This window comes from Eschrichtius robustus, chromosome 11 (assembly GCF_028021215.1).
Source record: "Eschrichtius robustus isolate mEscRob2 chromosome 11, mEscRob2.pri, whole genome shotgun sequence".
Classification (NCBI taxonomy): Eukaryota; Metazoa; Chordata; class Mammalia; order Artiodactyla; family Eschrichtiidae; genus Eschrichtius; species Eschrichtius robustus.
This window is the reverse complement of record NC_090834.1, coordinates 59,062,931-59,170,881: the sequence shown is the minus strand read 5'-3', so window position 1 is coordinate 59,170,881 and position 107,951 is coordinate 59,062,931. Positions and strand designations below refer to the sequence as shown.

The 107,951-nt window shown below is 37.7% G+C and overlaps 1 protein-coding gene and 1 pseudogene across 11 annotated transcripts; both read left to right on the top strand.

The window, feature by feature from the left end:
• Positions 1 to 4,416: 4,416 nt before the first annotated feature.
• Positions 4,417 to 84,984, top strand: EMSY (EMSY transcriptional repressor, BRCA2 interacting). 11 transcript variants are annotated; one of them, XM_068555354.1, is made up of 22 exons: positions 4,417 to 4,517; positions 6,253 to 6,361; positions 11,379 to 11,478; positions 12,969 to 13,043; positions 14,377 to 14,418; positions 17,907 to 18,082; positions 19,703 to 19,855; positions 21,804 to 22,063; positions 30,297 to 30,573; positions 38,840 to 39,094; positions 47,427 to 47,576; positions 50,187 to 50,357; positions 56,676 to 56,812; positions 59,285 to 59,458; positions 61,437 to 61,635; positions 69,248 to 69,412; positions 71,134 to 71,289; positions 72,311 to 72,352; positions 75,059 to 75,210; positions 77,188 to 77,751; positions 78,718 to 79,218; positions 82,994 to 84,984. In XM_068555354.1, the coding sequence occupies exons 2-22, from the start codon at positions 6,292 to 6,294 to the stop codon at positions 83,186 to 83,188; spliced, it is 4,014 nt and encodes a 1,337-aa protein (XP_068411455.1). In that variant the 5' UTR covers positions 4,417 to 4,517; positions 6,253 to 6,291; the 3' UTR covers positions 83,189 to 84,984. The 11 variants fall into 11 exon arrangements, with proteins under 11 accessions (XP_068411455.1, XP_068411459.1, XP_068411457.1 ...); XM_068555358.1 differs by lacking the exon at positions 14,377 to 14,418 and having other exon boundaries at positions 19,706 to 19,855; XM_068555356.1 differs by lacking the exon at positions 14,377 to 14,418.
• Positions 84,985 to 105,182: 20,198 nt separating this feature from the next.
• LOC137772564 (prefoldin subunit 4 pseudogene) lies at positions 105,183 to 105,574 on the top strand (annotated as a pseudogene).
• The last annotated feature ends 2,377 nt before the right edge of the window (positions 105,575 to 107,951 follow it).

The following is a 107,951-nucleotide window of genomic DNA, read 5'->3' as shown; positions in this document are numbered from 1 at the left end:
CCTTTCATCCCTAGAGTGATGGAATGAGGGTGAAATGGAGTTTGAATGGCTTAATGGTGAAAGCCTTAAAACAGGGGTAGTTGACCTTAATACAGATGTAGTGACAAGTTAGGAGAATGCCAGCCTTTATTTCTGGTTCAGGATATTGAAGATGGGGGGAGAAGGAAGAACTCCATTTGAAAGGGCTTCAAGGGAAGCAGTAAACTTAAAGAAAACATTAGATTTCAGACTAGATTAAAAGGTGACAGCAGTGCTCTAGGAAAAGCTTAGATGTGTAAGGATGTTTCTTTGAATTAGCATGGGTTTGCTTACAAAAAAGCTAAAACTTTATTCTGTTAGCATCTGGGAGCCTCCCAAGTTTTATGCAGGGGACTGACAAGTGCTTTGAAGTTCAGAAAACGCACCCTGACAGTAATGGCAGTATGGTAGATGTACTGGCAAGGAGTATAGAGAGGTTCCTTTGGAGAAAAAGTGTTGTTATAAAGGTCCATCTCACACAGGTGAGGAGGCCTCATCATCAGCCTACTAAAACAACGGGGTCAGCTACCTAGGAAGTAGAGACTACAGAATTGAATGGACAGTGGGGGAGAGTAAGGGATGCAGTGGACAAGGCAGTGGCCAGATCTTTTACCTTTTTGAACCTGTTCTAGATTGTTCCAAGCACTTCTAATCCTCTATTGAGCCTGGATATGTAATTGCCAGTTATCTCCAGTTTACTTTCCTTCTTTCTTTTCTGTCCCCCAGATCCACTTATTTTGATCTACTATTTGATATTCTACTTGTATATTTTTAAAAAATTTTGGTCTTGCTATTCTCTTTTAGTACACCTCTGGCTATACCAGTATGGTAATAAAACTTTCTGATGGTAAGAATCTACGGGCAGTGTGATACAGTGGAAAGAGCAGCAGCCTGTAAGTCAAAAGGGCTGCTTTCCAGTCCCAGTCCTGCCATGAAATTCTTGTATGACTTTGGTTAACTCATTTCTTCTTTGGACCTCAGTTTTTTTTAATTTAGAAAATGAACCTCTAAGGTCTTATCCATTTCAATTTGCCTACCTGTACAATACCATAGGAGCTATTTTCAGATATTTTCATGATAATGGTGAAATCCACCTTCTCCAACAGAGTACTACAACATTAGAATGGTGGGTGGTAGGCATCTTGAAGTTTGTTCCAAGAAACCTGCTTAATCTGCTTTGTGAATAGAGGAATAAAGTTTGAGATAGGTATTGTATTCCAATGCATTTTCTCAGACCAGAGGTAGAGGAGAGTGGTTCTTATTTACCATACATTTCCTGGAGTCAAAGTGCCTTCATTCGAATTCATGGCTCTGCTACTTACTAGCTTGTTTCGCTGGGCAAACTACTTGAAATCTCTGTGCCTTAGTTTCTTCATCCATAAAATGGGGGTAATAATATACCTCATAAAGCTATTGTGGAGATTACACACGTTTATTAGGTATGTAACAGCATCTGGAACAGAGAAAGCCGTCGATAAGTATTAGCTATTATTCTTATGTGCTAGGCACAAGAGTGTACAGACTCTTGTGCCTCCTTAAAGAGCTCACTGCCTGGTCAGAAGTATTTTCAAACAAATGACCATAACTCAGTGTTCTGAGTTCTGTAGCAAGATGTATAATAAGTGGCGTAGGAGCAGAGGCAAGAATGCCTGTCTCATCCTAGAGAGAAAGGCAGGGGCAGGACAATATTCTTGAGGGTAAAGTTTGAGTCTGATTCTTAAAGAAGAGACTTCAATGTTGGGAACATTTGGGAATATGGAGCAGTCGCCGACAGCATGGGGAAGGCAGTTTCTTGCTGCAAGAGACAAATACGGTTCCAAGGAAAGGGAGGATGTGTGGTAGATCAGAGGTAGTAGTTGATGCCAGAGCATCAGCAGTTGAGAGCTTGTTAGAAATATAGGCTCTTAGGTGCTACCCAGACCTACTCAATTAAAACTTGTATTTTAACAAGATACTCAGGTGATTCTTTGAACATTGAAATTTAAGAACCACTAGTCCAGAGCAGACACTGGAGCCAAGCTGCTTACGTTTAAATCCTGGCTTTACCATTTACTTATTATCATTATTATTATTATTATTTGGTCGTGCCACTGCAGCATGGGGGATCTTAGTTTCTCGACCAGGGATGGAACCCACGCCCCTTGCAGCGGAAGCGAGGAGTCTTAACCACTGGACCACCAGGGAAGTCCCACCATTTACTTATTATTATTATTATTTTTTTAAAATCTTCATCCTTCCTGTTTTTAAATTTATTTATTTATTTATTTATTTATTTATGGCTGTGTTGGGTCTTCGTTTCTGTGCGAGGGCTTTCCCTAGTTGCGACAAGCGGGGGCCACTCTTCATCGCGGTGCGCGGGCCTCTCACTATCGCGGCCTCTCTTGTTGCGGAGCACCGGCTCCAGACGCGCAGGCTCAGTAATTGTGGCTCACGGGCCTAGTTGCTCCGCGGCATGTGGGATCTTCCCAGACCAGGGCTCGAACCCGCGTCCCCTGCATTGGCAGGCAGATTCTCAACCACTGTGCCACCAGGGAAGCCCCTACTTATTTTTTTAAACATCTTTATTGGAGTATAACCGCCATTTACTTATAATGTGTAACTTTAGGATAGCTATTTCACCTCCTTCCTATGCCTCAGTTTCCTCATTTGTAATTAGATAATAGTTTCTACCTCATAAAGTTGTTTTAAGGATGGAATAAGTATTTTAAATGCTTAGAACAGTACTTGGCACCTACCAAGCCCAAGGATAAGCGGAAGGACTATAAGATATTCGGGGGACTGCAAGAAGAGAATTCACCCAAATCTATAGGATTTGGGTGAATTCCAGTCAAAGATCTGGAGTTATAAAGCCCAACTCCCTTCAATTGGGTGAGTTCTTGAATATCTGTGTTTTTCTCACTCCTAGTAGGGGGTAATCTTAATTATACCTGCCTCACTAAGATGCTCAAATCAAAAAATATATGTTCAACTACAAAATCTTCTATTAAAGTTTCATTTATCATCTTTCCAAGAGTTCTTAAGTATCTGGCCAGAAAGCAGGTGGTACCTCAACTCAGTAGGAAACAGATGGAAAAGAATGCATTGGAAGATCAGGGAGGGAGTGGTGGGAAAGCCTAGAGACTATTTGTCCCACTTCCTGCCTTTCTGAAGGGGCAGACTTGGGTTTCAACAATAACAATTTTCCTGGGCCTCAGAGAGGATTTTTAGCTAATGGGCAAATAGTACACAAATGCCGTTATTTTTTCTTCCTAACCTAACCTACAATGGAGATTCAAGGACATGAACAGTCTCACACGTTTGTATAGTGGTCCAAAATTTACAAATAACTTTTCTCTACTTTGTGTATCACAACATCCCCATAGGGTAATATTAACCTAACATTTTATAAGAAAACTTTGTTAATATCATAAAGCACATTAAAAACTCCTTTCCATTTGAGTATTTTTACCAGATCCGATGTCTCCCAAAGTACAAAATTTAAAAGGGAGATCAATCACAAAACTTGATTGGATCTTCAACAGTAGCAGGTACTGGCTTCGATCTTATGGCCGCGATTATTTGTATATTGGGCCCCTTTTCTCATCCGTAAAACAGGGGCAACAATACCCTCTTCACACAACTGTTCTGTGATTAAACACGAACAAAGGCTGAAGGGTGAACCTACCACGTCGCAGGGCCTCAAATAAACCCCTTCTCCTTCTTGCCTTTGATAGATACAGCACTATCATTCCCACTTCACACGCGGAGAAACCCAAAGTCGAGAACGCTCGGGTTCCTCTTCTCTACTTGCAACTCCGCAACCCCCAGATCGGGTACGCGCAACTGCGATGTCCACTGTGTCAGGTGTCGTAGCGTGTATTCTCTCTCCTCGAGCTGCGTCTGGCGGGGCTGGAGGCCGCTGATAATTGCTCCCAAGACTCTTGAGGAATCCGATCCTAATCCTCAACGGCGCTTCAGGGACGAACCTGCTTTCCCACCGTCCCTAACCCCCCCTAGAATAAAGGTCGCGGGGAACCCTCAGCTGCTCCAGGTACCAACGCCATCTTGACCACTACGTGTGACGCCGCACGTAGCGGAGAGCGCAGCCCATTGGCTGGGAGACGGCAGGCGGAGGCGAGGCGCGCGAAGCCGGAGAGGAGGGTGTGGAGGACAAGCCAAGGAAACTACAATCCCAGCCTTCCTTGCGCGTGCACACCAAGAGCGAAAGAGGAGGGAGTTTGGGTTCGGACCACAACTCCCAGCACTCCTCGCGATGTCGCTCCTTTCCTTTCAAAACATGCAGAAAAAGAGGGACAGAAGAATGGAGGCCTTCTGGTGTCCGTTCTCCGAAAGGCGGGAAAGGCGAACTACACCTCCCGACTGGCAGCGCGCGGCTGCGCCTGCGCCCTGATACCTGTCGCCATCTTGCCCCTTCTGAGGCACAGCAAACAAACCCAATTCCTGGTGTCCCCTAGTCTTGGCGGAGGAGCCTTTTAGATGAGCCCAGAAAGGCCGGGCAGGTGGGTGACTCTTAGACAGGGTTCTGGGAAGAACTGGCAGGATAGCCAGTCTGGAAGAGCACCGGGCCAAGCATTCGGAGCCCGGCTTGGGGCGCCCAACCCCATCCTCCGTTGTCTCCTAACGGGATCGTGGGGCTCCCGAGGTGGGCTGAGGGGGACTCTGGCAGGCCTGGTGCTGGGATTGCTGGAGTCCAGCTCTGGGGGCCTCCCGGTGAGTCTCGGTCGTCTGCCTGGCTGTCCGAGCGTCTACTCTTTCTCTCCGTTGTCCTCTCCGCTGAGGAGGGAGTGAGGCGGTGATGCCTGCCGGGGCCCCTGACTCCGGCTACCGGTCCTGAGAGGGCTTGGGTCGCGAGCTTGACATTGGGGTGAGCGCTGAGCGGCACCGGTGAGGAGGGTGGGCGGGTTGCTCTTGTTGTGGTGCTGCGAGAGAGTGCGTGTTTGGGGAGGGGGCGGGGCGGGCTTGCCTCCTTGACACTTGAGTGGGGGAAGGATTAGACAGGATTCCGGTTCTCGGAGCGGGCTCCGGCAACCTCTACCCAGGTTTCCAGTGCGATGCGGCCCCGCAATGGGGTCCGCTGGCGGGGACGCGTCGGGATGCTGTGACGTGGTGGTTGATTCCGGCGGTCGCCGGCCGCCTCCAAGATCCTGTCGGGAGGCGGGGACTGGCTTGTGGAGGGAGCGGATTCCTTTGGCTCTGCCCCTTCTTCTTCCTCCCCACCCCTTTTCTTTATGTCATTCTGCCGGCTGGGGCGCGCACTCCAGTTCTCCTTGCTCTGGGTTGGTTCTTAGATGAGAGGACTATGGGAAGTAGGGGGAGGGGGTTCAACTTCAGGCGTGGAGTTGGAGTTAGCAGTCCCAGCTCTTGGAACGGGAGATAGCAGTTATTATGGGTCGATGCCTGACTTCTAGACGAGACACTGAGCTCGCTCATTCATACATTCACTCACTCGCTCATTCATACATTCACTCACTCGCTCATTCATTCATATTACTTGCTCTTCTCAGTCATTCATCTGTTTATTTAACAGATATTTACAGCGGATCTGCTGTGTGCTAAGCAAGTATAGTGCAAGGGCCCAGCGCTGTTATCTTTTTCTCTAGACCAGGGAATTCCCAGTACCAAGTTCCTGACATCTAAACTTTTGGTTAATGTTTTTTTGAGGACTGCTGGGTGTAAATTCATGTTTCATTGTTAAGACACGAGGAGAACGTACTATATTAAGTTCCATTAACCTGCTTAACATCCTAGGAACTTTACGTATTTTATTTCATGTAGCTCATAGTGGGAAAGCCGGCAGAAGTCAAGTGACTTGCCCAAGGTTACACAGGTAGTGGCACCTATTTATGAAAGAATGTGTCGGCCACTAGGATAAGAACTTCACATACACTGTTATTTAATCCTCATAACAAACTGAGTGATAAAATCTCTGTTTCACAGATGTGTAAAATTTATGTTCCTATAGGCCAATTTACCCAGGATCACACAGCCAGTAAGTTGAAAGATTGAATTAGAACCTATATGTGTCCAACGCCTATGCTCTTTCCACTATGATAGGCTGGAATAGTAAGCGCGCACATGGTTAAATTCTTCATTTGTCAGAAGTTGGAAAGCATGAAGGTGAAATAGGGTTGTGAGATACTCTTACTGGTTTTGCTTCTTAGCGTGTGGATCTCCACGTGAGTGGGCTTTTGAATGTACTTTCGTAATTTGAGTTTTTGGTTTTTGTTTTGGTAGGGAAGACAAGCTCTTTGGGGCTACCAAAAAGAAGCAGCAATGCCTGTTGTGTGGCCAACACTTTTGGATCTCAGCAGGGATGAATGCAAAAGGATTCTTCGAAAATTGGGTATGATTTTCATTTTTGATGTTTCATGCCTCCCTATGATCCTTTTCCCTTTCTGTTTGGGTCATGGCTGTTTGCATGGATATCATATTTCATGATGGTTAGAAATTCTTTAGAGGTATAGTTGTTGTCTTACTCTGTTATTTCCCTAGTGCTTTATATAGTGCTTTGTACACAGTAGATGCATGAATCATATTAATAATAATAGCAGCTAAAAGTTCTTCAGGGCTACTGGGCTATTCTGAGTCCTTTACATTCAGCATCTCATTTAATCCTCATTCAAACCAAAAAGATAGGTATGTTTCTTCTTTTGTCCCCATTTTACAGATGACAGACCTGAAGCTTAGAACCCGAAGTAATGCTGATAGTAAGTCATGGGGTCAGAATTTCAACCCAGGGAATAGGATTCCAGTCTCATGTTAACATACTTTTAACCTTCATGAATGTATGTGTGAATTACATACTGTTTCTGAATTCTAAGTTAATGTAAGCTATGCTGACTTTTCCATCTTACATTTTACTTTCAGTAATAAAACACCATTTATGCCTCTAATGAATTATTTAGTGCTTCTTTTCCTTTAGAGCAGCCTTTCTCAACTAGCATTTAGGGAGAGAATTAAGCCCTAATACTAAGTTATCCATTGTATGTAATGATGTATGTATTATCCTTGGGAAAATTGAGAAAAAAAGAGTTACTCAAATCATTTTCTGTATTCTGTGGTTCACATGAGAATCCTTGGTTGAGAAATGCAGCCTTAGACTGTAAGGTCCAAGAAGGAATCTTTTTGTCTTATTTACCACTATAGTCTCAGGCCAGCACATAGTAGGGACTCAGTAAATGAAAAAGTAATTTGAAAAAGAACATTAGGTGTTTTGGCAGTGGATAGGAATTATTTAGATATCTGTGACTTTGAAGGGGAAAGTGTGGACCTTGAATTCAGATAGACCTGGGGTCTTGGTCCTGTTACTAATGACCGACATGATCCAAGGACAAGTTGTTTAATCTCCCTAAATCTATTGACACTTTTGTAAATGAAGGACAATAATATCTGCCTCATAAGTTTATGTGGATTAAGTGTATATAAAAAGGGCCTATCACAGTGCTTGACATCTGAGTATATAGCGTTTTAAAGCAGTTGCTTTCAGACATTTATTTATTTGCAGGTGAATCTTTTCTTCAAAGGAAATCTTTGTTGGGAATTCCTATGCATAAATCTGAATCATAGCTAATCTGGCCCTGCCTGCTAATAACCTTTGCCCTTTTTATTTCCCCTTAGGCCACTATGAGGATTTCTATATTTTAAACTACTTCTTAGCATTGTATTTTAGCACCTCTAGAGAGGGTTTTTGTTTTGTTTTGGGGTGGGTTGGTTTTTTTGGGGTCAATTATTCCTTTTTTTTTTAACCTTATATCCAAACTTTTAGCACTAACTCAAGGGTGATTTTCTACACACTTATATGCAATTGCTCTAACTTGCTAGCTACCAGTTATAAAGTTGGATTTTTATTTATTTCATAGCTGAAATAATTGCAGATCACAACTGAAGTTGATTGCATTAGAGTTTCTGGGCTTTGGGGACCTTGAATCAAGAGATTATGTTTGAATATAAAAATTGTAACCTTTAAGTCTAAATTTATCCTTAATTTTAGTCAGAGTTGTGTGGGTAATATTGCTGAAGAGCTGCTTCTATACAAAAGAAAACAGCCTTCCTAGAGGGTAACGTCATCTTCAATGACCCTTCTTTTGGGAGGTGAGCCTTGAGAGTGATTTGCGGAAAGACTTCCTCCCCACCCGTTGGCTCATTATCATAACAGTGAAACCTTTGAATTGCTTTCAAACACTAGCTCTAGGTCCAAAGTTTAGAGAAGGTACTGTATTTAAAAATCAGCTTAAAATATTTTAAGAATTAGCTTTAAAAAAATTCTTTTTAAAAATGTTATAAATTATTTTAACACCAGATGCTAAACATTACATTTTACTTAAATGTAGAGAAATTGGGATAGAGAATTTCTTTATGACACACTGACCATACCAGTGATAGATAAATGCTTCCTTCCTTCTATCCTGCTGCTCCCCTGCCCTATTTTTTTATGACCATTCCTGAACTATAACTCTTACATGAGGCTTTATGAACTATAGTATAATTGAATGGCTGGTTTGTTTAAATGGAACAGGTTGAGGGCTTTATAAAAATAGTTTGGCAAATCTTTTGTTTTCTGTGTTTTTTCCTGTGTTATTTCGTTATACTTGTGCGTCATTAGAGTTAACACTGTAATAGAATGGTACCAAATATAATACCAGAAATTCAACTGAGTTTGATAGTTGTCAGAATCTTAGGAATCTCATCAAATGAAATCCACAAATGTGAATGAGGCTGGGAAGCTAGTAAAAGTTCTTTGCAATGAGTGAGTTTCTCACTGAATGAAGGGGGGAGGTATGCCTTGGATTGTGTAGCTATGAGAACTGTGTTCTGAGTTACAGTTTTGTGTGAGGTTGCCACCTCTTACTTTTGTGCATGACTTTTTAGTTGGACTTGGAATGAGACTTGAGATGTCAAGAATCTTTGTCTTTCTTTAGTTAATTTCACTTTTTTTGAAATATCGTAAAATAGTGAAATTTTGATCACCATAAATTCCACAGGCCAAAAGTAAAGTTTTTCCTCAAACCACTTCCTCTCTCTGACCTCTCCATTTCTTTTTATGGTATTGCCATTCTACTAAATATCTTGGAAACTGGAAAACCTGATTCTTTTCCTTCTGCCATTCCTTCCACATTTAATCAGTCACTGAGTTCTATCAAAAACTTTTTAGACTGGAAATGATGGCTTTTCTTAGTCTGGCCCCAAACAGTTTTTCCATTTTTATCCTTGTTGGATTTTAATCACCTTGAGGATAAGGACTTTGTTTTGTTCATATAAAGATTCTCCATGGTACCTTGTAGTAGTAGTGTTCAATTAGTAGTTTGGTTTGAATTAGCGACTAACCAAGTATGGACATATTTTTACTTTCCCTAGTGTAAAACTCTCAAAATAGTCACTGACTATTACTGGAAGTTTAATGTCTCTGTGAAACATTATATGCTCTTTTACTCTCTCTGTTCCTTTTGCACATTTGCATTTCCCCCACTGCCTGCCTAGAGCACAGTTCTCTTTCTGATTAAAGCTTATGCTTCCAGACTAGATGATGTGTTTTTCTTCTGTGCCTTCACCACTGTATTGTAAACTGTATCAGAATTGTCTGATGACTTGTTTCACTGTAGCTTTATTCTAGAGTTAACTTCTTAAGGGCAGGATTTAGCATACTATCTGGTATATATAATGGGACTCAATACTGATTTGTTGAATAAAATATTCCATAAATGGGGCATAAACATTTAGATATAGTGGTTTCTTAGTTATCCCCAGTGTCTTTCTGAACTCTACTTTAGGTCCTGATAAAAGCTGAAATATATGTTTCCTGGAACAAAGTATTTCCTTCGCTACTCCAGAGAAGCAGATTTTGTCCTTCCAGAGAGACCACATGAAACATCTACATAATATCCAGCCTAGATTGAACATGCAAGATGTTTACACATGGGATAATTCAGTTGGACCAGACATTTCTATTTAATATGGTCAGCTCACTCTTCTATATAAAGTCTTTTCTTTTGATAGAACTGTGAATAATATGAACTGAATGAGGCTACTGTTTTATTGTTGGTGTAGTACCTTGGATGCAGGTATGCATGCCTTAATATTCAGTATCTGTTGTATGTAAGGCATTGGCAAATACTGGTAGCAACTTGAATTGAGTAAGAAGATAACTGTAGTCTGGACACTTATTTCCCATCATTTTGTTTTGCTCAGGTATACTTGTCTCATAGTGTTAATGGTTTGAAACAACTATTTTATTATTTCTCATGATTCTGTGGGTTACTTGTCTTGCCTGAGCTCTCTCATGTGGCTCTATTCAGCTGGTAGCTTAGCTGGTTAATTGGGCTCAGCTGAGGTGGCTGGGCCTCTCTCTCCATGTGACCTTTCATCCTGGGCTTCTTCATAGCTTGGTGATCTCAAGCTTCCAAGAGAGCAAGGTCCTGTGTCCAAGGCTGCTATTTGCATCATGTATGCTGATGTTCCATTGGCCAAAGCAAGTCACGTGCCAAGCCCAGAGTCAGTGTGGGAGGGACTATTGGAAGGTAGTACACGAGGAAGTACACTGAGAGGCAGGCATGGTTCATTGGGAGCCATTGAGGGCTTTTGGGTTTTATATTTTAACCACTACTAGGGACTGACAGTTTCATTAAATAACAGTTGTTGCTGTGGAAAGTTAGTGAAATGAAACTGTCTGGCATTAGGGTTCAGTGTATTATGTCCTGATTGCTATAAGAGCAATTCATGTGTGCTAATCTGCCTTAGTCATTTTGCTGGTGGTTTTTATAGATGCAGAGGATCATAGAAATGGAAGGTACCTTCAAAGTGTCTTCTAGATAAAGAAACTGAGGATCAGAGATGAGAAAGGACTTGTCCAAGGTCACACAACTAGTGTCAGTGCTGGAGCCAGAATCTGGACATTTGACTTTTGATCCAGTAGTTTTTCACTTGCACACCCTTCACAGATAGAATATAGGTCAAATTCTTAGGCAAGCCTAAGGAATTATTTCAAAGTTTGGCCAGTAAAGGTACCTATCAATAATGCTAAAAACTTCTCTTATCAGCCTTATTATATCACTTGGAACCTGTTCCCAGGTGTTGGTAGCATCTGAGTTGAATGTTCTTCAGGATGATGCGTAAGACGAAATATTTACCATTAGATTTTTCTACCTAAACTTTTTATATACGTGACTTCTGTGAGGCAATAAAAAAGAAAATAAGATTACAAAAGCCACATTTTAACCTATGGTTTTAGATAAAATTTTTGACAGGACATTAATGAAATATTCGCATATTGATTTTTAGGTTTCCTGCCCTGAAGTTTCACTCTATGTAGCCATAGTACTTAAATATTGATGGCCTATCTTGATAAAATAATTTTCTTCTTCTAGAATTGGAGGCATATGCTGGAGTTATCAGTGCACTTCGGGCACAGGGAGATCTCACCAAGGAAAAGAAAGATCTTCTTGGAGAACTCTCAAAAGTTCTTAGGTAAATTATCATAAAAGTTTGTGAGAGATGAGTCTAGAAATTTCATTTAGAGGTGTTTCAATACTTTTCACTCTTAAGCTGAAGACAGAGGTGTTCAAATTGTTGGTGTTTAGAGATCCCATCCCAGTTGTGTGCTTTGTTATGGAAAATTATGTAATTTACCATTTATTCTGTAATCTAATCAGAAAAGGTTTAAGGCAGGTTATTTTAGGTTTGGGCCTCTTGGGAAAGGGAGGTATTTTTGACCTGGGTGAAGGAAAGAAGAGCTGGCAGCGACTGGATAGGAAGATCTGGAGTGGCCCAGTGGCATTTGTTAGGGGGTAGAAGGAGACACTAGGAAGTTGTTGTCTTAATTTATAGAAATGGGTGGTGATTATATAGTCATAGCCTTAGGGATAGTTTATCCCTTCAGCTTCCCATTAGAGTTAAAAAAATTCATTAAAAAATTCTGGTGAAAGGGATTCTTTGATACTTTGCCTTGATCCATTCTTAACATCTTGAGCTTTCTCAGAAAATTCAGTTCTGTTTTAACTGAAGTTTCCTTTCTATATTTAAGACCATTTTGTCCTATTCTTTTTTTAAGTGAAAATAGGGAAGAGATTTTTTGTCCTGCATTTAATTAACATTAAAATAGGGATGTTATTAAGCCAAATCGTCAGTCTTATTGCCTCCATACTTAACAATTTGTATTTTTTGTTTGTTTGTTGTATATATTGCCTCATAAATTCTGCTTTCCAGCCCCTTAAATATTTTAGTCTGTGTTATAGACTTAACTTAGCAATAAAGATTACACTTTTAAGAGTTCTATTCATTTTATTAAGTATTTATGAATGGAATGGGTATAGCCTTTTTTCAGTTGTTTAGATTTAACTTTACATGTATCTAATCAGGATCAACATAAGTACATTTTTACTATAGTGGTAACATGATACAATGTAGAAGACACACAGCTCAAGTGTTGAGTAATGAAGGAGTAATATCCTGGTGTCAAGTTTCATAGCATATAGCTACAGGAAACATTATCTTGCCACTTTCATTTCTTTATTGTATTCACTAAACATAAAATTATAGACTCTTAAGCTTTAGAAAGAACTTTAGAAGACTTTCTTCCAAGTGCCAAAATCCTCTTCTCAGTAACCATGATTAGGGGTCATTCAGTGGCTGTTTACATTTAGATGACAGGAACCTCTGCTAATCTTGAACATGGTCTGATATTTCTGTGTTTTGGACGTAATGACTTGATATCAAGCTGAATTTGTCTTCCTGTGATATCTAATTTGTAACTAATTCTCTCTGCAGTTACACAGAATCAGTCTGAATATGACTTTAATTAAAGCATTTGAAGATATATATTAGGCCCCTGTCTATATCTTTTTACAAATCAATTTTGCCCCCCCCCCCCAAGCAAAATGTTGACTTAAACATTAATAAAAGTATAGAAAAGAGCTGCCTGCTTGGCAGAGTTCTATAATGGCTATTTTTTTTCATAGCATCTCAACAGAGCGCCACCGTGCTGAAGTTCGGAGAGCAGTAAACGATGAACGGTTAACAACAATTGCACATAAGTAAGCCATTAGTCATACCACCCCTGATTTTTCATGACATAGTATACCGTAGTTTTGAAAGTCTTCCTATTGTGTAGCATTCCTGAGTCTTTTATCTTGATAGTAATATCTCTGTACTCAGGGATCCTGACCATAGCTGTGTTAACTATTTATTCAGTTGGTTATGTTTTTGCATTTGGTTAGGCAAGCTTTAAGTACTCAGGTCAAATCCTGTTGCAATGTAATCTCTGTATAACTAAAGGCCTCCACAGTTTAGCAGATGATTCCTTTACTTGAAGCAAAGTTCAATAAGAAAGTAGTGTGCTCCCCAAATTTGACAGCCCCTTAGAGTTACTTTGTAATAGTATTTGATATGTATATTGCTTTATAAATAGGCATTATAAATTTTTTGATGACTAATATTTCATGTATTTTGAGATTCAGCAAAAAGATTGTAAAATATATGTTCTGCTTTTAAGAAATATGACTACAGTATACCTTAAATTACTTTGAAAAGCCAACAAAATAAAATTGTAAAGGATTCTTATCAAACTGTTTTCAGATCATTATAACTATTTGATAGGTGGGGTGGAGGGTGGTGGAAGACACAGATTGAGCATTAACAGAGTATGTATGGAGACAGTGCCTCCTGAAAAATAGAAAAGAACAGAAATTATCCTTTAAATGTTAATGCAAGATGGTAGGAACATTTTATAAAATAAGGTATGTTATAGAATATTCATCTGTTTTTTATTTTTATGTTTTAATGTGAAATAAAACTAAAGGAAAAAATTTAGTACATTTCCATAATGTAATAAATAGTGCTTTTAACCCAATTGGCAGTATTGTATTGACCCCGAAGATCCATTAGCTTCATGTTGTGCTTTAATGTTACGGATTTTACTTGACTGATAAAATGGGGTGCTACCTTTTTAACTGTGTAGTTTGACAGTTAAGCTGTTTGAATTTGGAGATTTTTCAGTGGTTGGTATGTATGCACTGTAGAAATTTGAAAATTTTCCTCTAGCATCATTAAGTATTTACTTGTTAGGCCAACATGGCTAAAACATTCACATATTGTGTTCCTTCTTTAAATTGCTCTAAACTTTTAAATTTGGATACTCTAAAAATAGTAACTGAGCCTAGATTCTAATTTGAAAACTTGTAATAGGAAACTTATGTGCTAGGTAATAAAGTAGTAAATAATAGTTTGCATTCAGAGGCACTTAAAGACAAAATTACTACCTTAAAAGCATTGGAACAATATTGGGCAATTAGTTGTAAGTTGATGCATCAGTTTCATACTTAAAGATAACACTTATTTAGTCTCCTTTTCCTTTTTTCCCCTTTAAAGAATGAATTTATCCTTATATTTGGGTGAAAGACCAAGTTACAGGTATGCAAATAGGTTATTATTATTTCAGGCTTTTTCTTGTATTTATTTCAAAATTGAAGCTCTCAATTATTCAGGGGCACATATTCCATTTATGAATTAACCATGCCCCTTGCTTTTACTTCTCTTCCCCTCCTCCCCTTCCTAATACTGCCCACCCTTTAGCTATTTTGCTGCTTGAAAGTACCTCTAGTCAGAGGGTGGGAAGGGAGAGGAGGTGAAAATTTTAATTACTCATTTTACTACTTGTTAGTTGTCCTGGGAGAGGTTTGATGGAAGAATTTACAAGTATTTGCCAAAGTATTTTTGGATAATAGGTCAGTTTCTTTGATCTGTTTGACCTCTCCCTTTCCCTCCTCTCTTTCTTAGCATGGATAATTGAGAGTTGGCTTCTATCTACCTGTTTCCTCTTTTTTTCTCTCCTTTCTGATTTCTTTAACACATGAATTTAATTTTTTGAAAACCGTTTACTTCAGTGTATAATTTTAAGCTACTTAGGTCTTTCCATACTCCTGTTTTAATATTTTATATTGTGGTTTTAGTTTGACCAGACGTCGTATTTACTTGTTGAGCCCAAGGGTCAATGAGTGGGGAATGGTGAGGAAGACATAGATCCCTCATTCTGTCCGTCTCCTCTGCCCTCCTTCCCTCAGAAGTAGTAACAGAACCTAGTTCTAAAGATTATCTATAGGAGGGCTTCAAACTCTGAGCTTGAAAAAAAGTAACTTGAGCCAAGGAGGAATGCATCTGAACTGACTGCATTCCCTTTCTCCTCTCCCTTCCCTCCCCCACTCAAAACTGCAGCTTAGGCCAGAAGGAATGTGGTTGAAAGGTAAAGAGAAAGCCAAGAAGACTGAGCACAAAGGAGATGGAAACAAAAGGAGTGGAGTGTCTGGGATCAAAGAAAAGCCTTGCTTGAACCATAACACGTGTTTATTATTTGGCACGAGACCATTTATTAAGTTTGGTACTCTAATTCAGTTTTGAAACATGTCAGAATATTGTAGTATTAAAGCCTGGAATGTCAAGGGGCTTCACAGTTTTTAATTGGGCCACTCTTGCCAGCATTGTATCTAAATAAAGTGGCTATCCAGAATTACTGTTCTCTTAACTCCTTCTCCATTAGCCAGACATTCATGGGATACTGTTTGAGTTTCTATGTGAGGATGAGGATTTCATGCTGGTGCGCTGCATACCAAAGGATGAGAGGGCCAAGGTAGTTCCACTAGTATCTTGTTAGACTTCTCAGAAAAGGGGCTGGAGCCAGGTTTCTACCCTCCCTTGCTATATTTAGTATAAATAGAGAGGAGTTGTTTGAAACTTAGGAGTCTCAGGAAAGCCCTGGAATAAGCTGTTTACAGAAACCTGTAAAATTCTATCTAGATGATTTGTGCAGCTAATGCATATTTACACCCCCATTAGTAAGCAAAATAGGAATTTTGATCTAATTCTAACATGATGTTTAATTTTTCATTCACTTAAAAAAAGTTTGAGCATGTTTGCGTGAGTAGAAATTTGGAAGATTTATAGATCTTTCTAAAAGTTGCAGTTGTATGTTTTGCACTGCAAATTCTGTCTTTTCAATAGCATATATATTCATGTATTTTAAATTATTAATCTTCCATAATTTCTGCCACCATTTAAACAATGTACCAGGTAAGTGTAGACATCACTTTATTTGTATGGTAAACTCTCACCAAGCAAATGTATTAGTGATATTCTAATAAAATGATAGCAAAATAGGAGTAAGCCAAGAAAATGCTGAATAGCTTTTAGAATTTTTTCCTTTGACAATTAGCAATAGGTCTATTTCTGTCTCTCTTTCTTGTTTGTACCATTTTCTGTTTCAGAACTAGCATCAATTTGGAGATTATGTGATAACAAATTTGTGAGGGTTATTGGGGTCTTAAGAATCCCTCTTTCCCATGTCTTAGGTAGGACTATGTTATACCATGAAGGAATTTGCAGATTTCCCACTGTAACTCAGTTGAATTCATCAACTCCTAGAAATTCCTTTCTTGACTGAGTATAAATTCTTCTCAAGTTGTAAAGTAATTTATTTGTTCCATTCAGTGAAAGTTGCTAGTGATTAGACAGCAGTGCCCACTTAGTATAAATCAAAGGCAAAAGTTAGACAAAACACATTAGAAAATTTTTATACCTTCCACTTGTGATGTGGCAGTTAATTTCAGTAGCATGATGTATGCTTGTTGAAGGAGACATTTAGTAGCTCTGTGACCATAAGCAAGTTATTTAACCTTTTGTTAATTCAGTTTTCCCATCTTAAAAATGGAGATAATAATATTACCAATTTCATAAGATTGAAAGAATTGTATGAGTTAATGCATGTAAAATGTTTAGAACAATGCCTCACATATACTAAGTGCTAATTGATGTTAATTATCATCATTACCATCATCATCATTATTCCACTATCCACTAACAAGGGCTTTTGTGTACTCTATCTAAATTTGAAGAATCAGTGGACCTACAGAATCTTAAACTCTAGGTTGGGTTGTAGAATCTTTGGTTTTGAAAAAGGTGCAGAAATATTTCTGACTTAGTGAAGAGGTTGGTTGGTTGATTGGTTGATTCTGGGTGAATTTTAAACCTCGACACTAATCATTAGTCAGGAAAAATGATACCACTACCTTTTGTGGAGCCAAGCCAAGGGAAGTGAACAACTGTCTTTTCATATTTCAACCTCTGTTTGGATTCCTAGGATAAAATTTGCTCAAGAAATTGAGTAAAACTGATAATAATGTCTGCTTAGGGGTAGAGTTCAATTGCCTCAAGCATTCCTTAGAGTGAAGAATGGTATAAATAAGTAAAATTAAAGTAGTGGCAGGTTTCTTGCAGTGTCCTCAGATCTAGTATACTTTTTTTAACAGGAAGGATAATAATATAACACATTGTCAGTGACACATGCAGTGATATATACAGCTCCCTTCTATCCCCCAGTACCTAGTCTCCCTCGTTTACTGCCTCAGTTTCCCTTGTTTGAAAGCCTTAGAACCTCTGGCCATGCAGGCAGTTAGGATAATTTTGCAAAAGTTCAATGAATTCCATCCTTAATTATTCAGGAAAATCTGATTTTTGAAATTATGAGTACTTTTTACCTTTTTAGCTTAATTATAACATTAAGTTCTAAAAGTTAGTAGAAATACTAGTTTTCATTAGCAATACCAGATTTAAACTAATGAAAATAATGTTGATATTTATTTAAAAGGCATGGGACAGTTTTTCATAGTTTCAATTATGTTCATTATAAGATTCAGATTATGGAATAAAATGTGTAAAAATCTAAGTGTGTGTGAAATTCCTTGAATTCTGATTATTATTCATAATTTTGATCTTGCTTGCTTAAAATAAAGCCTCTCCTGTTCACTCAGGACACTTTTTATAATTTAAAAAGTTATATTTGAGTGTATATATTTGCTTCATTTTTAGCAATTGAGAACTCTTGTAGCAGTGTTTTCTTTTTTGTTTAGTATGTCTGGACCTAATAGCTCTTCAGAGTGGTCCATTGAAGGTCGTCGATTGGTACCCCTGATGCCTCGGCTGGTTCCCCAAACTGCCTTCACTGTAACAGCTAATGCTGTTGCCAATGCAGCTGTCCAGCACAATGCATCTCTTCCAGTGCCTGCAGAAACAGGAAGCAAGGAAGGTGAGTAGAGAAATAGTTCTGTGTGTAGAAATGACTTTTCTCAGATTCTTCAAGAAAAGTTGTCTTATTTTTCATCTGTTTTTGTCCAGTGTTTAAAAGTTGTGAAACATAGTGAGCAACTCTTGTTCTGAAACGAGAAACTGCCAAGTTTTTAGTCTCAACCAAAATTAAATATCCCTTTTGTTCAAAGTGTGAATTATATTAATCACAAAATTGCAAAAAGCCTTCTTGGAATGAATTTTTGATATGAGCGTGTCTTGTTAGAAGTGGATAAAAGGCCTTAACAGGTGACATGGAAAATTAATAAGATGATAGAAGTCATTTATCTGCTGAAGAAAGATGCTCAACTGATACTTTAGAAAATAAAGCTCTGTTTTTGTCTTCTGGAATCAGTGGTATATGCTGCTTCTCTGTTCCAGTCAACGTGCTGAATCTGTTAGGGGTTACGTGGCCGATGGGGATGGCTTTCTTATTGTTATTTAATCTAATAATTGATACGTGCTTTAAAAATCCTTGGAGTTTCCTGAGGTCACCAAGAGTAATATTAAATTTGAGAGCGCATGTTTGGGTTGACTTCGGTAGCTTAGTTTGGTGTTACATGAAAATGACCCTGAAAATAATGCAGTTGTCAGATTGCTTTGCAGAATTGTCTTTTCTTGACTAGCAATGGGTTGTGGAGCAGAATGAGACATTCCTTTCATACATGCCAGACTCTGTTTTACACGGAAGGAAGCTATATTTAGGGAGAGACAGTTATCAGTGTGCAAACTTGGCCTCCATTGAGTTCCTGTTTTCTTTGTTGCAGGAGAGCTATCTTTCTTCTCTTCCCACTTTTATCTTTTCTATTTACCACCTCTCTGGTTCACTGGAAAGAATATAGAATTTTCAATAGTCTAATCTATGTTTGAATCCTAGTTTGCCATTTCTTTGCTTTGTGACCTCCAGCAAGTCTTTTTAGCTTCTGTGAGCCTTGGGTTCCTCATCTTTAAAATGAGGATATGGTGTTGTGAGAATTAGTGATAATATATGGAAAGGATTTAGCATAATGTATGGTACTCAGTAAATAGTGCCTATGAGCTATTCCTGTTTGTTGTTGTTGTTATTCAAGAAACTGAAATATGATGTTGTCATTACCTTAGTTATTATTGCACTGCTTAGATGGCAAGTGACTAGTGAGTTGTTTATGATAAAAGAAACTTACCTTGTTTCTCTCCGGGAGCCAAGTTGGAAATTGCTATGGTTAGGGAAAAATTATCCATAACTCCATCATTGATACTGCTATTAGTATTAAAAAAGAATACAAGTATATGCTTTTTGTCCAACTCCTGCCATGAAGGAAAAATGATTTTCATTTTTCTCAGTTTTAAACTTGGTTTCTTTGTAACTGTGCTCTTCTCCATTGTCAGTGTCACCTGTAGACAGCTGCTAAATACTTGGGGAAAACCTAGTTAAGTGATGATTTTCAGGAAAGCTTATTAATACATTTTAACCTAGTACTGCCCTCTATCTTCTGATTATATAAAAATGTTAAAATTGACCTGCAGAAAAAAAAATAATTTTATTGTATGCATGGACAGTTTTGGTGAAAGTTAACAGCAGACTTTTTTATCGTTCCTTCAGTAGTGGTTTGCTATTCCTACACAAGTACCACGTCAACCCCAACCTCTACCCCTGTTCCAAGTGGCAGCATAGCAACGGTTAAGTCTCCAAGACCTGCCAGTCCTGCCTCCAATGTAGTTGTCTTGCCAAGTGGAAGTACTGTTTATGTCAAAAGTAAGTGATACTCTCAGTGTTTATCAGGGCCATCTTGACTAAAAGCTGCAGCATAGGCTCTGATTAGATCTGCCTTCCTGATTTAATTCATTGGTCCACTGGCTATTAGCAGTGGTTAGTTTTTGAAGGTTGTAAAGAATTCCTTTCTTTACATGTGACTAGGTATATATTGCTTTTTAATCAGTTCTGGGGGTTGAGAAATTACTTTTTTTTTGTTTTCTGTGGGGAATCTGCCTTGAACAGTGCTATACTCTAAGATTCACTTGTTTTGATTTTCATGGAATAGAAATGTGAATAGAAACTAAAGGAATGTGCTTATGTCATTTATTTAGTGTTTACTCCTATAATGTAATCTTTGTAGTGTTTTAAAATATTATTTATGTACCATATCATTCAACTGTTAAATTCAGTGAAGCATTCTAGAGAGTCCTTTCATATTTCTAGTTGACTGTAATTTTTTGAAGTTTATTTGCAGTTTTTAACCCCTTTGATTCTACGCTGTGAAGCAGTTTAATGTCCAGTTCATTTTTTGTTTTTAATGTCTGTTATGTCGGTATTGATTTGCTTTTGGTATTGACTGGAGATCATTAATATTTGACTTTCATTTTTCTCAGTATAGTTATAAACTTGATTTCTTTGTAGCTTTTAGAGGTGGACTTAGCTGTTTTAGACAAATGATTTTAGGTCATTGTCAGTCTTGTTTAGGGTTTAAAAATTGAGGGTATAAGGAGTTATGTTTTATTACCAATTCCATGAGTCATGCTGTATGCTTTTTTAAATGTCTGCTTTAAATTTTCTATGTATACTGCAAGGTTTTATGTTTCTCACTTGATTTTTTTAAAAAGTACAGAAACAGTTGAGGCTTTAGTGCATTAAGAGAAAACTAAGAATCTGGGAGTATTAAGTTTATATCAGATTTCTGTGGATTTAGCCAAGATGATCTTTTAAAATAACCGTAGAGGTCTATTTTTTAATTGTTTTTTTAAACGTTGAAAGTGAATCCCAAACATGAAGAAACCATTTCACACAATATATAGTTTGAAGTAACAGGAAGTTTATTGTTTCATTCTCAGAAGTCACACAGGCAACATTAGTTTGAGATATAATCATTCATTCACCTAACTTCATATGTGCAAGACACTATACCAGGGAAAGAAACCGATAAGACTTAGTCGTTGTCCTTTGGGAGCCCCTTAATAACAGGAGATGTGCAGACTGACAGCCACATTACCATGGGGTAAGTGATACAGAAGAGAATGTACAAAGTGCTTTCTAAGCTCAGAGGAGACATGAATTCACTTTGCTTAGAGGAGTAAGGGAAAGCTTCACCAAGGAGATGGCTTGCAGGATGATGATTGCTGGATGATGAAGAGGTCATTGAATGTATGTGGTGTTCCCCAAAGAACAATAGTATATAGAGACTCCAGATGGACAGAATATGTGATAAGGTGGCTTTGGGGAATGGTGAGCAGTTCATTGTGCCAGGATTATAAGGTGGGTGGAATAGGGTATTGTGTTCTTAGAAAGATATGAGACCTTGAATGATAAAGTACTGATTTTTGTGCCTCATCTTGTAGAGAGATAAAAACTACTAAAGGATTTGAGGCAGGGCATTGGCTTTATTAGATGTGTGAGATTTTTATAGCTGGTAGTAGCATGAAGGGTAGAATGGAAGTGGAGAGATTAGAAGCATGTACACCTTTTAGGAGGTTGTCGCTAAAATACAGGCAGGCGATAAGAAGGCCTGACATGGCCATAGGGTTAAAGAAAAAAGGGAAGCCATTCAGAGACAGCTTCCCTGAGGGAGGACTGATAGAACTTACTGTCTGATTGGGCATGAGGCAAAGGGAGAGGTCAAGGATGACTGATAACACAATGATTTAAAAATAAAGTATAAAATACAAGGTTATATTGCTATAAATGTAGCAATATTGTCACTGCCTTACAGGTGTTAGCTGTTCAGATGAAGATGAAAAACCCAGAAAACGAAGGCGAACAAACTCTTCTAGCTCCTCCCCCGTTGTCCTAAAGGAAGTTCCAAAGGCTGTTGTTCCGGTCTCAAAGACGATCACTGTACCTGTGAGTGGCAGTCCTAAGATGAGCAACATCATGCAGAGCATTGCCAACTCCTTACCACCCCACATGTCTCCTGTGAAAATAACCTTCACCAAACCATCAACACAGACAACAAACACAACAACACAGAAGGTACGTGGTGGAGGGAGTCTGTCTGCCAATTGCTGTTTTTATCTCTTTCAGTCAATATTATTCAGATTTAACAAACATGCACTGAGTGCTTACTATGTGCTTGGCATTATGGTGGGAATGTTCACATCTCTTTCTTTAATTCTGCACATAAAGCTTTGGGTTAGGTATTATTATTTCACTTTTTGTATATATTTTTGTATATGAGGCTCAGAGATGCCAAATGACTTGCCTAATATGACACAGCTAGCAGATCTTCTAAGACTTTCATTATATTTTACTATTGTGATTCCATTTGGGAAAAAAATTAAAATATAAAGGATTCTTTCAGCCTGTATTTGGATAACTTTACCTTTAGGAACTTAGTTCTTATATTGCCAGAGTAATGAAGTTGTCAGAGTTAGGTGTTTCATAGACAAAAGGAAGGATATGATTAAGTGAATAATTGTTATCATCTTCTTTTTTAATTCTTAAATGCTATCATTAATTCATTTCTAAACTCTTCTCTCAGTATGTTCAAATCATCAGTATTCTGTCAATTTTGTTATTAGAACCCTCTACTTGCCACACTGATCTGGATGCTGATGGTACCCTAGGCTTGTTATATACCTCTGTGTCTGAGATCTACCTTCACTATCATTCTGATCTTCTTCTTTCTTCGTTTATTTACTGATTTGCTGGAGCATATCCTCCAGTAGCTTCTTGGTATATGGGTGGGATGGAAAGTAAAGTTTTTGAGACCTTGCATGGTAGACTGAAAATTTCTTTATTCTACCCTCCTACTGTCTTGATGTAAGTTTAACTAGGTAAGTATTCTAGGTGGGAGGTCATTTTCCTTGAGAATTTTGAGGATATTGCTTCATGGGCTGTTGGCTTCCAGTATTGCCTTTGAGAAGCCCAGTAATGCCATTCTAATTCCAGATCCTCTTTTTCTCTTGGAAAAAGTCAGAGTTCTGAAACTTCAAGGTAATTTTCCTTGGTGTGGGTCTTTGTTTTATCCATTGGGTTACACACTCTGTGGCCCCTGTTATTCTAGACACTCATATCCTTCCATTCTGGGAAATTTCTTGAATTATTTCTTTGATTTTTCTCTGTCCTCTCTTTTTGGATCACCTGTTATTCTGGATGTTGAATGCCTAGATTGATCCTTTAATTTTTCAGTCTTTCTCACCACCAGTTTCCATTTGTTTGCTTTTTCTACTGTAGTATAGTAGTTAAAAGCCTGGATTTTAGAACTAGACTTCCTGAATTTGAATCCCATTTTATGCTACTTACTAGCTATGTGACTTTGGGAAAACTAAACTCTAGACCTAAGTTTTTCTCTTGTAAAATAGGGAAAATAATATATCTATTTTATAGGGTTTTGGGGTGTAAATAAATCAGATAATAAATACAAACCAGTAGAACAGAGCCTAGCACATAGTAAATGCTCTGTAAGTATTATTTTCTTTATCTTTTAACTTTATCCTTCATTACTTCTCTGGAATTTTTCATTTTTGCTATCCTATTTTAAATTTCTAGTAACTCTGTCTGGTTTTCTGAAAGTTTCTTTCTTTATTTTTCTTTTAAATAGCATCCTGCTCTTTCATAGTCACTATGTTCTCTTTTCTGATGATATTCATGATAATTTTTTTTGATGTTTTCTCTCTTACCTGTAAATTTCTTTTATCTATTCATTTTGATCTCTTCCATTTCAGTTTCCTTAAATGCTGGCTGTGGAAACGGACACTAAAAGCTGACAGAAGGCTCTGTGTGTAGGGTGGGACATGCTGGCTGGTGACTTTCATTGTAGGTTGACCTAGCTGGGCTGTTTTGTTGGTGAACACCCACTACCCCTTTACCTCACCAGTTGTCATTCATTAGGGCTTTTTTATGGACTGGACAGTTTCCTCAGAGAAGAATCTTCCAGTCTTTTGCCTACAGTAGTAAGCCTGTCTGCTAATATTTTGGGAGTAAAGGGAGGGAGTGGGCTGGATAGTCTCATCATTCAGTATGTAGACTTTACCTAACCTCTCTGTTTTCAGCATAGCACCTACCTGCCTCAGCCCGGTATCATCAAATTCCCTTGGATTCAATCTCTCCCTCACGAGAATAAGTTTCAAGTCTTCCTTGAGGATAAGGGAGGATAGCTGGGGATCTTAATGCTGCTTAAACAGATTTTCAACTAATTTACATCTCTTTAGTCCCACTTTTATCCCCACTTCAGAAGTATCTGGTGTTCTCAAATTACTGAGTCTTTCTGCGGTTCTCTGAAAGCTGTCTTGTTTTTTCTTCTGTTTGCTGTCTTAGGTTTCCACTTTCTTGAGTATGCTTGATCAGTTACTACTTGTCTGTTTGTTTTCCACTTTCCAGAAGTTGATAGCTATTGTCTCCTTTCCATTTTGACCTTATGGGTTTATGTGCCTCTTCTAAAAAATCCCTTCATACTGTTTTAGAGGGATTTTGGGGAAGGAGTAGAGGTGAATTCTTGTTTTCAATAGACGGTCTTTCTTACTTTTAAGTCTTCAGGTCCATGATAATTTTCATTTAAAGAACCTCCTTGAGTTTCTTGGAAATATGTCATTATATAATATATAAAAAATTACAATTTTCTAAACAAACTAGAAATGACAGTGAGTTGATCTGTGTAATGTAATTCTAGCTTCAGTCTTAGGATGAGGCATTATAGTTTAGTGTTAAAATCAAATAAGAATTTTTGTAGTCAAAGAGGCCTGGGTTAGAACCCCAGGTCTTCCAGTATGACCTGAGATAAATTAGTCTTTCTAAACCTGTTTACCCATCTGTGAGATGAGAATAATGCCAATTTTATAAGGCTACCGTGAGGATTAAATGGGATTGGGTATTTTAAAGTACAGCATAATGTATGTACTCAGAAAATGTTAGGTCCCTTCCCTTGCAGGTATTTTATGGAAAGCAGTGTTACCTAACATTATTAACTTTCCAGTCTTCTTTGGTAGACCTATATAAAAATATTTTAATAGAAGGGGTAAACCTATAAGTGAAGTCAGTGAACTTTAAAAAAAAAAATTAATTGCAGTGTTGAGAATGCGCTGTTCCAAATAATGAATTTATCAGTTCACTGAAGCTTACCCCTTAATATATAGAAATTGACTATTTTTGGTGATTTCTTAAATGTTACACTGAACATAATTTTTGTGTTTAATGACTCCAAGGTAATCTTTCTGAATATCAATTTTTATATATTATAATATAATATTGCTTTCTGGGCAAGCTGTATATTAGGTGTCTTCAGCCTGCTCTACTCTAAGAATTTTTAAATCTACTTTTGTAATTTTTTACTACCTTCTTTGCTGGATCTATTTTATCAGTAATTCTTCTCTCTTCTCCCCCTTCTCATCTGCTCTTTTAATTTGATATTTGAGAAATAATGTAGCAAAGTTATAGCTAAAAGAGCACCCATCTCAAATCCATGTCCTTTTACTTCCTTATTCTGTTTTGCTTATAACTAGTTGACATTATATTTATTTATTTCCTATTTCTCCCATAGAGTATAAGTTACTGAAGGTAGAGACTTTGTCTTATTCATCCCTATTCCATAGTGTTTAGAACAGTGCCTGACATGCAATAGGTGTTGACTAATATTTGTTGAATGAATGAATGAATAAATGAATAAGTATATCTGGTTCCAGTACTGGCTCTCCACCTCTCTTGAGCTTCAGCTTCCTTATAAAACAAAGATAATAATAGTGCTTACTAGATAATTAAATGAGATGATTCATGGAAAGTGCTTAACATAGTGCATATGATGAGTGTTCAGTAAATGTCACCTAACAGTATTAACTTTCCAATCTTCTTAGTAGACCTATATAAAAATACTTGTAGTAGATGGGGGCTCACCTGTAAGTGAAATTGGTGAACTTTTTTTTTTTTGATTCACTGACGCTACCATATTTTAATTTTTTCTTTTCTTCTGAATTGTCAGTTGAGAGTGGATAGTTGAGATTGTCAGACTTGTAATGCTCATAAGAGGACATATTTATCTCCAAAGTCATACATGAGTCATACCATGAGATTCCAGGCTCAGAACCTTAGATTTGTCCTACTATGTTTAAAAAATAAACATTTAAAACAAATTAAATTAAAAATAAGACTCATTCATTCCACAAATATTTGCTAAGTATCTATTATGTTCTAGTTGTAAAACTGTACTCTTACTTCATGTGTACTCAGTGCCATTACTTTTGTTATTTCTTGGACAAGCTGAGTGTGGGTAGGACTAATAGATATTCTTTGGGATTTTTCGTATGTTTTTTGTTCTCCTTTTTCTGGATAATTGGATTTTTTTTGAAATCTCTGTAAGGCTGTTGCCATTATTGCATTCACCTTGGATTTCTCACAAATCATATGGAAGTCAACTTAGGACATTACTTTAGTTAAAGTTACTTTTACATTAAGTATAATTATTTATGAATTTGTGGACTTGATTCAAATTCAAATAGGTCATATATTTTCAGGGTAGACAAATTTCCACCTGTGTTAATGTGGTGCCTTCATTTTGAGTATAACGTTGGTACAACACTTATATAAACAAAGCAACAGAATATAGCTTTATGCTTTCACATGCTTGATTGATATTTTTCATTTTATCCTTAGGGTGCAAGTCCCAGCACTCTTAAGGAGTTTTTGTGAGTGCTAGAAGGTCAGTAATTTGAATTATGGCCTGAATAAACACTGTTTGGTTCACTTGGTTTCAAAATCCCTTTGTTTCCCTTGTTGTAACATGTAACTAAAGTGCAAGTAAATTTTCTTCAAGGTGGATCTCTAATTTTGGATAACCCCTTTTCAGATCAGAAATTAGCTTGTAGACTGAAATCTCAAAATATGTTTTATCATTTGTACCTGTAACCTAAAACATGCTCTAAAAGACTCTAGATTTATTTTGCTGAAGTTATTGTCTTAATGTTAGACGTCTCCATGCATACTCTAGTTCTAAAATTGCAAATGTTTGACCCAAGTGTGAATGCTTCCCCTTCCCTACCCATGACAGAGATTGTTTATTAACTGTGGCATACTTTCCTGCCAAGCCTTGGTGAATCCTCATCTGTGTCACAGAGTCCTTATAAAAACTGTACTCTAGGAAGGCACTACTATTAGTTCAGAATTGGCAAATATGAAACCTAATTGCTATTACTACTCTTAATTGGCTTGGCTGTGCTAGTAACTGTGAGCTCTTTGGATTCTCAAGGGTATCAGTATTTGGGAAAAAGATATATAAAATTTTTTAATGAAACAAAAATAGAGTACATTAAAATAAATTTCCAGTTTGATTTGATCTATAACACCTTTACTGATATCCTTCTAACATTTATTAAGTAGTAATAACAAGATACTAATAAGTACCATTTGTGAACTGCCAAATATTGACCACCTGCTATGTGCCTAGCACTATGTTAGATGCTTCACATCATTATCTCATTTAATCCTTATAATGATTTGCAAGGTAGGTATTATTATCCCTATTTTATAGATGAAAATTGGAACCCAGAGATTTTAACATGTCCAGGGCCCTGCCATTTGTTAGTGGCAGAGGCAGGATTCAGCTCAGGTTCATTTAACTCTTAACTTCTGGTCTTTTTGCCATATTAGTCTACTTCTCGGTTTATATGATGGCTGATGGTTGTGTTTGTAATAGCGCTATATATGTGTTTACTGATTGAGTCTATGTAGAAGTATGCTTGTCAACTCTATAGAGGTGTTTGCTGGTCAAGACTTGTATGTCTCTCTTGACTCCTCAGATAATCAACAAACTCCTTAAAGTTATGGACACATACTTAGAATTCTCTAACACTGAAATATATAATAATAATGATATAATCAAAGCTTCTTTGAGATGTCAGTACTGAGTACAGACATACTCAGTAAGTTTGACTGACTGATTTAATTTCAGAACTTCTTTAGGACTGATACAAAACTGAAAAAGAATTTCTCCCTTAAATTCTTTGGATTCTTCAAAACAATTTTCTCTCCTAGGTAGGTAAAAGTAATTTTGGTGAAAGAGGAAAAAGACACTCTGTGTTTGGGGTATCATTAAACTACCATTATACTTGCCCAGAATAAAACTGATATTACAGATTTATAAGTAATTTTTGTGTTCTCAGCTGTAAAATGGGGATAATAATAGTATCTCTGTCATAGGATTGTTGGGAGATTTAAATAGGCCAATGTGTATTAGCTCTAGGAGCTAATCTTCTTTCCGTTCTTTTCCTCAACCCTGCCATTTCCATACATCAAGTCCTGTTGACTCTACCTCTTAAAATAATCTGAATCTGATCACTTCTCTTTATTTTGACTACTAACACCCCAGTCCAAGCAGCCTCTACCGTTTCTTGCCTAGTCTACCGCAGTGGCTTCTTTACTAGTTTCACTGCTTCTACTCTTACCTCTTACCACATAGCAGCTAGAATGATCTTTTAAAATATAAATCAAGTTTTGTTGTTTCCTTACTTAAAATCCTCTCATGGCTTCCCATTATACTTAGTATAAAACTTAGATTCTTTACTCTGGTTTACAAATTTGATCTGGACTCTGCTGACTTTTGCAACCCCTCCTTACCCTATATGCTTTTGCTACACTGGTTCTCTTTTCTGTTTTTAAATACAGCAAGCTAATTCCTACCTTAGGTCCTTTGCTCCATCCTGTTCTCTCTGTCTGAAATGCTTTGTCCCGTATCATCTACATTTTTCTAGTCATACTGGCTAACCTTGAAGTCTCTTTCCTGCCGCTTTTTTCCTCCATTCTGTGTATCTATGAGCAAATCCTGTTGGTTTTACCTTTAAATATATTCAGAATCTGTTCACTTTTCATCAGTTCTACCACAAACATTTTGGTCATTGCAAGAGCCTCCTAATTTGTCTGCCTGTTTCTACTGTCTCTGCCCTGCTGTACTTTTCACCTAGCAGTTCGAGTAATGCTTTTTAAAAAGTACTTTATTTTTTAGAACAGTTTTGGATTTATAGGAAGATTGAAAAGATAGTACAGAGAGTTCTCATATACCCTGTGTTCAGTGTCCCCTATTCTTAACAATTTATATTAGTATGGTACATTTGTTACAATTAATGAGCCAATATTGATGCATTAATATTAACTAAAGTCCATGGTTTATTCAGATTTGTTTAGTTTTTACCTATTGTCTTTCTCTGTTCCAGGATACCACATTATATTTTCTCGTCATGTCTCCTTAGGCTCCTCTTGGCTGTGAAAGTTTCTCAAACTTCCTTGTGTTTGATGACCTTGACAGTTTTGAGGATTACTAGTCAAGTATTTTGTAGGATGCCCCACTACTGCAATTTATCTCATGTTTTTCTCATGATTAGACTAAGGTTATGGGTTTTTGGAAGGAAGACCACAGAGATAAAGTGCCATTTTCGTCATAACATATCAAGGGTATATGCTATCAACAAGATCTTACATCATCTAGTCCCCCATTACTTTCCTAAATCTGTCTCCTACTGCTCTCTACCTTATAAATTTCAATCCTATTCATTAGGGTCCTTGAGGTTTCTTGAACATACCAAGCTTGCTTCTGCCTCAGGGGCTTTGTATTTGCTACTCCCTCTTCCATTGGATGCTCTTCCTCTAGGTAGCAACATGGATCAACCCCTACTTCTAGTTTCTGCTTAGTTGTCACCTTATCAGAGAGATCTTCATTGAACGTTTTATAAAAAATCATACACCACTTCCATTTTCTTTTATTTCCTACCCTGCTTTATTGTCTCTTCCATTTATCTCTACATGACATATATTTACTTTTTTATTTGTTTATTGTTTTTCTCCCCTTACTGGAATGTAGCTCCATGAAAATAAAAACTTTGTCTGTTTTGTTCATTCCACTGTCCTCAGCCTCTGGAACCATGCCTGGCACATAGTAGATGCTCAACAAATATTTATAAACGAATGACTATCCAAATTATTTTCTAGAAAAATTGTGCCAATTTATACTCCCTAAGCAGTATATTGAAATGCTTACTTTGCTGGATCTTATACAGCATTGAATATTGTCTTTTAAAATGTTTGGTTGGTAAAAATTGTTTCTTTTAAATACATTTTGATGATTACTAGTAAAGGAGAGCTTTTGTATATTTTTAGTTGTAAATTTCTTTTTCTTGAATTGCTTCATCATGTTTCATAAGCTATTTTTAAATTGTATATAACTGTGAGTCTAGATACATTAGTAGTATGGTAGGTACATGAAAATAACTTATTTTATCTTCCTTAGGTTATTATAGTGACCACATCACCAAGTTCAACCTTCGTGCCCAACATTCTCTCCAAATCCCATAACTATGCAGCAGTCACTAAGCTTGTACCAACATCAGTCATTGCGTCCACAACCCAGAAGCCACCAGTGGTTATAACTGCTTCACAGTCCTCTCTGGTCAGTAGTAGCAGCAGTGGCAGCAGCAGTTCTACACCATCACCTATTCCTAATACAGTTGCAGTAACAGCTGTGGTTTCTTCCACACCATCTGTGGTCATGTCAACAGTAGCACAAGGTAAGTGGTAATTCATCAGGTAATTCTGTCCCTGTGTTTATGGGAATTTCTTTCTTTTTAAATATTTTAATTTTATTGGAGTATAGTTGATTTACAGTGTTGTGTTAGTTTCAGGTATAGAGCAAAGTGATTCAGTTATACATATGCATATATTTATTCATTTTTAGATTCTTTTCTCATATAGGTTATCACAGAATATCACAGAGTTCCCTGTGCTATACAGTAGGTCCTTGTTGGTTATCTATCTTACATGTAGTAGTGTGTGTATGTTCATCCCAAGCTCCTGATTTATCCCTCCCCGCAACGTTTCCCTTTTGGTAACCATAAGTTTGTTTTCGATATCTGTAAGTCTCTTTCTGTTTTGTAAATAAGTTCATTTGTATTTTTTTTTTTAAATCAGATTCCACATATGAGTGATATCATATGATATTTGTCTTTCTCTGCCTGACTTACTTCACTCAGTATAAAAATCTCTAGATCCATCCATGTTGCTGCAAATGGCATTATTTCATTCTTCTTTATGGCTGAGTAATATTCCATTGTATATGTGTGCCACATCTTCTTTATCCATTCCTCTGTTGACGAATTTAGGTTGCATTTAGGTTGCTTCCATGTCTTGGCTATTGTAAACAGTGCTGCAATGGACATTGGGGTGTAGAAAGTTTGAAGAAGACTTTGTGGGTGTGTTTGTATGCTTTGGGTGTGCAGGTACCATCTGTTATATCAGAGATTACCACTTTCCCTCCCCTAGTTTGAGAATGTCAAGATAGTGGGTTACTCAGTTTCCTTATATTAATATCCTTACTCTGAGATTTTTTTTTTCAAACGCACAGTACCTAGTCACCTAGGCGATTATGTAGGTTAAATCTTGTCACCACAAATTTCAAAGGCATATACAAATATCTGTAATATAATGAAATTTTTAAGTGAGAAACTTGAAATTATTTTACTATAGGTTTTTTCAGAAGAAACATTAAGTATACAACCTACAACCTCTTCAAAGTAAGTTACCCAATGATAAGAAGTAAGGGGAAGAGGATGATTTCAAGGACATGCCATTCACCTTTTCTTCAGGCTTCTAAATTTTTCTGTATGGGAGGATGATAGAAAGTATTGAGAGGAACTGAGGCTGAACTGAAGGACAATTGCTGCTTAATAGCAGAGGAAAGGAAATGTGGAAACCTCAGTTCCACGTTAGCTTAAATCACTTGAGCTCTCTTCCATATCTTTGTGTTCCTCTCATATAAAGAGCAGATAGCACACTGTCAGAATTTTCTTTTTATAGTGTTGGTAAGTCTTAAGATGGGAATCAGAGGGAGCCACTTATTATACAGAATTCATAGCCATGGTTGTAGTCTTTCAAAGGGAGCACAGAAGCAATGTAGAACAGTATTTAGTATTCGTTTTCATTGAATTTTACTTGCACAATATATAGCTTAAGATAGGCTGAGACTTGGAAATATCCTAGTTTATGAACTAGTGGTGATGCAGGCGCTCAAATAGGAAAACAGTGTTTTTCATAATTGCTTTAGTAATTGTAGTGTGTTCCATATAACTGTTAGCAAGGAAGAGGTTACATAGATGCAGGCGCAGTCAGTATTCATTCATTCTGCAGGTCTAACTGGTAGGATGTGAGAGCATCTGTCATTTTCTGCCTCCAATACCCATTTAATGTCTCAGTCAATGATAGGAAATAGTAGGCTTGAAATTTTCTTTTATTTGTTACCTTAAGTAATTTAAATAAACCATTCCAACCTTTCTGTTTGTGCAGCAGTAAACTACAACATAGTATTATTAAAAATAGAAATAATTTTTGTATAGAAAATCTATATAAATGTTGGTTGCAAACATGATCCAAATTCACCATTTCAAAATTTCAAGGTGATGAGAGAAGGAAAGACCACCTGTTTCCTCACCTGACTGACCCCTGTATCAAAGTTATCATCCACTGATAGTTGTTGTTCCCTTCTAGTGCTCATCACACAGTTTGCCAAAGTCTTGCTGTACTAGAAGGATTACTGTTCTTCCAAGGAAATTGTTATTATTTGAGACAAGAGGGGTATTTCTCTTAGTTACTATCGATATATTTTTAAGCAAAATGAATATTCCAGGCTTCTGTTTTTCATTCTTATATTTCTCCAACTATCTTCTGAATCTCTTGGGAACTTATGACTTCCCTATTTTCTCCTTTGTTTCTTAGCATCCTATATCTCTTTGAGTCCTAAGTCATTTTAGGGGAGCTAGACAAGACATCTCAAAGATTTCTCATAAATTCAATACAGCATGAAAGATGTAAAAGTAAACTATCTGAATGTAGATACTCAAGGAAACTATATGATTATTTTGGGTTTTTGTTTGAGATATTTAATTTAGATATAAGTGCTAAGGAAATTAAGGCATTTTCTTTTAAAAAGGTAAATGTTAGTGGAAGTGGTAATATAGAAACTGCAGTTGTGATTCTGACTGCAGGGCTTCTTTAGCAGCTCTTGTGTGGGTACCTAGGGGACAAGGGCATTCAGTGTCTGCTTCTGTTGGGGACTAGAGACAGACTGTTTTAGAGCTGATGTATCTGTCTCTGGTTAGTCTTATAGGGGCAGCTGGTCGTAGAGGGGGAAGAGTCTTAGTAGCAATAACTTCGTGGCTGACTCCATGTTTATAAGTGTAGAGATGGTTCCAGAGGTACGGAGTAGGGGGATTGTGTACGGTTGGCTCATACAGGAAGTCTTAAATTCTACCAATTAGAATGCTTATTCTGAATTGGTCATCCATGATACAGGATAACTGAAATTTTCTTTTTTATTATGGAAAATTCCAAACATATAAGTGGATAGAATAGTAAAATGAACCCTCATTGTACCCATTACCCAGCTTCAAGGATGAGCAACACATCGTCAGTCTTGTTTCATCTGTACCTGCTATTTTCCTCTACACATCAGTGACCCGGAATGTTTTGAAGCAAATCCCAAATATCATATAATTTCAGTTATAAATACTTCAGTATGTATCACAACTCACAATACCACTATCACATCTAGAATTTTTAACAATTTCTTCATATAATAAAATATTTAGTTAGTATCCAAATTTCCTTGATCATGTCATAAAAAATTTTTTTTACAGTGAGATCTAAATAAGGTCCACACATTGATTGATATGGTTATATCTTTTTAACTCATGGGTCCCTCTTCTGTTTTTTTCTTTTCTTTTCAAATTATTTGTTGAAGAAATCAGTCATTTTCCTGAGTTTCCCATAGTCTGGGTTTTGCTGATTTTAATTCCCATGGTTTAACAAGTTCTCCTGTTTATTTATTTTTTTATTAAATTTATTTATTTTATTTTTGGCTGCATTGAGTCTTTGTTGCTGCGCACAGGCTTTTCTCTGGTTGTGGCGAGCGGGGGCTACTCTTCGTTGAGGTGCGCAGGCTTCTCTTGTTGTGGAGCACGGGCCCTAGGCGTGTGGGCTTCAGTAGTTGTGGCTCACAGGCTCTAGAGCGCAGGCTCAGTAGTTGTGGTTCACGGGCTTAGTTGCTCCACGGCATGTGGGATCTTCCCAGGCCAGGGCTCGAACCCATGTCGCCTGCATTGGCAGGCGGATTCTTAACCGCTGTGCCACCAGTGAAGCCCCTCTCCTGTTTATATTTCCATAAAACTGGTAGTTAAATCAAGAAACTTGATCAGATTCAAGTCTGATTGTTTTTGGAGATATGGGGAATGAACGTTCGATAAGTGGTATTCCTGATGTGTACCTGTAAGTGTATTTAAGTGTACTTCCTGTTGCATTATTTTAGGAGGCACATGTCTGGTCTCTAATGATATTAACATTAATTGGTAGATATAAGTATTACCAAATGTTTTTATAGCTATTGGTAATCTTTCCCTAGATCATTATTTTACTGGTAGTTGCAAAATGAATTTTATCTTCATTTTCTTCATTTATTAGCTGGAATTCTTAAAGAACTTTAACTTGCTACCATGGGTTATCCTGAGGTACAGTTCATACAGGAACTATTTCCGTTTATTTATATGTTTTCAGATAATGAGATGGTTCAGTGACCAATAAGATTTTTGTTCCCCATATCATTAAGATTTCTTATGTCTGTCAATCCATCACAAATATTCTTTTGGTGCTCAAATTGTCCAATCTGTTGCAGTGGGAGCCTCTTCAAGTTGGCTCCTAAATTCTTTTGACACAACCACAAAAGGCAAATTGATCAAATTTTCCTTTTTTGGGTGGCGTCTATTTGTAGTATCAGTTATTGAGAGGAGTGTAAAAACCTCTAGCTGTAATTGTGGGTTTATACATTTTTCCCTTTGTCAGTTGTTGTCGCACGTATTTTGAGCTCTGTTATTAGGTGCATGCACGTTTAGGATTGTATATTCTTGATGAATTGACTTCCTCTTTATTATGAAACATTGCTCTTTTTCTCTGGCAGTACTCCTTATTTTGGTGTTTACCTTTTCTGATATTAATGTAGCTACTCCAACTTTCTTATAATTAGGGTTTGCATCATATTTTTCATCTGTTTACTTTTTTTTTTTTTCCCATCTGTTTACTTTTAACCCATCTGTGCCTTTGTATTTAAAATGCATCTCTTATGAACATTGTATAGTCAGGGCTTACATTTTTATCCATTCTGACCATCTTTGCCTTTTAATTGAAGTGTTTAGTCCATTTATATTTGATATAATTATCAATACGATTGAGTTTAGGTCTACTATCTTAATAATTGTTTTTATTTGTTTTCTGTATTCTTTGCTTTTCTCCCATTTTACTGTCTTCTTTTGGATTTATTAAGCTTTTTAAGAAAAAGGATTCCATTTTATCTCTTACATTGGCTTATTAGCTCTACTTTTTTTTTCTTTTTTAATAATTGCTTAGGGTAGGGTTCTCAACCTCCACATATGGACGTTTTGGACCAGATAATTCTTTGTTATGAGGGGCTGACTTGTGCATTATAGGATGTTCAGCAGCATTCCTGGCTTTTACCTACTAGATACCAGTAGCACACCCTCCTGTCATGACAATAAAAAAATGTCTCTAGTGATTGCCAAATATCCAGGGGCAAAAGGGAGAGCACAATTGCCCTGCTTAAGAACTCAGCTCTAGAGCTTACATTATACATTGTAAATTATAACAGTCTGTCTTCAACTTCCCATATTGTGTTAGAATCTTAGAATAATACACTTCTATTTCTATTTCTGCTCTCTCATCCTTGCACTCCGGTTATCATACATTTTAATTATATATATCATAAACCCCACATTGCATTGTTACTACTTTTGCTTTAAACGGTCAATTTTCTTTTAAAGAAATTACAGAAAGGTGGGGGGGAATCTTTTATATTTACCAACCTCATGTACTTTTCCTACTCTAGTCCTTGGTTTAGCCATTTCTCTAAGGAGCCCTGATTCATTTTAGTGGAAAGTGATAATTAGAAGAAAATCTGGGTGCTAGATATGCTCATTGCTAGGGGGTGTGTGTGTGTGTGTGTGTGTGTGTGTGTGTGTGTGTGTGTCTGCATGTAGATTTATACACACACTCACATAAATACATCTATATTTATTTCTATATGTTGAAAACTTTGGGTCCATACTGATATGTCCAATTTCAAACTCTGCTTGTTAATTCTAGTTTTCTCCCTTCTTCTTCAAAAACCTAGCTTCCATTATCTTTCATATACTTACTTATTTTATCAGTTCCCCACTCTATAACCAATCTGTCATTGTTGCTGCTGTTGCCTCTACCTTCATACAGATACCTTCCTCATTCCACTCAGGTTCTGACATCTTGCAGACTTCTACTTCACTTCACCTGAGTTCTGACACTTTCCCCATGTCACCCTTTTGCATGATGTCTTTCTCACCCTGCTCAATTCTGACACCTGTGCCAGGCCACCCTCCTACCCAGAAGTCTTCTTCACCCAGTTTGGACTCTGTTCCCACCCCTTCCTGTGGGCATCCTGCTCAAGCTTTGAGACCTTGTGCTAGGTGGCTGACATTCATGGAACCCCTCTTTATCCTACCTGAGTTCTAATTCTATATGTGGCACTGTACCCTGAGCTCCCACAGCATGTACTCCTTCCTCAACCTACTTGGACTCTGACTCCCATGCTCAGTCAGTCTCTGCAGTGGGTTCTAACACCCCATGCTTAGCCATTATTCTGCTTAGCCATCTAGTTGTTCATTGTGCTTTGCAGCATCTGATGGCTTTAGCGCTAAATTTTTGTGAATCGAAGAGCAAAAGGAAGAGGAAGGGGGCTTTTTATTTGTTAAAACAAAAATAACATTTATTACAATTTGTAATCATAGATTTGTGTGATCATTTGCTTGTCTTCTCTAACCTTCCTGAAGGTAGGGACTGTTTCATGGATACAAAAGAGTTTCCCAAGGATATAGCATAAAGTATATGCTCAGTAAGTTTTTATTGAATGAATAAATATCTAAAGGAATTAAGTACTTTAATAAGATCACACAGCTATTATGAGTTTGTGTGTTGAAGACATAATTTGAACACAGTTCTCTGATTCTGAAGTCACCCTGACTGCCTTTACATTAGATACTTTTCCTATATAAGAGGATACAGAGAACGTAGATTAGTTAGGGAGTTACTCATGTGCACAGTTTACCTCAATTAATACAAGAGTTCATTATGAATGCAATATAAAGGTTAAAGTTTTCAAATAGTTTAAAAATAGTGTCTTTTACTTGAATAGCACTTTATATTCATTAAGTTATAAAATGTTGGTACTGAAAAGGGCTCCAGAGATAATCTAGTTCAGTACAACTAAGCAGTATAACATACACATGTCACTAAGATCCTAGCATTCAGGGAGGGATGGGGGTGGGCAAGGCAGGAGAATGTGTAAGTAATGTGAGTAAGCCCTCCAGGTGATTCTGACTACATCTTTCTTTTGTCTTCTCTCAAACTATTCCTCAATCTATGATTTTACCTGATCCATATAGCAACCCTTAGAGAATTATAGGGCAAGGAAAATTCAACATATGGGGAACCTGAGAGAGTCAGAGTGACTACTCAAGGCTTCTTCTTCATTTTTATTATTCTCCAGAAACATTTTACATAAAAATGTTACATTATCTAAAATTTTTTCTGTAATACAATGTAAATGTCATAGTGGGGCTGTGGTGGAGGAAGGAGTGAAATAGCCTATTTGATAATTGGAACTTGGTAATTAGGCCATCAATTTATCAGTTTCTTTTCATTGTTTTATCAGTGCTCAAAAAATTGATATGGAGATTTATATTCTAGGTTCTTCCTGTGAGGAGTATTAATTTACTTACAGATAATAGTCCTATTGTGTTGTTGATGAATTATAAGATTACTGATGAAAAATCTTGGAGAGGGAAGAATTTCTGTCAGACTTACCCATCTTTAGTGAAATTTGTTGGTATTTGCTACCTACGCATGCTTGCTAATATTAGTATTGCATTGAAAAGAAGTGTCTTAAAACCTTGTATCAGGAGAATTTTTTTGCTGTGGATATGTTGAATAGTATGCCCACTTGTAACTTTTCACATGATTATTTAATGACCCAGTTCTCAAGAAATGATTTTATTTATAGATTATGGGAAATGAGATATAGAAAAGCTGTTGTACTTTGCCATGCTGAATAATTCAAAAGGTGAATGTTTCAGTGTGAATTATTTTGTCTAATGCTATGTTTAAGTTGACTCATTAGAACCTGAAAAGTAATATTCGAAAAACTGTATTACAAATAAGATTCAAAACCTAGTTTGCTTTGTTCTTGTTTTTTTTTTTTTAAAACATCTTTATTGGAGTATAATTGCTTTATACATTGTTGCTAGTTGCTGCTGTATAACAAAGTGAATCAGCTATACGTATACATATATCCCCATATCCCCTCCCTCTTGCGTCTCCCTCCCACCCTCCCTATCCCACCCCTGTTCTTTTATTCACATTGAGAACCTATGTTTTTTAAGAGAAAAACCTATTGAGAGACATGTGTGAGAACATCCTGCCTGATACTTTGTTTCTTTTGTTTTGACTCTTCACCAAGGGAAAGTCAGTTAGTTTTTTGAGTGTTAGAGCAATGATGCCGCCCTTGCAAAGTTTGAGGACTAGATATAAAATATGTAAAATACCATACACATTATATCTGACACTTACTAGGTGCTTAATAATCATTATTTTTGTTGATTTACCTAGTTTTAAACTATTACTACAATAACCAGAAGTAGCTTTAATTATGTTTTACTATTAAATGTTCTAATCCTTACTCTTCTATAGGTGTATCTACATCAGCAATCAAAATGGCATCAACCAGACTTCCTTCTCCCAAAAGCTTAGTGGGTGCCCCAACTCAGATTCTTGCACAGTTTCCTAAACAGCATCAACAGTCTCCTAAGCAGCAGTTACATCAAGTACAGCAACAGACACAGCAACAGGTGGCCCAGCCTTCTCCAGTATCTCATCAGCAACAGCCTCAGCAGTCTCCTTTGCCACCTGGTATCAAGCCTACCATTCAAATCAAACAGGAGTCAGGTAAATGGAAAATGTTTCAGGAGATGGTAATTCTTCCCCAGTCACCAGTTCTCTGAAGATTGCGATATATATGGATTCACTTCCACATAGAGTTTCCTCAAGCATTAGAGTTTTAATTCCAAAATATATTTTGAGACCCTCCTGTTGGAAATACTTATATAGAGAGAACTGGTGCTTGGGAATAGAGAAGGGAGAAAAAAGCTGTTTGCGCAGCAGGAAGAGGTTTTTTGTCAGTGAACTCTCAGAAGAGATAAAGGAAGCCGAGGAAACAAACCCAGACTTTGAGCCCACTGGGGTTATGGGAAGTGAGCAGTGGAAAAATTAGTCTGGGGAGTCTTGTGTTAGAGGCCATATTGTGAATCTGGCATAAATTTGTCATGGGCAGAGGTGCTAAGATTAAAAGACATCGTGTACGGTGAAGAAGTTTGTGGTATAACAATTTAGCAGTTTATTGAAAGCATCTCTAGCACAGTGGGAACACAGGGGTAGGAGGCAATTACTGTTAAGTTATCGAATCATAAAAGTATTGAATAGAAAGACAGGTAGGATGGAGGCTTAGATACAGGAAGACGAAAAAGCCTCTTAACGTACTTAATATCTTTAAGAAAAGAAAATGAATTTTTTTCCTCCACTGAAGCTGGATTTTATTTGGTGGTAGAAAAGGACTTTGGGAGATGCTGACATTTTCAGTTTTTTGTTTGTTTTATTTTATTTTTATTTATTTATTTATGGCTGCGTTGGGTCTTTGTTGCTGTGCACAGGCTTTCTCTAGTTGTGTCGAGCGGGGGCTACTCTTTGTTGTGGTGTGTGGGCTTCTCATTGCGGTGGCTACTTTTTGTTGTGGAGCATGGTCTCTAGGTGCACTGGCTTCAGTAGTTGTGGCACATGGGCTCAGTAGTTGTGGTGCACAGGCTTAGTTGCTCCACGGAATGTGGGAGCTTCCCGGACCAGGGATCGAACCCGTGTCCCCTGTGTTGGTAGGTGGATTCTTAACCACTGCACCACCAGGGAAGTCCCTTGTTTTATTTTTTTTTTTATTTAGTATTATATTTTGTAATTTTTAGCACCTTTAATTATTATGTATTTATTTATATTTTGGGCTGTGTTGGGTCTTCATTTCTGTGCGAGGGCTTCCTTTAGCTGTGGCAAGCGGGGGCCACTCTTCATCATGGTGTGCGGGCCTCTCACTATCGTGGCCTCCCTTGTTGCGGAGCACAGGCTCCAGACGCGCAGGCTCAGCAGTTGTGGCTCACGGGCCTAGTTGCTCCACGGCATGTGGGATCTTCCCAGACCAGGGCTCGAACCCGTGCCCCCTGCATTGGCAGGCAGATTCTCAACCACTGCGCCACCAGGGAAGCCCGCTTGTTTTATTTTTTGATAGGAACATTTTATTACTTTTTTTGGAGATGTAATTGACACATAACCTTGTATTAGTTATAGGTGTAACATAATGATTTGATATATGTATCTATTGCAAAATGATTACCACAATAAGTTAGCATCTATTACCACTCATAGTTACAATTTTTTTTCTTGTGATGAGAACTTTTAAGATTTACTCTCTTAGCAACTTTCAAATATACAATGCAGTATTGTTAACTGCAGTCATCATGCTGCACATAATCACATCCCCAGCACTTATTTATCTTATAACTGGAAGTTTGTACCTTTTGACTGGAAGTTTGTACCATTTCACCACTGCCTCAGACCTAGTATGAGGTGTGGATAGTAATGCATCGATAGACATAGGGAAATTGGTCTGTAGTTTTCTCTTTGCCTGCAGTCTCTGTCAGGCTTCAGTTTCAATGGTATGTGTGCTTCCAAGAAAGAATTGTAAAGTTTTCCTTTTTAAAATGCTCTGGAATTTTTTCTGTTAAAGGACAGCTTTATATTGAGATATAATTCACATACCATTCAATGAACCGATTTAAAGTGTACAGTTCAGTGGTAGGTAGTATATTCACAGATATGTGCAACCATCACTACAGTTGATTTTAGAACATTTTCATCACTTCCAAAAGAAACCCTGTACCATTTAGCTATCACTCCCTACTCACCATGACAACCTCTCCAGCCCTAAACAACCACTAATCTACTTTCTGTCTCTAGATTTCTATATTCTGGATTTTTATGTGAATGGAATCATATAATATGTGATCTTTTGTGACTGGCTTCTTTCACCTAACAATGTTTAAGGTTCATCCATGAAGTAGCATGTATTAGTACTTCATTCCTCCTTATGGCCAAATAATAATTCACATTTTGTTTATCCACTTGTACATTGATAACACTTGCTAGTCTCTGACTTTTTGATTCTAGCCATCCCAGTTTGTGTGAAGTGGTATTTCATTGTGGTTTTGATTTGCATTTCTCTGATGACTAATGGTGTTGACCATCTTTTCATATGCTTATTGGCCCTTTATATATCTTCCTTGGAGAAATATCTATTTATATCCTTTGCCACTTTTTAGTTGAGTTATTTGTCTTTTTATCATTGAATTGTATGAGTTTGTTTTTTTTTTTTTACTATACATATTTTAGATATTAAACCTTTATCAGGTACATGAATTACAATTATTTCCTCCCATTCTGTGGGTTGTCTTTTCACTTTCTTGATGATGTCCTTTGAAACACAAACATGTTTAATTTTGGTAATGTACAATTTATTTTTTCTTTTGTTGCTTGTGCTTTTGGTATTGTATTTAAGAATCTTTTGCCAAATCCCAGGTTATAAAGATTTATCTTATTTTTTCCCTAAGAGATTGATAATTTTGCCTCTTAAATTTAGGCCTTTGATCTATTTTGATTAATTTTGTTATGGTGTGAAATAAGGATCCCACTTCATTCTTTCACGCATGGCTCTTCGATTGTCCCAATACCATTTGTTAAAAACACTGTTTTCCCCTCCCATTGAATGGTCTCGGCACCCTTGTTGAAAATCCACTGAGCACATGTATGACTTTATTTCTGGATTCTCAATTCTGTTCCATTATATGTCTATTTGTATGCTGATTTGATTACCGTTGACTTACATTGTTTTGAAATCAGGAAGTGTGAGTGTTCCTGTTTTGTTCTTTTTTAAAAGATAGTTTTGGCTATTCTGGGTCCCTTGCAATTCTGTATGAATTTTGGAATCAGCTTGTCAGTTTCTACAAAGAAATCAGCCGAGAATCTCATGGGGTTTGCATTGAATCTGTAGATCAATTGAGGAGTATTACCATCTTTATAATGTTAAATCTTCTGATCCATGAACATGGGATGTTTTTGTGTTTATTTAGATCTTTAATTTCTTTCAACAGTGTTGAAATGTGTGGTTCTTAGTGTATAAATTTTACACTTCTTTTGTTAATTTATTTCTAAGTATTTTATTTTTGTAGCTGTTGTAAGTGGAACTGTTAATTTCATCTTTTGGATTACTCATTGCTAATGTATAGAGATGCAACTGATTTTTTGTTGATTTTGTACCTGCAACTTAGCTGAACTCACTTTTTAGTTCTAATAGTTTATAGTGAATTCCTTAGGATTTTTATATAAAAGATCAAATCATCTGCAAAGAGAGATAATTTCTGTTACAGTCTGGATGCCTTGTATTTCTTTGTCTTGCCTAATTTCCCTGACTAGAACCTCTGGTAAAATGTTGAATATAACTGGCAAGAGTGGATATCATTGTTTCGTTTCTTGTTCCTTCTATTCATAGAATTTCCTTGAGTGTCTGTTGTAAGATGGTCTGCTAGCAACAAACTCTCTCCGTTTTTGTTTATCTGGTAAAGACTATTTCATCTGCATTTTTTGAAAGATAGCTTTGCTGGATAGCGAATTCTTGGTTGACAGGTTTTCTTTGAGCACTTTGAATACGTTATTCTACTGCCTGCTGGCCTCCATTGTTTCCACTGAAAAGTCAGTTGCTAACCTTAATGAAATCCCCTTGTAAATAGAAATTGTTGTGCTCTTGATGGTCTCAGGATTTTCTCCTTGTCTTTGACTTTCAGCATTTTTAGTATGGTGTTCCTGTTTGTGGTCCTCTTTGTATTTATCTTCTTCAGTGTTTGTCTAGCTTCCTGGATGTGTAAGTTATTGCTTTTCAATAAATATGGAACATTTTCAGCCGTTACTTCTTTGAATACTTCTTTTTCTCTTTTCTCTCTGTTCCTTCCTTTTTGTAGTTACATTACATATGTTGTGCACGTAATGGTGTTCCACATTTCTGTTCATTTTATTCATTCTTTTTTCTTTGCATTCTTCAGCTTGCATAATCTCTAATTGATCTGTCTTTAAATTTGCTAATTCTTTCTTCTGCCAGTTCAAATCTATTCTTGAGCCCTTCTAGTGAATTTTTTATTTCAGTTATTGTACTTTTCAACTCTGCATTTTCCATTTGGTTCTTTTTTGTAATTTCTGTTGCTTAATTAATATTCTCTACTTGATGCAAATTTGTCATCATACCCTCTTTTACTTCTGAAATCATGCTTTCCTCTAGTTCTGTGAACATATGTGTAATGGCTATTTTGAAGTGTTTTTGTTGTTGTTAAGTCTGACATCTGGTTGCTCTCACAGTTTCCGTTGCCTGCTTTTTTTCCACTGTGTGGGTCATATTTTCATGTTTCTTTGCAAGTTTTTGTTGGAAACTGGACATTTTAGATATTTACATTGATATTTTAGATATTAGATATATAGATATTAGACATTATATATTGTAGCTGGGTACTGATCTTCCCCTACCCCCACCCCTGATTTGTTATTGTTATTGGCATGGTTCTTTGTTGTTTAGTGACTAGATCAATTATTTTGCTGAAGTTAAGCCTCTGCTGTTGTTCCTCAGGGAGGTACAGCTCTGGGTATACCCAGCCATTCTGAGGTGACAGTGATATTGGTATGGCTTTGTCCTCTTTTCCTGACCACACCCAGCTGTTAAACTCCACTAACTGATTGTTCTATTTTTTTCAACGATTCCTGGAGCATAAGTTGCTCTACAAACTCATCCAAATTGTGGCTTCTTTGAAGGAATAATCTCAAAGGTCCGTTTTTGATATTTGTTCTGACCATAGGAGCGTTCCTCTCAGCTTCCTTACTATTCAGTTGTCTCCTGCAAACTATCTGGCCTATAGTCTAGAAGGTGTCTTAATTAAATCCATGATTCTCCTTCTCGTTGCCTTTCATCACATCCTCCACTGTTTTTTTTTTTTTTTTTTTAGAAATTCACGTTCTTTTATTTATTTATTTATTTATTCATGACTGTGTTGAGTCTTCGCTTCTGTGCGAGGGCCTTCTCTAGTTGCGGCAAGCGGGGGCCGCTCTTCATCGCGGTGCGCGGGCCTCTCACCATCGCGGCCTCTCCCGTTGCGGAGCACAGGCTCCAGACGCGCAGGCTCAGTAATTGTGGCTCACGGGCCCAGTCGCTCCGTGGCATGTGGGATCCTCCCAGACCAGGGCTCGAACCCATGTCCCCTGCATTGGCAGGCAGACTCTCAACCACTGCGCCACCAGGGAAGCCCTCCTCCACTGTTTTTGAGAGCACCCTTAGGCTTGAACTTCTCCATGCTCTGTTACAGATGAAGTCAGTTCCTCTGGGAAGAGGCTAGGAGCTATCTGTTTTAGGACGTGTTTCTATCCTCAGGCAACCCTGGAGCTCTAGGGGTAGGGTCAATGGCAGACTTCTCTCTGAATGATACCCCTGCTCTAGGAGCTGAGCACTCAGTGAAGGCAAGTGTGGGAGGTTGGGCAAGCAGCCTGAGATCCTCTCAGCTTGCTTCCCCTGGTTGGTGGAGCCACTCCCTCACAAGCCAGGGCAGTGGTGGTCAGGACCCCAGTATTCTCAGAGGCTCTGTGCCCAAGGTAGAGCCTTTGTTCCATGAACTGGGGGCTGGGCAGAAGAAGGGAGTACCCACCTATTGACTGCAGTTGCCTGGGACTTAAAACAGGTGCCTGGGAGCAGAAAGAGATAAGCTGAAGTCCTTCTGCTCCTCAGAAGAAAGCCCTCCAACTGGGAGCTGGAGTAGGAGGAAACCCTGTTTTCTTGACTGCAGCAGTCTGGAGAGCAGTCCTTGCTTCACCTGTAGGGAGGGAGGAGGAACAGGTGTTAGTTTAAATGTCATAGATTTCACTGTACTTACCAAATATTTCTGTGTATTCTTGAATAGATGTTTCTTCATTTGGTCTTAGGACCATTTCCAGAGCTTTTCATTGGTTGTTTTTTTAAATCATTTTTGCCGGTTTCATTGGGTTAGCAGGTTAGCAGAGCTCCTCATGCTCTCTTGTCAGAAATCAATCTCTGGAATGGTTTTTGTTGTTGGTTTATTTTAAGTGTAGATATAATTCACATATAACATTGTATTAGTTTGAGGTGTACAACATAATGATTTGATATATGCATATATTATGAAATGATTACCCCAATAAGTTTAATTAATATCTATCACCACATAGTTACATATTTTTTTTCTTGTGATGAGAGGAATGGTTTTAAATACATTGGAGTTATTTTCTTTTTAAAGGACCATAGAATTGTCCTCTGAAACTATCTGGGCCTGCTATGTGGGGGGGAAGGGGGAGGAGCTCTTAAAATTTTGTTTCAAGGAAATTTGTCTATTTATACATCTTTTTTGAGGTCAATTTTTGATAAATACTGTTTTTCTAGAAAATTACCCATTTGATCCAAATTTTCAACTTGTTTGTGTAGGACTAAGCAAAGTAGTGTCTTATGATTTCCTTAATTTTTTTCTCTGTGGTTATTTCTTTGGGGGTTTCTTTTTATGTACCTTAAGCATTATTGTAATTCATTAATAAGATAATACTAGAAATCATTTTCTCCCTACAACTTCACAGTTTATGATTTATTGTAATCAATTTATTTATACAATAATAATACTTTATTTATTGAACTCTTGCTGTGTATTATGCACTTCACAACTGTGATGTAATTAATCTTCACATAGGCCTAGAAGGTATATACTAATAGTATCTTGATTTTATAGATGAGAAAACTAAGTCATAGAGATTATTAAGTAATTTGCCTAATTATGCCTGGATGTCATAATTTTAATTTCTTTGTTGGCTACAAGTATTTTAAAATTATTTAAGGCTATTAAATAAATAAATTTGTTTGCTTCCTAACGTCTTAACCTAAATCACCATCCAAAAAAGTAATAAAAATTTTAGTTGTCTGTTGAAATGTATTCTGTCCCATGAATTATTTCAGTGAAGTTTAGTGGGGAAAAAGTGTTACCAAAAATTTCCTTCCTTAGTTAACGATTATTAGTACTTAAATTTGTAGTTAACATGAGAGATTTCTTTTAAATGGACATCTTACATTTGAAAAGGCAGTGTAACACTTATAACATTTAAATTAAAAATTTGAAAAATGTAAAAAATATCATACCATCACCACCCTAACATTTTAATTTTATTTTTATATACTGCCTTCAAGTTCTTGTCCACATGCATATTTTATGTAGGTGCAATAATAGTGCATTCTTTACTTTTGACAAAGTGAGCTATTTAAATACTTTTAAAAGAAGTCAATTTAAAAATAAATGTTCAAACAGAAAATGTTCTTGCTCTTTATAGTCTTAAGAGGTTAGAGAAATCTTTGGTACAGTTGGGAATATATAAAAGCTACATTAATTTTTTTTTTATTGGAGTATAATTGCTTCATAATGTTGTGTTAGTTTCTGCTGTACAACCAAGTGAATCAGCTATATGTATACATATATCCCCTCCCTTTTGGACCTCCTTCCCACCCCTCACCCCTACCCCCCAATCCCACCCATCTAGGTCATCACAGAGCACCGAGCTGAGCTCCCTGTGCTATACAGCAGGTTCCCACCGGCTATCTATTTTACACATGGTAGTGTATATATGTCAATCCTAATCTCCCAATTCATCCCACCCTCCCCTTCCCACCCTGTGTCCACACGTCTCTTCTCTACGTCTGCATCCCTATTCCTGCCCTGCTTTTATTTTTGACTTATCCTGATCCTTTCATCCCAAGTATTTGCATGGAACACAGATTATTTGTCTGTAAAAGTTCAGATCAATGGCTAATTTGGTTTGAAAGCTCTTATATGATGTGATCATAGACAAAAGAAAAATTGTTTTTCATTAAAACTTGTTAATAGCTTCTGTGGTATTTTAATTATATTTCTGAATGAGAGAAATTTGGGAAGATAGGAATTTGAGGAATAAAAGTTAAAAGAATATCTTTCATCAGTATGAACAAAAGCCTCTTTTTAGGCAAGACTCAGTAAATGTGTGTAACTGCTGCCCTCTTGGGTTGATACAAAGCACATGTTATTAAAAATAATTTGTACTGAGATTTATCTTTCTTCTTTCAAAGGTGTTAAAATCATCACACAACAAGTTCAACCAAGTAAAATCTTACCCAAACCAGTGACAGCAACTCTGCCCACCAGTAGCAATTCCCCTATTATGGTGGTTAGCAGTAATGGTGCAATTATGACAACTAAACTGGTAACCACTCCTACTGGTAAGTTTTCTTGAGCATCAGTCCATTCATTCATCATACTTATTGAGTAATTTCTCTGTACTAGCAAGGTACTTGACATTGGGAATATAGAAATTAATGAGACAGTTCTTCAAAGAGGTCTTTCTTGACTCTTCCCTCCTCCCAACTGAAATTAGCTCTCTGCTATTGTCATGGTCCTCTTCTTTTCCTTTATAACACATACTATAATTTCTAATTACTTGGCTACTTTTTTTCGATTTGTTTAATGTTATTCACCTTGTTAGACCATGAGCTCCATGAGGATAAGGGACCTTGCCTGTTTTATTCACCATATATATGTAGAGCTAGTCTGTAAGTAGGTGTTTAGTCAGGATTTGTTGAGTGAATGAAAACACAGTCCCAGCCCACAAGGACCTCACTCTGATGAGGTTGAGAATCTATATTACTTTACAGTGTAGTTAGCATTACTCAGACTGAGAAAAGCATAGGATGCCATTTTACCCAGTTATGAGAGTATCCAGGCTATGCCCAAGGAAGTGACAGTATAGAACATTTTAAATAGTGCCACCCTTTGTGACCTTGAGCAGTTTACTTTAATTCCTCTCAGTCTTTTCCATTGTCTATTTCAATGTGATCATAAAACCTGTACCATAAAGTTATTGTAAGTGTTAAATCAGGTATGTAAAGTCCCCAACAGAGTGCTCAAAAGCCATTACTATTAATTAATGTCAGAATTAGCCAGTACCATTATTTTAAATTTGTATAACTCTTACCAAACTTTTTGAAGAGGGCCAGATTTAGATAATAGAATCTAGAGTGTAAAATGATTCCTTTCTCAAGTTTATAAGCTATCATCTATTGGCCATTATATAAAAGTATGTATAAGCATTACCCTTAATCTCCCTCAGGCTTTAATATCTCCATTTCCAGAGACAAAACAGAGGCTTATGTTAAGCAATATGCACAAGGCCACACAGCCAATAAAAGACAGGACTGGGATTTGAATCCAGATCTGTTTGACTCCCAAAACTGCTTTAAAAAAAAAAACTTTGGTAAAATATAGATAACATGAAATTTACCATTTTCACCATTTTTAAGTGTATAGTTCATTGGTATTAAGTACATTCACGTTGTTTTACAACCATTACAACCATCTAGCTCCAGAACTTTTTACATCTTCCCAAACTGAAACTCTGTGCCCATTAAACAATAACTCTGCATTCCCACCTTCCCCCAGTCCCTGGTAACTGCCATTCTACTTTCTGTCTCTTTGCAAAGTCTATGCTTTAAAAACACTGTTATTCTTGCATTACATCTATCATTCTTCACCCAAAACTTTTCTCCATTTAGTACAAAGATAGTAGTGTTATGTAGATATGATTCCTCATGTTAGGGAAAGGTAGTGAAAAATAATACTGTGTCTGTGCTGATGTATATATATTAGAATAAGTGTTTCTAATTTTAAAACAAAAGCTTAAGTTGAAATGTTTTCCGGCTATAATTAACTAATTCAAACTGTGTATCTTCATAGCATATTTATTTTACACTAGATTTTTTTTCTGATTTAGATGTATGTTTGTAATCAATTTAAAGTAATTCTACTTAATGTTCTTCCACATCTCCCTTTTTTGGGTAGTGATTATATTTTAAAACGGTAAATACTAACTGGGTAAAACCTTTCTTGGGAGGGGGTTGTTGAAATGGTTATCACAGTGACCCCTGAATCTAATTATCATGAAAAAATTTTTTTCAGTTGAAGAAGGTGTTATCTGAGTTATCTTCATTCTCCCCAAAACTAACGGCTCTTAGGAACAGTGTTAGGAACTTAGAAACGGTGCTTAGGAATAGTGTTTCTGAGTTACCAGATTTGTGACAAACTACAACAGGCTTATCTGGTTAATTTTTAATTCCTGTTTGGGGAAAGAAAAAAGTCCTAGAAATAGTGGGGAAGAATGTAAAGTCCTTTGAGAGATATGAAGAAAAATATTCTAATGGGTCAGTTAAGAGGAAATATGTAAATAGTGGACTTTTTAGGCTAAAAAGAAATATTCCTGGTAACTCTTGGCAGCTTCAACTTTAATCTCTAGTAAAATGATGGAATAACTCTTTAAAAGATGGAAATATATTTAGAGGGTAACAGAGTACAAAACAGTAAAAATTTATAAAATTTTAGGCAAACAATATACTGCCTTATTTGCTGAGTGCTGCCGTTGGGTTTGGCATTGAGACAGTATAAAACAGATGCAGAGACCTTGAAATCTATAACAGAAATATCTAAAATGCTCTGGCAGGAAAGATGATTAAATTTAAGTTTCTTTTGGCATCAAACTAGTGGAAGAAGGGTAGTGGAAGAAGGGAACAGACTTGGTTATACTTTTTCTTGGGGTTAGTAATTTGATGCAACACATCACAAAATTTTACGTGTAAAATTAATTCAAATTGAGTTGGCTATAGTTCTTGCTATGTGCATTGAAAACTGGCTATAAATTGTTACTTAATGACTTGACACCTTGAAATTCCATTTTCAAGTTAAAGCAATGTAGTATTATGTTGAATTATAGTTAAACTGTATAAATCGTCATTCTTCTAAAAGTTATGACAAGTTTTTCTCTTGACTTTTCCCTTTTATAGGCACACAGGCAACCTATACTCGGCCAACAGTGAGCCCATCTATAGGTCGGATGGCTGCAACCCCTGGAGCTGCAACCTACGTGAAAACTACCAGTGGTAGCATTATTACAGTAGTACCCAAATCATTAGCTACCTTGGGGGGCAAGATAATTAGCAGTAATATAGTTTCTGGTAGGTATATCTGAAATACGTTAAAGGTATAGGTGACCAATAAGAGGAAAACCATTTCACTGTTGAAGGATTCTGTTTGATCGCAGTTTTCTGCTTAGAAATCTATAGCTTTGTTTTTAGTCCTGATGTTTTAGTGATTAGGTATAGTTTTTTTAGTTCTAGTATTACATCTTCATATCTTAAGCTTTTGAGAGTTTTAGAACATGTAGTTGCATTTAATCAGAATGGAAGGATTATGGTTTACATTTGCATAGAGATTTTTCATTTACAAAGTATTGCCCCATTTATCAATTCATTCATACCTCATAACTCTGAAATAGTTGGTATCAGCCCCAGTCTACAGGTACAGACGTATTTAAGTTCAGAGGATGAACTTGACCTGTCCAAAGCCATACAAGCTAGATAGTGGAAGAACTAGTATTTATTAGTCTAAATATGTTTGAGGGATCGTATCTCATAATTTCAATTACTAATGTCACTTTAGCATATTAAAAATAAAAATACTTGAATATTTTTATTTGCTTTTCACCATTTATATTGGCTATTTACTTTTTAAAGATGTTTTACTCAGATAGTGAAGGCTAATATTTATTGGTATTTTGGAACCTTACCTGGTTTTTATTGGCTCATTTATTCCTGCAATATTTGCGTTGTGTACCCTGAAGTGGAATGTTAACACGGTATCCATTTTCATTGATTATTATTTTTTAATTAAAATGATGTGAATAATCTCTGACCAAGCAAACCCTGTGGACTTTAACTGTCTACCATTTTTGTAGACTAGCCGTATTTTGTACGCCCCAGGTGAATTGTTCTAACATTTTAAAGTGAAGGGATTGAAGTTCCTGGCAGTAATATGATGTTGCTGATAACTCAAGGAGTGAAAAAAAAACAAAGCAGGGCATGGTATTGGCATAAAGCACTCTATTTAAAGCTGCTAATTTTGGCTCTACTTTTTAAGTGTAAGCTTCAATGTTTGCCAAACTGAGGAGGGTGAAACCAGTAGGGAAAGAATCATCATACTCCAGCTTTTAAGAGGATATTTTAAATAACACAGTTAAAACTCAAATTATAATTTATTACCTGACAATATCTTTAAATAGTATAGAGCACATACTTAAACATTTTTCAAAAAGTAATCATGTTTTTTATTAGTGTATAGCTTTTTATGACCATAAGGGTTTTTCTTTACTTAGATATGAATTCTTAATATCATATAGCTTGAAGGAATGTCTACATGTCATGAAGCCTCTGTTTTCAACCCTTATTTATGATTTATCTGCTTTGTATGAGGTGAGAGCAATACAGGCAAGCACATGGCCCTAGAAGCAAAGAGGCAGTGAGATATATACCCTACACGTGTATACATTTCATCCACCTTTGTTTTTAAATATGAAGTAACTCATGGTTAGTCGCTATTTCAGGTGTATGGGTATACAGAGGAAGAGTTCTTAAACTTTTTCAGCACTGTAGGATATACTGGGCTCATAGCTGAAATAGCTTTATTCATTGCATGGAGCTCATTTTGCCTCAACCTTTGCTTCACTGTTTGACACTTTAATTCTAAAGAACTTCTCTCATTTCTGACTGCTTTAAACTGATCCTTATGTTACATATCAATATTCTTTATAAAGATAGTTTTCTTATTTTTTTTTTAAATTTATTTATTATTTATTTATTACTTATTTATGGCTGTGCTGGGTCTTCGTTTCTGTGCGAGGGCTTTCTCTCGTTGCGACAAGCGGGGGCCACTCTTCATCGCGATGCGCGGGCCTCTCACTATCGCAGCCTCTCTTGTTGTGGAGCACAGGCTCCAGACGCGCAGGCTCAGTAGTTGTGGTTCACGGGCCTAGTTGCTCTGCGGCATGTGGGATCTTCCCAGACCAGGGCTCGAACTCGTGTCCCCTGCATTGGCAGGCAGATTCTCAACCACTGCGCCACCAGGGAAGCCCCAGTTTTCTTATTTTATAATACTCTTGTTGTTCCATGATACTGGGATTATCGGTTAGTTTATTAGTAGTAGTAGTAGTTTTCAATCCCTGTCTTTTCACAGTAAACCGATAAGCCTGGTTGGATGAATTTAGATAGTTTTCTGCCTTCATCCATGATCAGATGCTGGGTACTAGAGTCCATGCCCCCACCAGCCCACAACCAAAAAGAAATGCTTTTCTTAAAATATATTCAAACACCTGGCTGTAAGAATAGAAGGCTTTAAAAAAATGATATTTTCCCCTTTATTGTGGGGAATTTGGAAAATACAGAAAGGTATACAAAGAAAATTAAAAACCTGTAATTTTTGCCATCTAGAGAAATATGTTAAAATTTAAGTGTATATATTTCTGTTTATTCCTTTTTCTATTTAGATTTTTATATAAATGTTTTTGTGTATATATGTATAATTTTAAAATTAAATTTAGATCTAATATAATTGGTTTTAATCTTTTTTCATATAATAATATCATTTTCCCATTCCATTAAATATATTTTGATACCCCACCCCCACCCCAGATTAATGACTATGCAGTGTTCTCTCATATGATGCACCATGATTTAACTGTTTATTCATTGTTGAGTGTTTTAGGTTACTTAACAATTTTTTTTGTCATAAATAATCCTGTGATGAACATCATTATACATAAATTATTATGTGAAGTTCTTATTTTCTTTGTATAATATACTGGAAGGCAAGTTCATGCTTTCAAAGTGCTTTCTAGAAAGGTCAAGTTTTTGTTAGAATAAGCAATTAAGTGGAAGGCATGACTATTTTTGCAGTTATTTAATTCATATCTTATGGAATCAAATATTTACTTATATGTGTATATATAGAGAGAACTATCAGATATGTAAGTCTTTTGGAGAGCTTTGTTGAAGGTTGGTTGAAAAATCGTGCCTATTTTATGCAGAAGATGGGCTCCTTCAGAGATAAACTCATTATCTGGACTCTAAGGACATTATGAGAACCTTTGACAATGGCAGGACTTGATTTTGATTCCCTTGATCTTTAGTACAATGTCCAGGCAAGGCTTGCATCTATATACTTGTCCATTTGTTCATTCGTTTGCTCATTCTTTGAGCAAAGTAACACATAAAACATTATTCAAAAAACCAAGATTGTCAGAGTGATTTAAGAATCTGTGAATAGTAAAATCTGGGCCAATAAATTTGTGTTCTTTAAGCCTACCTACCATAATGCTCAAACTTTTACAAGCATCTTATTTTTGAATAGGAATCTCTGGAATGCGTCAGTATCATGGCCCATGATCCAAATGTGATTCACATTTACTTGCACCCATTGTATCTTGACTCTTTATAAGTAAAGACTGTATGTATAGGTGAGTTCTCTAATACGCTATGAACTAGATATGGGGTCGGATGCTGTGATACACCGTGATGTACATGAGGTGCATTCTCTGCCCTAAAGAATGCTAAACAGGTGAACTTGTATAGTCTCTTGCAACATGAGAACTATACACTGAATACTATGAAAACATAGAGGAAGACTTTATTTATTTATTTGTTTATTTATTTTTGGCTGTGTTGGGTCCTTGTTGCTGCGTGTGGGATTTCTCTAGTTGGGGTGAGCAGGGGCTACTCTTCGTTGCAGTGCGTGGGCTTCCCATTGCGGTGGCTCCTCTTGTTGTGGAGCACGGGCTGTAGGCATGTGGGCTTCAGTAGTTGTGGCACGTGGGCTCTGTAGTTGTGGCTTGCGGGGTCTAGAGTGCAGGCTCAGCAGTTGTGGTGCACGGGCTCAGGTGCTCCGCGGCATGTAGGATCCTCCTGGACCAGGGATTGAAGCCATGTCCCCTGCATTGGTAGGCTGATTCTTAACCACTGCGCCACCAGGGAAGTCCGAGGAAGACTTTTTTTTAAATGAGTAACACTTCTTTCTTCAATATAATGTAGATGTCACCTGAGATATAGAAACATGCTATTGGAATTTTAAACTTTTATAATTTGATAATTCTAGTCATAAATTGTATTCTTAATTTATTCATAATTGTAATATAATGCTGTACTTGCTTTTCCTTATGCTATGCCTTTTTCTTCTATTTTCTAACATTGCCCCCACCTCCCATTTTGTTACGCTGGTGAACTTGGTTTGCAACTGTCTCATAAATTGACACACCTGTAATGGAAAGGATTTGACATTTTCATAGTTATAAATATAATTCATTTGTTAAGCAAGTTTTGTCAAAAAAGTGATCCTTGTGATTTGGTATGGAGTTAAATCTTGGTTTACATTTCCTTGAGATAGTTTTTAATGCTTACTTTCTAAGAACACTTTTTTATTAACCAGATATTTGGTGAGGGAGCATTGTCAGAGGAGGCATCATAATCACATATGAGGGACTGGAGTTAATTAAGAGTTAAAGTTGATGTAAGTGAATAAGAGGCAGCTTGGTTTTTGTGGCTCTTAACAGTTCACTATTCAGAGACTGCAGGTAAAGGGAAAAACATTTGTGAAACTGGCCCACAGATAAAAGTGCTTTTTTATGTTACCTGAGCATGTTACCTTGGACTGATGAAGCATTAGATGATGGCAAGTGTATTATAAGATATTGTAACAAGATGGCCAAAAACTGGCATATAACTAGAATATTCTTATTCTTGTGCAATCTTATTTCTAAAACTAGTAAGGAATGCTAAGGTTTCCCAGTAGAAAAGATTAAATTTTAACTTTTATTCTTGAGAGTATATTAATCAGTTGTGTTTTTAATGTGTACCCATTCTGTGCTTAGTCATTTGATAAATGATACGCAAGCCTATAGCAGAAAAATATGACTTGCCTGTTTTCATAGGCAGAGAAAATTATAGGTGCAGAAGTAGAACTGGGATTGGTGTGCTCGAGGACCAGTGTGGAAACCAGCACATTGAAGGAGAGGTATATATTGGATAATCCTGAAAATTAAGGTCTGATGGAACCTGGAGGGCTAATCAGAGGAGTTTGGTCTTTGTGTGGTAGGTAATAGGAAGCCATAGTAAAAGGAGTTACTTGTTAAACTAGAGTTTATGGTGTGTATTTTGGAGTAGGAACAAATAAGATCTAATTGGTGGATCTAAGGCCAGATTATAAAGGATTCTGAAACCCAAGACAGGAAGTTGGAACTAAATACAATGGGGATTTGGAAGGTTTTTGACCAATTTCACATGTTGTTGGTTCTTGATATGGTGAAATGAGTTTTTTTTGTTTTTTTGTTTTTTTAGGATGTTTGCTATGGCAGGATGCATCAGAGCTATTTGAATGATAGAGAAACTTGAAATAGGGAGAAAATATGGGAAGCCAAAAGAGATGTGGGCCTGTCTGTTGAGCTGGCATTGATAACATTTTGAAAGAAGACATATGTTGGTGACAAATGTAGTTCATTCACATACTCGTTGAACGATTACTTGAGTAATTGCCGTATGGTGTGTGCTAAGCACTGAGGAGTCAGTGGCGTGAAAAGATACAGTGTGGAGCTAAGGGGCTTTCATTTTGTTAGAGGGTACAGGAAGTGAAGACAAGGCAAGAATCAAAGATTGACACCAGGATTTCCAACTTGAACAATTAGAAGAATATAGGGTATAAATTTGATAGGTAGATAGATTTGATAGGTGGAAGAGAAGCAGTTTGTGGAAGGATGTGGGGGAGAGGGTAAGATAATATGTTTGGATCAGTAGATACAGATCTACTACATAGATGTTAAGGATGGAAAATATAAGTTTATATATATAAGTATATAAATTAGGGTTTCATCCTCAGACTTTTCAGAATGCTGCAGGTGATGAGTATACGTTTCATCTGACTTGGTCTGTGACTGTGTTTATTTTGTCTTTTTCTTGTCACATAAAAATAAATGACATTTCTTTTCATCAATTTTCTCTGTAGTCTAGTGTTATATGAGAATTTTGATACATATTTACCTCTTTTTTATGTTATTTTTTGAAGAGTTTTCCTATCACACTAGTCACATAGGTAATACCATTGAGTTTGGGAGAAATGTTTGTCATGGAATAGAGCTTCTAATTTGTTTCAGTTAACTAGTCAGGAGAGGAATATTGATGGGGAAGCAGATAGTGATATTTTTAGATTCTGAGTTTGGTGTGTAGGCCCTCAGATTCCAAAAAGATGAATGCTGTAAGAGTCAATTCTTAATATTCTCTCATTCTAGGAGAACTTGTAATTTATTATTCCAGGCCTTCATTTTCATCCTCATGACAGCCTTCACGTCATCTAGGGATGACATCAACTACGTGTATTAATTGTATACAACATAAACAGAAGTAACCAAATATCACTAGTCCTTAACTCGGGCCTCCTTTTCTCCCCCCTTCTTTAAGGAACGACTACCAAAATCACTACAATCCCAATGACTTCCAAGCCCAATGTGATTGTTGTGCAAAAGACTACAGGAAAAGGAACCACCATTCAAGGCCTCCCGGGCAAAAACGTTGTCACAACATTGCTAAATGCTGGAGTAAGTAAGAGCTTGAACTGCAGACTCAGCAATCCACTAAGGATTTTAAAGACCAGCTATACAAATATTTGTCTAAGGACTTCAGAACCCACAATGGCCGGAATGGCTTGATTTACCCCTACTGTGATGTAATAACTGTTAAAAAACACCACCTACTGATGCCATTTTTTACAGTAATTTCTAAAACATGTTGTTCATAGCTAGGTTGCTTATGACCATGATTTAGATGCTTAGCTTGGTCCAGATGGAAGATTCCACTGGGTTAACTACAGAGGGACCTCTGTCAGAGGACAGTTTATTCCTGCTTTTGGCCAATAGATACCAGTCTAGTATTTCACCTAGGCTAGGCAAAGAGAAATATTTGGGACTAAGACTAAATTAATGACAACGATTTGTTACTTTCATTTTTACTTCTTTGAGCTAGTGAAAAAAAATCAAATAAATAACAGATTCATTTATAGTTCTGAAGGCAGTTGTTAAGAGGTTAAGAGATTTGGAGTTAGCCAAACCTAGGCTTTGTCTCTGAGTATCATAATTGTTTGACTTTGGCTAACTTATTCGACTTCTCTCATCCTTAATTTCCTCATTTGTACGTTGGGGATGATGATCTCTACCAGTGAATTTGTTGAGTAACTAACTGGTAGCTGTTGAAAGTGCTTAGAACAGTGCCTGGCACGTAGGAAGTCCTCAATAATTTTTTTTTTCTTACTGTTATTACTCTTTGTACTTAACTGTCTAGGTTTGGTAGTGTCCCTACTTCGCTAGAAAAAAAAAATGCTGTACTTCATTGTAGTTGATCTCTAGTAGCTTCCTAGGCATCACAGTCTTTACAATGTTGGTAGGGGTCTAGTATTAGATTTTTTCATCACGTGGGAAAACATAGATTGTTCCTAGCCTTAGTTCACACAGTAAGCCAAAAGTAAAGCCAGGATTAGAATTCAGATTTTCAGAACGCTTTATCTTTTGGTTTGTAATTTCATGGAACTTGATATTAAAAGAGGGGAGTGCCATGTACTCTAGGTCCTATGGTCACATAGATCTAAGAATAGTGTGTGTGAGTACTAGCTGCTATATACATCTAATAGCAACAGTTTGACACAGGAAATGATAGTCAAACAAGCAGATCAGAGTATAAGACCATCCGCTTAACCACATATGTACATGTACCTGTACTCATAACTTGCTTACCTGTGCATGCGTAAACACACACACACACCAGAAGAGCTTTTTCAAAAAATAGCCTGCTAGTTGGTTTTGATTGGTTTTGAGTGGTCTTTATAATTATACCTGGACAGGGCCCATTGAGCTACTTAATAGAAGGGCATGCCCACTTGCAAACTAGCAGCTCTTGGCAAATGAGCTAGAGCTCTTTCCAGAGATGCTGCTGTGAAGGGTGTACGTGTATTAAAATAAGTAATCACATGATTGGCAGACACTCCATGTTTCCCTTAGATAACTGCAGCAGATATTTAAACATGTGAATTTTGTAATCATTTATCTCTAAATTCACAGAGTGATTACCTTTTTGCCAGCTCATCTGGGTGCTTTGTTTTTACTGGCTGCTAAGTTTAGGCGGCCACACATTTAGGTGATGATGACTAAAAGAAAAACTGATAAGGTGAAAAAATTTCAGATCCTTTCCTTTTTAATTTTATGGATTTTAATTTTTTAAATTTTAATAGTTTAGTAAAATGACTGTATTTGAATTTAATTTAGTTAAGCTCAAGTATTGACTCCATAAATGACCAGAAAATGGTTCTTAAGAATAAAGCAGATGAAAATGGTGAAAAGTTAATGGGCTTAAACTATCTAGTTAATAGACTAAAGTGATATTAGTAACATGCTGGTGTGGGAAATGTCCTAAGTTTTCTCTTTGTATTTTCCCATGTAACCTCAGAAAGAATGTTAATACCTCTGCTGATTTCATCTCTTGCCCATACTGTTTCACATAGGCATTCTGCTATATATCCTTATAATTTCATGTTTGGGGAACTGAGGCAGTTTATTTTGTGTGTGAACATTTAGCTATTGGTAAAATGCACAGTAATTTTTTTATTACACATATGTTCATTTCAGATAAACTGTCAATAAAGTTGAATGTTGAGGGGACAAGACCTATAGTCCCAACAGTTAGAGATAACCATTGTTAGCATTTTAGTATATATTCTTCTATAATTTTTGACTCTATTTTATATACATATTCTGTGAATGAGACAGTATAATAAGTATTCTTACATAAGGTGATTTTTTAAATTCACTCACCAAGAAATACGTAATGCCTTCTTAGGACAGAAGGTTGGTCAGAGGACTTCTGAGATCATTTCAACTAGGTCTAAGATTTTTGATCACCTGGAAACATTGTACTTTGTTGCAGAGTTTACAGCCCTTTGCCCATCATCCTGGTAAAACCTTTCTGTGATTTTCAGTGAAAAAATGCATATAAATCTCATATATTTACTGACTTCAATTTAGGGAGAAAAGACTATTCAGACGGTGCCAACAGGAGCAAAGCCAGCTATTATCACTGCTACAAGACCCATCACCAAAATGATTGTAACTCAGCCAAAAGGAATAGGTTCCACAGTTCAACCAGCAGCTAAAATCATCCCAACAAAAATTGTTTATGGGCAGCAAGGGAAAACACAGGTATGCTAAGATATGGTGATTTTTCTTGACTCTGGTATATTTCAAATTCCTAGAAAAGATCAGTAATATTTAAAGAATCAGATTATTAGAAGTTATGATTGAATGTGTATAATCATCTGTTTTCAAAACAGTACTTTTCAGTACTTAAAAAAATATATATCTTAAATATTTGTGTCATGTCATGAGCAAAGTTTAGAGAACAGAATCCCCTTGGAGGCACGGTGGATAAGAATCCGTCTGCCAATGCAGGGGACACGGGTTTGATCCCTGGTCTGGGAAAATCCCACATGCCGCGGAGCAACTAAGCCCGTGCGCCACAACTACTGAGCCTGTGCTCTAGAGCCCGTGCACCACAACTACTGAGCCTGTGCTCTAGAGCCCGTGAGCCACAACTACTGAAGCCGTGCCCCACAACAAGAGAAGCCATTGCAAGGAGAAGCCCACGCACCGTAACGAAGAGTGGCCTCCGCTCGCCACAACTAGAGAAAGCCTGCGTGCAGCAACGAAGACGCAACGCAGCCAAAAAAATAAATAAAATTAAATCTTTGAAAAAAAAAAAAAAGAATCCCCTTGGAATAAAATTTGCTGAAGGTATATATTGTTTTTTGAGAAGAAGATGGTTGAGGGATGATGGTAGTTATTCATAATCTCTCAGAGAAAAGTATTTATTTTTTTATAAGCTTATATGGGCTTTGAAAGCACTTTGGATATTATAAAATTTGATTTACTTGAAACCTAAATAATGGAGAAGCTGGAGATGTTCATTTTTCAACAAGTAAACGATAAGGGAGCTTTTCTGGAGATTTGTCTGGGAAATTGAGGCTCGGGATTTAATCCTGTGTTGCTGGGCTACTGTTTATTTTGCAGGTACTTTACTTTTCTGAGAATATCAAAGGAATCGATGTCAGCTTTGGTTGAGAAATGCTATCCTAGGATTTTTGTAAAAGATACTAATTTACCTATAAACTAATAATTTGCCTTTAGAATCAGTTCCCTCAGTGTTATAGCCAAATAGTTTACATATCTAAACAGTAAGTTTTGTGATTTTCTAATAAGTTCAAATTGCCTTTAAATTTCAACTAACAGTTTCATTTGCTCCATCATCTAAGTCATAACCCATGTTTTCATTCTTGAATTTTTGGAAATGGTGACTTAAAGAGTCTGAAAAGGTTTAGAAACTTATATATGGGAGAAATAAAAAATAATTGTGGTGAAGTAACATTTTTATTCCATGCACCCAATTGAAGTTAACTCCCAGAGTCCAAATTTTGAAGTGGAATGGTTCACTGTGAAACTTTTCTACCATTTCACTTGTTGTAGTGTCTGTGGTTTTGACCTTTGCCAAGAGTTGATCTATCGCATGTTCCTTATCGATTCTAATAGTTGTCTAAATTAGTGTTCCTCTGGGGATTTCTTCAAAGATGACTTAGGTCCTTAGCAATTTTACTTTTTGCAGTTGTGTTAATTAGGAATTTCATTTGGTTGCTAAAGAAAAGAAACCTGAAGAACAGTGGCTTAAACAAATTAGGGTTTCATTTTTATTATGTTGATAAATATTCAGAGGAAGGAAATCCTGGACTGTTATTGTGACTCAAAAATTCCCTTGGGTATCTAGGCTCCTTGTGTCTTTCTGTTCTGCCATCCTTAGTTTGTGACTATCATTCTACTGTATAGCCTACAGACTGTAAAATGACTCCTGAAGTCATTACAGGCAAGAAAAAACAGGGGCAAAGGCTCTTGTTAGAATCATAGCTGTTGTACTGTAGCATGTACCGCTTGAAATTTTGTATGTGGCCTGCTATAATTTGTTCATAGATTGAATTAGTCTTTGATGAACAGTGCTGTGCCCAAAGTATAATAAATGTACAGAGTACTGTTTTCTGTGTCAGGAAAGTATTTGTTTCATCATGACCTAGAAGTTAAGCATTTTTTAAAATGCTCTAAATTTATACTGGTTGTATTTTTGCTTGTGTTCTAGGTTCTTATTAAACCTAAACCAGTGACGTTTCAAGCTACAGTTGTTAGTGAACAAACAAGGCAGCTGGTCACGGAAACATTACAGCAAGCATCCAGGGTGGCAGAGGCTGGTAATTCATCTATTCAGGAGGGAAAAGAAGAACCACAGAGTTATACAGATAGTAGTTCCTCTTCTACGGAGTCCTCCCAAAGTTCCCAAGGTAAGATCCATTTTACTTCTGATTTATGTAATTACTGCTGACATAGTGCCCTAGTTCCAAAATAGTTGAATCTAGGGATCTCAAACAAACATGTATGCTTTGACTTGTTAGTTCTTTTGATTTTATTGTCTTTTGTTTGATATGTAATCAGTGAGCAGAAGTTCTGTTTTTGGTAAGGCTTATTACCATCCTTTCCTGCCTGGCATATGTTCATCAAGTAATTGGTAAATTTTAGATGATGATTTTGGCAGGTAGGTATTATCAAACTGGATAGAACTGTGATTCCTTCTGTTTGCTTTGAGTAGGTAGGAGAAGTATGCAAGAAAGTGAATATACCTTTTGAAATGGTTGTTGCTGAATCTTGAGAAAGGATCAAGGTGGTCAGAGGTGGGGCCATAAGTGGGCTGTAAGTGGGTGATCATACATTGCAGTTTGCATGGGACAAGTCTTAGTTTATTTCTGTTCTAGAATAATTAGTAATAGCATTCGCTTTCACTCTCAAAAGTGTTCCAGTTTAGATGATAATTATATGGTTGTCCTAATTATAAGGAAGGTGCTATGAAGCCAGACTCCATAATAGGGAAAATCATTATCCTTAGTGCTATTTTAATTATGTTGTTCTAGGAAGTCACTTGAAATAGAGTCATGATCATAAGCTTTGAGACTCTCTACAAATATAGTACCCGTGTCTGTCAGTTACCTTAACCACCCATATTGTCAGGTAGTGTATTTATGCCTGTACTTATAAGCTCTGATATATCCAAACAAAACTGTTTATCTTCTCTTGATCATTCCTCACTCATTCCATTTCCTCTCCTCACCTCTCCATTATTGTCTCTGGAATGCTTTCTTAGCACCTTCACTTTTCTAATACAGTTTCTTCATTTTTTTTGTGCAGGAATTATTATTTTAACTCTTCAATGGAATCTTCCCAGATTAGTGTTACTAATGGTTCAAATTGCTGATTATTCCATTAATTCAATTTGACATTTATTTATTAGTTTATACTGTGTATTGAGCTTCATGAGAAAGCTTCATGAAGGAGGTAGCATTTGAAATGGTCTTTGAAAACTCATCAGTTAAAAATTAAAATGTTGATTTTAACAAACAAACAATATGGCACTCATTTTAGAAAATGGATAATTTTCTTCTGCATATTATCAATAATAGTAATATTTTCTGAATCAATTTGCTAAGATTTAATTTATCATTCTGTATTGATTATGAATCAGTTTATGTCTAGTTATAGTAAGATGATGCTTATTCTCTATTTCTTTTAGACTTACTGATTTGATATGTATAGAGTCCATTCTTAGTTTAACTCATCAGATGCTTTTTTTTCTCTTTTATTTTTAAGTCTGTAGTTATTTGAATAATACCAGCCTTTTTTTCCCTTGAGAAATATTTTCATAGTGGGCAGGTAAAATGTTTAGGTTACGAATTGGTACTGAAATGGGGACCTGAACAGTAGATGTCTGTGTATACATGATCTCAGGTTATCTTTTGAAATTGCTAGTTTTTTCCCAAGAGAGCTATAAACCAATCATTACTTCCCTAACATGCCATTTCATTAGTGAACCTTCAATTTTCATTCTAAGAAAGGGACAAAAATTTGGCTGTTTTTGGAACTGATTGAGTGTAAAGTTTTCTGCTCTTTGATCTGTTACTATACATGGCATCATTTATTTTTATTTGTGTTGTTTATCTTTCATTGCATATTACTTCTTTTTAGAATATTCTGTAATACAGAAAAAATTCACCATTCAAAGTAGGTATATGTAATATAGTTGACTATAAAGGCAGTTTTTATAATCCGCATTTACTCCTCTCACCGTATCCCTGTATAGTTCCTTAGTACATTCTCACAAAGACAAGGGGCTGGGAATATATATGCTATGATTTAACAGAAAGGGATAAAGGGCTTTTTTGGGTTTTTGGGGTTTTTTTTTGGCCACACCTCAGGGCATGTGGGATCTTAGCTCCTCAACCAGGGATCAGACCCACGCCCAGTGCAGTGGAAATGCAGAATCTTAACCACTGGACCACCAGGGAAAGGGATAAAGGTTTTGATCAGTCTAAGACTCATGTTTGGTTTTCAAGGTATAAGAGGGTCATACCTACGGGGAATAGAAGCACTATATAAGAGTCCATTCTTTCTTTATATTGCTTTTGTAGTTTTTAGCGCACCTCTTTTTAGTAACTTTTAATGTAATTTCAAACTTAAAAAAGTTGCAAGAAGATTGAAAAGAACTCCTGTGTATATTCTTTACCTAGATTCACCACTTATTTGTATTTTGCCCTATTTGCTTTGTTGTTGATTCTCTTTCTGTCCCCCTATGTGTTTATAATTTTTAAATTTTTTAACCATTTGAGAGCAAGTTGTAGATATTATGTCCTTTACCTCTAAATACTTACATTTGTAGGTTTATATTTCTTAAAGGTTAGTCTGTTCATAACTAAAATACAGTTATCAAAATCAAGACATATGAAGTTACAGTTCTGTAATCTACAATCCACTCAAATGTCATCAGCTGTCCAATCATGTTCTTTGTAGTTTTACCACCACCTGCCCCCCACCACCAGTCCACAGTCCAAATTAGGATCATGCATTACATTTAGTTGCATTTAATGGTCATGGCTCTTTATTTTCCTTAAATTTGGATAATCCTCTAGCCTTTCTTTGTGTTTCTTGATCTTGATGTTTTTGAAGGAAATAATCAGTTACTTTGTAGAATAGTCTTCAATTTGGTATTGTCTGATGTTTCTTTATCATTTGATTCAGCAGGAATTCCACAGATGTGATATATCCTTAGCTTTGTCTTATCAGGAGGCCCTGATGTCAGTTTGTCCCAATATTGATGATGTTAATGTCGATCTCTTGGTTAATTAAGATGATGTCTTCCCGTTTTTTTTTTGCATTATGAAGTTACCATATTTCCCTCTGAGATTAATGGTAATTTATGGGAGATGCTTTGAGACTATATAAATATCACATTCCTCATAAAACATTTATCTACTAGTTTAAGCATCCATTGATAATTTTCTAAAGCCCATTATTTGTTATATAGTTGATAGTTGGCATTCTACTGTAAGAATGAATCAATTTTGCTTGACTTCATATCCTTTTTCTGGTGACTTCCTTTACACAAGTCTTAGAATAAGGATGTCTTTTATGCCAAGGAATTTCTTGATTCTTCTTGTGGTTTCTAAACTTTCCCCACCATTCCCCACCCGCAAGGAGGAGCAATTTAGGCCTTATACCTTATTTCTGAACTATCTCCTCACAGGCTAGAATAGAGACCTTCATCTTCACCTTGTTTTGGCACTTTCCTTGATCACCCTAGGAGGGTTCATCACTCCTTCTATATACTACGCTTCCGAAGTTGCTTTGTATTTTATCATTGATCATTTTATTTTGTACTTTTTTTTGTTTGTTTAATATAATTATTTTCTTTTCCACTAGGCTACTAGCTTCTCAAAGGCAAGGATCATATTCATCTCTATATATTCAATATTTAGCGAAGAGGTTAGCTAGCTCTAAGTAGACACCCAGTAAAAGTCCCTGAATGAACAAACAGCAGAACAGCAACCATAATAACTGTGGTACGGAGTTAAACTTCAGCCTTATAAACTAATTTTTGTCGCCTGAGTCCAAAACATTTTTTCCTTTTTGGCGTTTCCCCTAACCTAGTGGATGGGCCTTTTAAGCTGTATACCCCTGAAGTATTTTTACATACTGATAGATAGATGACCAACCCTAATAGTTCAAGGTCATACTTGCCTAGATCACTTACTGAAGATTGGGCCGTATGCCTTCCACAGCTCCTGAGCTTTCCTTCCTATTTGGATCTTCTTATTTTCCCTTTCTCACTTGGGAATAGGGTTATTGTGCTTATTGGGTTCTAGATTTTTTTAAAAAAAGAAAGAAAAAATGTTAAAAGTTTTCTTTGTTTATATTCTCTTTATTTCCAAAAGGTTTTAAGGTAGATTAGCTAGAATATAAGATTAGGTGAAGTAAAATGGAAGAGAAAAAGGAGACAAAATCAAGGGTAAGGATTTAAGATGGAACATGGCATGAGGCAAATATAAAAATGCATCCTGTAAAGACATTGCTTTAAGTAGGCCACAACTTGGTTTCTAGGATGATTCTTCCAGAAGCTTCATGATCTTGGTAGGTCATGGTGAGGGTGAGGAATAAATCGAGGTTAAGCAAAACATACTTATTGCAGAACTTTTCAGAGCCTTTATATGCTAATATATGTTATGAAAGATGAAGGATATAATGTAAAATGCCCCCAACTTTTTTGACCATGGAAGCCTTCTTTTGCAGAACATCTTTTTTAAAAAAATGTATTTATTTACTTTTGGCTGTGTTGGGTCTTCGTTGCTGCGCACGGGCTTTCTCTAGTTGTGGCGAGTGGGAGCTACTCTTCATTGTGGTGCGCACGCTTCTCATCGTAGTGGCTTTTCTTGTTGCGGAGTGTGGGCTCAGTAGTTGTGACTCACGGGCTCAAGAGCGCAGGCTCAGTAGTTGTGGTGCACGGGCTTAGTTGCTCCACGGCATGTGGGATCTTCCCGGACCAGGGCTCGAACCTGTGTCCCCTGCATTGGCAGGCGATTCTTAACCACTGCGCCACCAGGGAAGTCCCTTTTGCAGGACATCTTGAGAAATTAATGTTCTCTGGAACATGTGGGGCAAAGCTGTATAAGCAGTTAAATACTGTGAAGGCCTTGGGCTTTATGACAGTACTTCAGAGGGAAGGTACCTATTACATCATGGAAGGGATATAAACAACTTGGGTTTAGTTTAGAAGAGATGGTTTAGATGCATAAGGCATCTGAGAATCATTTTATATGAAGAATGGTAGGTGGAGACAGGACATTTATCATGGAGAAGAGAAGATGAAAATTGGGTGGGGTTGTGGGGGACACGGAACTGTTGTCAGTTATCTTGAGGACTGTGACATGGAAGAGGGAAAAGAATTGGTCTTTGGTAGGTACATGGACAGAGCTAGAACCATTGAGTAGCAATCAGAAGACCTGTTTCCACTCTATATAAGAAAATTTTCTAATTGTCGTAACAGTGCAAAGATGGAAAGAAACTGTCTTAGAAAGTGAGTTCTGTGGTGCTGGATTCCTGGACTGTTAGGGATATTTTGAAGATGTTAGCATAGGATTGATGATAGTATTAAAAATACTTTTAGATTGTCTTTTCTAGCTGAGAGATCTTGTGATTCTATGCAAATGTGATATAGGCTTTTTATAGTAAAGATATAGGAGACATTCTTCCATAGAGATGCCTGAATCTGCCTTTGGATATAGCAATACAGTGTTTGTCTCTAGTATCTAACATGTAGTAGATGCCCAATAAATATTTGTTAAATGACCTGTGGGGAAAGATATCTGAGGGTCAGTAGGCCATCATCCTCAAGAGACATAGGAAAGTCTAGATGGATGCACACTGCATAATCAAATGGATCAGGCTCCTGGTGTCTCAGTCATTGCACTCTGACCCCAGCATCAGACTTGGTAGGCAGTAGATTTATCTAGTCTAAGCATAAGCCAAAAGTAGAGAGGAAAATCACTCAAGGAGTGTTTTTCACACTTAGGTTCGTACCCTCATTCTGTGTCACAGCAGTTGGGGGTGCTGCATTGGTGCTTTGTATGGTCAGCTACACTTTCTGAGTATGGGCAGAAAGAGAAAGACCAATCTCCCCAGTCCCTCTGGGATGATGTTATGTGGGGTGATGTCTCTGACAGGTAGTCCCATGTGGAAATTTGTTCTCCTTTTCCAGTCTTATTCTACCTTATCTCTCTACCAGTGCAGTTTTTGCTTTCTTCTGTGTATTCAGTGTGTGTATTTTACAGAGTTGGGTTGCAAAGTCATTCTTTGCCTATAGGTCCTCTCACCTAGCCAGGGGTACTTATAGCATCATGAGAAATTCTTAAAATTGAGAACTTAGTTTATATAAAACTAATGATTCCCTAATATAATCAGTTCTCTTAAGTTTAAATTCTATATATCAACTTAGAATGAGTAAAGAAAAACTGTTATATGCCTCATGTGGCATTTGATATTTCTATAGGATATTGTCCTTCAATCATCTAGCTTTTTTTTGAAGGTTTAATGGAAATTATACATCCCTGGTGTGGCATATATTCTACCTAGTGTTTAGGGGCTAGGGTGGGGAGCGGAAATACAATTTGTTAATGGTAAATAAAAATTCCAGATATTTTGTATACTGATTTTGTTTTCTTTGGGAAGACAGTTTTTTTGTTTTTTGTTTTTTTAAGAGTCATTCCCCCCCTGCTTCACCTTTTTGGACAACTTTGTGGTTTTCAAAAATATAAAGTTCATAGAAGGTTGAACTTAAGTTGTATTTATTCTTGGTTTTAGGGCTGCATGAATTCTTTTCTGTGATGCTTTCACTGACCATTCCAATTCACAGTAGTCTTTTGCTTTCTATATAGTTGCCCTATTTGCCCTTATCATTTGACTTTATCCCAAAATACAAAGCTATATGTATATCTTTATTTTATGTCTCCTCCATTATAATCTAAACTTGGGAGTAAGAGTCATGCTTTTATAGCCTATATAATTTCCTGTGTGGTATCTTGGACCAAGGAGTTTAGGAACTTAACAATAGTCTGATAAAACCTACTTATTCTGTAGATGGAAAACTCAATAAATAATTTGTTGTTTGATTTGATGTGTATTTAGTATTTACATGCATACTTATATAGCATGAATATAATAAGCCTTGAGTTAGGGCTATAATTTATTTGGAAACTAACAAAAAGGCTTAGAACTTTTCAGCCCACAACCAGAACAACAACAACAAAATAAAACACTTCTATTGTCCTTCATAGTTTATAAAGCTCTTTTATGTATGTCATTTCATTATATCCTCAGAAATCCTGTGAGGTAGAGAGGTAATTTTAGTGTTGCCATTTTAGAAAGAATGATACTAAGACCCAGAGAATTAACTTGCTGATAATTGGTAGAGCTAGGACTGTAACATAAGCCTTTGAACTCCAAATGTTATACGTGTCATATCATGCTGCTTCTAGATCATTTATCCATTCTTGTTGTTAATGGACAGGATTTCCTTTCAGTAACTCAGCCATCCAATAAGTGTTCACTGAATGCTCAGGTTATAATACAGAACACATTTTTAGGTGCATTGGGGAAAACAAGACTCATACAGCGTTTTGTTCTTACTGTACACAAACATGCACCCACCCACACAAACGCACACCTATTTATTATAGCAATTATAACATTGAATTGTAATTTGTCTCTTTACATGTCTGTCTCTCCAACCAGATTGTGTGCTTCCTGAGCATCCTTTGATTACTCTATGAGCTCCTTTATATCCTCAGTGCCAAATGTCGACTCTGGCACATAGGTGCCTAGTCTGTTGAATCAGTGAATGAATGAATAAGTGAATACAGACATGAAAGACATTATGCCCTCTGGGGGCTTACAGTCTTCTTGGGGAGATAAAGCATGAAGTTTGTAGTAAAACAAAGATTAAAAAAAAAACAAATTGTTTTTTTTTAAGAGAAACTTTGTTTATAGGGTTTTTTTTTTTTAACTAATATAAAACAGATTCCCAGCCTGTAGTTCATGTAATTGCTTCCCGGCGTCAGGATTGGTCAGAACATGAGATTGCAATGGAGACTAGCCCCACCATAATTTATCAGGATGTATCCAGTGAATCACAATCAGCTACTTCAACAATCAAAGCTCTGTTAGAACTCCAACAGACAACAGGTATGAATTCACATGCTCAATTGAATGAAGCATGTTTTCTCTAGAGATGGGTTGTGCTAAAATACTACTACTGTTATATTTTCTTTGTTATTATTTGAGCACATTTCCCCCCTCTGGACTTGTCTATAATCATTGGTGCAGTCTGTTTACTTGTCAGTTCATTAAGATGTTCACAGGAGTACTGAAGGATAGACTATAGTCAGTAGAAAGAAGACAAAAATGGCAGAGCTCTTTCTTCTCTGTCTCCTGCTTAAAATGGACAATCCTGTTGCCTTTTGTCACCAGAAAGGAGTAGGTCTGTCAATTCTAAGCACGAAGATAAATGCAGTACAGTTGCCAATTCTATTCAAGAATAGTAGGAGGCAGATTGGAGGGCCCCTGCCATCCTCCTTGATATTGGTGGGGCAGTTTTGTGGTCCTAAAACACCATTAATGGCCTTGCTAGCATTCTAATTTGTTTTTTTATCTTCATACTTCTTTGCGTAATTTAACAACTTGAGCTTCCATGCAAAGCTATTCTTATTTAACAAGATCCAATCAGTATTTCTAGTTACTAAATATCTTTGATAAGCTCTAGGCAAAACTGTGTTAGTTATACTGACTTTTCTATTATAATAGGTCAAATATTGTCAGAGTATTTAAGGGACCTTACCGATGATCTCATCCAACCCTTTCATTATGGATAAACAAACCGAGACCTAGAGAAGTTACCCAGTTGGTTAGTGGCAGAGTGAGAGTCCATGTCTTTTGATTCCTAGTTCAATGTCCTCTCTATTTGTGGGGTGACTTTTGTATTCCTTTGGTTTTGTTTTGCTTTCTTTGTTTAAATGATTATCTTGATTTTGTTACATTATATGCTTGGTGAGAATAATCTGAATGATCATTCAGTGTACTTAATTACTGGTTACTATTTGTTTGTAACATCCACTCTACACTACCCAAAGAATACTAGCTTTTATTGTAAGTCTTTGGTTAATCTTTCTGTTGGTGTTATTTTTGGCTTTAGGCATTTCCTCAGCTCCTTATCTTTTACATACTCAGCTATTTCCATTAAAGCCTTATAGAGGGTGGAAACCAAATGATTTTGTAGAAAAAGTGATAATATAGAAAGTTATTCTATCCATGGAAACCATTCTTGACTCCAGGCCATTCCATTGACATTTTTGCAGGAACAGAGAGGCCATATTTTCCTGACACTGAAAATTTTTATTCTTTAAGAGTCACTAAAAATATTGTAACATTTCTTTGGAGATTATCTTGAATTTTTAATAGATCAAATTAAACTGGTCACTATTCACTGTGTTGTGCTCTTCTGGGCAGGTGTGCCCTAGAGCAAATCATGCTGTGTACTGCTTATTCACCCTTTGTTTTCAGGTTGGTGAACTCCACAATACCAGGTACTGCCTTGAAGAAGGGTAAAGGAAATGTTCTAAGGGGAGTATGTACAGGGGAAACAGATGCAATTGTTTGGCCTAGTGATAATAGGGGGGGGTTTTAGTCTGATTGCATATGAGTTCTTGCTAGGCTGCTGGGTATGGTTGCACAAGTTGTGCACTCTACAGCCATACATAGCAGTCTGCTCTTTTGTTTTCAATTCATTGACTCCTTAGTCACTGCCCATGTGGCACCCCAGAGGTCTTGTTCATTATTCCCGAGGACAACTCTGGTTTTAGTACTTGTTTGTAATAAAAGTTAATTTTTCCCCTGACTTTTTTATACAGTAAAGGAAAAATTGGAATCTAAACCAAGACAACCCACTATTGACTTGAGTCAAATGGCAGTGCCTATTCAGATGACCCAGGAAAAGAGACATTCTCCTGAGAGTCCGTCAATTGCTGTGGTAGAGTCCGAACTAGTTGCTGAATACATCACTACTGGTAGGTGTCCTCTTAAAAAGCAGTATTAAGGTAGGAGAGCTACATTTCTGGATTTCATGAGATGGTTGTTTTGGGGAGAATATATTTTTTATATTTCTAGATCTCTTCCAGTTTTCTCTGAGAGCAAATTCACATTGTCCTTGGGATTTACCCTGTCTTTAATGACTAGGCGGAAAAAATCAATAGGTTGTTAGAAAGTTTGCTAGTAATATAAAACTGCAAGTTGGCCATAAATAACATCTGTGAACATAGGGCAATAGTTGTGGTGAGAGGATAGAATATCTTTTATATAAGAATAAATATTCATATGCATCTGGATTTTTTAGTTTTGGGGAAAAGGGAGGTGGGTCAAGGGAGAAAGAAGGTATAAAAGCCAACCCTTTTTTTAAACTGTAAGGAAAAAAATGTGGAAAATTTTAAATCCCTGTAAATACTTAGGAGTTCTGGTGGAAAGCACATTAGGTATTTGTTTAAAATGTGGTCTGGGAGCAAAACACTAACGAAGTTTTTGGATGGCATATGTAGAGAAGTGGAGCAGGAAGGATAATAGATTCTTTCATATTCTGCTGAGACCACACTTGGAATACTGCTTTCTGTTTTGGACACTTCATTACCTTGAGATTTGAAATAGTTCAGAGAGTAGTAATGTGAATAATTAGGGGTTAGGAGAGAGAATTTATGAGGCAGTATGTAAAGAACACCTGTCTTATGTTTTCTGTAGCAGTGATTAAAAAAGAACATAAAGTTACGAATATTTGAAGGATGTAAACAACAAAGTGGAAAAGGAATTCTTTGGCATTTTAGGAGATATTGTTAAGACTAATGGGTTAAAATTGCCTAAAGGGAAAATCCAATTAAAGATTATGGAAAGCCATCTAGTATCTTTCTTTAGAGCTATTTAGCAAAAAGCAGAGTGTAGTATGTTGGGGAAATCAATGATAACCTCTGGGGATAGACTAGATTATCAAACAGTAAATAGATGAAAAGACCTATGATTTCTTCCCTTACTTATCCTTTTCAGAACGCACTGATGAGGGGACAGAGGTTGCTTTTCCCCTTCTAGGTAAGTGGTGTGCATCCATTTGTAGTATAACCTAAGGTAAAATATGATTGTTTGAGGGGGAAACCACTTAAATGGATGCGCTCTACTCTGATCTGGTAGAGGAAAGGTAAGCTCTACTCAGTGAAAGGGAGAGAGACTTTCCTTTTGCAGAATACTAGGATTCTTTCTCAGAAATGAGCAGTTTGACATTGGAAAAATGAGTTGTTTAAAGAAATAAGTGACTGTTTTATGGTGTTTACATGGCCCAGTTAAGGTCACTTCAGCTGTTTTCCAACTATGCACTCTGTGACCTCCCTTCCATAATCTCCTCCCATCATATCCTCAGCCTCACTGAGTTTTTTCTTTGACTACAAAGCCAGCTTTCTGGCCCTGGCCTCTTGTATCATCCTGCAATGGATATTATTTTTCTCTAATTTTCTGCACTCTGGGGAATTACTATGAAGAGATTTATAGTATCTTGAATGAGGATTATTTTTAAATGGTTTTAGTTGATCATCTATTAAATCCATTTCATTTCTTAATAAATTTAGTGTAATAATTATGAAGTGTAATAATTATGAAGATTAGTGTGGGCAACAGAAATCTGCCATATAATCTGATAATTAATCTGATAATATAATCTGATCAGAAATTATATTTATGTACTATTTATTTTTCAAATGTCATTCATTTCTGATGATGCTTACATCAGTAAAAAACTTCATTAATTTGCTTGCTTAATTTTAATATTAGTATGATTTGTTTTTTCTCTTTTTCAGTTATATTATAAATGATTCAATACTTATTTTAATATAAACCTTTTTTTCAGTTTGGTTGAGCACATGTGAAAGATTTTATTAACACATATAATTTAAAATGTACATATAAAGCATATTGTGAAATACAGTAAGATACTGTAGTACATTTATAAAAGAGTACTGCTGGTGCTACCTATAACCTCATATCACATGTAGGCATATGTATAGCAACAATAGAAAAACTGCATTTGTGAATTTAGATAGAATGTGTTATAAAAATAAAGCTTGTTTATATTTCACTGGCTAGTTTTAAAGTTCTATACTATAACACATAAATGGCACTTTTACACTGATTTCTGTTGTGTTCATCTTACCCTTGGGCACCCCACTATGACTTTTCTAAGTATGGAACCACTACTACTTGAAATTGTAGATCAAGATATATGAGAATTAGAACCACGGATTATTGAGAGAGTTTTGATATTCTCAAAATCCTTAGCTAATTTTACAGATTTATTTTAATCTGTTCCTGATTCAAAAAGTTGGTTTCCTAGTGACCATAAGCATTTTTAAAGGTCTGTAGAATAAGAAGTGATGATTGTTTATACTGTTTAAAAAGTTGAAATTGAGGGGACTTCCCTGGTGGCACAGTGGTTGAGAATCCGCCTGCCAATGCAGGGGACATGGGTTCGAGCCCTGGATCAGGAAGATCCCACATGTCGTGGAGCAACTAAGCCCGTGCGCCACAACTACTGAGCCCACATGTCACAACTACTGAAGCCTGCATGCCTAGAGCCCGTGCTCCGTAACAAGAGAAGCCACTGCAATGAGAAGCCCACGCACTTCAACAGAGTAGCCCCCGCTCGCCACAACTAGAGAAAGCCTGCGCACAGCAACCAAGACCCAACGTAGCCAAAAATAAATAAATACATTTAAAAAAGAAAAAAAAAGTTGAAATTGAGACTGATTAAAAGTGGTAGTTTGGCATCAACGTAGATGTATAGTTTTACATCTATATATAAATGTAAATATAAATGTATAGTTTACTCCATGGGACCTTGTAGCAAGAGAGTAAGAGGTGGGGTTGTTTCCTAAACTATACTCTCACTCACTTGTGTCAGATGAGCCAAATTTGAACAGATGAAAGAAAGAACACTGACTTTTCTGTTATTTTGTTAACTTTATATTTTAGTACTTAACAATTTAAGGAGCATTTTCAATTCATTACTTCATTTGGTCCTCTTCTAAGAAATAAGTTTTTATCCCAATAAAAAACCAAAAATAAAACAAACAAAATAAAACCTCTAAATTTTAGAGGTTAATAACAGAGAGTTTAAGTGACCTCTTCAAATTCACATAGCCGGTTGGTGGCAGAGCGGGACAGAATCCAGTTGTGACTCTTGGTCCAGTTCTCCTTCTGCAGTATCACCTTGACCTCTTACATCTTTAGGGTATGAGACAGTGTCACTTTATATATAAAGGAGTGAATGCTTCTGGTTTTTCTGTTGCGTCTGGAACCGGGACCAAGAGATTAAAGAACTTGTACTGTCTCACTGTCCTTAAAGATATTAGTCTGGGATTTGATTGCAGAAACTGATTGTTGTTTTGTTACCTTAATGGGGTAAAGGTCACTGGAGAAAGAGTACAACTCACAGGAGGACATAACTTTAAGGGATTTGTTCCTCCTTTGTGATGATAGTTTTCACAGTGCTTCCATATACATTTCTCATCTCATCCTTCTAATAGCTCTGTTATTCCCGTTTTACAGATGAGGACACAGAGTCTCAGAGAAGATAAGTGACTTTTTCAGAGTCACACAGCTCATAAGTGGGCAGACTCTGGTCTTCTGCCTCCTAGTACCACACTTTCTCTCTGTGATGCAATCTCACAGACATTTGTTTCAAATGACTACTGGTTACAGATGCTGTGGTGATTTCTGGAGAAATATCATCACCTCCTCTATTTTCAGTCAGCCATCGCTCCCAGCCCCAACAGCCCTCCCAGCCTCAGCGGACCCTCCTCCAGCACGTGGCTCAGTCACAGACCGCAACACAGACTTCGGTGGTGGTGAAGTCCATCCCAGCATCTTCCCCTGGAGCAATCACCCACATCATGCAGCAGGTTGTATCTCTTCTTTTTCCTCCTACCTTCTGTAACTGCCTCCTTCCTGAAATAAGGTTTAGTTTCATCTCCTTTTGTAAGAGGGGAAATAACTGAGTTGAGGCGTGTTTGTATAGTTCTTTCATCTGTGAGGAGTGAGTAAGGGAAATGAACTGAGAGTCTTAACACCAGAAAGTAATTAAGAAATAGTATTCTTGGATCTTCTGTGAACTCTTAACATTTCAAAAGGGTGAGGCTATCTAGATGAATCTGTGACATCAGGATTTGTCACTGTTTCTATGTATTTTATTGTTATGGAAGGATTTATCACTGAGGTAAGATTTTCTGATGAAACAGAAGTTGGCTTGTTTAGCTGTTTGTTGCTGTTGCTGGGTTTTTCATTTGTTTTACTCTTTGCTTTTATAATGAATCCTTATGGAAACATTAAGAATAAGTAGGTAAATAAATATTTGACTTCTTTCTTTTTTTAACATATTTATTGATTATTTGACTTCTTTTACTATATGTGATCAATTGAGGAAGAGACTCACAGGAAGGAGAATGAATTAATATGAAACAGAAAATCTGGTACCAAGGGTAATGGGGAAAAGGAAAAAATATATTGATGACATTGATTTTGTGCCAGATACTGTGCTTTGAGCTTTAAATACCTTAACTTGTTTAATTCTTGCTATGATCCTGCAAGGTGGGTGAATTATCTCTCTTACAAATGAGGAAACTCATGCTCATAGAAATTAAATAACCTATTCTGGGTGGCAGAGCCAGGATTTAAACCCAAAGCATCCTGCCTCTATTATAAAGTTATATCATAAATATCAGATTTAAGCATGACTTATTATTAGTAGCCACATAAATTATCATCACTCAACTGGTAGAGGTTGACCCTAATTACAGGCAAACTACTGGAAAGGCAGTGAAGAAATTGTTGAATTAAAAACCTATATGCGTAAGGTCATTATGAGATAGGGGAGGGTTTCAGTTGAATCTCAAAGTTTTAAAGTTTAGAGTAGATGTGTAGCGTTTGACAAGGCAGTGGGAAGGATGGGGTTGGGGTGGATCTTCTGTCATTGAGGGAAGCCAGATGGCCAGAGGTTTTGCTGGGTGTCAGCTCTCAGCCTGGAGTTTGGCCCTTATCTGGCTGTCCTGACATTGACCTTTCTCAAGACACCCAGAGAGGTCGGACAGCTGGCCCTAACCATGTCACTCGAGATTGCTGCCTCCTCCCAACACTATTATAACTGACACCAGGCCATCTCCCTTTCTACTGACAGGAGTACTCTTGTCCCCTCCCCGGTCTGCTTCCCTCCTGGGAGCCAGGTCTCTGGGGAGCCATTGCCTGGTGGGCCTGGAACCCAAGCAAAGGGCGAGGAGGGCCGGGGCAGAGGGCAGTTCACGCAGACCTTGGTGTGAAGCCTGACGAACCGTCTCCACTCGGAGCCAAGAGGCCCTCTGTGGGGATGGGATGGGCACGGCCTTCAGATAACGCCTGCCTTCTGGACCGTGCTGGATGGGCGCACGGCCAAAGTGAGCTTCTCTGAACCTTGGCTTTTCTCTGGATGCCTCACTCCTGGGTTGCTGCGTTCTTCCTTTGGACAGGTGAAGAGCTCTGATGACCAGGCCAGAGAGCTGTGTCCTGAGCCAGGGAGCCTTTTCTTTTTCTGTGTCGTGCTGTGCTTGCAGGGCATCCTTATTTCTCTTACCTATAAGTTCTGGGCCCTCTAGGACTTTTCTTATTGCAGTGAGTTGGCCAGTTTTTGCAATACTTAATGTTGAAGTACTAAGAGTTGAAATTATAAAAGTCTCAATCTAAGGCCCCCTTTAGGTTTAGAAACCTTGAGGTTTTTTGGTCTTTTTAGGTTCTCCCTTCTGAAATTTTTTTGAATGATTCTTGTAATCAAGTCTTTTCCAATTTGAGGAAAATGTAGCAATATAGGTGTTTTTCTTATTTCATTCTTACTTTGTGCCTTTTTTACTTAGGCATTAAGCAGTCACACTGCTTTTACCAAACACAGCGAGGAACTTGGAACTGAGGAGGGCGAGGTTGAAGAGATGGACACTTTAGACCCTCAGACAGGTCTGTTTTATCGATCTGCCCTGACTCAGTCACAGTCAGCTAAACAGCAGAAACTTAGCCAGCCACAGCTGGAACAGACTCAGCTGCAAGTGAAAACTCTGCAGTGCTTCCAGACTAAACAGAAGCAGACCATCCACCTGCAGGCAGACCAGCTCCAGCACAAACTCCCGCAAATGCCCCAGCTTTCCATCAGGCATCAAAAACTCACCCCTCTCCAGCAAGAACAAGCACAGCCCAAGCCAGATGTACAGCACACACAGCATCCCATGGTGGCCAAAGACAGGCAGCTTCCTACCTTAATGGCACAGCCCCCACAAACTGTAGTACAGGTGCTTGCAGTGAAAACCACGCAGCAGCTCCCCAAACTGCAGCAGGCTCCGAACCAACCAAAAATCTACGTGCAGCCCCAAACCCCCCAGAGCCAAATGCCGCTCCCAGCCTCGTCAGAGAAACAGCCGGCAAGCCAGGTAACGGAATATTGATAGCATGCAAAGTTAAACTTCTCTGTTCACGGAAAAAATGAGAACATCACGACCCTATCGTGATTAGCAGTGCATTCTCCTGGCAAGAGGAAACTCAAAAGCCTCATTACACTGGTGTTCCTTTACCCCATCAGAAGGTTGACATTAGGGAAGAAATGCACGCGTTAATATAGGAAGAAAAAAAGCATAGCGCTCAGAACTTGATTTTCCAGGCAGTTTTTAATGAAATAACTTCAGCATTGATCAACAGTGCCTAGAAGCGATATCCCTAAATTATTTTTATTTTTTAGGTATAAAATATTTATTTCCATGCCTGTAAACTCTATTTCTGTGGCAATAATGCTAAGTAAAATATAGTCTTTTAAGGAGCTTCATTGACCGTCTTCCTTTGTAGTTTTACATCATCACCATTTGGTTAATAAATTTATCTTCTAGCTTTATCTTCTAGATTTTGGAGGAATTATCTGTGAATATTGAAAAAAAATTATATTACGGAAAATCATTGGCTTTGAAGTGATGTATGTGTGTATTATAAATACATATATATAGAATATGTTTGTATAAATGTATTTTGAAGCAGAAGATTGAAAAAAAACCCTACTTTTTATTTTAAAAAGCTGAAGATTATATGAAATAATTTGAGATCAGTTGAAGGTATACTGTGTGGGGATGTAAATCCCAAAGGAAAACAAGGCTGCTGTGACTTTTTTTTCCTTTACTGTTATGAACCTTGGCTGGCTGAACAAAGGTTCTTTTGACCCCTCCTCTTTTGCTAGGTTTCTGACAAGTAATCAGATACTTTCCCATCAGCCCTCTTTTTAAAACACCGAGCTTCAAAATATCTTCCTAGTATACCGCACGAATGTTTCTTTTGCCATATTGTCTGGGGTGTTTGATAGGTTTTCTCAAAGATATGTAGCTGTAACACACACAACCCCAATTTGTTTTCAGGTGGAGCAGCCAGTTATAACCCAAGGATCCTCTGTTACAAAGATAACTTTTGAGGGGCGCCAGCCTCCCACAGTTACAAAGATAACTGGTGGCAGTTCTGTGCCTAAGTTGACATCACCAGTTACAAGCATATCTCCCATTCAGGCCTCTGAGAAGACAGCAGTGTCAGACATTTTGAAAATGTCTTTGATGGAAGCTCAGATTGATACAAATGTAGAGCATATGGTAGTGGATCCCCCAAAGAAGGCTCTTGCCACTAGTATGCTCACTGGTGAAGCAGGATCATTACCCTCCACCCATGTGGTGGTGGCAGGGATGGCGAATTCCACTCCCCAGCAACAGAAATGTAGAGAGTCCTGTTCAAGTCCATCTGCTGTTGGCCCTCCCCTAACGACAAGGAAAATCGATGCACCAGGAGTGCCTACGACAGGCCAGTTCATGCGTATTCAGAATGTAGGCCAAAAGAAAGCTGAAGAGAGCCCAGCAGAAATTATCATCCAGGTAAGAATCGGAAGGAACACCAGAAACCTTGAGCATATTGGGGGTTGTGGGTTTGGTGTGTTTTGGGATGTCACAGGAAAAGTCAGGCCAAAATGGGAAAGAGATTTATCTTTGAGATGGCATGTGACAAACTTGGTTTACTACCTGTTACAAATTTACAAATTTGTACTTATTTTCTGAAACAAAGTCCTAGAAAATTGATAGATATTGGCACAACAGCACACCTTAGAGGCAGTCAAGGGCCCTGAGCCCATGTGTCTGCTTGATTCATAGATGCAAGCCACACTTGCCAGTGTTGACCAGCAAGTCAACCTACAAGATCAGCAACTTCCCAGGTCAAACTTTGGGCTCCCCAGTCTTTGCCCAAAGAATATAAGTAGTTTGTACTTCTGGGATATAACTGCATTGTACTCCTATTTCAAGTTAGTTTCAGGGACCCTTTCCTTGCAGAAACACAGTTCTTGATCCAAATTTATGGTTTTCAGGACAATAAAACCTTAATTAACTGAAATGTCTGGAGAAACATGTTGTAAGAGAATGTTTCTTAGTAATTTAATTTTATGTCTAACTTGGGATTAACCGTAAAGCTTTGCTTTTTATTTCAATCATTGTATTATTGAAAAATCTTATTATGGTTACTGTCCTGCCCTGGTAAGTACAGGCTAGTGAACATGATGGATTATTCATTGACAGTAGAGCTAACTATGCCTCACATTCCCTTCATTTTAAAACTCATCTGTCATCTTGTATAACACATCCAGACTGAAAAGTTACACTGGGCCCAGAGTAGCTTTTAGAAGTTGTGTTTTATTTCCCTCTCTCCTTGCAAGGTATCAGGTTGTTCTCTTGACATTTATCGTTTTTGCTTGGAAGGTGTCAGAGCAGCACATTTTAGTTAATTGAGAATTTGGATTTATTGAAACGTGGATAGTCTAGTATTTACCGTAGACTCACTATTGTGTGACTTAGGTGTTCCTATAGTAAATTTTGCCTTTCCTGCGATGCCAAGCCATGAGAGAATGCAAATTGACCGATGTTAATCCAAATATGATTTAACTTAATATGGGGGAAATGCTTAAATGCAAATAGGCCTGGCCATTGAATTATTCAAATAATTTGTTCCTTCCTGTCAAAACAAATGTTAGTGAACTAAATAATCCTTGACCGAAGGATTTGTTACGTTTTTTTTCCACCTGAAGAGGTAGGGTTTGGTGGAAAAGGAAGTTTCCTGGCTTTGCCATTCACTGTGTGACTTTGGGCAAGACTACTTAACCTCACTGTGCCTTCGTTTCCTCATCAGTAAAATGGGAGTAAGGAATGCCTACTTTACACGATTGACATAAGGATTACACAAAATTGAGATGAAGCACCTAGCACAGTACCTGGCTTGTAGTGATTGCCCAATAAATGGTAGCTATTACTATTTTTACTAAAATTTACTGTGGCTCCTGGGAGTTTAAATTGGTATACTCACTAAATTGAAAATAATTTTGAATAGCTTATTTAGAAACTATTTTCTGTACTTTGTGAAAAGGGGTGAAAATGTAATTTGCTTCAGGTATCAAGGATGATAGCTAATGAGTGGGTTCTCTACAAGAATACTCAACTAACTTTTAGCATGTACCATATGCTGGGTTGCTGTGCCAGAGGGAAGAGCAGCAATAGTGATTAAGAACCAAGCTTTTGGAGTCAGAAATGCCTAGATTTGAATCTCACCTGTACTCCTTAACCACATTGTGGCATTGAGCAACAGAGTTAACCTCTGTCCCTGTGATGAAATGGAAACAGTAACACTTACCTCACAGGGTTGTTTTGAGGATTGAGAAAATGCATATAAAGCAGCTGGTTAAGTGTCCGATATAGAGTAATACTCAATAAGGATAGCTCCTGTTATTATAATCATCACTAATATACTATGAGAACATTTTCAGGTCTCACTAGTTATGCTTAGCTTTGACCCAAAGTATTGATTTTTACTGATTTAGTAAAGTACCTATTGACATGAGTGAAGGAAGTCTGCAGAAGTTCTTTGATTCCTTCAAAACTATTCTGTAAAAATTCAACATGTTTAATATTAAACGCTTTGTAGACAGATAATCTGTATTTCATTTATTCATTCATTCATTCATTCCACATGTATTATTTAACCTCTGTCTTCCGGGCACTGTGCTAGGTGTGAGGATAGAGGAGTAAACAAAATGAATGTATCTTCTGTTCTGAAGGAGTCTGTATATGTGGAATTGATAGAATTTTAGAACTGCAATGATCTTTAGAGCATATCTTCTCTAATTATCTTATTTTACACAAGATTAAACTAAAGCTCAAGGAAGTGAAGTGACTTTTTCAGAGGTCCACAGCAAGTCAGAGCCAGAGCTGAACTAAAATTCTGACCCTACCTGAGACTTTTTCACAATGATTAGCTATATGGAACAGGGGCAGGAGGGTGAGGGAAGACAAACAAAAATACTTCAGCACCCTAGAATCAATGCCTAGGCATCTTACACTATTTTCTTGATAGTATTAAAATTAAATTTGCATCTTTAAACAAGCCTCAGTAGAAGGTTGTTTTGGTTAGGTATATTTTCAAAGTGCTGATATTCAGCTTTGCTCTGGGGTTTTTTATGTTAAAGATACATTATTCATTTGGAAAGTATTTATTGATCATCTAATGTGTGCCAGGCCCTGCTTAAAGTTATGGGCATCTAACACTGAAAAAGATAGTCGAGTTCTGTGCTCTGGTCCATACTGTCTTGGATCTTACATTCTAAGGGTGAGAAGAAAACAAAGAGATGATAAATGCAATGAAGAAAATGTAACAGAACATAATAGGGGTGGGGGGTGGGATCGAGCCAGTACTCTGGTTTCCTTTCATAGAAGGAAGGCTTTTCAAAGCCTTTTACTTTAAGCATTTGAGCTAAGATGCAGATGACAAGGTGGAACCAGCCGTGTAAAGATTTGGAGGAGGAGTATTCCAGGAAGAAGGGAAGAACTAGTGCAAACACCCTATGGTACAAGTGAGTTTGGCATAAGGCTGGAGCCATCCATGGTAAGGCTTTTGATTTCATAGCAAGTACAATAGGAAACAATTGTAGAGTTTTAAGTAGGGGTATGATATGAACTGATATACCTTTTAAGAAGGTATATAATAAAGTTGAGAAAAAAGAATCTGACAAGGCAGTATGGCCTAATATGTGTTTATCTATTGGTATTTTTATTGTTCAAAAGACAGTTTTGTCCTCCCTAGTCTTATTTTCAATAAAGATTGTTATTATGTGACCCAAACAAATAACTTCCCCTTTGAACTACCAAAGGGCTTAAAATATATTGTGGTATCAGCAGATTAATCATTCATCTTACAGATAATAATAAGCAAAATCTGATTACATTTACATTTCAAATATGCTTAATGACCAAATAAAAATGTCCTTCAAAGTCTGTCTCTTGAATTAGGCCCAGACTTCAGCCTCCTTTGTTAGAAGAGGCACCATCGAGGAGTGGAAAGATCACTTTGAGTTGTAGAGGACTTGGATTTGAATCCTGGCATCCTGGCATTAACGCTGACCAACTGTGTGACCTTGATTAAGTCGCTTACTATCTTAGTTTCCTCATTTGTAAAATGGGAATAATATTAAGCATCTAGCACAGTGCCTGGCATCCAGTAGTTGTCCAATTAATGTCAGTTTCCTTTTTTCCTTCCTTATTGTTGTTGAGAAATCCTCCTGTCACCTTTTTTTTTTTTTTAAACCGTAAAGCTCTCCTGTGTCTTCTCTTTCAGGCCATTCCCCAGTATGCTATTCCTTGCCACTCCAGCTCCAATGTGGTAGTAGAGCCCAGCGGGCTCCTTGAGCTAAACAACTTCACCAGTCAGCAGTTGGATGACGATGAGACAGCAATGGAGCAGGACATAGACAGTAGCACAGAGGATGGAACCGAACCCAGCCCCTCTCAGAGTTCTGCTGAACGGTCCTAGTGTTTTGGACACAGGAGTGCACTTTAAAACCTACTTGGTTACCAAGTGTCCAGGGAAGCCCTTGTATTTTGATGTCTAAAGAGAGCACTTTGCCCATGCTTAGGCTGTGGACCCTGAAACAGCAGTGTTTGAACAAGAATTGCTGCAGGAGTAGCATTTTAAAACAAGATAAAACTCACAGGGGAATGTACTTTTTTTTGAAAAAAGAAAAAGATGCACATCTACAGTGACGTGAGACATGATATTCTTTCTCTGTTGGACCATGGCTAATGGAAAAGTTTGTCTTGCAGTGGAAAGAGACTTTTCCTGTGAATGTTTCTCAGCTGGTTTCTACTGAGCAAAACACCATCAAAAAAGGAGAATGTGAATAGTTTGTATTTTGAAACAGTGTGTCAGGAACAGTTTTTTTAAAAAATCTTGTATGTTTTTGCAAATCCCTGCAAGTGCTGAATTGGTTAACATTTTACATCTGCTCAGTTCATATTTTATAAAATAACTAGTTCTTTAATACTGGCATCAAAGAATCCTTGTTAGACGGTAGAAATCAGGTCCCTAACCCGTGGGAAATGCTTTTTGGGTGGCTTGTACATTCTCACCAATTGTATGCTAATTTATTGTGTTGTTGTTCCTTTGTGCTCTAGGCAGCACACTTGCCTTCTATTTATTTAAATGTAAACATTTCAAAGCAGGCCATATTCCTTCTGACAAATTTCCTGTAAGCCGGGATTGCCTACCTTTTCCATCTCCGAACCTCCCCCTTCTCCTTTAAGAAAGCTTAATGAGAAAATGTTTCATTGTGAAACAGAGGAAAAGAAACATTTTCTGATCCAAAGGAAATGTTCAGTTATGTTCAGGAAAACAAATTATTCATATGATGCTATCTTAACATTGAAATTGCACATTCATGTTGGACTGAGACTTTGAAAATAACTTTTACATACTTTTGTTTAACCCCCTTTGAAATGTATAAAAAGTTCATTTACAGTTCTGAATGTAATGGTTTTAAACATTCTACCTTTTTAAGGACACGATTTGTTTAAGCAATATGTTTGGGTCTTGTGATCACTGTCTGTCACAAGTAGAGTGAGGGGTAAGAGGGTGGGAGGGTAAGAGTCAGTTTTGACAAGTTGTGGCAAAGGAAACTATACTTTTCATTTTTTAAAAATGTAAATAGAAAAATTTTTAACGGTTTTATATAGATTTCACTATAAATAAGCATTTTAAGACTGACAAATGTTGAACTGTACATACATATATCAGCATAACTGCCCAATTTTTTGGTGCTGAAGTACTGTAAGTAGAATTCATCAATGGTCTCCTAATTTTTACATCTATATCTGGAAAAAAAAACTGTGATCCTGTAGTTAATAAATTCCCACTGGAGTAACACTGAAGATTTAAACACAAGCATTCACAAGATGCACTGATCTCTGGTAGTTGTCATTATTTCTACTACGTGATAATGACTTATACCCATAGATGGAGCTGTTGGTTATTATTTTGTTGTACAAATTCACGCTGAAAAGACTTTGTGACTGCTTCTAGTTAAGTAATTTTTTTTAACCTCTTGGGTCATAGACTTCTTTGAAAATCTAATTATACTATGAACTCTCTCACCAAAAAGATACACATGCCAATATACATGTTAGGTTTTGCATACATTTTTAGGGGTTCATGGGCCCCTAAGCCTATCCATGTATTCCAGGTTAAGCCCTCTGTTATGGTCAGTCCATTACTTAGAGATGAAAGTTTTTATAAAATAAAATATCTTTTAAATATTCATGCATCAGGTAACAAGAGCAAACTTGAATAAAGTCATTATGTTCTACTTCTACATATTCTGGCACCATAACATAACCTGTGTCCCTTTGAGGATTTAGCCTTAATATGTTTCAGCAACTGAAATGGCAAATGAAATTTCCATAGTCTTCATTTTTAAAAATTAGTATACATTTTAACAAACTATCAAGTGAGGGATATAATCTTTTTTCTTTTAAAGTTGTTAATTTCAAGGAGAGCATGAATTTCAGTTTATTCGACAAATATTTAAGCATCTTCTGTGTGCCAGGTGCTATTCTAAGCAGCAGGAATATACCGTAGTGAATAAACAGAAAATCCTACCCTAATGGAGTTGATAAACAAGGTTACCTGCTGATGAAATGGATACGAAGACTAAAGGAAAGAGGTAACAAGAGTGGCTCTTAGATTTCTTGATTAAGTAGGTGGATGGTGATGCCATACATGGATCTCCAGGCATACTTTTATTGAAAGTCTTAGCATTAGATCTATTAGTATTTCATATGTTTAAGTCCATAAGTTAAATGTAAATTTAAGTCATCCACGTGAAGGATATTCAGAGATTACGATGCAAATGCTACAAAATTAATAAAACCCTAACTGTTAAAGACAGTGATCAGAAAAATCCATTTGGCTTAAAGTAAACGTTGATAAATGCTTCGTACTGCAGATGCAGTTTATGGTGAACTTAGAGAACTTAAAAAAAAAAAAGTAGCAGCTTTATTGAGGTTAATTCACATGTCATACAATTCACCCATTTAAAGTATACAGTTCAGTGGTTTTTTAGTATATTCACAGAGTTCGGCAGTCATCACAACAGTCAATTTTAGAGCATTTGCATAACCCCAAAAGAAACCCTGTACCCCTGAAACCACCACCACCCTAGCCCTAGGCATCCACTAAACTAATTTCTGTCTCTATGGATTTGCCTATTCTGGACATTACATATAAATGGAATCATACAATATGTGGTCTTTTGTGACTGGCTTCTTTCACTTAGTATAGTGTTTTCAAGGTTCATGTTGTAGCATGTATCAGTGCTCCCTTACTTTTTATGGCTCAGTAATAGTCCATTGTGTGGATATACCACATTTTATCCATTCATCAGTTGATGGGCATTTGGGTTGTTTCCACTTTTGCGCTCTTATGAATAATGGTGTTACGAACATTTGTGTACAAGTTTTACATAAATTTTCAATTCTCTTGGGTAAATATCTAGGAGTGCAATTGCTGGGTCATATGGTAAGTATTTTTAACAATGTGAGGAACTGCCAAACTCTTTCCTACAGTGACTACACATTTTACATCCTTGCAAGCAGTGTAGGGGAGTTCCAATTTCTCTGCATCTTCACCAACACTTGCTATAATTTGCCTTTTTAATTATAGCCATGCTAGTGTATGAAGTGGTACCTCATTGTGGTTCTGATTTACATTTCCTTGATGGCTAATGATGAGCATTTTTTTCATGTGCTTATTGGCTGTTCATACATCTATGGAGAAATGTCCTTTGCCAATTTCTCAATTGAATTATTTTCTATTTTATTATTTAAATTGAGAACTTTTGAAGTACAGAAATATTACTATTCTTAAGAGAAAAGTAAGCTGTTTTCTGGAAATTAATTCATCACCCTTAAAATCTTAATCAGGTTCTCTTTCTTCCTCTCTAATGTAACAAATTGCTTAACATCCTTAAAACTGTACAGAGCTTTATAGTTGAAAATGCTTATAAATACATTGCTTTGTGAGGTTCTGTCAATAGCCTGCTGGGCTAGGATACCTCAGTAGCACCTGGGATAGTGCAAAGGAAATAGTGGTCAGGTGGTCTGGATTTGAGTCCCAGGCTACTCTGTTTATTCGTCATATGAACTTGAGGAAGTCACATTCCCCATAATACAAAGTGAATATTTCTGACCCCATAGGATTATTGTGAAGACGAAATGAAATAGTTTATGTAAAAATGTCAGGAATTTTTTAAAAAGCAGATTCATCTCAAAAAAATGCCAGGCACAGAGTTACGTGCTGTATTTTTTTAAGTCTAGTATTTATACCACTCCTACTCTATAAATAGAAAACTGAGGGCTCGGAGAAAAATGATGTACCAAAACTCACAAATTAAGCACTAATAGGTATCATGCCAAGTCACACAAGTTGCTGCTTTCTATAGAGGGGTGTGTGTGCCACCAGACACAGGACTGGCCTTTGGAAGGACAGAGGAACTTGGTGCTGGTCTATACCACGATCTTTTTGCCAGCCTTACTTGCCTTCACACAGAAGGACAGAGGGAGGACAGAAGCCTTTGGAAGGACAGAGGAACTTGGCGTTTGTCTATAACACAATCTTTTCACCAGCCTTACATGCCTTCACACACAGGTGCTCAATTCAGTTTGAGTTTAATTATGTGTCATAAGCTCCTGCTAAGAGGAAGTGGAGTAAAAAAGCACCATATAAGCAAGGCCTTTCCAAGAAAGGATAGTGAAAAAACAGTCTTCTGCCTCTGCTTGCAGGTTTGTAAGCCTTTAAGTAAGCGAGGTTTGACGACCTATATATGTATTGAAAAAAGAAACACTGTGGATTTTGTACTTGTGAGAAGGCTCACTCTGCCTTTGTCTCTCTTCCTTGCTTATGTATACACTGTAACTGAAAACATGTGCTTGCTTTGAAAACAAAACAAACCAACAAGCCTTGGTTTGAATCCTGACAAGCCATGTGAGCTCGGACAAGCTCTCAGAGGCTTAGAACTGCAGAAGATGGAATGAATTATAATACCTACTTTTAAAAAAGACGTAGATGAGCAATATTCCTCCCAAGTGGTTCTTTCTGACTTTTCTTTCTCTTCCTTCAAAATAGTTACTGGGTACTTTCTTTGGGCTGACATCGGGGATACAATTGTCAGCCAGGGGGAGAAGCCCCTGTCCTCATGGAGCTTCAGCCTAGCAAAGGAGATACGTTCATCAAAGATCACACCTAAATGTATTCAGTTCTAAATGCCATGGCAGAGAAATAGTGCCATGATAGCATATAAATGGGAAGGTTGGGGAGTTTCCCTCAGGAAGGATTGTTTAAACTGTAATCTGAAGGAAGAGGATTGAACTAGGCATAGAGGAGGGGGACAGCTGTCCAGCAGATGGACAGCAGATAAAAAACCTTATGGTGGAAGGGGAACTTAGGCCAGTGTGACAGCAGCGTGGAGAGCAAGGGCAGTGAGCATGGTGGGAGCGGAAAGTGGAGACCAAACTATATGGATCTTGCAGCTTATTGTAAAGGTTTGGGTCTTTTTTCTAAGAACGATGAGAAGTCATTAAAAAGTTTTCAGCCATTAGAGCTGGTAAAATGAATTAATACATTTACAAAATATTTGGAGTTATGTTGGTCCATTGGAACAGAAAAATAACATTTATTTTTTGATGCTAGTCTCATCTCCTTATGTCCTTTTTCTCTAACATCTTCAGTGGTTCCCCAGTACTGTAGTATGAATCTGGCATTCAAGGGTCTTAGCCAAAGCTTCAACCTACATTTCTAGATTCATAACTCATTTCACTACCCTGGCCTACTGCCTATCTCCCCCACCGCACACACAGTTCATGCTCTGCATTAGAAAGTCTCACTCATTTCTCAAAGCCCAGCTTGAATTTCACCTCCTTCACTAGGACTGTCCAGATCTTTTCAAGGAGGATTCATTCCCCCCACCACCCGCCCTCCCCCACTGCTAGGTTCCTCTAGCATTTTGGGAGAAACACGTGTTTACTAAGCACTTAGTTACCTACTGTGAACTATTTGTATTGCATAAGGATCTCCTTTATAGGCTTTTTTTTTTTTTTTTGTCAGTACTTAACGCGTTGCCAGTTTTCTCTTCCAATAACTGACTTTTGGCTTCATTGATTCTACTGTTTTTCTATTCTCTGTTTAATTTATCTCCATTCTATTCTTTATTATTTCCTTTCTTTTGCTAGCTTTGGTCTTAGCTTTTCTTCTTTTTCTAGTTCCTCAAGATGTAAAGTTAGGTTATTGATTTGAGATCTTTCTTTTTAATGTAGGCATTTACAGCTATAAATTTCCCTGTGCATTGCTTTTGCTATATTCCATACACTTTGGTATGTTGGGGTTTTTTTTTTTTCATTCATCTCAGATATTTTCTAGTTTCTCTTGTGATTTCTTCAACCATTGGTTATATAAGAGTGTGTTGTTTAATTTCTATATATTTGTGAATTTTTCAGTTTTACTTCTTTTATTGATTTCTATCTTCATTCCCATAAATGTTCTATCCATGATTGAAAGTGGTGTACTGAAGTCTCCCCAGGTCTCTATTGTGAAACTATTTCTCCCTTCAGTTTTATTAATATTTGCCTCATGTATTCTGGAACTCTGTTTGGTGCATATATCCTTATAATTGTTTTGTGTTTTTGATGAATCAACCCTTTTATCAGTGTACCTTGTGGTTCTTTGTCTCTTAACAGTTTTTACTTAAAGTCTATTTTGTCTGATATTTAGTTTAGTCACCTCAGCTCTCTTTTGGTTACCATTTGCATGGAGTATATTTTTCTATCCTTTCACTTACTATCTATTTGTGTCTTTGGATCTAAAATGAGTCTCTTGTGTATAGCAGATTTGATCTTTTTTTAATTCAATCTGCCAATATTTTTGAATGGAGAGTTTAATCCATTTACATTTAATTAATTATTAATAAGGAAGGATTTACTTCTGCCATATGGTGTTTGTTTTCCATATGTCTTATACCTTTTTTATCCTCCATTTCCTCCATTACAGCCTTCTTTTGTGTTTAGTTCATTATTTGTAGTGAAATGTTTTGATTCCCTTCTCAATTCCTTTGAGTGTTTTTTTAGATATTTAGATATTTCCTTTGTGGTTACCATGGGGATTACATTGAATATCCTAAAATTATAGCAATCTAGTTTGAATTGATACTGACTCAACTTTGATAGCATACAAAACTCTGCCCCTGTAAAGCTTCATCCCTTCTTTATGTTGTAATCACAAATTACATCTTTATACATTGTGTGATCAATAACATATTTATAATTTTTTAATGCATTTGTCTTTTATGTAAGAAGTAAAAAATAGAGTTGCAAACCAAAATTATAATAATAATAGCTTTTGTATTTGCCTATGTAGTTACTAGATATCTTTATTTCTTCATATGGCTTCAAGTTACTGTTGAGAGGCCTTTTGTTTTAACCCGAAGGACTCCCTTTAGCATTTCTTTTAGGGGAGAACTAGTGGTAATTAAGTCCCTCAGCTTTTGTTTGTCTGGAAATGTCTTAAATTTCTCCCTTATTTTTGACAGTTTTGCCAGATATTGAATTCTTGATTGACAGTTTGGTTTTTTTTTTCTTTCAGCACTTTAAATATGTCATCCCACTGCCTTCTGGGCTCCATGGTTTCTGGTGAGAAATTGGCTGTTAATCTTATTGAAGAATCTTTGTACATGACAAGTTGCTGCCCTCTCGCTTCTTTCAAGATTGTCTCTTTGTCTTTTGACAGTTTGATTATGATGTGTCTTAGTGTGGATCTGTAACTTTATCTACTTGGAGTTCATTGAACTTCTTGAATGTGTAGATTCATGTGTTTGTCATTAGACTTGGGGAGTTTTCAGTTATTATTTATTTAAATATTCTTTCTGCTCTTTCCTCTCTTTCTTCTCCTTCTGGGACTCCCATAATGCATATTTTGGTCTATTAGCTAGTGTTCCACCGACCTTTTAGGCTCTGTTCATTTTTCTTCATTCTTTTCTCTTTCTGCTCCTCAGACTGGATAATTTCAGTTCTCTCATCTTCAAGTTCACTGATTCCGCCTTCTGCATTCTCAAATTCGCTGTTGAGCCCCTCTAGTGAAGTTTTAAAAAAACTTATTTACCAACATCTCCCCCATTTTCCTAGCCCCTGGCAACCACCATTCTACTCTCTGCTTTTACGAGTTCTACTTTTTTAGATTCCACATATAAGTGAGATCATGCAATGTTTGTCTTTCTGTGTCTTGCTTATTTCACTTAGCATAACGTCCTCCAGATTCAACCATGTTGTTGAAAATGATAGAATTTCCTTATTTTTAAAAGCTGAATAATATTCCATTGTATATATATATGTGTATATATATATATATATATATATATATATATATATATACACAACACACATACACACACACACATTTTCTTTATCCATTCATTTGTTGATGGACAAATGTCTTAGCTATTGGGAATAATGCTGCAATGAACATGGAGTGCAAATATCTCTTAGAGATACTGATTTTATTCCCTTTGGATATATACCCAGAAGTGGGATTGCTGGACCATATGGTAGCTTTATTTTTAATTTTTTAGGAACCTTTATACTTTTTCCATGATGTTTTCATTTTAATAATTGTATATTTCATCTCCAGAATTTCTGTTTGGTTCCTTTTTATAATTTATCTTTATTGATATTCTCATTTTGTTTAGACATCACTTTCCTTATTTCTTTGTCCATGTTATCCTTAGTTCTTTGTCCATGTTATCCTTTAGCTCTTTGAGCATATTTAAGACAGTTATTTTAAAGGCTTTGTGTAGTAAGTCCAATGTCTGAGTTTTCTGGGTGGCTTTCGGTTAATTAATTTTGTTCTTCTGAATGGGTCGTACTTTATTTTTTATTTGTATACTTTGTGATTTTTTTTTGTTGAAAAGTGAAGATCTGAATATTATGATGTGGTAACTCTGGACATCAGATTTTCCCTTTCCCCCTGGGGTTTGCAGGGTTTTTTGTTTGTTTGTTTTGGTGTTTCTTTGTTTTTGTTTTTGAGTTTGATTGTTAAAAGCTATCGCTCATTTGTCTAGTGACTTCTCCTAACTATTTTTTTTTTCAGAAACTGTTTTCCTTTTCATGTGTGGTCACTGAAGTTTCTCTTCCTCAGCATGTATTCAACTAGTGTTTGACAGATATTTCCTTGAACCCCAGGAGCTAAGCAAACACACACACACACACACACACACACACACACCTCCTTGTATTTGCAGATTGGCTTTGTGCTGTGGCCCTTCAGCACTTACCCAGACTTCCACTGAGCTTAGAGACCATCCTGAGGTGAAAGCTTGAGGTCTTCTCAGTTTTTTTTTCCTAAGTATATGCATGGCTTTCTAAATTTCTCCTTATATACAGGTGCTTTTGAATGCCCTAATTTCAAAAAAACAAAACAAGACAACAACAACAAAAAACCACACCCACAAAAAACACTTCCCCAGCTTTTCTTCCCAGTCCTTAGGTGGTTTATTGATGTCTCAACCATAATCTTTTGCTTCAGGTGTCTGCAGGTTGTTTGTCAGCCTTACCATGTTTTCAACCAATGTATGCTGCTTTTTCAGCCTGAGTTCTGATTTAAGTGAAACAGCAATGAGTGCCTTGCATCGGTCCTTCAAATAGCCCTGAGGCAGGTTAGAACAGATGTACACAATAATTTGCAAATAAGGTTTGCTGTGCTCCTTCCAGAACCAGGAACCAGGGTCCTACACTGATAACATGGACATCTTTAAGACTACTGCCAAGCCCGAGAGAGGATAGGGTGAAGGCTAGTAAAATGCCATAAAGCTTTCCTATGTTTTTTTTCTGTCTCATTTTTTTAAATTGTGGTAAAATATACATAACATAAAATTTACCATTTTAACCATTTTAAGTACATAGTTCATTGGCATTATGTACACTCAGATTGTTGTGAAACCATTACCACTATCTGTCTCCAGAAATTTTTCCTCATCCCCAACTGAAACTCAGTACCCATTATATAATAACTCCTATTCCTGCCCCGCCCCCCCAGCCCCTAGTGACCATCCTACACTTTTCAAGTTGCCTTTTGCTTGATTCAGCATTTAGTTATTGCTGTAAACCTTTGACTATATTCCAGAGTCTGACAAAGTTGGTTCTGACAGTTTCTGCTTGTTTTTCACTGTTTCTGTGGGATGATGGGAGCTTGGAGCTGACTACTCCACCATTTTGCTGGCATCATCATCAACACAAGATTTTGTCATGAGCTATTTGGAAGAGTAGAATAGCCATTAACTGAAGTAGGAAAGACTGTGGGAAGATCTAATTTTTCAAAAATTAAGTTTTATTGGAGTATAGTTGCTTTACAATGTTGTGAAGATCTAATTTTGAAGGAGAATATCAAAGGCTCAGTTTAGGATAAATTAAATTCAAGATACCTGCTAGACGTCAAGTGGAAAAGTCAAGTAGATAAGTAGGGAAGAAAAGAGGTCCAAGGGCTGATCCCTGGGCAGTCCAGCACACAGGGGTCAGGAAGATGAGGCAGAACCAGAAAAGAGACTGAGAAGGAGTGGCCAGAAAGATGGGAAGTAAAGCTGGAGATTGAGGTGGTAGTATCTTGGAAACACCTAAAGAAAGCTGCTGAGTCAAATAAAATGAGAACTCACAGAGTTAGCCATGTGAAGTCATTGGTGACTTTGGGAAGAGCAGTTATGGTGGAGATAGGGACAAAAGCTGGAGGAGAATGTGAAGAGGAAACTGGTGACTGAGAATATAGATAATTCAATGAGTTGCTGTAAAGAGGAGCAATTTCTAGAAAGGCAAGTGGGGTCAAGAAGTCTGTTTTTTATTTTAGTTTTGTAACTTAAGGACATGGGATTCCTGATGGGATTGATCCGATGGAGAGGAGAAAGTTTATAATGCAGGAGAGAGGAGAATTGCTCGTGCACTGTTCTTTATTGTTTTTTTATAATATAAATTTATTTGTTTTATTTATTTATTTTTGGCTGCGTTGGGTCTAAGTTGCTGCGCAGGCTTTCTTATTTGCCAAGAGCAGGGCTACTCTTCATTGCGGTGCGTGGGCTTCTCATTGTGGTGAGCGGGCTTCAAATTGTGGTGGCTTCTCTTGTTGCGGAGCATGGGCTCTAGGCACGTGGGTTTCAGTAGTTGTGACTCGCGGGCTCTAGAGCGCAGGCTCAGTAGTTGTGGTGCACAGGCTTAGTTGCTCCGTGGCATGTGGGATCTTCCCAGATCAGGGCTCAAACCCATGTCCCCAGCATTGGCAGGCAGATTCTTAACCACTGCACCACGATGGAAGCCCTCGTGCACTGATCTTGAATAGTGGGAAGGGAAGGGATTTCCGGACATGCTGGGTTCATCCATTACAACAGAAAAGAAAGAAGATATTCAGGAACAGAAGCAGGTAGGTGGGTAGATAATATTTGCTTCAATTTTCTGTTGAGTCTCAAATCCATATCTACAATATTATCTCTTCCCTGAGCCAAAACCAACTGCCTTGAGACATCCCCAACTGGATTTCCTATAAGTACTTCAGCATCAAGTTGTCCCAAACCAAGAAAGATCAACTCCTTTTCTTCTAATTCATGGTTTCATTAGCGACACCAGAGCTGATGCTGGAAGGAGGGTAGACATCTTCCATGGGCAAGAGGGTAGGAGAATGGAATAGGCAGATAACCCAAAGATGGGGTGGGAAATTGGGCTTGAGTGTGGAGTGACTAGGGAGCAGTGAGCTCAGAGCAGTCCCCTGGGGGCTGTTACACACCCAGAGGCCAACAAAGCATTCTGTCAGGGTCTCATGGAGTTATCCATGGTTTGTTACATGATCGAAGGGGCTATTTATCTTCAGTTTTTCTCCATAGCATTAGATTGTTATCCTGCTGGAAAAAGAACCCTGACAAGCTCTTTCACCTCCTGGGCCTTGTGTTCCTACTACACTGCACTTATCCCTGATTACTGACCAAATTCCTTCTCACCCTGCATCTCCAAGGTCACTTCCAGAGATACTTTCCCGAACCTTTTCCCCCTGAGCCTCTCATCTATATCTCCATTATAGCTCTTCTATATTTTCATTATGGCTCCCAATTTTTGCTCCATGAAAGTTTTTCTCTGAGAGTTGGATTCCTCTTCGTGTCCCTAGAATAGGACCTGGTGTGGATGAGGCATCAACAAATTTGTTGATTGGCTGTATAAAAAAAAACTCAGACCGTTCTGGTCCTGGGGCTCTGCCCACAGTTGCACAAATGCTTATTAACATTAAAATGCACAAGCAAATCCCAGAAATAACATCCTTATTGCAGGCTGTTTGGGGATGAGGATGTTATTGTTGTGAGATATTTGTGTATCAGCCACTCTGGACTCAGAGCACAGTGCCCATCTCTGCTGTCATTTGTTCTGTCACTTCAAAGTGCAGGAAAACCATGGGTGGTGATTTTAGAATCTTGTTCAGAACGCTCAGGGAATGAGTCATTTCATAGTGACGACTTTTCCGGATTGCCCCAGTTCAAATAAATTAAGCAACAGGACATTGTTGTTGTTGTTGTTAATTTTAACCTCTTTAGAAGGTAAATTTCAGAAATACATTATCCTACCATCCTGAACATGATTCTGCCATCTCTTGTTTCTTCAGAATCATTATTATGAACATAGTTATAATTTTTCAGCTCCGCAATGAGAATACACAGCCTTGCTAAAGGAGTAAGAGGGGGCATAATTCAGGCTCAGTCTCTCCCTGGAGCAGATCCAGACCAGAGCCCAAAATCTAAGGTGGAGGCAGCTGAGCTGCCCCAGAAGTCAGAGGGGTAAGTGAGGGAACAGAGGCAGGCCTTGACCCGAGCACAGGACCAGTGAGTCTCCTGCTTCTTTGTGCATTTGAACCACGTGGGGATTTGTTAAAATGCAGATTCTGATTCAGTAGATTTGGGTTCAGTTCTGGGCTGGTATCTGAATTCTGCATTTTTAACAAGATCTCAGATGATGCCAGTGCTGCTGAACCACAGACCACACTTTCAATATCAAGTCTTTTGTTGACCTACCAGAGGTTTGCTTGTGATTTTGTGTGGGTTTTCTTTAGCGAGTCTTTCTGTGGGACGTCTTACAAGTACCAGGTGGCCTCTGGCAGTATGCACACAGTGCTCTATAAGTTTATGGAGTGCTCTCACGTGCCCTGTTTCCCTTCTTTCTCACAGTAGTCCTGGGAGGTAAGTTAGCACCATTTTACTGACTGGGAAACCAGTTCCTGACATCTCACAGATCACTAAAGGGAAGAACCAGGGCTCATGGCTCCACGTTTAGCGCTCTTCCCACTGCTTCTTGCTCGCTCCGCCACACCTGTGCTGTGTGCCTTACACAGCCCTATGGACTCAGCGCCCTGGGGATGCTGTGAGGGAGACAGTTGCATGTGCACACACACGTGTGTGCCTGTATTAAAATCAAGGGCTGATCAACAGCTGTAGCACCCGGGCCTGTGCAGTCTCACTTAGGACACCCCAACTGAGAGTGACATTTCCTCACCCCTCAAATCTCCCCCTCAGACAATGACCTTGCCTCATATTGTATAGACTAAACCCTGGACTCACAAGCGGCAGTGACGGTCTGCAGCGTATGCTGAGATGCTGTTGGCGCCCCTTTAAGCGTTCCCATTTCAGGGCCGGCTGGCTGGACTCCATCTCCCAGCTTTGGTCTCTCCGTCCGCCCAAGGGCTTTCTCTGGCACAGGGACCTGTTGTGCCCCATGCAGGTGCTGAAATGCTGGGAAATTTATGGCCCTCCAGTCAACCAGGGACCAATGGGAGCTGATAACAAAATAACCCAGCTCTCTCGCCTCTTAATTTGGGATAACTCGGAGGCATTTTCCCCACACTAAGCTCCAGTTACCCACAGTGGTAACTTGCTTGGTTATGTTGCCTTTATTTGCTGCTTTCCCCTCCCTGCCTCACTTCCCCACTCCTGTAATAGTGTTTCCAGGGATCCCCTCCTAAAGAATGACTTACACGCAACTCTTTGTCTCCTGGTCTGCTGGGGGAACCCAAATTAAGACCCTTCTCCCAACCACTATTCCTACTGGTCTACTTACAGCTGGACCCACATGCCTGCCTTCCCTCTAGTCATAATGGAGAAAGTATTCCAGTTCCTTAGTAAGATCACACCCTCTCCCAGGGATCTGGATGACATCCTCCTGCTTCTTAAGGATTTCCCTCCTTCAATTATCTCCTTTCTCTGCAGCACCATCTCTCTCTCTCCCTGTCTCCCTCTCTCCCTTTCCTAGATCATTCCAGCGTACAAACATGCCTCAATAGGACCCCTCAGGCCGCGGTCTTCTGATTCTGGCCAAAATGGAATAACAGGGACTAGATTTCTCTTCTGCCTGAAAAAACAACAACCAAACAAAATATATGAAACAATGGTTTTCAAGACGCTAGACATCAAACACCAAAGGACAGTGATTTTTGAGAGGTGGGAACCAAACACAGGACAGAGTTTCCAGACCCTAGAACAGGAGAACCCAGGAAGAGCTGGTGCTTGAGAAGAGAGAACTAAGAGTCCAGAGAGACTAAGGGAGATCTACCGTGCAGGACAAAGTACAGGGAAGGAGCGCGTCACAGAGAAACTCCTGGGGTCTGCAGAGAGACACCTCATGTGTTCAGCAGAATGCTGATTGGCACATGTGTGTGAAGACACTATCAAAGGACTGGGGAAAGAACCACCTGGAAGGATTAGAGGAAATAGTAACTGGCACTCACACAAGGCCAGGAATAGTGTTGGTTCCCACCAGCCAGACTGAAAAGCTACGTATTTCACAAGGCTCTAGGTAGAGTGCTCAAAAGAGTTTTGCCTTAGTCGTGGGGAATAATAAGCCCTGGATGAATTGCCATTCTCGTCCTGCCTAACAAACCTTAAAAGAAATACCCCAAGAGGATCAAACTGTTTCAGACTAATTTAAGTGCACCCGAGAACAAAGTTCAAGAATATTTATAGAACTATAAAAATATCCAACACTCAACAAGGTAATATTCACAATTACTTGCATCGAATAAAAATGATCAGAAATGCAAATAAGCAGGAAAATACAACCTACAATAAGAAAAATCAAATAATCAAAACAGGCCCAGGATTACCTCAGATGTAAAAACTAACAGAGGAGAATGTTTTAAAACGTTTTTATAACTACATATATGTATTGAAGTTTTAAATGGAGACATAGAAGATATAAAGACCCAAGTGAAACTTTTAGAGATGAAAACTGTAATATCTGAGATATATGGTGAATGAGATTAGCAGCAGATTAGGCATTTCAGAAGAAAAATTAGGGTACTTAATGTCAATAATAGAAATTATTCAAAGTGAAACACAGGGAGTAAGAAGAAAACTTTTAAAAATGAGCAAGAGCATCAGTTAACTGTGAGACAACTTCAAGCAGTCTAATATGTGTGTAATTTGGTACCCTGGGGAAACAAAACGGAGTGGGGGACAGAAAAATACCTGAAAATAATGGCCAACGTTTCCCCAAATTTGATGAAAGCTATAAACCCACATATCCAGGAAGCTCAATGAACTGCAAGTACAAGAAACATGAAAGACTGTACCTAGACACGTCACAGTCAACTGCTCAAAATGATGAAGAGAAAACCTTAGCACCAGCATGAGGAAAAAGACATACCGCAACACGAAGGAACAAAAATAAGGATAATAACAGATTTCTGTTCAGAAACAAGCAAGAAGAGAGTGGGACAATATTTTAAAGTACTGAAGGAACTATCAACCTAAAATTCTGTACCCACTGAAAATAAGTCTCAAAAATGAAGGTGATGATTTTTGACAACACACTATGGTTATGTGGGATGTTGTCCTTAAGGGAAGCTGGGTGAGCATACATGGGAACAAAGAGATAGATCTAATGGCAAGATTTCACCCTAACCATATAAATAATCACATTAAATGTAAATTATATACCCTCAACTAAAAGGTATAAAGCATTAGATTAAATATAAAACCAAGACTCAACGACGTGCTGCCTCCAAGAAACTCACTTGAAAAATAAAGTCATAAATAGGTTAAAAGTAAATGGACTGAGGTGCCAATTGCTATGTATAAAATAATACAAGATTATAGGATGGATGCTACAGAACAGGGAATATAGCCAATATTTTATAATAACTTTAAATGGAGTATAATCTATAAAAAATATCGAATCACTATGTTGTACACCTGAAATTAATATAATATTGTAAATCAGCTATACTTTAATTTTAAGGATTGAAAAATATATACCATACTATCAATAGTACAAAGAGAATTGGAGTGACTATATTAATGTCAGATAAAGTAGATTTCAGAGCAAAGAATATAATCAGGGATAAAGAATATCATTTCCTAATGAGAAAGGAGTGAATTCATCAAAAGGACATAATTCTAAAAGCATACGCACCTAATAATTTCAAAGTATATTATAGAAAAACTGCTAGCATTGCAAGGAAAAATAGACAAAATTGCTATTATGTTCAGAGACTTCAACATCTCTTTCTTATTAATTAATAGACAGAAAAGAAGTAAAGGGAAAAAAAAAAGTTTTTACACTAAGAAAGCCAAAAAGAAAAAAGGGCCCAAAACAAAAATATTATGCCAAGTGAAAGAAGCCAGTCACAAAACTCCACGTATTGTATAATTCCATGTATATGAAATGTACAGAATAGGCAAATCCATACAGAAAGTAGATCATCGGTTGCCTAGAGCTTGGGGTTCGGGGTGAGAAGAAGTGACTGCTAATAGGTAAGTGGTTTTTGTCTTTTTTTTTCATATTGATATGATGCAAATGTTCTAAAGTTGTTTGTGGAGATGATTGTCCAACTCTGTGAATACAGTAAAAACAATTGAATTTTCACTTTAAAAAGGTGAATTCTGTGGCTTGTGAATTATACCTCAATTAAGCTGTTGTTTTAAATTTTGTAACTATCTCTTGGGTTAAATATCAAACAAACAAACACCCGATGGCTTCTCACTGCACTTAGGATGACATCCCTCCCCCTAACCCTGGTGTGACTGACCCTTGCCTACCTCTCCAGCCTCATCTTGTCCTTCTCCTCATTCATGTGCTCTAGCCACAGCAGCCTTCTCTCTGTTCCTAGACGTGGCAAACTGATTCCTGTCCCAGGACCTTTGCACTTGCTGTTACTTTTGTCTTGAAGTCTTTTCTACAGAACTGCTTCCTTCTCGTCAGTAATGTTTCCTCTCAAGTATTATCTTCTCCGAAAGGCCTTCCCACATTGTCCTGGCAAAAGCCTACTTCTGACTCCATGTTACCCTATTTTATCTATTCCATGGAACTTAGTACCTGAAACCACCTTCTTTGTTTATTGACATATGTGTCTGCCTGCACGAGAATATAATGTAAATTCGTTGAGGAAAAGTTTTCTTGTCTTGTTCCCTGCTATATCCACAGTTCATAGAACAGTGCCTGGCACATAGTTGTTAACTGCATAAGAGCTACCCAGGCCAAAGAGAATTGCCAGAAATGTGCACTGGTGGTAGAAATAGTAGCACTAGGGAGCAAGGCATGAAGTATAGCAGGAGTGGGTGAAGGTCACGCCTAAGTGATACCAACCTTGCCTCTACCAGTGGCAGGGCCTGAGGGGGTAGGTTGACTGCTCTCTGCAGGTTAGCAGGCTAAAGTGCTAGCACTAGAAAGAGGCTAATGCAGTAGGAATAGATGGTTCTATACTCTTCGTTAATAATTTTTAAAATTAGAAATATATAATCTATACAGAAGAGTATATAACGTTTTCATACAATTTAAAGGATAATTATAAATCAAACATTAGTGTAGAAGCCAACCAAGTTAAGAAATAGGACACTGCCAGCCACCCTCCAAGTCTGTAATTCTTCTTGTCACATTCCTCTTTTCTTCTCAAGACAAAACCACTCTCCTGATTTTTATTATAGTCATGATGTCCTTGTTTTTGTTTTTTTTTTTAATAGTTTATCATCATCTACTTGTGCATGACTACATAATACATTTTTCAGTTTTTGAACTTTATATAAGTGAAGTTATACTGAATTTATCCTTCTACGATTTGCTTCTTTCACTCGACATTATGTTTGTAAGTTATTTCTATGTTGATGGATGTGGCTGTTCATTGTTACTGTTGTATAGTATTCCATTGAATGGACATACCAATATTTATTTTCCAGTCTAACAAAGGTGGATGGTTTTTAGTTTTTTGCTATGCTAGAAATATTTTTGTATACGTACAAGTTTTTCCAAGCCTAGTATGTGTGTGTGTGTATATATATACATTTTTTTTTCACTCCCACCAGCAGTGAATGAGAGTTCTCTTACTTCACATCCTCATCAGCATTTGGTATTGTCCAGTTTTGGGATTTTAGCCATTTTAATATTTGTGTAGTAGAATGTCATTGTTGTTTTAATTTGTGTTTCTCTAATGACAAATTATTTTGAGTGTAATCATATTTTTAATTTTCATTTTTCTGATTAGTATTAAAGTTGAGTTTATTTTCATATATTTATTGACCATTTGAATTTTCTCTTTATGAAGTGCTTGTTCAAGTTTTTTTGCTCATTTTTCAATTTGATTCTTATCTTTTTCTCATTATTTCCTAGAACTTCTTTATATATTCTGGGTGTAATTTCTTTTCTGGTGTAATGCATTGCACATGTTTTTCCTTACTTTATGGCTTGCTTTTCACTCTTTATCATGCCTTTTGATGAACAGAAAACCTCTGTATTTGAACTAAAGCATTTACTCTATTTATATTTAATTTAAATACAGATATATTGGATTTGTATCTATCATTTACTTGTGCTTCTGTTTATTCTATTTACTTTATTTCTTTTTCCCTCCTTTCTCACCTTCATTTGGATTGATTATTTGGTGCCATTCCATTTCCCCCTCTACTAGTCTGAAAGATATATGCTCTGAGCAACAGCCAGCTCTACCCACCACCAGTCCCTCCCATCAGGAAACTTGCACAAGCCTCTTAGATAGTCTCAACCACCAGAGGGCAGACAGCAGAAACAAGAAGAACTACAATTCTGCAGCCTGTGGAACAAAAACCACATTCACAGAAAGATAGACAAGATGAAAAGGCAGAGGGCTATGTACCAGATGAAGGAACAAGATAAAACCCCAGAAAAACAACTAAATGAAGTGGAGATAGGCAACCTTGCAGAAAAAGAATTCAGAATAATGATAGTGAAGATGATCCAGGACCTCGGAAAAAGAATGGAGGCAAAGATCGAGAAGATGCAAGAAATGTTTAACAAAGATCTAGAAGAATTAAAGAACAAACACAGAGATGAACAATACAATAACTGAAATGAAAACTACACTAGAAAGAATCAATAGCAGAATAACTGAGGCAGAAGAATGGATAAGTGACCTGGAAGACAGAATGGTGGAATTCACTGCTGCAGAACAGAATAAAGAAAAAAGAATGAAAAGAAATGAAGACAGCCTAAGAGACCTCTGGGACAACATTAAACACAACAACATTCGCATTATAGGGGTCCCAGAAGGAGAAGAGAGAGAGAAAGTACCCAAGACAATACTTGAAGATATTATAGTCGAAAACTTCCCTAACATGGGAAAGGAAATAGCCACCCAAGTCCAGGAAGTGCAGAGTCCCATACAGGATAAACCCAAGGAGAAACAAGCCGAGACACATAGTAATCAAATTGGCAAAAATTAAAGACAAAGAAAAATTATTGAAAGCAGCAAGGGAAAAACAACAAATAACATACAATGGAACTTCCATAAGGTTAACAGCTGATTTCTCAGCAGAAACTCTCCAAGCCAGAAGGGAGTGGCATGATATACTTAAAGTGATGAAAGGGAAGAACCTACAACAAAGATTACTCTACCCAGCAAGGATCTCATTCAGATTCGATGGAGAAATCAAAAGCTTTACAAACAAGCAAAAGCTAAGAGAATTCAGCACCACCAAACCAGCTCTCCAACAAATGCTAAAGGAACTTCTCTAAGTGGGAAACACAAGAGAAGAAAAGGACCTACAAAAACCAATCCAAAACAATTAAGAAAATGGTCATAGGAACATACATATCGATAATTACCTTAAACGTGAATGGATTAAATGCTCCAACCAAAAGACACAGGCTCGTTGAATGGATGCAAAAACAAGACCCATATATATATGCTGTCTACAAGAGACCCACTTCAGACCTAGGGACACATTCAGACTGAAAGTGAGGGGATGGAAAAAGATATTCCATGCAAATGGAAATCAAAAGAAAGCTGGAGTAGCTATACTCATATCACATAAAATAGACTTTAAAATAAAGAATGTTACAAGAGACAAGGAAGGACACTACATAATGATCAAGGGATCAAACCAAGAAGAAGATATAACAATTATAAATATATATGCACCCAACATAGGAGCACCTCAATACATAAGGCAACTGCTAACAGCTGTAAAAGAGGAAATCTACAGTAACACAATAATAGTGGGGGACTTTAACACCTCACTTACACCAATGGACAGATCATCCAAACAGAAAATTAATAAGGAAACACAAGCTTTAAATGACACAATAGACCAGATAGATTTAATTGATATTTATAGGACTTTCCATCCAAAAACAGCAGATTACACTTTCTTCTCAAGTGCGCACAGAACATTCTCCAGGATAGATCACACCTTGGGTCACAAATCAAGCCTCAGTAAATTTAAGAAAATTGAAATCATATCAAGATATACGCTCTGTTTTTATCTTCTTAGTGGTTTCTTTAGACATTAAAAGAGCATCATGAATTTACCAAAATCTAATGTAGTTAATATCTTTACCCTCCTCTTGAACAATAAAAGGACCCTCTCTCTTGCTCTCACTCTCTCTCCCCTTTCTGGGGCTCCAATTACACTTACGTTAACTGTTTGATATTGTCTCACAGCTCTTGAGTTCTCTGTTTTGCTTGTTTGTTTTTTGTCACTCTTGTTTTCTTTGTGTTTTAGTTTAGGTAATTTCTATTGGTCTATCTTCACTGAATCACCCCTCAGCCATTTTCAGCCTACTGATGAGCCACTGAAGGAATTCGTCATCTCTGATACTGTGATTTTTATTTCTAGGGTTTCCACTAGACTCAATCTGAGTTTCCATCTCTTTGCTGAAATTCTTCCATCTGTTCTTGTGTGTTGTCCACCTTTTCCACTAGATTCTATAATATATTACTTTTAGGTATTTTAAAGTCCTCCTCTGATAGTCCCAACGTCTGGATCAGTGAGTGGGGAGATGTTCTCTTTGTCATGTTCCTGGCTGAGTCTTAGGCTGGACCTGTGTGCCTGGGCCTCAGAGGTGGGGCTTTCTCAGCATTCCTGCCCCTCCTCCCCATGGAAGCCAATCTCTGCCTTATATTTGTGGTGAGTCTTGCACTGGATAGGATTTCCTGCCCTTCTCCAGCAGGAGGGGACCTCTAGCAGTGGTATTAGTTCAGACTTCTGGGCCTGGGACAGTTTTCCGCCCTCTATCAGGGTAGAGGGAGTTTTCTTTTATCCTTCTCTCATCAGCAGTGGGATCTTGCCTGTGCCCCTGGGGACAAAAATGTTGGCTACCTTTGCACAAGTAGCTTAAGGGTTTTGTTCCAGATGAGAGAAGGGTCTTGGCAGGGGGACAGTACTGTGTACCTTTCCTCTAGTACCTCTCCTGCACATCCTCACTCCCAAAGCTGCCTCTTTATAATCTTATCTGTAGTTTATCTGGCTTTTTCTTGTGAGGATGGGGGCACCACTCCTTCCAGCTTTCTACATCTTGGGCAGTAGTGAAACCTCCCTCCTGTATTCTTAAGAAAGTAAATAGGTTTAACTTCTTTTGCCACGTCCCTCCCCCTCCCTGCTGCCCTCTGATCTGGTTCCTCTCTGCTTTCCCTCCAGCTCTGTTCCCCATTCCCAAAGTAAAAGAGTCTACCTGGCATTGCAAGACCCTCCTTACAGGCGAGGATGGGCAGAAACTGAAGGGAAAATGTAGTCTTTTTAGTGGGCAGGGGTTAGGACAAGCTCTTGAATACTCATATGTTAATCATTTTTGTCCTGTCACAGCTTTAAATAATAGTAGTAATTGGAATGGGACAGGGGTCACTACACAGGATCCCATCCTGCCAAAGGGAATCCTATGAGGGATCCTGCAGTTTTCCCCTTTATTTTCCCTATTGCTGGACAAGAGGCCAAGTTAATCCACATAATAAAGTACTGGGGGTGAGGTGAGGGAAATGAGAAAGAGCTGAATAGTTTGGGGTTGGAGAAGTTTTCAGGGCCTTTGAGGTGAGAGCAGCCAAACTAAGCAGAGGCTAGAAGTGGACAGGAGAAGAAAATGGATTCTGAGAGCATTGCATGGAGTGTTTTTAGATTTATTTTTCTTTTCAACAGAATCAGGTAAAGAATGGATTATTCTACCAAGATGGCAGCCATATGAAGAAGGTGGCTGCAGAAGATGTCAATGTTACTTCTGAAGACAAACAAAAGACACATTTGCACAGAATACAAGTAGAATCCCAGAACTGAAGGAAGAAATAGAAGTAAAAAAGAAACAACTTTGAAATCTGGAAGGTGCTTGTGGGTACATCATGCTTGCAGGTGATGACTGCTTAATGATATCAAAATGATTTAAAATTGGCGATGTTTTCATTAGCCATTCTCAACAATGAGCACAAGAAGTGTTAGAAGAAGCAAAGACAAATTTACAAGAAGAAATTGATGCCTTAGAATCCAGACTGCAATCAGTTCAGTGAGTGTTAGATTCGAAAGTTCAGTTATATGCAAAATTTGGGAGCAACATAAACCTTGAAGCTGATGAAAGTTGAACATCTTATAAGACCTTAAAAATGTGTTTAATAAACCTGAATAATTCTTTTGTTATCATAAAATGTTGACTATATTCCCTGAGTTGTACAATATATCCTTGTAGCTTATTTTACATATAATAGTTTAAACCTCTTAATCCCCTCCCCTCTTCCCTCTCCCCACTGGTAACCACTAGTTTGTTCTCTATATTAAACTTGAATAATGTTTAAAATGACTTTTTTAAAAAAAGAAGGATAAATTATTCTATTGGCTTTATCTGTTTAGGTGCACTTCTTAAATGCAATTCCAGTCTGAGACTGAACCCTGAGTGTCTCTGGCTTCAGAAGGGCTCCACTGCAGGCTTGCTATGGATGTACCAGGCTGTGTTAAGGACTTTAAGGATGAAGAAACTGAGGGTCAGAGGTGGTGGGAGCCTCACCCCTAGTCACACAGCTAAGAAATGTCAGAGCTTGGACACAAATCCAGCTAGGTCTGGCTTTCTAGCCTGAGGTCTTTCAGTCTTGCGGCTCAGATGGCTCTCCTTTGATCAGCCACTGACCCCTAGCCTCATTCCTGCCCCCTCACACTTCCTGCCTCCGCACTCCCCCACCCCTGCCGCTCCGTCTGTCCTCCGTAGGGCCGGGTGTTGCCTCAGGGCCCGGCTGAGCCTGCACCCTATCCAGCTCCTGCCATATCAGCCTCTAGAGACATCTCCCCCTGCCCCCATCAGTGAGAAGGAGAGAAAGTTCTTTGCTTCCTGACACTCCCCAGACAGCCGGGCCCCGGGGCTTGCAGCCAAGTGGAACCCCTCCGGGTGCCCCCAGCCTGGGCTCCGGGTGCGCTCCCTGTCACAGCCCAGGAATGTGGGCATCCAAGCATCAGCAGCAGACACGCTGGCTGTCAGCCGAGCCAGGGCTCCTGATAACTGACAGGAGCTGAAAGAACCATTAGAGAGGAAGGCTGGCTCGAGGGGCATGTTTCAGGGTCACCTGGGCTCGGCAGAACGGTGCAAGGCAGCCAGGACTGGCAGCCTCGGAGAAGCCACTGCCTAATGGGCCTCGGTTTCCCCATCTGTAGAATAGGGATGGTATTTCTTGACCTGCCTGCCTCACCAGGCAGCTGTGAGAAAATGAATATGGTTGTTTGTACTACCCGGTTGAATTGCCTACTCCAGCCCATCTCAGAGGACCGACCACAGGGGAAACTGAGGCCCCAAGAGCACAGATTACACCTTGAGCTCTTAACAGAGCCAGGATCAGACTCCAGGTCCCTGTCTTCCCAACCAGGGCTCTTCTACCCCAGTTTCAGTCCTTTCTGTCCTGAACACACTCAGGTAGGAAGGACAGCTTCCTGCATGGGAGGCCAGGATGAGGCAGAACTAGTCCAAGGACCTGGGATGAAGCCAGGAGTGCTGGGCTCTAGGCTTAGGCTGTCACTGACTTGCTGTGGGAAACTGGGAGAGGATTTCTCCTCTCAAGGCCATTCTTTTTTTTTTTTAAATAAATTTGTTTATTTATTTAGTTTTGGCTGCATTGGGTCTTCGTTGCTGTGTGCGGGCTTTCTCTAGTTTCGGTGAGCGGGGGCTACTCTTTATTGCGGTCCGCGGGCTTCTCATTGCGGTGGCTTCTCTTGTTGTGGAGCACGGACTCTAGGCGCGCGGGCTTCAGTAGTTGTGGCACGTGGGTTCAGTAGTTGCGGCTCGCGGGCTCTAGAGCACAGGCTCAGTAGTTGTGGCGCACGGGCTTAGTTGCTCCGCAGCATGTGGGATCTTACCGGAACAGGGCTCGGACCCGTGTCCCCTGCACTGGCAGGTGGTTATTAACCACTGCGCCACCAGGGAAGTCCCAAGGCCATTCTTTAGTGTAAAATGGCGTCATCACCAAGAACAGTGCTTCTTAGACTTTCATGTGCTTGTGAATCACTGGGATCTTGCTAACAGGCAGATTCTGATTCAGCAGGTCGGGGGCGGGGTCTGAGAGACTGCGTTTCTAACAAGCTTCCAGAATCTGCTGATGCTGCTGGCCCTTGGACCACCTTTTAAGAACAAGAGGCTGGAGGAGCCCTAAGGGCTTCTGGCTCTGGCCTTCGGTAAGTGGCTGGAGCTTCAAGATGCCTCCTTCCCTTCACCCCAGCACCCCGACCCTGGGCTGTCCAGAGGTTCCTGAAACTCCTCCTGGGGAGCGCTTCCTCCCTTCTCTGGGACTCTCCTCTCCACCCCCTCCTGCTTCACCTTCAGGATCAAGAAGTCTTAATTTGCTCCTCCCTCCCACTGGGACTTGCCTCAGGAAGACCCTCCTCCAGCCTTTTGTAGGAGACAGAGCCCCGTCTCTGCTGAGGATGTGAGAGCTCATTGCACAGCTTCCCAGCTCTACGGCGAAGGCCGGGAAGCATGAGCGA

Bases quoted from the DNA above. Each gene is read 5' to 3' on its own strand.
- EMSY (XM_068555352.1), top strand. From the start codon at position 6,292: ATGCCTGTTGTGTGGCCAACACTTTTGGATCTCAGCAGGGATGAATGC. The intron at 47,577-50,186 runs GTAAGTTTTCTT...TCCCTTTTATAG, and splicing joins ACTGGTAACCACTCCTACTG to GCACACAGGCAACCTATACT. The intron at 75,211-77,187 runs GTTGTATCTCTT...TTTTTTACTTAG, and splicing joins TCACCCACATCATGCAGCAG to GCATTAAGCAGTCACACTGC.